The following is a 124,390-nucleotide window of genomic DNA, read 5'->3' on the forward strand; positions in this document are numbered from 1 at the left end:
CCAATTGGGCATCGTTTAAATGCCACGGCCTACCTGAGCATTGTTTCTGACCATGTCCATCCCTTTATGGCCACCATGTACCCATCCTCTGATGGCTACTTCCAGCAGGATAATGCACCATGTCACAAAGCTCGAATCATTTCAAATTGGTTTCTTGAACATGACAATGAGTTCACTGTACTAAAATGGCCCCCACAGTCACCAGATCTCAACCCAATAGAGCATCTTTGGGATGTGGTGGAATGGGAGCTTCGTGCCCTGGATGTGCATCCCACAAATCTCCATCAACTGCAAGATGCTATCCTATCAATATGGGCCAACATTTCTAAAGAATGCTTTCAGCACCTTGTTGAATCAATGCCACGTAGAATTAAGGCAGTTCTGAAGGCGAAAGGGGGTCAAACACAGTATTAGTATGGTGTTCCTAATAATCCTTTAGGTGAGTGTATATACAAGGTGCGGACGTAGGAGAGGCCCACGCTGTGGGTGGGCGTAGACTAAAATTCTCAGTGCCGTGCAGGCGTGTGGAAAGGGTAAACCCAATAGCGATAGCCTTAGACTCCTATACTCATAGAATCCGGGTTACAGTACGTAAGCCCCGTTTTGTGCTGTCTCGTCCCTCCCCTCTCTCCTTCTGTCGCTTTCTGCAAGTGTTTCTGGCGCCAGCGCTGGAGAGGCTGGACCTGTGGTTGCAGGCATCCTGCTACAATCAGCGCCGTCGTTAGCCCTGGGCAGCCCCGGATGTTTTTGGAAAAGCCCCGGATCTCAGAAGGATTTTTAAAAAACAAACAACAAAAGGCCGAAAATTTAACTTTACTGTTTAACTAACGTTACGTGCGTGGAAGCGAGCGAGAGAGAGAGAGAGAGAGATTATTGTTGTTGATTATTGTAGCCTATAGAAATGTTAAGGGCAGGGGGAAAGAAGTTGCTCGAGGCCGGTGCAACAAAGTGCCTCAGTATTACAGACTTTTCTTTTGTGCTGCTGTTACTTCTAGCTGAAGGCTGTATGATGTTTGCAGCAGGGGTGGGTGCATCTAATGTAGGCTTACTCTTAATTTCGCTACATTTTCCATTTATAACTTAACCAGTCTGTAATCTGCATTTAGCTTCATTAACCGAAATGAGCTGTGATCCAGGCTGTGTGCGCGCAGTTACGCAATAAAGCGCTGGTCGGGCGCTTGTCACAGTCACAGAGCTGGGCAGATGCAAACATTTAGAAAATCCAACAAACACCTTCTCAAGGCTTTATTGTTCTACTAATACAACTGAAATCTAGTGAGCGCACACTATTGCACTAGTGGAAAGCAGCCTGTGTCGCTCTTTAACAAGTCAGCAAGTGAAACACTTTCACTTTCCATTAACGGCGCATTAAAAGCATCTTTAGTCTCTGCAGAGCAAATGAAGACTAGCCTACACACTGTAAGATCTATGTCAGATGACCACCGCATTGATTGAGATATATTAAAAGTGTCCTGTTGTTGAACAGAGCATCGCATTGGACATTAGCTTGTTTCTTTTCTTTAATACACATTAGTAACTATTTGTGTCCAACGATGAGTCCATAAACAGAAGGTCGCCGGTGAAACTAATCTTTCACTCAGCAGCTACCAGCTGTTATTTATTTTTGAGATGCAGAGAGAGCGAGAGAGAGAATATGGTGGATAAAATCGTTCTGTTGGGTTTTACGCATGACACACAGCTTCCTCTGTATGTAGGTTTACCTGCTTCAACAATGAGCTGCTCTGGTGTTACTGCCACAATAATTCTTTTTAGATTATTTAGATGCTTCAGGAATAATCAGATTGTATTGGCAGCCTGTGCTACTGCAAAGCATGCAGTTTGGTTGGCTATATCTCCATAATAAAAGGCACAGGTAACAAAAGTTGGCTGGGCAGCAAAAGTGATATTTTAAAGTGATCTTATAAACACCTTCATTAAGATTTAAAAAGGAAAATAATTGTAGAAATAGAATTGTAGAAATAGCTAAATTACAGATAATCAGCTTCTTCACTGCATTTGCAAGAATATTTTAATGGCTACTTGAAAAAATAAACTCATCAAGTTGCCTAGTCTAATACAATAGACAGTCCATTTTTACTCTGATAGCCTATCTTCACCTTTCCTCATGTGGACACATAGGGTCTGTGATCCTGCACAACAAAACATGCAAGAATTAAATCCCCACACTACTATCCATAGTAGTGTGGGGATGACAAGATGTGTGGTATGGATCCCTTCCACACGGTGCGGCACGCAGGTGGACCGCAGATTGATTGCAAAGTTAATGATGATTGATTCTATTTGACCTCTCAAATATCCTTTATTCTGGAAATGTCAGAGATTCCAGTTAGATTCTGAATGTGCAGAACTTTGAACATGAGTAGAAAACCTGCTGAAACACAGGAGCTATTAAAGTCCAGGAGTTTATAACTGAATTAAAATGATTTAATTTATTATTGATGAAGTAAAATGGTGCCACATGCATTTAAAGATGTTACCTCAATCAGTCACGCCTGCGTGTATGTTGATTCAGCAGCGATAATATTAAAAGTTGATCTACAGGAAAAACATATCTGAAAGCAACCCAGAATGCCTGAGAGCTGCTCTGCATTATATTTTGTTTTAGATTTCAAATTGTTTTATTATACCTTTATTAAACAAAAAAAACTCTTTTTCCAAGAGTGTCCTGGCAAAGGCAGGCAGTAGTACAATTGCACATTTAAGATGGAAATAAATAATCAATTACAAGGTCATAAAATATCAAAATGTTTTTAAATACTCACCAACACCTGAATTTTGTGTGTCCCTTTACATAAATAATTTCCACAATAAATTGATGCAGAAAAGGCAGAAATCCAGGAAATTAAGTGTTTAACACTCATAACTTTCTGGGGAAGTACCCCCAGACCCCTCGGTTCATACTGTCGCAGTTTTGTTGTTATATTATTATAATTACACACATGACATTACAATTTTGCAGACATGACACAGTTAATAGTGTTTTTGTGAGTTTTGTTGTGCCGTATAAGTAGAGGATGTTTACTGTTGCTTTACTGCTTTACAGACTTAACTTTGGGGGGGTGGGGGGGTGGATTATTATGTGAAGATATGAAGTTTAATGGGCTTGGCTAAGCCCCCAATGTTTCAAGATCCTAAAAACGCTCCTGGCTACAACTATTACTATTTTTCATGTTATTATCATTACTATTGCAATAGTAATGATAATAATATTATGAAAAATAGTTGCTATCATTATTATTATTCATTTTCATTGATATCTGTACCATCACTATTGTTTTACATCTCAATGATGACATTGCGTTGGGCTTCTCTCTCTCTGCCTCTCTCTCTTCCCCCTCTCTCTCAACCAGACCAGTCGAGGCAGACAGCTTGCTGAGTGTAGGTTCTGCGTGAGGTTTCTAGCTGTTAAAGGGGAGTTTTTCCATGTCACTGTTGCCAAGTGCTTGCTCACAGTGGGAATTGTTGGGTCTGTAAATAATATTACAAATAATACAGTCTAGACCTGCTCTATATAAAAGGTGCAATCAGATAACTTCTGATATAAATTGGTGCTATATAAATAAAATTGAATTGAACTGAATTGAGAAGGTACACGGCTAGGATAATGTACAGTGTGATACGCCATATTAATATGCATGTGAATAGATGAACTTCAACAATTACAATTAAAAAACAACAAAAAAAGACTATATAACCAGTCTCATTTCATTTGCGTATTTTTGAAGACTTTTGAGTGTACAAATATTTGGGGCATTACACACACACACACACACGCACACACTTTATACAATGTATCTTGATCTTGTAGTCATGTTTGGCTGCACATAATGGTTGTTTGGATCTGGAGGTGAGCAGTATAGTGTGACTGTGTTTCTTTTGTGTATGGAAACTGTAATCTTCAACGTATTCAGGAAGTGACCACCTCGCATTCATCAGGAATCCAGCGCAAGTCTACTACCTCAGGGATTTTATTTTATTTATTTATTTATTTTTTTTTACAACACTTCCCCTTCGGCAACGGAAACCAGACAAGCAAAGTTAATGTATGCCTGGTCTCAGTGTCTGTGCCTCATGGAGAGCCACACACCATCTAGATGAGTAGATTAGATAGAAGGAAGATGAAAGAGAGAAAACAAATCAGAGGCCATGGTGGGAGGAGGAGAGCCACAGAGAATAACAGTGTAGTGTGATTTTCTTTCTTCTGCATATGCACACACACACACACACACACACACACACACACGCACACACACACATACACACACATATACAAGTGTAAGGAGGATAGAGGGATATAAAAAAAGAAGTGAAATAGAAAATAGAATCTAATTTGTAGTGTTAGTTAATAAGAGACTGACTGGGAGAGAGGGAGAGACAGAGGGTGAGAGGGAGAGTAGCCAAATGACAGAGGCGTGTTTGTGCTCTGATTAGGCTGAGCCAAATGGAGGCGGCTCATCAATGGAGATAACCAACAAAGACGTCTCTTCACTGGGGACAAATCTATGAACATCTTTTCACGGTCAATAGACGGAGGCCTTCTTTTGTTTTGATGAAGGAAAAACAATCTGCCTCGGTGGATCCATCAATGCAGCACAAAGTCTACCGTTCATCTGCTCTTGAATGAAGCAGGTGACCAAAATGTCAACTGGTTTTGGAATCTAGGGGCATGAAAGTGTACATTTTCATCATTTCCTATGCTTAAGTGAGCCACTACTTGAAGCGATGTGAATGTGTTAATATAAACTAACTAAAAATTTGAATGTCTAATCACTCTCACCCTGGCTGCCAAGATACGATGCACTCAAGCTGAATAAACAATGATGTGGGCTAAGGCAGGCTTCCCGGCATGGGTGTGCCTTGCGCCCTGTTTGGTTTCTCATCTTTATGCTTGGGGATGGTGAATAGATCAGTGCTGATGGGGTCCAGAGCTAGGTTTTCTCTCTGGCAGGGAAATAAGGTGGGGGTACAGGGTTGCCAGGCACGGACAAACTTCAATACTGATCGACTCTTTGATGAGGTCATTGTCTATCTACACCAGTCTTCTCTGTATCTGGTCCTCTCTCTCTGTCTGACTCATACACACATCCACATAAACTCACTCACTCGCTGCCAGAGGCATAAGAGAAAAAAACACAGCCATCCTTGGGAAACAAATTAAAAGGATAATCATCCCTTGGTTGAAAATATTCCTTCCTTGGTGTCGGTCAGACCAGAAAGCAAAGCATATGGTTATTTTTCTGTAAATTAAGAATATAAATGCTTCTCCGCAGATTCCCAGACGTCTAATTACAACATTGAAAGAGAGAAACAACTGATCCATGGTGGAAGAGGTTAGAACCCCAAAGGAAGATGATATGTTACAAGAAGATATGTGAGTGCACAGAATGGTGAGAAAAGTGTGATTCTTTTGAGTGCATGCGCACTTTCATGTATTGCACTTATGTAACGGTTGCGTTGTTATTTTCCCCTTATCTGTTTTTTTTTTCTTGTTTTTTCGACTTCGTCATGCCCTTCGTCTTGTCTTGCCCTCAAACAGGAGTTTCAGGTTTTGGGCAAAATCTGTGCATTGACAGCGGCTTTGCTGTCAGACTCCTCTTGTGGAATATTACACCAATCTTACCTCATTATCCACAATAAAAACAAGAGGATCATGTTACCCCAGCTCAGATTACATCACCTCTCAGCTCAGCACAATCAACCATCATCCCCTTGTTTGAAAATTATAATGCTTGTACACAGATTGAACCACCTAATCACAGAGTTTAACAGTCATTGAAACTGGTAGTTTTGAGAGAGTGAACAGAGCGGAACAAAACAATACAGCAGTGGGCAAACTGAGTCCCAGCCTGGAAATTCCTGATGTATTGTTTATGTTCTGGAAGAGCAGTAGGGAAAAGGAGACAATGGTAATGTTGTAATGACAGTGACAATAGCTGTTCTGTGTTTGTAAAACAATGTGTATGACTGGTCAGCAAGAGCCAAGATTCTTTTGATTTACGTTCTGACCTCCAAACGATCTTGCAAACAAGCAACTCTACTCAGAACGAGAGATGATGACCCCCACCCCTCTCCATGTAAGAATAAACAAGTGACCCACGTTTGGTCTGTAAGAGGTCACTGCACAGCGGAGTTATGGAGATGGACGGAGTAGAGGGCAGACAGACAGTGGGCCTCAGAGAGACAGAGAGGGAGGGAGAAGGAGAGATGGACGTGTGTTTGTTTCTCCATGTGGCCTCTGCAGCCCCAATGGACCCGACCACCACAGGCCAGCAACAGGGCAACTTGGGCTTCATCTGTTTTGACTATATATAGATTGATAGCTTCCTTCAGGCTCCAGATTAGCTCTATGGATAGTAATATGTCCCATGTGGCGACATTTCCAGTCATGTTCAGCCATGTGAAATGGTGGCTTTTTTTTCAGCTTTCATCTGTCTTGTTAAGCTATGAATATATTTCTGATCCATGGATCAATCATATGACAGTTCTGTTTACCATTCTGTGACATTATTCAGAATTATTCATTCCTTGATTGCAAGGGAAGTAAGAAAAGAACCAGATAAGTGGAGCCTGATTTTGACCTGGGATCAGGCTGAAGCACCCTGTCTAGACATCAGCTCCACTTAATGCCAGCATCCCACTGCACCCGGACCTCTCTGTCTGTCTATGGCTTCCTCTGTTTCTTTCACACTGTCCCCTTCTTTTCTCTTTTCCATTTTCACAACTCAGTTCTCACAATTTTCTGACCTCTGCAACTCCCTTTTGATTTTGATCTCTGACTCCCCTGTCTATCTCATCACTCTCTTGAGTCAGGCTTAGGTGTGGTTCTCTGGTGGTGATGACATGGAAAGGAGGATGCGGTAAAATGGCTGAACCAGGGATGACCCAGCAACAGAGAAGGCAGGCAGATTGAAAATAATGCATCCTACTAACATGCCAAAGATAACTATTGAAATTCCCTTTTTTCCTTCTCTCATTTTCATTGTCTAAAAAATGCAAGTGGCGTGTTAGTCGCTACACAGCAAAGGTGCATGAAGACATGCGTGTTTAGTGGCTCAGTAATTGTGACAGGGTTACATTTAAGGCAAGCCCTAACCATGTCACGCTGCTCTCATTATACTGCAATTACGTTCTTGATTGTGAAACAAAGCTACACAACAATGGTTTCATAATACCTCTTGTTTAATGAGACTTTGCTGTAACTCCTGTGTTCATTCAATTAGTAAACAGGTCTTCCATTCAGCCCTGGGCACCCTGATTCTCATTTTCCCAAATGCGGCACACCCCCACCCCTCAGTGTCCCAAAGCCCCAAACCACCCCTGCCCTTAGCCTTCAGTGTCCCACATTGGGTCTTGGCATCCCCCTGAACATTCAGGACACACAGACTCCTCCCCCAACTATCTCGGATCCCCTTCCCCTCCACCCCCCGCACACACACCCATTTGATTGTGATTGACAGCGTCTTTGTTCCATTGTGCGGAGCTGTCGCCTCTGATGAAGACACATACACAGGGCTGAGGCTCTGCACTCATTGTACACTTCACAGAAACTACACTACATACTTGCACTGTACTCTGATGATGAGCTCCATGCAGTCGGACCAGGTGAGTGTAACCAGCCAGAGCATGGCAGAATGAAAGGACAACCTCTGCCAGGCAATCAAGGTCAGACCGCAGGCCTCTCCCAGTGTGGACCAGGAGGTCCCGGCCCAATGGGCTGAGGGGGGCAGCTGGAGAGGGAGGCTCAGGGCTGTGCAATGTGTCTGAGGAGGCCGTCATTAGGGTTCACCCCTCCTCAGGGATGGGAACCAGGTCACATTCTCTCACAGGGCACAAAGCAGGGTGTGTGTGTGAGACCGGTGGGTGTTAGAGGGAGGGGTTTTGATGGGGAGCAGGCCATGACCTCTTTATATCCATCAACACATCACTTGGCCCATAGGCATGCTCATACAACACACACACGCACATACACACACACACAAAACATGATAATGTGTGTGTATATGCACAGAGGCATTGTGTGTATTTACCTGAATACAGTTCCAATAGATCCTGTTGTTACATGGAAACTTTATATAATGCTTACCACTAAGGAATATCTACCATTCTAAATTAGCCTTTCAAAATAATCAGTATGGACTGATGTTGTGTTGCATGTAGTGTTATAAATCCAATGAATGAAACAAATCTACCACATTCCTTTACACTATGGCTCCAACTCCGCTTGCTTCAGATACTGTGAAATCTACAGGTTTGCTGCCATTGAAAAAAAAACTGTGAAATACTGCCCCCTCTTGGTACCCAAGGAATCTTGCACACAGAAAAGCCTTGCACAGCATTTAGTATCAATAAGCATTACCAGTCAAAATGGTCTCATTTTGTTAGTGATAACTTAAAACAAACAAAATATATACCTTTGAGGGTAAATCAGAAATATTTTTATTTCTAAATCAAGATGCTAGATTTAAAATATCTGACCCACCCCATCACAAACCCTTAAAAACCAAAAACATTCAGTTCATCAGAAGATTAAAAATATGATTTAACAGCAGTTATGACCATGAGAACACTATGTTAAGGCAAACACAAAAAAAGCAGATATATTCTTTCTGTCTCTGGCATACATGTTATAACTCTGGTGAGCCTGACTCTATAGTTATCTAGGCTACACGTTACAGCATTATTATTTCTCTAGAATTTTATTGCTTCTCACTGTAACTGAGTTCATTTTTTGTGCTTTATCTGCGCATGGGGCTCGTATCTCAAGTCCTGTCTGTGTGTTCTCTTTAAAATGATATAGACTTCTAACCACTTAAACTATATCTGTTCAGCTCCACCCACCTAGACATGATGAAGGCATGGCCTTTGCTTTAATAATATGTACAATAATCAAATGTGTGTGTTGCTTGTATTTCTGTGTGTTTTTGTGTATGTATGCTTCTGTGTGTGTATTCCTTAATACATGAGGTCATCCTGCATACAACATCTTGTGCAAATGTGCATGTTGTCTGGCAAAGCTTATCATGGTAGTGTCTTTGAACTAAAAGACACCTCCTGGCTCCAGGCTTACTGGCTCTGCTCTACTTGCTTAGTCCAAAACCTCAAGAAAAGGCGGTTGAAACTGGGTGGATCAACAAACTGGGAGGGTAAGGGGCAAGACTGGACACTCTCTTCAGTTAGGGGAAATGGTGCGTCGACGCAAGCAGCTGCATGTCAGGCACTTGAGGATGCTCATGGTGATGTGCATGAGAGGGCCGAAATTGAAGAGCAGGTTGTAGAAGGTGTTGACAGACAGGCCCCCAGTTTCATCTGCATACTTTAAGGCCACAATGGGTGTGTAGAGGCTGTTCGTCAGATTCCTGAAGCGAGGGCTGCTTGACTCAATAACCTTTTTAATACACTGGAGAGATGAGAAGCAAAAAAAACATTTTGACTGATTTCATGTAGGCTGGTTGAGCATTTATAACAGTTAGTGATCAGAGAAACACAACAATGACTCTTGAATCCTGAGAAACACAACAATGACTTTTGAATCCTGAGATAGACTCAGTGTAATGTGAGTGAGAAACCTGCTCCCTTACTTTGGCAATGTCTTCTGGCATCTGGCCCATGGCTTCAAATATATCTATGGATGATGGCAGGTAAACGTCTTTAAAATAACGAACTGTGTCTGCATCTACTCCTGGATACTCCATCTTGGCCACATCCTCCATCATCTTTGTCTCAAACTCAGTGTGCACCGGGCCAGGCTCAATCATGGACAACCTGTGTGGGTAGTCAGATGCAGAAAGGCCCACGAGGGAGCATGTAGGTACAGTACAAATGAAAGACAGATGTGACGGAAGAACAGAGGAAAGAGGGTAATCTACCGGATATTGAACTTCATCAGTTGTACTGCCATACTCTCACAGAAACCTTCCATCGCAAATTTGGAGGCAGTGTAAACATCATTGAACACTACTCCTAAACAAACAAAAGAGGGACAAAAAGACGGCATCACTGCATTGTATTATCTAATTTCAGAGTACTCAGTTAACAGCAGACATGACTCACACATCATTTACACATACACATTTTATGTTATCCTGAAATAAATTCAATTCAATTCAACATAAAGGAATAAGCTATTTGAATCAACCAAGTAACAGATATCACATACAAGTACAAGTGCCAGACAGAATGTGTAAGTCAGTTTAGCTTCCCTGCTTGTGATTGACAATTTATCAGATACTCTTTAAGTTGTTCTGGTAAACCCCACATCTGGCACTTCAAAGACATTAAAACAAACAAAACTTCTTTGCAACTGCTTGCTATTTGGCTCAGGTCAACAGATTGCTGTTGCTGGCAATGTATGGCATAGGCCGACAACTAATAAATATAATAAAGTTAAGTTTTTAAATACAGAAATATTTCCAGTCAAGCATTCTCATTTTAGCAGATTAAATCAAGCTAATAAAAAAAGAGCTACAATATTTTCTTTCAGCATTTAAACAAATGCTTCTGGTATGTATTAATCTGAAGTTTGTTAAGCGACACTGCAAATGTTTTGCATGGTACTATAAACGCTGATTTCTGTCTTCACTAATTTAATAGATGCTAAAGCATGGAACAAACTGAATGATTTACAGCTCAAAATGAGTGAAGACTTCAGACTCTGCACTGGTCTGTCCAAAACATTTGTAGGTCGCCTCCGATGATCAGCGTATGTTTTCTTGTAGCTTGCAGAAATTAATAATCCACTTCTCTTGCTTTTCAAATGACTCTTACCCTACTGTAACTAAAGATGTCAGATTTATATCAAATGTATTTTTATAACTGCAAATGTGATGATATAGTTTACTAAACTGGTTTAAAATATGACTACAGTACTCCTGTCTACAAGTCATTCTTATTACAATCAGTTATATCTTATATCTTTTCCTGTGTTCCTGGATCCAATTTAAGTGGATTTTGTTTTTTATTTTATTTTGGATTGTTGAAATCACACAAATCATACCCTGAAGACCCATGACACTGCTCATGACAACAATGTGTCCTGAACGCCTCTTCTTCATGTCTGGCATCACTTCTTTGATCATGCGAACGACACCAAAGAAGTTGGTCTCAAATACTCTTTTCATTTCCTCGATGCTGATGCTTTCCACAGGTCCCAGCAAGCCCACACCTGCATTGTTGACTGACAGGAAACACACAGACACAGGTATGTTGTATTGCCAACACTGCAATAATCAAACCTTTGAAATGTTTAAGATACTGTTGACTTAATATAAAGTGATATCAGTATAGTTTACACTGTTCACTTGGCCTTTCTCCAAGAATAGATCCTTAATTAATAGACTACAGATGGTATTACTTGATAATGCCACCAGATGTCAGTGTGCAACAACAACAGAGAAGTGTGACGTAACACAAGTCCAGGTTGAAGGGCATCTGGTTATTGAGAAATTAGGTGAAGGGGGATGTAATGCTGGATATTGAGTAAGATGGAGGCAGGTTTATAAATATAACCTTTATCCAGACTAAAGGTTTAAACACAAGAACTGAGAAGAGTAACCTATTCATGAGTTATTACTCTAGAAATATGCAATGCCCTCTCCTGTAACACAAGATGACCATAAAATGACTTAAGTTTTTTTGAGTGATGTATTGCTCAATACCAAGAACCCAATGAATTGTTGGTGATGTGCTAGGTGATTTCTAGGTTTCAAAATACATCTTTGGCTTTGTTTTAGCTTAAAGGGCCCCCTCTGAGAAAAGGAACAAGCAAAAGAAGGTGTCACTGTCAGCGAGAGCTGCAGACATAGTTTCAGCTATGTTTCACACACTCAGAAGATCAGTATGGTGGTCCTTTCTGTTTTGGAGAAGAATCTTCCCACTGGAATTTCAAGACTCTCCCAATCTCCTCCCCCCACCTACAACTGCAAAACCATGGGGCACACTGCTACATGAGAGTGACCACCATTGCAAAACATCTCAGTTAAAAATCAAAAATATTGTCTAAACTTGTAATATTATTATAGTTAAGTTTTTTATTGTCACTCTTTTTCTTCTAGAGGCTTCTATAGCAGGTAGTTTGGGGATTAGTATTCTATGCATTTGGTTATCATTCTTACACACAGATTTGAAATGAAATAAGGCCATAGAGTACATAATTACACACTAAAACATCTGTTCTAAAGAATATAATAAAAGAAACAAAACAAAATACAGTCATATCCCACACAGGGGATAGATCAAAAAACCATGTCATTCAAAGCTGGGGAAGTGGTCAAATTGGAGTTAGTGTCTCCCACTCACTCAGGATATCAATATGGCGGTCCTTAACATTGTTGACGCACTGCTTGACGGACTCGTCACTGCACACATCTAGCGGAAGCAACATCAAGGTATTGCCATATGCCTCTCCTGCTGCCTCCACTAGCTTGTCCTTTTTCTTCAGGTCCCGCATGGTAGCAATGACTGATACGGTGAGACAGAGAAGTGGAAAATATTATTTTACTTGCATGATGTGGCTTCAAACTTTTCAAAGAGTCTCAAAAATACCAGAAAATGGTTCTTACAGACTCTTACAGTGACACAACTTCACACACGATGTACTTTCACTATTCATCATTTGATAGGGAATCATTAAGAAAATCATGAATAATATTTTTTTCTCTCGCAGGACTGCGAAAAGGACTGTGTGTGTGTGTGTTACAGAGGTTTAACACAAACACACACACACACAGTCCTTTTCGCAGTCCTGCGAGAGAAAAAAATATTATTCATGATTTTCTTAATGATTCCCTATCAAATTCACAGTTGTGACAGAGTCAGATGTGCGGATCAGAGTTCCTAGCAATGACCACGCCTGTCAGTTTACAGAACACAGAATTGATTTCCTTTGAACTTTACACACTGGGCAACATTAACCTACATAAAGCACATGAATCTATCACGGCCAGTGACAGCAGCTATCAGCACCGTGTTGACTTGGCTTTCACGGCGTCTTCCATATTATGTGTTTGTGCTAACACTTTGCTGACAGACATTATCTGGCAGAGAAAAGAGAGACAGTGCTGTTGCACAATCAATCGGAGTAAAAAACCTCTTATTCACACATTCATCTGAACCTACCTGTTGTCCTTGACAGATAAAGGCAAACCCTCACCTGATTCTTGTCTGAACAGAGACAGGGTTGGATAAGATTAAAGTGATTGCTATGCTGTAAATGTTTTGCACTGCCATGCAGTGTTACAGATGTAACATTTAACATATCATGATGTATAGTAATGAAACTAGGCCCATTTTCTTTGAGAATTTTGCAGTCACACAACAAATTTGTGTCTTTGCAGGTAGTCAAATACACACTATACATTAATGATGTCCCATGAAGTCTAATTAAACTTAATCTTATGATTTGAAAACTGTGTGTCCATGAAAGAGATGTGCGTATTGGTAGAGAAATGAACAAGAGAACCATTGTTCCTCTGGCTCCAGCAGGAATTACTCTTGGGCTGCTTAAACATTCTTGAATGAACCACATTGCATTGCACACACAGAGGTCGTTTTGGGGTTTCTCTGAGTTTGGTGCATGTTACTGCAACTAATTATTGCTTTATGCACAATGCAATACTTAATCTCTGTTGGATTTCCTAAAGACCCTGGGAAAAGAGCATATCGGCTCGATTTCTCAGAGGTGGCCTTATTGAAAGCAGGTCACATTTGGGGAAACAATCTGCTCACTATTGTTTTGCTAATCCATTTCACTGTAATACATTACATAAGATTCTGGTGGAGAAAACATTAACTAACAACCCCTGCATAGTGGTTCATGAAGTGGCAAACGGACAGCAGTAATGACTTAACTTTGCTAAATTAGTTTAATAAGAGAATGTATAAGATGACTACTGAAATCATGGGCTTCACTGTGAACTCACTCACTCTAGGCCTACAGCCAATTATCTAGCCTAATTCTGCATGAAGTCAGATGTTACAACAAGGGGGGTCTTGAAGGCAAACTCTTCCCAACAGGGGTGGGGGTGGGACGGTGGCCTAATGTAATTCTGTCTGAGGCTCCATGACATGTAAAGGTTTTGGATCTCCAATTCCTACAGTGACATTAATCATGGCTGGGATGCAGGAGAGGAAATGCAGAGACCAACAATGTCAAAGTGGGACACTCTACTCCACTGTGCACCAATGAAGACTTCAAACAAGGCCCTTGCTTTGGAGTGAACCCTCGCTTGTACAGGTCTCAAACTTTGTCCCCCTTTCAGCACTCGCTCCAGTGAGGGGACTATAGGCACATTAGACACGGCACTAAAACGGAGCAGGCGGTCTACAATTCACTGCGATAAAAGGGGGCTTTGTGCAGGAGAAGTCACTTGAAAGAGAACTGACAAGACTCCTTTTATGATTCCGCCTGGCAAGCGGCATCCTCGCAGAGCCCTACCCCTGGAAACTGCGCTTTCATATGATAATAGTTGAACCAAAGGGGCGACTGGATCCCAGTCTTTACAAAAGGATATGGACCCGCTATCATTAGGGTGAGCTATTTCAGTGGACACTACACTAAATCGCTTATTTGCGTTAAGACGGAGTGTTGCGCATGAAACTCAACCGAACTTTGTGCGTAAAGGAAGGTTGGAGCAATAGCAGAGCTCTGCAGGGGAAAGTAAACACGGAATAGGTTTTCAAGCGAACCACACTATTATGGTCTGCTACTATTAGGTCCGATCAAAGAAACAATACAATATAGAAGAAAGCGCATTTACCATGGTAACGCTTCTTTTCATCTTTGGCCAGCGTGACGGCGATTCGCAAGCCGATGCCGGAGGAGCAGCCGGTGATCAACACAACTTTCTGCCCACTGTTCGCCATGATTTGTCCGGGTAGGCGCTGCGTTTTTCAGCGGTCCTCTGCGGTGGTCGCTGCCGAGGGAGCTACCGATCACCGGACTTTAAAGCTCCAAAGCCGATCATGCAGCCACAGCAGCCATGTGAGCGTCTAATTCAGTCACATGTTCAATAAAATCAGTAACCAAAAAAAAAAAAAAAAAAAAAAAAGACGTGGCATTGCAGACACCGCTTGCAGACAAGGTTTTAAACTTGATAGGTGCCGCCTGCCCTAAAAACGAAGTTAATTCCTTAAAAATGTGTGGCCGTGCATGCGCACACGTGCGTGTTGTAGAGGGGGCCGTGCTTATTTGATTTCTGAGCTGACCCCAAAAACAAATAACTGTAATATTCATACTGTATTTACATAATGTTTTGTTCATACCTAATGATATTTCTGGTTCACTACTATATTACAGTTAGTATTTTTAAGACGTGTAGTTTTACCATTAGCCTATATATGTTATGGTAGTACCTAACCTTTTCTTTTTACTATTATTTAATACTTGATAAATACCTTTAATTAGATTAAATTTAATTAAATTTGAATAAGTAAATAATTGCAACACCATATTTTTAATTATCTATCAAGTATTTGGGCTAAACATAGTCCGTTATTATTATTATAATTATTATTATTGTAGCTGTTATTGTTGTTGTTGTTGTTGTTGTTGTCTTTGCTGTTGCCCAGATTATATCTTAACCTAAATCAAGCGCTCAGTGTTGTTTCTCTAGTTGATTTTTTTATAAATCCTATGCTTATATTAATTTGGAAATGTAGTGTTTATGGTAGCTTAGGTAATGCGCTGCATTGGGCTGCCATCTGGTGGCAAGGAAATGTTCAGCACACATAAGAAGCACTCAGGCTCCTTAAATACATGCCACCTCATCAAATAAATAATGCTAATCCAATTATTAACTAAATATAAAAAGATTGGCCTCAGTTGTTATCAGCTATGTTTCGTTTGTCGGTGATGCCATTAGGAAGGGTTTGTTATGGTGATTAGTGGACCCTATTCTTGGCTGATGCTGTAAGGGGTCAAAGTGCCTCTGATAAGTTCTCACAGCAGATTTGCTTCTTTTTCCCTGATAAAAGGTCATAGTGTAAGAGTCTGCCATGTTTTGGCATATTGCTAAATGAAATGCAACCACATGCAAACTGTAAACAGATATGGTAGAGGACTATAAATGTATGGTTTACTCTTCTGCCGATTCTCATAACCCCCAAGCAGGGATGATGGTCCAAAGAGCAATCTGGATAGATTAGTGGGTAAGCGATTTGTTGAAAGTAATCAGTGATTTATGTCCCTATCTTATAACTCACTTAAACTGGTTTTGCATCTCAAATGCCATGTCATTTTATTTAATGTCAGTTCTCTTGCTTTTTGATAAAGCATTTTAATTCTCTAAAATATTGATGTTTTTAATGCATTTATTAAACCAAGGAATAATTACACATATGTTTCTGTTCATTAAGAACTGAATTTAACTGGGATTATTACTCATTTGGACAGAGTTCAGGAAGATAAGGCAGTCCTCCGGTATGACATTTTACAATAATTAGTTAATATAGTAATTAGTCTGATACATAGCTATAAAGTACACATGATGCACAAGTTTGAGTTTATTCTTCATTGATTTTTTTCTCCCCAGCTTTTGAAAGCTGATTATTTATCCAGTGATGCAGCTAAATTCATGATAATTTTTTTAACACAAAACATTTTTGTTTTAATCCTCCCTGGTTAACCTATTTAACCACAATCCCATTTTAACATGTTCTGAAGCATCAGTGTCACTATAAGGACAATACAAAGAGAATATGGAAAGCAGATACACTCACCTGAACACACAGAGACCAGCAGAGGGACCAGTGAGAGAGGACAGGGACAGGTTCCTAATTTTACTGGCCTGTTTGTCTCCTCTTATCGACAGGGCTCCACCACCCAGAGCATTCATATAGCGCCTTTTGTACAAAATTGACATAGAAGGTGCTTAACAATAGTATGAAATACAGAAATACAAAGAAAATCTAAAAATACAGTCAAAATAAAAATATAATAGGTAATTATAATATAGTACTTAAGAAAAGAACAGAGAGACCAGTGTAGCACAGGAGGAAGGGTAGCTTAAAATAAAATAGATAAAGGGAAAGCTAAGATAAAATGGTATGTGCTACTAGGATTTTAAAGATGTTAACAGATTGTGATGCCTTCAGCTTCTTTGGCAGGCTGTTACAGAGAGCGAAGACCATAGACACTAAATGCTGCCTCCCTGAAGTCATGACATAAGATTCTCCCAAAGGGAGACAACATATTTTCACAATGAGTGGAGTCCTGGCACGATCCATTAAGGGTCAGCGAGCAGCTAGCATGCTGATGGAGTAAAGTATAGCTTTACTGCGAAAAAGCAACGTCGAGCATGTGACGCATAACTCAACATCTGAGAGAACATAATGAAAACTCATAGACTTCCAAGCATCACTGCTTGTGATAAACGGTCTATTATGCTGACAAAAGAGAGCAGACTGTCAGCTTACACAGAGTTCAGGCCCAATTTCCTCTTGGTGTCTCACAAAGCTGATGTCTGCTTGTTTAGAACTTCCCCAAGCTATGAACCATTTCTCTCACAGGAAAGCAGACGTTTACAGTGAGATAATAGAAGTATAATTTGCATTGTCAGATAAAACAGCTTTGAGCTGACAGTGTAAAAAACAACATGCTACATTTCAGATTTAAGGCATTTGGCTGACAATCTTAGAGAAACCAACAATTTAGTGTAAAGGCACAATAGACCAAAAGCATGGGATAGCTATATATGAGTGCCTTTGAGTCTGTACACTATTAATGTGAGTGCAAAAATCCACTAATGCATGTAACCTTTTGCATTTTTATGGCAGATCAGCAGGTGGTGGTATGAGCAAATGTCATGGCCAGGGACAGACAGAGAATAAAAAAATTACCATGAACCTTTGACCCAGACGAGCCCACCAACACTGACCCGACAATCGAAAAATAACTATCCACCAGTGGACATGGTGCTTAAAGGTCTGGAGCAAGCCAGTGGAGTAAGGTCAGGGTGTTATTGGCATGCTTTCCCTTATGCCTCCGGAGAAAGTGGACAGGTGTGGATGGAGATGAGGTGGGGTGCTGGGCAGCCAGTGATGTCTACCAGCCTCCAAGCTATTGCTGTGGAATTTCAGAAGATTGAGGCACTAAGACAGAGAAAAAGGAAAGAGACAAAGAAGACGGGATAATACAAGCCCATGCATGCTTTTCCATGCCACGTGCTTTCTCTGCTTTTAATGTCTTGTTGTAAACCCTCCTCCCTTTTTCACGACACACTTCTCTGCTGCTCCTGTGTACCTGCCTTATGTAACCCTCCTTGCAGCAATCGGTTGTTCAACATCCTTCCTCAGAGCTTTCATCTGTTCCCGCTGACACCCCTGACCATACACCAGCTGTGCCCTGGCCCAAAATCATCTGTAACTTCTTTATCAAAGTCCAAGTCATGGAAAATGACACCACCATCCACTCTAAACCTAATTTCATAGCTTATTAGTCAATTTCCTGTGTACTGACTATAGAGATACATGAGCAGGTTCTCCTGGAACTTTCACTGCTTTTCCAGCTGACAATGTCTGTTTTTACTCATCATAGTTAAAGATGGATTGTGTGATTAGGTAGAGATGCTGTTCTAAACTGTAAAATGCACATCCAACTATTTGTCATAACAAACAAGTGTTTATAATTACACTTAAATATTATCATGTTGTCTTTTTTTCACAATTATTTTTACAAATAACTTCTGCAATATCATTCCTCATCTTACAGCAAGTGCATCAGACTGAGTATCCCTAATTGTTTGGCCCTCCTGATGGTGGCATCTCCATTCAGTAGCATTGGACAAGTGACAGACTTTGGCTGATGCTACTAGAAGGATAGGGGATTCTGGCTGTGTGAATGGGCCTAAAGGACTGGAATGTTTGCCACAGGTCAGGAGTGGCGCTTTCTGCTCTTTTGTGTGCGGTCTGCAGAGGAGGTGTGGAATGCAAACTTCATGAGAATAAAAGGGACGAAGGGAAAAGAGTAGCTGGGGGTCCGTGGGCAGGAGGGAGACTTAAAAACAGAGAAAGAATGGGTGCAAAGATTTTGAAAGGAGTGAGCTGGGAACGTGTTTTGGGGGTTCTGAGGCAAATAGAGAACACTGTTAATTGAGAGAAAGTGCTAAAGGAATAGCCCACAAGCTGCACCAATTGAGGAGAGCAAAAACTGTTGCTGCAGCTGTGGACCACACACAATGAACTCTCCACAGAGAGTGCTTGAGAGCAGTGACATACTGAAGATCATAATGTGGCATTTCTGAGCACCACTTAATGACATTCTTAGAAACATTTATAGAGTTTCCGCTCATCATTACACGTTACTCGTACATTCTCAGACACATGCCTATTGAAAAGCATGAGTCAAGCAGTGAAATTTAGCTTGGACAGAAAATTTTCTTTTTGTCATATGTACTAAATTTAAGTGTGAAGGCAATGATTTTTGTGGCACAAACCCTCTTCATGCAAACAAGCTGAAACATCAAGAACATTGCCACTTATAGGTTGTTCAAAGGTATTCTGAGTAGTAAAAAACAGAAAGCAAGGAGGAACAACAGCATGGGGCCAGTTACATCTGATCTTAGACAAATAAAGTATACAGATGGATTCCCAGGGGGGCTGTCCACTTAGCCATTATGGCACCATGTTGCAGAAATAATTTGCTTATTCTAAACGTTCTCATGCATTCCCAATATCTGCACCTATAATAAAATAAAAATTAGTTTGGAAATAAAAATACTTTGATTCATTAGGCTCCTGAGTTTCCTAGCATTTTCTTTTTTTCAAGAAAAGTGGAATTCAAATGCCTTGCACACAGACGGGAAGTCCAAAGAAATGCTGGATTGAATCATATTTGGTGTAAAGAAATACCAGTTTTCAACATAAGTGCCTTGCTATTTAGAGATCAAAACCCAGTCATTGTGTTTTGTTCTGTAAACTAACAGAGAGGAGGAGGGTAGACAGCAGGGTGAGCTGGCGTGTGGTCACCGGTTGAGTTTATTTAGTCTATTTGTACAGTTCGTTTAACAGACATGGTCCTTAGACGTTAATTAGCTTGGTCTCCGGTCATCTCTAAATATTATAATTATCACCAGACTGGCAGTTCTCCTTACTGGCCCAGTGCAAAAGGAAAAATTTACACATGCTTTCTCGTGGTCACATCCCTGGTTTGGCAACCTAATTACAGCAGGGTTTAGCAACTGACTGTGTGGAGTAATGTGTCTGATAATGCAGCTCTGAATCAAATCCCTCCTCAGCTTGGCTTCTGATGGTAATTTAGCTCCTTTCAACAAGGCCATAACATAATTGGCTAAGGTAAGTGCAATGGTGATGAAATACCAAGCAGTCAGTTTTATACTGTCTGATGTGCTCACTGATGTGCTCCCTTGTACTGTAGGCCGGAAAACCCGGAGTACCCATTACAGGGTGGATTTGTGTCACCGGATGTGGCTTTGTGAAAGCTCTTATGTAAGAACAAATGCTGTCTGGTATATGGAGATACTATCATGAGCAGTCAGTGGGTGGCACAATCACATTTCTCTTGAGGTGTTTTCACAGATCAGGGGTTTTACCAGCTTCAGAAAAAGAAAATTCTTGTTTCAAAGTCACTGACAAAACCCACATTTCACATCATGCTGCAGAACCAACCTTCACATTTGACATGCATTGCAGACAGATGTTGGCTATTTCTTAGAATCTCTTTGTGCATAAAAAAATCTGTAGTTGTTATCTGAGGCTCTGAAATGAAGTGACAATGGATTAACTGTCAGGCTCCACCACTCAGACATACAAACCACAGACTTAAATACACAATCATCATTCACACTGATCTTTAAATCCTCATTATATCACAATGACAGAAAGTAATACAATGTTCATCACATAATATACAACTAAATGACACCACAAGCCCATCAGCAATCAGTGTAAGATCTGAAATGATTAGTAAGGTGGTTATTTCATAATGACTGCATAGGAAAAAAAGGTAATTGCCTTTTAAACATACATAAATAAATTTCTGGCAAGCTGAAAGAGTCAGTCTCCTCATCCTTCTGAAACTTCACATGCATATTTTTCCTGACAGTCGGCCTGTTGTCCTGTTCTGGCATGTTCTTCAATGCAAGGAGCAGACTGGAGGCAGACTCAATTGAAAACCCATTTTAGGGTCTCTAATCCTAAGCGCTGATCAGCTCCTCTTGAGGATTAATAAGGTTCCACTACGCCTCACAAGGCTTAAAATGTGGTGATGACAGATTACTTCACGTCACCTTCCACCCTCTAAGTGATCAGATGATAAGAAAAGTCCAAGATATTTTATCAGCACAGAATGACCTGCAGAGGGAGAGAGAGAGATCCTTCCAATCTGTAACACCATATTACAGTCAGGGATAAACTTCAAATTACAAAACTGTAAGAATGATCTATCTTTCTGAGGAATTAGAGAACAAATAAATAAAAACAAGAAGAAACTGAAGCTCAAACAGGGGTAAATTCAAAGTCTGTGATAGATTCATTTTCTGCCAAACTTCATCTACGCTCATCCATAAATACATGTCAAACACATATGGGGTATAATTTAGTATCTTGGTGTTACCACATGATTTGTAGGCATTAGCAGTGTGTAGTGTGGCTCTATTGGTTTATGCTGATTGATTATCAGGATAAAGAGACTGCCAGCATGATCTGACTTCATTCTCCATGCTGAGAACTTTTTTTACATGTATGTGTGTACATCAACTTGAAAAAGGATAATCTGTTTGCCTTACATGAGTCATTAGCAGTCTGATTTATGAAATCCTCTTGGGTAATGAAAATTGACAAGCTACTGGCAAGAGACAAATGGATTGACTTTGATTTTAATTGAATTGAAAATTGAATTTTCCTGCGCATAAGGCCATGTCGTGTGTAATAATATAAATCTATGTGTTGGGTCTCAGGCTCAATCAATGCATGTTTGATGCCAATCCTGTGGAAAACCACAGTATGGATGTAGTTAATGTTATTAGTAAGAACTCACCGTACCTTTGAAGCCAAGGTTTTTCTTTGTTTTATTGTTTGTTGTGTGTTTTAAAGAACAATTATCTGTAAGTAACACAGGTCCCGTAGTTGGACAAAGGTACATAGCTCATGCTGTGGAAATATTTCTCACCCAGAGCTCAGACTACCCACTGGACTCTTAGTAACTATCTGCTAAAAGCTGCTAGGAATGTGGCCCTGACTCGGGCTGGCTAAGCTGGTACTGAGAAGGGAGGAGGTGGGAGGTCAGGGGCTCTGTTGTGTACCAACCAGATCAACCTCAATCTGTCCAGTTATCTGGGTGTTTCTGTCCAACCTCCATCTATCTCTCACCCTCATCGCTTTCTATGTTTTTTCTTATCAATGTCCCACAACTTGCTCAATAAATCTAACTTTTCTCTTTCATTTTCCTAGAAGGTCCTTTTTGAAGAATTTTAAGATTATTTGTAATGTCCATGAAGAAGCATCAGCATATTTTAGATTGACATTCTTAACTGTCTGTAGGTCATTGGTATTTAACGCAGATTAATTTGTTGTTCAGAGTTAAGTTTTCCAATAAATAATAAGGGACAGCATCTTTTGATAAAAGAAAGATTTGTGGCTTTTAAAATGGGTGTGTTTCTCACTCTTTTTGCAGTTTAACACACATTGTATTTTGGTTTATTTTTCTCTGAACATTGTTGGGTGTCATTTATTTTACAAATGCCTGTTGTAGCTTGGACTTTATCTTTGGAAACATTATCTTTGGTAATTTTCCAATTAGACAAGGTCTTCACAAGTTTTATCTTAGAACATGTCTCAACTGAATACCACAATCTTCCTAGAATTAATTAGTCTTCTGGCAGGACTACATTCAGCCTCCACAGGTAACTGACGCTGTACAGGCTTAAGTTTTGGCAGATGAGTGGGACAGATGTCCCCAGCAGTATTAAAAATTAAATTACTTTTCACAACCAATTATTTCTGCTCCTTCCTGTAAGCAGTGTCCCTATAAAAACAGTATTAACTTATTGTTGTGTAATGCAAACTCAGTTCATATTGTTATACCTGTAAAAAGATGTTTCTATTGTCTGGTGGATTTTGGCTACATTATGAGGCGGGATGACCACTCAAATTAAAGTTAGAGGGTTGGCTATAATACATTGTTATAAATAATAGTTTTGAGCCATGTGTGCCTGCCCCTGAGCTAGCAGTCCATGACCTCTAACCTGAAGCGATTCATCCTCCAGCCTCACAGTGGTCAAGCTCCAGCCTGAACAAGCATTACAGAAACTGCAGCAATGCTTGGCTGAGATTAGCCTGATTGTGGAGATAACCTGCCCGGGTCTTCAAAAGCTTTTCTCAACTCTACGAACTGGTCAGGGGTGCTGTAGTGGTGAGGCGTATTTAGTGCTGTGAGAAGTTCAAAGCTTGGATACATCCTTCAGCTTCAGTTAAACCTCTGATCTTCACTGTTTTATAAAAGTTAACAGTGAATCTGTTCTGGCCAATAACAAGAACTACAGATGGAAGCATCACCATCATCATCATCATAATCATCATCATTAATATTAGAAGACATTGTAATCAGTCACTGACACATCTTGTTTAAATTCGGTGTAATCTTATATCCTACATTCAGGTGCCTCTCTGTGGATAATACATTGTTATTGTCCGCAAAAAAATCGGGAAATTGACAGGTTACCAGGTATTAGTGTTGGGTTTTTCGTCACTTCTGTGGGTAATGAGACGTAACAAATTATCCCGAGTAATAAACATGATTTATGATGGGAGTCTTCTGCAGGCGCACCGCTCTTAACAAGCGTCCCAGGACACCGTCCTATGGGAGGGAAGAGGCGGAGGAGGTGGAGAGCAGAGGGAGGGAGTCAGGGTGAGAGGGAGAAATTGAATGAGAGGGACAGAGCGAAACTGAGAGGAGCCACCACAACAAAACTTCTCCAACAATCAAGCAAGTGGAACTACAACCCGGCTTCTCTCCTTCTCTCCCCGCATGGCTGCTGAGTTCCTGCAAATATAACTTCTGCAGTTTAAAGTTCTGGTGGCGGAGGCAGAGGGGGGTCTCCGCTTGTAAAGATGGACAATTTAATAAGGACCAGGTCACGCAGGAGAACACCGCTACTTCTTTTTATCCTACTCCACATAACGACGACACAAACTGGTAAAGTTGAAGATCTTAAAAGTTAAATAGGCCTAGTAAAGACCACGTGCGTTTGATGCTAGAATGAGTAAAAAAAATGACGACAGAAGTGACCGTGCTTTCTGTAGCCTAAATGATGCCTACTGTCCTCTTGATCTATGACTTTTTCAGGAAACTTCAATCGTCCCCCTCGCAAAAAAAGCGTAATCTTTACTTTAAGGGTCAATTTGGATCCTGGTGTGTAAGGCTGATAGCTGTGCTTTGAATCTGTGTGAATGTTTGATGATGCTGCCACCCCACAGAGTCGCTTAGGGCTGGGATTAAAACTGTGAGCTGGCTCAAATGACTTTTAGACGTTGTCGGAACGTGTGCAAGAGATTTGCAATTATGTAGGCCTATAAGCCATTTTTTGTATATGCATATGTTAATTATCCGCGTCAAGGCACAGTGAGCCCATTTTAATTGATTCAGTGTTTCCTGCTCCTGTCTACGTTTTTCCTGAACATATTTCCAAGTTCTGCATTTGAACGTGTCCTTCCGGCTGCGTCAGGTGTGCTGGAAGACGCGCACCTCAGGAGATGTATGATGTCATGTTTGAGTTTGCTTGTGACCAGCGTCGGTTTACTGTGAAAAGGTTTAACGTCGGCTTGAGAAAGAGGAGAATGTCCGAACACTCACCGAACTGAGTAGATTAAAATTCCTGTCATGGATCTGTTTAATGTACCCTCTGCTCACATAGGTCTTAAGTGAAGGGGCTTATCACTAACACTCTTACTGCTTTAGTTATGATTATTCTAATACACATCAATATTTTACACTTTTTATTGCAGGCTACTTCCTCTGGTCATATTTTATATAGTTTTAACTTCTGTAAGTGATCCAATCCTACTATGTGTTGGAGGAGTGGATTGACTGGACAAATTTTTTAATTATCCATCTGCAAGAAGAATGCCTGGTCTTTGTTGTTGAGCTGTGCCTCTCTGTCTGTCTGTCTCAGTGTCCACATTTGCTGCACTTTCAGGCTTGTTCAGCAAGTGCTGCAGCCATTTTAAGACCTCCTGTTTCTCAACATCGCCAGCAACAACCAGCTTGTGTTTACATATTGTATGTCATTTGGCTCACTCACTGTCTGTCACCCATACATGCATTCAGGCCCTGTGGCTCTGGCCTGAGTATCTTCAACTGGCAGCAGACTATTTCCTTGCAGGTGCTGCGGTTTAGGGACTCCCTGACGGAGTGACATGCCTCAACAGCAGGAGTTAATCTTGTGGTCACCAGAAGTGCTTATAGATGTCTCATTTTCATTTGTGGCTCCACATATGCATCCACCTTATGGCTGGCAGGATGTGTTGGAATTCATTGGCTGAAATAAATTGATGGCAGGAGGAAGTGAGCCAGCTGACATACTCCCATTCAAGTGACACAGCGGAGGTGGTGTCCACTGCTCTCTAATAAGGGCCTGTGAGGTGACAGGCTGAGATGATTAAAAAGTGCATGGAACATATGGTGGTGCTGATATGGCAGTCTTAGATATGTGCACGTGTTTGGTAATGTGTTTGTGTCTCTGAGTCTGTGAGTGTTTGTGTGCGTGTGTGAATTACAGTGCAAGAATGTTTTCTCATATGCTTTGTGTGTGTTCGACAGAGATGAGAGAGTACTTTGTAGTGATGTTTGCTGACAGGAAGTGAGACATTCTTGTACATGTCTACAGTTAGTTTCAGTTAGAATCGTTTGTTCTTTTGCCTCAAAACTTTTGTTCAGTTTCCCTCTTCTTTTTTCATTTTCCTTTCAAAGTCTGGGAATAGGGAGTGTTTGTTTTTATTTTACATGCCTTATCTCTTCATTTACATCATATTTTTTGACTTGCATATGCCCCATCTCATCCTTGAATGGTTCTATGACAGAGAAGAAATTGTGCGTACATCCCCCTCACTGTGTCCCGTTTGATCCATCCTCCTTGCCAATCCTGCACCAGACTCCCAAAGGAGGACAGCCAGCCTTGTTCGCCTTTGATCTAGCTACAAATTAGTGGCAAATGAAAACAAATGAAAAAGGCAGCTGAATTTAGCAGGATAGAGAATAAGCAAATAGGAATCTTATGCCTGTTATAGCCCTAGTGTTTTCTTCTGTTATGTGAGTTTGTGTTTCTCTAATGGAAACATTAAACATCAGAAGTGTCAGAGATACTTATGTCCTAGTTGCTGATGCTGCAAGTGTCATATCAAACTGCTTCTCAGACTTTTTGATGGGGCAAACTGTTTTGGAATTCCCCCAAGTCTGTAATATGTGGAAATGATGCTTAAACACTTCATGGAGCCGGACTGCAATCTATAGTATTCAATACACATCTGGCTTCCAGAAACTCAGTAATTCCCTTCCCCTCCGGCTTCTATGGCTCTGTGTTTCTGATCACTGGATGCTTCAACAAGCTTTCTGTGGGACTAGTAGGAGATGCTTTGTGTAGAATTGGAATGAGCAGACATCAGAGGAGCTGACTTCTTTGCAGTGTCCCCTTACGTATCATCTGCCTCTTTATCCCAGTTTATGAGCCTCTGAAAAGTTTTATCATCACATGCTCGTGCACATCTTAGTAGAGGTCACAGTAGTAAGCTTTTCCTACCAAAGCCGTTTGTAGAAAACAATATGCTACCCTCAGTGACATCTTGACCTGGCTCATGTTTCAACTTATCTGAACCTGCCAAGTGTCCGTTAGCATAGACACTTAGCTGCTAAGATAGAGGGGAATGGTCTTAGTCTAGTTCCACAGAGGCCGTGTATGTAGCATGATGATTTTGCCAGCTCTGCTGTTACACTCCAAAATAGCTGCCTCAATGGTACAATGAAAGACTAAAGGACAGCTAGGGGTTGAAACTTGAATGGGCTTGGTCATGTGTATGCTTGCATATTTGTATCTAGGTAATCCTCTGTGCCTGAGGTGTTTATGCTGCATATGCACATGTGCAATACAAATTGTGTGTGTTTTAGCACCCCCCCCCCCCACCTCCCCAAGGGAGATTAGGGATTAGAAGCAGGGTCAGGCTAGGTTAAGGGCCAATGTTAGGCATGCAGTGGATGGAGATTATGGTTAGGGAGTGGATTTACTGTAGTCAAAGAACGTCCTCATAAGTATAGAAGTACAAATGTGTGTTTCCGCATGTGTTTGTGTGGAGTGCCTGTCCAGTTCGGGACCTTGAGGGGCAGATGTTTTCTCTATGGGCTAAACAGCTTTTGGCCTGTTGGCCCATCATGCTGTGAACAAACGCGGGCAGAACAAACTGTGGAGATTGAAGAATGTGGTGCTGATGTGAATTGGAAGGAAATGTGTAACCAGATTCCATTAAAATCTTGCAGCTTCAACACCAAAAGTGTAACTCACAGTGAGCATTAGCACAAACAACAGGAGACAGCCGCTGTACCATATTTAGCAGGGCACTCTGCGTGAGCAAAATTGAATAAATGTTGTCATATTTAAGAGTTATTCACCTATGATCTTAAATTGCTATTATTTTTAATGTTTGAATTGTGTATTCTCCTTTTATAGTACAACATGAGCTAGGAGATATATTAGAGGAAGAGTGGCCTGCATATGTGACTCAAATGTAATCATCAGTGCCAAAGATTTAGGCTTAGTGATATAGACACACTACCTGCATTTGTGAAATTGACAGGGGTGTTTGATATGATACATCATAAATAATACATAATAGGAATGAGAATGCACATGAACAAGAAATGGTTACAATACCTGAAACGTTTGAAACAGAAGATAAATTATTGCACACATTATTGCTTATCTGTCTGTTGCATGTAGATTTCCTGTTGCTGGTCAAGTCAGTTCCAGTCCTCCCTCTTATTGGCTATTCCCGTCTTTCAGTGACTGTGCAGTTCTGCATAAAAACTCTACAGCCACAGAATTTCTGACATGGGCCTCTGTGTTAACATGTCTTTGGTTGTCTTGTATCTCCCCACGATAATATGAATACTGATAATGTGATATTACAAATATTGTGGTATTACAGGCTACATGCTTAAAATGTACCAAAGGCTTGGTCGCTTTCATTATCACTTTCATTGTCTCTTAATAATATCTTATTAATATGGTATAATATGTTAAAAGCCATTCTCAGCAGTCGTCTACACAACCGCTGACTTGACTTGATCATAAACTCTCAGTGATAACTGAAAGCAGACCCAGCCACAAAGCACACTCGATAAATATCTCTGCCTTTCACTTTGCGTACTTCCAGGCCAACAAATGCATCTGTCTCCTTGTTACAATAAATTTACCTTTGTCATAGATATTTCTAACAGGCTCTTCCCTATTTTAATAACCCCTGTTTACAAGTAAAAGGGCAAAGTGTTTGACAGATTACATAATACAGAATACAGAACAATACAGTGATTCAGAGAGAAATTTTGACAAGGGTAGCGGTCCAAAGTGCTGTTTTTTTTCCTTCTGTGGCCGTTATAATTGAGTTACATATAAACAGTGTGTGCAGGTTATTTGGTCATACCATTGTGACTGTGTGTGCAGTCAGTGTATCAAGCTTATTTGGCTGTAATGTGTTTAAGTTTTCATCTGCTCAGAGTGTGTATTAGCTCTCCTCACCTCATAGCATTCTTGTCCACAAACAGCAGTGACCCAGACTAAAGGTCACACCCACTGCTAATTACATTAAGGGTATTCTTCACGGGGCTTGGGTGAAACTGTCAGGATTTATTCAACCACTTCCACTGGATCTGTCACCAATTTTTCATTATGAATCACTATATGTTTTACAGCTTGTCACATTTGTTTTCTGAAGAAATGCTCCAGCAATAGTAGTTTTTATGGAAAGTGTCATTTCAATAAAGAAAGATTTAAAAAGGAAGAAGAGATCCATTTAAAAGGACAATACTATACTGTCTATATATATCTGCTAGAGTTACACATGTTCAGCACATGGTCATGTATTGTCATCTTATTTATTATAGGATAAATGCATGTCTCCAAACAGTAATTCAAAGTTCAAATGTCAGTGTTTTTCCTTCACTCATTTTAGGGTGTGGTCCAAGATGCTATGGGAAATTCTCATTGCCCAGATTCATTTTGGCTTTATTTCTTGTTCAAATACCCCAGTTCCCAGGCGCAATAGTTTTTGACAGTGCAGTATTGTGTGTGTGTGTGTGAGTGGTATTTTCAGGCTGAGCTAGGAGTGTAGGTGGTGTGAGTCATAAAGAATGTCTTCGGAGACATTTGCTTGAGAAACACAGAGAACATATTATGTCCATGTATGAGTGAAGTGGCGCTGAGTTGACCATTGGGCATGGAGACTGTGTCAAGTGTCACACAGCCAGAGAAGATACACAGATGTACACTGTTCAGTGGCATTTCCAGGGGATAAAGCATGTCAGCTGGAAGGCTCAGACTGTGCCCAGCACTGCTGCTGGGCAAACATGGCTGTCTCTGAAATAAAGGCACAAGGATAAGATAAAGAAGGCAAGAGAAACTGTATGTCTATCCACATTCATATGTATATACCCCGTAATTAAATGCTGTGCAGCATGTTATCCACTACTGTTTTCTGTCGGCCCCCTCCCATGTGCTCTGACCTTTTGGTGTATTTGGAAAACACTCTGCTTCTTCAGTCCTTAGAGATTCTACGATGCTATCTGAAACATGTTGAGCAGTATATTTATGTGATGGGGACAGCATGCTGAACATACCATCAGAGTAGCCACCGGGTCACAGGTTCTGTCTATTTTTAGCCATACCAGAGTCTTTACGCACTCTCCTTAAGTTTCTCTAGAAAGAACATCATTTGACAGGTGAGGTAAGGACATAATTACCACAAAGCGTAATGAGATGCAAGCAAAGCCTGCTCAGGCAGTCAGTGCTGCAGGACAGGTAAAGAGACTGCAAGATTTGGCACAACTTAAGATGACATTATTGAATCCAAAGCGGAAAGTAGATAACTTTCTTTTATTGATTTCTGCATGGATCCAGACTTCATATGGCCACCTGCCACTAGCCTGGAGTTTTTCTCTTGACGCCAGAGTCAGGGGTGGTGGTATTGAAATGGTGAAACAGGGGATAGTAAATGGAAACTTTATGTGGGTCATTCTTTTACTCAACTAGCTTTTGATGTTGTTGCAGCAGCTATCAATATGTTTTTTCCCCCATGTCCTCCGAAGCGGCGTGGCAAACTTTTCCCGTAAATGTTTATTTTGCACACATTTGCCTACAATTCACTGTATGTTTTTCTAGCAGACCATTGTGAATGCAGTTTCTTTTTTGAGGAATTTCCGCTTGTCTCAAATTTCTCCCTTCGGCATTGTTGCACATTTTGACTGTTCTCTGTTGTCTTGAGAGTGTCAGAGGTCAACAGTCTCCTGTCAACCCATAGCTGGAACATGCTTAAAATTGGGCAGCAGTTACCTTTAAAACTCCTAGTGGTTGAGGCAGACATCAACGTAATGTGGTTCAAGGAGTGCATTCACTTATCATCTGTGGATGACTTAAAATTAAACAATTTTGCTGAAAAGTAAATTGTGTTAGTTTGTTCTGAGGCCATTTTGTCAGGTGTTGTTCCGGATGAGCTGACAGAAAACCCAAGAATCCTGTGTAATTAGACCCATGTTGCTTCAATTTAGAATATTATTCAGACTGTTCCAAACATCACTGCCTTATGACCTCTCTTCCTCCCTGTGCATGAGAGACATTCATAGAGAACTAGATACATAGACACACACTGAGAGGGAGAGAGAGAGAGAGAGAGAGAGAGAGAGAGAGAGAGAGAGAGAGAGAGAGAGAGAGTTTACTGGATCCTGGCCTTTGACTAAAACACAAACTTTCAACTTTGCTATTCCTAAGGAAATTGATTTGCTTTAAGGACTCAAACAAGGCCACAACAGAGCTACAAAGAGCTCACTTGAGATCAGACAAAGACAGAGACCCTCCTACCAATTAAATTAAATACAAACATTAAGGATTCGGAACTAGACATGATGTAAAGTGCAAAGTAAACTGTTTGACAGAAATGCAGATGCTTACGTATTTAATGAAGATTGAGCCTTTAGCTACAAGAATGAGAGAACTCCGGCTTGCTATATCTTGGTTTTTTGCTTCTGAAGTGGCAGAACGATCACGGCGTTCAAAGATTTGGCTAGCTTTTTTGACAACTTTCTTAAGGTAAATGTCATAAAGGTGAGTTTGTTGCAACCCATTCACTTTACTGGAACACTAAACCAGCATTGTCAGTCTATTTTATTTTATCAGGTAACCAAATTAGGCCAAAAGACAAAAATATTTGAATCAATAAAACACAGTGAACACCGAAAACAACTCTTTCTTTAATAAAAAACACTACTAGACTTTCTTGCACGTATGAGATACTTACAAACAATGTTAGGATAGTGCCCAACAATGTATAATCGAAAACAATGTCACTGTCCTTATTCTTGATGCAAGTGTGGTTGACTGGGCTATGACCTTTTAAAGTCAATAGCTACCTCATTTCTTGACCTTTAGTTCTTGGTTCACTGTTATGACTGCTAGGGCAGATTTGAAAGTGATCCTAAATGACTGTGTGTGGGTGAACATTTATTGCTGCCACTTGTACATAAAACAGCCTGGGGTTTCTGTTGTTAGAGGCCAGCAACTTCTGTAATTATTTAATTTACATGGCTTGTTTATTATAAAGAATTTAAGCCCTGAGGTCTTAAATACCTTTAGATCTGTACCTAATGTTTTCCATTGTTGGAGACTTGCTGTAATTCACTGCCTATTTACAGCCCTGTTGCCATTCTACGATACTGAGAGGACAAGCTCTCAAAGCGGCTTGGAATAAACGGCCTCTGCTATTCAAATAAATAATGCCGTAAAATGTAAGGCGTGTTTTTCTGCAAGCAACGTCTGGGCAACGGTAAACTCTCTCCACATGTTTAATTAACAAGGAGAATAAAAGGCGAGCTCTGTATGAGCGTCACAAGCTACAGGAGGCAATTTGGGTTTAGGATCCTCATTTCAGATGCCTGGAATGCTAAGTGCTGAGTTGCCCCGAACAGGCTCTCTCTAGCAGCTTGGGGGGAGACCGGCTGTGCATAAAACTCTGATCTGATGCCCACGGCAGCACTTTATCAACAGAACATTTAATAACATGACCAGCAGACTACAAATAAAGCACAGGCACATTGTAATGAGAGCCAACACTGGGAGAAACTCCCAGAACCTACAGGGACAATAGTTGCTGTGCACATTGCAGATAAGCATAATTTCTTACTGTATATACATGCACAACAAAACAATGTCAATCTTAAAAACTGATGACATCAGTTTTCCTGTTTGTAAAAATCAACCTGTTTCAATAACTGTCATGAGAATTCTATCGATGATTTTGACAGCTAATGAGATGAGACGTACTTTATGCCCGTGAAGTGTTCAAAATGTGATAAATGTGAAGTGGAAATATTGTTGCTCGCTGGTACAGGGTGTGCAGGTGTCAGCTGTCAGGTGTGCTGCAGTATTATGGGTTAGGCTGTGTACCACCCCTATCCTATAATAACACCCACTGAAGACTGGCCACCTGCCGCCACAACGCAGAGGAGCTTGTCTCTTCCGACTCCTAGGAAGCAGGAAGCCTCCACACTTTAAGACCATCTTCCAGCCAAACTAAACCCTGCTCTTCAGCTCGGTAACAACCAGCACTTAACAGAGCCAGACAACAAAGTGCTGTCCCACTGGCAGGGTTTAAGTGTAAGACTCTCGTGACTAAAAGCATGCTGCCGCCATCTGTCACAAGCTCCTCCCTATCATAAGTAGTTTTTATAGTTTTTCATACAACCCTACAAACAGGAATAAAGAGAAAACTCGGCATTGGCTTGTTTGAATGTAAACAATATGTTGTTTATAGAGAAAGAATCAGCTACAGTCTGTGAGCATTAAATAAAAAAACACCATATTTCTTCTATCTGCTCTATAACTATGTGCAAATGGTTAATTTTTTCTTTCTTACAATTTCCAGCTAAACCCGTGGATGTTCTGCGAGTGCTGGAGCTGTCAGAGAACATGGAGGGGGTTTCCTTGGAGGCTGGTCTATGCACCAGCAGAAGGGGCATGGAGGAGACGGACCTGGCCTACAAAATAGACAAAAAGATCCAGCTCAGTGCTCCCACCAAACGGCTCTTCCCTGGTAGTGGACATTTTTCCTACTAGACCACATACAGCATAGCCTCCAGTCCCTTGCAGCATTGAATTACTTGAAAATTTCCAAAAATGGCAAAAAGCACTCAATTGTGTCACTTTTATGAGGGAATCTTCTCTCATTAAAACCTTAAGAAGTCTGACTTTGAACTCCCTTTACTTCTCCTCATGGGTGCTCAGTGCTTTCATGGGCAATATTTTTCATCATTATTATCTGTACTCAGGTCTCACTGGCAGCGGGTGGTGCCGGCATGTTATAAAAATGTCTGCTCCCTGCTGTGTTCCCTCTCCTCTCCTCTCCTCTCCTCTCCTCTCCTCTCCTCCCTTTTTCCAGATTCCATATTTCCCGAGAATTTCTCCCTGATGGCTACTTTTCAAGCTAAAAAGGGCTCCCAGTTCTTCCTGTTCTCAGTGTATGATGACCAGGGGGTACAGCAGCTGGGGCTCGAAGTGGGCCGTTCGCCAGTCTTCCTGTATGAAGACCAGCATGGGCAGCCGACACCAGAAATGTACCCAATCTTCAGGAAGATCAACCTGGCTGATGGAAAGTGGGTAGTTTGAGGGCATGTAACTTCTCCATTAGAGTAGATATTAATGAAATATCTGCCCTTCTATTGATTTGACAGAACGCTGTATCTGATGTGGAAAAGAAATAAGATGTAGAGCGCTTGCTTCAGTGATTTGACTTGATCAAAGGAGTTAAAGAAATCAATCCTTCACAGTCTCATGCTCAAGGGCACTTGTGTTTTTGCTTGACTTGATAGAGGTGTGAAACAGCTTTTTGCATTGCTGACTCTGCTGGGCAACAGACTTGTCTTCAGACACAAAATACTTTGACTACCACATTTTCGCAAAAGCTCCCTCCAAGGCTCAACCCTGTTAATTCTCACTCTCTCTTTGTTCTTTCAGATGGCACAGAATAGCCTACAGTGTGCAGGAAAAGTCTGTGACTCTCTACTTGGACTGCCAGAGGGTAGAGACCCTGGATCTGCTGCGAGGGGACAATGCTGTAGTCAGCACAGATGGTGTCACTGTGTTTGGGACTCGGCTGCTGGACGAAGATGTGTTTGAGGTAGGACAAAATCAAAGTGTAGGGACCTCTCAAAGCATATGATAATAATAATAAATATGTTTTACATTGGTATCGTACTGTTAAATGTTCCTATTTCAAAAATACAGTATTGTTTGTATTTAGCCAATATTTCCACAGGTCTGGATGGGCGGTTAATAAGAAGACAGAGTCAGTCAGAGTCAGGATTATGTGAACTTTGTGTTGTTACTAAGTATTTTTTTTGGGGGGGGGGGGCTGTGACCTTTGTATCACTTTTTTTCTCATTCACTTTTTTGATAAGCCTCTTTCTCATAGTTCTTCACGTTCAACAAAAGTCAGTGTGTTTTATCCATGCTGCTGCTGACTGGAACATTTCAATAGCTTGTTGAGTAAAGTCACAAGGATTTGGATAGTTTGTTTGCAGATTAGATAACCTCTTCATGCTAAACCAATGGCCAAGCATTGTTCATATCCACTTTGTTTAAGATAAATTATTGTCAAGATCTTAAACATACCAAATATGTTAGGACTAATTTTGCATTAAAATGCAAATGGGGTATGAATAGTTTCCTTTATAACTTATATATATATTTGTTATATATTGCATTTCATGTATACAGTATGATACAATAGACAGTTGTGTCTGTGAAATGGTGGGATCGGGGTTCTCTTGTCAATCAAGAGCTGCAGGAACAAGCAGTGTGGAGGGAAATAGATGCTGGGGAGGAGGAGGGGATATTCTGTTCAGACATGTCCAACCTCATCCTTTCCATTGTACAGCCAAGAAATTACACATTCTCTTCGCTTTTTGGATTTGGATGGTCACTAAAGATCTGTTGGCTATAAATGTGCTCAAGTGAGTCGGAATGACCAGTCATGCATTTGCGCATGTGTAGGACTGGGTATCAGTACTTGATAGCTTTAAGGTATCGACCGAAATTACCCATTACCAAGTAGTAGTAGTAGTTGTAGTACTTCTGCATGCAATCCTTTTGGTAACCAGATCTGGAAAAAAACTGACTATTTGTATGGTTTTGCTTGCAGCCAATCACCGCAAGTGTTCTTCAATTTAATGCGACGTGCGATTTGCCCACTACCGCAGCAACTACAATTCATACAGTCCATGGTAAAATCGAGTGCATTGTATTTGACGGAGTTGGCAGTTCAGTGTGCTGGGATACCACAAAAACGCTCGAAAGTATGGTTATACTACACACTGATACACGATACACTGATACATGTCTGATAAAAAAGAAATGCATAAATGCGGCAAGATTATTACAGGAAAAACTGGGACTATGAGTAACATGATAAAGCTTCTCATCACGTAATCAGCCAGGAAATAATAATAATAATAATAATAATCTTTATTTGTAGAGCACTTTTCAAAAACAAGTTACAAAGTGCTTTAACAAGTGTAAAGACAATAATACCCAAAAAACAATAATACAAAAACAATACAAGATAAAGAAAAGAAAAGACTAAAACGTTTAAGATAAATATAAAATTAGTAAAGAGCAGGCCTTGGCCCAGAGACATGCTAATATTTCTTAAAAAGAACATTTAAGGATTAACTGTAACTAACATGTGTATTCTGGTCATGTCTCATCCTCTTGCAGTTTGTTGTGTCTACACATGTGGGGATTACTGAGTAGCAGGAGTTGTGTATCACAGATAAAGTAATGCTCATCAAAGTCATTCCAAATTGTGTCTGCCTTAAACATTTGGTAATTTGATCCCTTTTGAAGTTGAAGTACACATCTTTAGTTAAGAGCTTTCAAATATATTCGTCCACATATGTTGAGGAAAATGGAGGAGCAAGAAGATTGAAATTAAGCTCTAGGATGGGTTCCAAGTCCTCATTTTCTCTGCAGTAACCTTTATTGTCATAAGTCATTCTTTGTGCTTCCCATGACAATATGCAACCCATGCTCCATTGTCATTCCCAAGAGGCTCCACTCTAAATCTCTTGCCCACAGCATGAAATAGAGATCAGCTCAAGCCCCTTCCCCTGCCATGTCCCCGGGGCTCTGTATCTGTTCAGCAATGGAACAAGAAAGACAAGGAAAGATAGACAGTGGTATAAGGTACAGTCAAGCTCAGAGAAATGATAATTCCCAACCCTCTTTACCCTCAAGAATACTCCACAGTCTGCAAAGGGGAACATACTGTTAAATTTTAAGAAAATATAGAAGGGTTGTTATCACTCCCTATTGGCCTAATAGACAGCATCCTGCACTTTCACCAGTAGAAAAACAAATGTCCTTGGTCCTGACAAGTGAACACTTACTGCCTTTGCGTTTTGCACGTGTAGTCAATAACTACCTTCCTAACCTTGTCCACATATTAACTTTACATTTCCTAAACCCTAACTTGACCTCAGTCACCTCTTTCATGCTGAAGCTACTCTCTGCTCACTTCCTACCCTTCCCTCTCAGACACTGAGAGTTTTTGAATTTGTTTATATCCCACTTCAGTTAAGAAATGTGTCTCCTTGTGGGCTCTATAAATTTCCCTTTTCATAAATAATGGAGACCATTTAATCTTTGGCCTTACTCCAAAAACACTCCCATGCTCTTATTTATCATCCAATGTGATGAGTTATGATGATGATACAGTATTTGTGGTGATGACTAATACCCTTCAGACTATCAGATCCATGCTTTTGTCCAATCCATGCACTTTTGTGGTCATTGTGAATGTGTATGAAAGTTTGCACTTAATTGAATCTAGAATTAAAAACTTAATATCATGTTTTCAATGTGTACATGTACAGTATATATTCACAGCCAAGTATGTATGTCTGGCAGTGCATATTTAAGCATCAGTGTTGTACACCTCGGGTGAGGCTGGTACCAGGGGAGGAAAAATTAAGCAGGCTGACCTTTGGGCTTCTGTTCCCAGGCCCTGATTCTGGGGGAGGAGGCCAGTGTTCCGGCCCAGTTCTCCCAGCGTGGGAGCTCAGCGTGAGAGCATAGGGACTGTGGTCAGCCACTAATGTTTCTATTGCTTCCAGATTGTCTACAAATGACTACAGAAGTTTGGTGTTCAAACTCAACTCTGCTTGCATCTGCAGTAAAGCAAACATCAAACTGTCCACAAGTCTGGTTGTGCTCCTTCTTGGCCTCTGTGTGCCCTGTGTATGTGCCTCCAACACGCTGACTGCTTTGATAAGATCCAGCCCAGCGTTTATTTGTTAGGAAATTCAGATCCTTTCTGTCTCGATTAGTACCGGAAATAAGAAACGTTTTTGGCTCACTGTTATAGGCATGTTGAAACCATGACTTGTCAAGCATATCATTAAAGAGCAGCTTTTTTGAATGCTTAGCAACCCCATCGATTTACCACACAAATCGAAGCAGCACATTAAATCAGTCAAAGTCTGTTTAAGTCATATTTTGTCTTGATGATAATTATATCTGATGGTGGTCAGATGTTTCTGGTTAGTCATGAGCATCTTCTGAACTTTAAGCAAATGAGGGGCATCAAAATGCTGTTTCATTACGGTGAGCTTATTTGTAATAAACTTTTAGTTGCTTCTTCACCCACACGGAGGTTGTGACTCACACAAGAATGCAATATATTTTTTAGAGACTGAGATCTGATTAAGGCACTGCAGCACCTCATATACAGTCTAGTTAGTTGTGATTTGGTGAAGCAGTATGACTCTTAGCTTGCTGGCACCACAAATCTTTTTGCAAACAGTAGGGGAAAGCAAGGAGGTCACTCTCTGAAACACTAATGAACCTTTGCCAGCAGAGCCATGTGTGACCTCATGCAGGATGTTAGAGAGCCATCAGAAATGTGTGGGTCCAGTGGATATGTTTTTCTTTTCAGCACGTCCTCACACGTCCTCTTCAGATGTCCTTTCCATGTCTAAATGGAGAATGGCAGAGCATGCATGATTTTGGGCAACACTTTACTCGCTGTGTATTTCTAGAGGAGAGAGCCCCTGCTAGGCAAGAAAAACAGCAAAACTTCTCTGTGAAAGTGTTGCCTTTGATCTTAAATTGAGATTGGATTAGATTGGATTAACTCCCTGTTGCCTTTCTCTCTCGCTCTTTCTTTCTGTCTCTCACCTTAGAGTGCAATCATTTCCTTTGCTTGACACTGGCTTTTGGCCAAAACAGAAAGAAAAAAAAAGGATAAGCGGATAACAACTCCTTTCATGTTTGATGTATTTGATGCTTTGACAGTCTTTTCCTAGGTTTACAGTTTTGTGTGTGGTGATCAAGACTTTGCCTTGACATGCAGTGCTGATAAGGCATGATTTTAGCTGTATTGGACTATAATTACCACAACATCATGCAGTTAATCTGATTTGATTAATCACAAATGGCAATTTGCAATGGCCTGTCATTAACATAGATTTGTACACTGTTCCATGGGGCTGCCTGCATTTTGTTTATGAATTACTTTATGACTTGAGTCTCAGAAAGAATTCGCACTGCAGCTCACAGTTATTTTCGCTAATTCATCTTTTGGATATATTTATTTTATTCATTATTCAACCTAAAAAAGTCAAAAATTATGACAAATGCAAATCAAAATTTATTTGAGCCAAAATGGTTAATTTAGCTAATATTGTTGCCTAGACTAATACTATTTTTTAATAGTAATATGCAACAGAGAAAAGCATTCTTAAACCATTGTGTTTGGTATTTTACTGTCAAAGTTGCACTTTAATATGTCCATTGACAAGTTAGTTCAGCACTACAAAACATTATGTAATAATATAATGTAGACAGAAGACAAGAGTGATGTTGAGTGTAAGGCCATTTAAGCCAACAGAGGCCTTGGTCCCTCCTGAGGTTAACACAGAAGTCAATAGTCACAATAGTCAGTAGAAATTGTACCAGTAATGACTGATGATTATGCTACTGTATTATACTGTACATCTACGTCCGTTTTGTTGTTCTCATAGTGCTTGTGGCATTGTGGTTACAGCTTCAGTCTTCTGCTGGTCCTTGAATTATCTCTACACTGTTCAGTAGCAGCTGCCTATCCTGTAGACCTGGCTTTACATCATGTCTGTCTTTCTGTCTGCTTTCTGGTTTATTTCAGGGAGATATTCAGCAACTACTGATTCTGGAGGACCCCCAGGCTGCTGCCAACTACTGTATAAACTACATACCAGACTGTGACTCTGGTTTGCCCTACATCAGCCAATCCCTGGAACTGCAGGAGGTCAGTACTGCCACCCACAGGAGACCATTCCTACTGGAAAACCCCACGCAAATCTTCGAACAGTTATTCAACAGTTGAAACAATGAATTATAGCTTTAGCCCTCTCAATTAACTGCAGAGACACGGCTTGCATTTTTACACAACACAGTTCATTCATTCTTATTTTTTCTAGCACGTGTTAAAACATCATTCATGTCCTTCTGGCTGCTAAAGTTGGCTTGCAGAAGCACTTCACAGCTAGCCAGTACAAGGAGTAGAAGCATGTCTATCAATAGACCTATGTGTCTCCAAGACTCGTATGATTTATAAGCAGACAACAGCCCCAGCCTAGAAGCAAATGTAATGAGTGTTTGAAGAAGAGACTTGAGAAATTAAGACAGAATAGGCCATCAGTCAAAGGAGAAGTCTCTTCTTTCAAATGCAGCCAGCAGTGGATTTCTTAAGGTCAGGTGTTCCTTGGCAAGGGACACACACACATACACACACACACACACACACACACACACAGCCAGGAGCTGATAACTCAAACATGATATAATATCTCTTCCCCTCCTCAAGGCGTGCATAAAAAAATGAATCAATCATGGATATGAATTACGGTATATTTCTTTGGCTGTGTGTGAAAGATAGAGATAAGTAGGGAGGAGGCAGCCAGAGGAATAGAGACAGAGAGATGTGAGTGTGTATGTGTGTGTGTGTGTGTGTGTGTGTGTGTGTGTTTGTGTATGTGTCTGGGCTTCAAGGAATCCACAGTTTTAACTGAACACTTAAATGTCTTATATATGTGGCTATTTCTTTAGGTGCATGCCATGTGCATACACTCATGATCGTGCACACCTGTGTGTCTGCACGCAAAAATATGCGCCTGGTCACTGATAATGCTCCAGAGATGGTTCATTAATGGTATGAGGCCATTTCGATCCAGCTGGCTTTTATAGAACTACAGCTGAGCAATGAGCTCTGAATCCAGAACATGTCAACATCTGTCACCCCACTGACCTACTTCCCAACATTCTCCCATACACACTGCCCTTGTTTACAAGTGGATCTAAATCACATCACTGATGTTATTCACAGACTGGGCCTTTAGCTTCTTTTCAGGCAGAGGCCATTGAAATTACTGACATGCAATGAAAATCACTCTGGAGGATGACACAGCCCATATTTGCTGACTTGCCAGAGCACACTAAGAATCATAGACATGGTGACCCCTGACCACACAAGCAAATATGTCTTCTGCTTTGACTAAGAGGAAACAACTTTACATTTATTTGTCCCTACTCACTTCATGTTTGCTTTAGGTTTTTTTACTAGCTCAGTGGGAGTCACAGTAGGACCTGTATGCATTGCTTTACTTTACTGTTGCAGGCTATTTCCTTTGTTGTATTTTCATTCACAACAGTGTTTGTTTTTTCTCCATCCTCCACCTGTGCCGTCATCTTGCGTTCCCTTTTTCATAAAAGAACTCTCAACTTGGGTCTGATGCCATGATGCAAAGTGACCAGCCGGATGAACCAAAGGAGCACTCTAAAAAGGACAGGAAAGGCAAAAAGAACAAAAAGAAGAGGGACAAGGGCTCTAAAGGCAAACGCAAAGGCAAGGGCAAGAAGGGATCCAGAAAGAAAAAACATGAGGAGGGTCTTGAGGATGGCTTCCTCAGAGTGTCCACAGCACTGCCTGAGTATCTATCCCAAGAACCTTTTCAGCCCACAGTGATGCCAGAAACTAAGAGCACCCTAGACACTGTCACCCCCACTGAAGTCTTCGACAAGACCCTCATTGAGATGCCCACACATGAACCTGACTCTACAACTGAGGCCCCCACTGTGGTGTCCAGTGCATTGCCTGAATCAGAGGTTACTGAGGAGGTAGACAAGTTTAACTGTAGATGCTGTCCACCCCAAACCCCTCCTGCCATTTGCAGTGCTAACCAATCACTCCCCTAATACCTCCTAACCATAGAGAACACCGCTTCCCTCTCCAGTTGCTTATCACCAACACCACTAACCAGCACCATCCTAATCATCACCTCCTTGACATCCCTTCCAGAAAACATGTAGAACATGCAGTAGTACATGCATACCATATCTGAAAAACATGGTATTCATGGTACATACAGTATATGTCTTCCTAATGCAAAACCTACAGAATGAGAATTGGTTCATTCAAGATGAATATTGTGCTTGGATGTCGTCTAAATCATTTGAATCATATTGCACATACTGTTATGAATATGTCACAACAACTGTGTATAATTGTTCATTTTTAAAAACAAAAGTTCCACAGCAACAAACAAGGAATGTCTCTGTATGTCTCCTTCGTGTTTGTTATTTGATAATTTTCTATGTAAACTAATTGTTCATAATCACGCTGGTTCTGGAGCTGTTGCAGTCTCTGCCATGCTGCCACATGAATCTGATGTCATCCATCAGCTAATTACACTCCAGCATTGTAATTAACTGCACACCTGTTAACCTGTAACCCGGATAATCAACACTCCCAGAAATCCACTTGTTTTGCTAACATTCATAACGTACTTTACCAAATGTTCTTTTGTTTGGAAGCACTGGGTGCTAATGAGAAATGGTCATTGCCCCCTGCATCTTTGCAATGACTCATTTAAGCCCATGTGTTGGCCTGCAGGAGGGCAAGCCAGTGAAGAAGCCACTAGTGGAGGAGTATGGAGATGACCTTTATGGAGACATCTATGATGATCTCCCAGTTTCCACGGTAACAGTGGGTCCAAATGTTACTGAATATGAGGTAGGTTAAATGCAAACACAAGAAATGTCTTCACCTCAGCATGAAAAAACTGAGAGGTTATTATTGTATTCACTACACCTGTCCCTAATGGAGTTGTTCATTCATTCACAGATTCTTGAATATGAAGATTACAAGAATAACACAGAGTCAGATTATGAAGAGTATGAAACATACGAGGACGGCTATGACTTTGCAGAGCGGGAAAGGGCAGAGACGTGGGACAGAGAGGTAAGTCTCAACGTTAACTCATAAATCAAGTGAGTGGTCACATCTTTAAATGCCTGGGTCAAGTGATTTCTAACAAACCACATGTATTTATCTGTTTCTCCTCCTCAGGCTAGCCTCAGAGGAGAGAAAGGCCAGAAGGGAGAGCCAGCTATTATGGAACCAGTGAGCTGCTAGAGGCATTCAATGAATAGTCTAGTAGCTTTAGTTATGAGCATGGGAATGAGTTGATACTCTCCTAACGTACATTTAATTCTATCTGTGCTTGTTTTGTAGGGTACATTAGTGGATGGACCCCCAGGTCTACCAGGGCCACAGGTAAGCGATTGTGTCAATTGTAATTGTACAGGATGTGGCATAACGTAACGTAAGCAGGAATCCTCCAGATGTGGTGCAAAATGTTGAGAATTTTGGATTCTAGCCATCAGGATGCAACTGTGGTGTTTCCAAGAAATCACCCCTGCACTACAATGCAATGCAAGATGACACTTTGTGAAAGCCTGATGATATTTTGCACATCATGAAGCTTCATCATCATCATGATAAAGAAGTTAAAACAGCCTGATTCAAAACTACATAAAGAAATAAAAAGGGAGTATTGTCAACCATTTGGAGGAGTTAGAATATGATGTAAAAGAAGATAATTTTGTTGAAAACCAAGCCACAGTAGGGCAATGTTCTTTGATGTTTGTGGTGTGAATGCATCCTTCACAGGGGCTCGCTGGCCCAGCTGGACCAACAGGCCCTCCAGGACCCAGAGGAGATCCTGGTGAATTGGTGAGTTTGGATTAGGCCTGGAACTGGGCCCACTGGGTTAGTTTGACCCCAGTTTGACCCTTTCACCTGTGGGACAGAGCTGTGGGTTCAACTGTGATCTCACATTGAAACATGTCCTTGGGATTACAATGTCCTGGTTCAGTCCTGAACTGAACCTCATGGACTTCAGGGACTGATGTTGACTCACACATTTGACCTGATTTTCTTTTGTGTGTTTGTGTGTGTGTGTGTGTGAGAGAGAGAGAGAGAGATTGCTTGAATAAGTTTATTTCTCCATGATTCATCACACTGACAGATGCTCTGTCATTCCACAGTTGATGATGGTTTTTATCGTTTTGCTTTGCAAAGATGTTGATGGCCCCCCCTTGCTTGCATTTAGTAGCTATAACAGGTTCAGCCCACACTACAACCAAACCTATATTTTAATACCCAAAGATGAAATCTGAAGAGATGCTCCAGTGGTGGATATCACTGAATCTAGCACTGATACCAATAAGTATGGAATGGATTAAAAGATGCAATATATCTACAAATAATCTCTTTAGCCATGGCATTAAAAAGACATGAATATGAATCACCATCATGTTTTACTCTAAAAATTCACTGAGACAGAAGACTATAGTCTTATTTATGCATTATGTACTGTGTCCTACCATAGCTTCATTTATAAATATTAATTTATAAATTAAATTAATCTCCATTGCTGCTCTTCTTGTGAAGCCACTTATTTGAGTAGCAAGAAAATAACCCTTCATTCAAAAACTATCATATCAAATTTATTTTAATCACTAGTAGAGGAATATATCTCATCAATTAAACATTACATAACTTTAACTGCAATCTGATTAACACAATGTTGCCACATTCAGAGTCAATGCTACATTAAATGACTTGTTAAAATGGATATTTACAGTGTGTGTGTGACATTCCTTGCAGAAAGGTTTTTTTTAATTTTTTACAGTGATTAGATTGCAGGGCTGTTATCTCTCTTTTCTCTCTCTCTCTTTCACACACACACACACACACACACACACACACACACACACACACACCTCAAACGCACAGTAGCCAATGCTTCCATTTTCTTTTTCAGGGTCCCCCAGGACGACCTGGCCTTTCTGGGGTTGATGGGATTCCAGGTCCTCCAGGAACACTATTGATGCTACCGGTAAGACCTCATGCTTGTTCACGGACATGCAAGCAAACACACACAAAGCACATCTTTTGCCAGTGTGGAGTGGTGGCATGACCACAAGGGGGGGCTGTGTGATTGAACTTCATTTACATTTGGGGAATCCTGTAGTGGGAGCTGATTCCTCTTTTTCATTGCCTCCAGTTCCAGTATGGAGGTGAGTCCCAGAAGGGACCAGTGGTGTCTCCCCAGGAAGCGCAGGCACAGGCTATCCTGCAACAGACCAAGGTATACTTCACAAAAACTTGTATTTCTGTGTCACGATGACATGTTACAACATTGGTGACTGTTGACCTTTGCATTTTATGCTGTATGATGACCAATTCATTGCATATTAAAAGTCAAAAGGTACTTTGTACAGCATACATACAAACCACCCAGTTGTGTTTTTCTTCCAGCTGTCACTGAAGGGACCTCCAGGTCCAATGGGTCTTACAGGGAGACCAGGCCCACTGGTAAGGCACTCCTCTGACCTTGACCATCAAACCTCAAGGGCTCCTGCAACCTTTTACCTTAACTTCACGTTCTGTCTCACCGAGCGCAAGTGCTTCTCTCTCCTTCCCATCTCAACCTCATCATTATGCATGCTCAGTACATTCAAATTGCGGTGATTGTGAAATCACTGCAGGGTTGCAAAAATGAACAGATGTTTAAGATGATTTGGTCTTAGCTCATTTGTATTTTGTTTATTTGCTGCTAAATTGCTCCTCCACATCATTCCATGCTGAAATAAGTTCTTGTGTTTGTTTTGCAGGGTGTTACAGGTCCAAAAGGGTTCAAAGGAGACAGCGGGGACAGCGGCCCTACTGTAAGACCAGACATTATTTTTACCTCATTACCGCCTTCCATCATACCACGCTGTGTTTTTTGTCACACTATTCATTCTTTGTCACAGTTTTTCCATTTGTCTTGCTCTCTTCCTTTCTCGTGTAGGGACCGCAGGGGTTGCCAGGCCCTCCAGGAATTAATGGAAAGCCAGGAAAGAGGGTGAGAGATCTTGAGTAGTGCAGGTTTCCACACTAAAAACCTCTGTATCTGCAGCTTGTGTTAAACGCATGCTGTGCCTTATGTACTACAAAGCAAAACCTATTTTAACTGGACTGTGTATCTCTTAGGGGCATGCAGGAGTGGACGGAGGTCGTGGAGCTCCAGGTGAAACAGGCTCTAAGGTAAGCTCGTTGAGATCTTACTGCATGGGGTTTTGTTTACATCCTTACTGCGTTTATGGACACTAGCTGAGGTTAATAGTTGTGTGACTGCTACATTGTCAGTTGTTAGACCCTATAACCAATGTTTGGTATTTGAAGTTCCAGTTAGTTCAGTTTCTTGTTTCCATGAACATAATACCTAGCGTGTTTAGGCAGCAAGGTCTTGTACGATAACAAAGTATCTCCACTTGCAAGTGTAAGCCTTTAGGTATCCAGCAGCCCACAGCTTTTTGTATGTATTGACAACGAGGCAACTCAATACCTAACAGCTGCAGGAAGAGCTTAGTAAATAAATCAGGCTCCCTTGATGCCAGGTCTGACAGAACAGCAGAGTCTTTATCAGTCAAAGCAGCATTTTTAGCAGACCTAGAGCTAATCTGAAAGCTCCCTCTCCCCAACACATACTCAGAGCAGATGGGAGGCTCTGCCAGGGGAGACTTTCAGTACAATTCTGCTAATGTTTACACATTACCGTATGTGTGTGTGTGTGTGTGTGTGTGTGTGTGTGTGTGTGTGTGTCTCAGGGTTTAATGCATTTGCTTCTCTATTACTTTTCAGGGTGACAGGGGTTTTGACGGCCTGCCAGGTCTCCCAGGAAACAAAGGGCATAGAGTGAGTTAGGTTTGGTAGTTTAACATTGCCACTGTATTCATTTAGTCATGCAGACACTTACATGCCAGCACGACATGCTTGAATAACTTACACATCATATGGCAGATGTTTATTTGCATATTATGATCATGATGATTGTTGTGATTTCTGTGATAACAGTATACACTAAGAAGCATCTGCTTGATGCTGCTCTGCTATAAACAGAACAGTCCTAAATATCTTGAGGCTTGTCGTTAATGCTTTTATCTTGTAGGGGGACAGAGGAAAGCCTGGCCCCCATGGGCCTGTTGGACAGCCGGGAGAAAAGGTGAGTGCACGGTACTTACAAGAATACAGATTTGACTTGCAACAGAAAAGACATCCTGCAGCAGTGCTTTGTTTTTCTTATTTTTACCCTCATCATAGGTTAAAAGGGAAAGATCAATGAATCAGTTCTACAAACCATTTAGATGGTAAAGCACCACAGATCAAAGCAGGCTTTACTGAAATGAAGTCATAAACTCCTGAATTTTTTAATTCCACTATGCTCGCCCGAGTTCATTCAGTAGCAAGGTTTGCAAAAGACATGAAAGCTATGTACTGCATCCCTAACATAGAATTTAAAATATGAAAGATAGAAGCTCTGTCAAGATAGTATCTATCCATGCAGGCGGGTGGGTGAAGTTTGAGAGAGTGGTCTATTAGTCTTTGCTCAAAGATAGTTGAGCCTTATCTGTCAGGCAGTGAATTTCTTTAATAAGCTATTTTCACAGATTATGTCTGTGGGGATATAAATGGATCCACGCCTGAGGTTGACTCAGAGAGGTGCATGAGATGTATGTGTTGAATCTGTTTCCGTCTCTGTTATTTTAGGGAGCTGATGGACCTGTGGGGCCAAGAGGGCAACCAGGAGAACCTGTGAGTAACCACATCTAGACGGATATGATGCTCCCTCATAATGCTACATTAAAATAGTTCATGTTTATTGGTTCTCTAGATTAACAATACTTACTATATCAAGCCTGTACTTTGGGACTGTCAGAAATACACTAACACACCTTATTCTTAGTGCAGAATCACAGAAAAAATATATATTTCCACGACAAACCCTGAGGGGACCTTGTGGGAGATCACTTAATTTTATGTTCTGGCAGAAGTTTCAGCCAAAATGTTACAGAAGAATTTACACAAGAATAAAATCTTCTGTTCATATTGTACATGTAGAAACACTGCACAAAATTTTACAATATACAAAAACTATAAAAAGAAACTAGGAGAGTCAAACCTTATTAATGCAATACTGCTTCAGTGTTCACCCTAGGATTAAGAGTGAAAAGGTCACTGGAAAAAAGTGTGCAGCTTGAACATAAAAATATGCTATATTTAAAATCTATCAGAGAAATACTACCTGAAAAGTAACTTTGGATATTTGAGAGTCCACAAAGATCTTAAGCGCACCACTGTAGAAGCAGACATTTTTTCCTGTGTGCTGAACACTGGTTGATTGGTTATGACTCACACTCCTTCTCTCAGTAGGTAAAGTTGGGACTCAGTGGGGCTCAGTCCCTCTAAATGGATCACCCAGTGCAGGAAGAAAGACAGTGCCATAAGACATATTAGGAAAGCTGTGTTAAACTGTGTTAAACTACAAACATACTGAAAAGGAAAGGAGAGGAGTTGGCTGATTTGATGAGACAGGGAGCAGTGGGAAAAGTGAGACAGCAGGAGACAAACGCCAGACAGAAATTTGGTAGGTGGTGGAATAGATAAGAGAGATGGAGAGAGGAAAAAGAAATAGTCGGAGAGGGAAGAGATAAAATCCTGGCCTGAATGATTATATTTCCATATCAATCACTTCCCAGGAGATCACAGATGTGGCTTTGGAACAGGTGGCTTGGCCAGCCTACAAAGAGAGAGGCTGACAAAAACAGAGCACACAAACACACTCACACAAACACAGGCTAGCACTGCCTCCGTCGCTACCACATACAAAACTAGATGCGCGCACGCGTACACACACAAACACATTCTAAAATATATAACGTGTCCCTTCCTGTCTTTCACTCTTTCTCTCTCCTTAGTTGTGATTTATGATGTATTATTCTGCACTCACTCCATCTCATCATGGATGCAAAGTTAGATGCTGACTATTTGCTGTGTCTTGTCTCCAGGGTCCTCGGGGTCTTGTTGGACCAAGGGGGCCACCTGGCCCACCTGGCCAACCAGTAAGTTAACATTGCCTTGATTACAGAATCACAGCTATTCAGTCTTTTCAACTCTATAAAGGGTCCTCTTGGTCACTGAATCATCAATATGCCACTAAATAAGGAAGCTTTTGAACTGTGTCCCTTTTTTTTTGTTAATAAAAAAATCTTGTATGTGTGCATTTTTATCAGGGTATTGGTGGAATCGATGGAGTACAAGGGTCAAAGGGCAACCTGGTCAGTCCTACTACTTTTTTATTTAATCGCCATAACTGCTGTCATATGCCACTGACTACTATTATGTATGTATAATAGTTTAATGAAAATGAGTATGTGGGAAAAAGTTTTTTAAAGTGATCTCAGCTACGGACACATCAGCCAGAGCGGCTTAGTGTGGCCTTCTTATGAACCTGTTAACCAGTCATGTGATGATGAGCTTATGACAAAGATCATGGATGAAGGCAGTGCGTGTGACTACCAGCATTTATTCTTGTCAGGGCCCACCGGGAGAGATAGGACCCCCAGGTCAACAAGGAAATCCAGGAGTACAGGTACTTTACCAACACAAAAAAACTGTCCTGTCGCTATGAGAGTTCATCCACTCGTTACACCAAGCATCTTGCAAGCATACAGTTGCATACATTTGCTCTCTCTTTCTCACACAGACACTTTATTTCTTTTGATATTTTGCAACATAAAAACTGATGATTGTTACATTTTTAGTAAGGTAAACTTGCTCTTCTATAATTTGAAAAAAATCTCTGGCCTTTTGGGCATATAAAACCTTTTCACAATCCAATTGCATGACACTAAAATGTATTCAGAATAAAAGGCTGTTTTTATTACCTTGTGAAAATGATGTTTTTGGAGATGTACGTTTTTCACCTCACCACAACAAAATTTTACCTAAAAATGTCGTCAGAGACGTTACAGTCATATAAAGGAGATTTACTCATATTTTCGATTTTCCAGCATTCCAACAATCCCTCCAAACCCCTAGCTCACACAAGGACACCCACATATACCGTTCATGACTTTACATACAATACAAATATACCATATGTACACATGCACAGACTCGAGCAAAACCTCAACTCTCAGCCTTTTCCAGGTCTTGTGACACTTAACCTGATTAATGCTTTGTTCTGGTCTAGGGCTTGCCTGGTCCTCAGGGTCCCATTGGGTTGCCAGGAGAGAAGGTAGGTAACATGTCTCTCACTTCATTTCAGAATTAAAGCTGTGACCTCGTGACCCCTGTCATCACATACCCAGGGGAGGCGAGTTGAGCTGCAGAGTACGACTCAACCACTTCTGGCTCCTATTCAGACAAGACAGGGCTAGACAGGAAATCAATACACAAGAAACACACAGACATAACAGACACTAGGGATGGTCTTGGCCGGTGCACATCATGAGGCTAGACTGATAAAAGAAATAAAAAGTGAACTTAGTCATGAGCACAAAATGTTTGCTAGAGGAGCAGCAAAGTGGGAAATGTGATCTTTTGGGATGTTATGTTGCTATATCATCTCTGAAGCTCAGCTCTAGTATTCATACCTCGCTCTGTCCTATACAGGGTCCCCTGGGGAAGCAAGGCATGCAGGGACTACCAGGCATTGATGGCCCTCCTGTAAGTACACACAAACACATAAATGAATACATTAACATAAAAGCACATAAATATGCACATTTTCATGTATACATTTGAATATCAAGCATCTATGTACATATAAAAAGAGAGTGTACTGCTGCTTCTTCATCAGTAAACTCTGTGCTATAGTGTGAATGCAACTCAACAACATCAGCTGATTTACTAGAAGAGTCTGCATTTCATTCAAGCAATGCATTTTGGTGCAGGTTGTTCATCAGTTTTTTTTTTCATAAAATAGTTTTTTTACATAATGGGTAAAAACATACATACACTATATCAGGCAAAAACCTACAAATACCATATCCAAAGCAGTGTGACTAAATTGAAAATAATGAATAAATCTTTTCTCATCTCCAAGAATTCATTTTGGATTGGAGGCAGACACATTTGAATGAGTTCCACTTAATGCTCCATGTATTGTTCTGCAAAGCTTTGTGACCCACAATGATATTTTTGTGGCACTTCTCTCCCAGTGCCGCTGGCGTTTCCTACTATTCATTGGTTGGTTTCATTCAGAAATTTCCATCAAGTAGTGATACAATAATGATGTATTTGCAGAAGCTCTAAGTCAATCTGATTCCTGTTTTCATGTTTCAGGGACACCCAGGAAGGGAGGGCCCCGTGGGAGAGAAAGGCATCCAAGTGGGTAACTGCATATCTGAGGCTTGTCTACTGTAGTGTCATAGCAAGATATTGAAAGCCAATATCATGCTGTTTCCTGCAATCTATTGTAACTGAGCACTCACTTATGTTGGGTTATAATAACGCTCACTCTCATCATTATAATCAATGTTCCTAAAATGTCATCATCATCTTTAGAGTCAGCAGCATGCACTCATGAGCATCATCCATGTTTTCTGTCTGAAAATGTTTATTGACAATAAAGGGCTGGACACAGAGACTGAGTGCAATGCTTCAGATCTGGTCAGAGAAATGCATTAGTGCTGGCCGCTGCTTGCCAAGACTGAAGAATATTGTCGTTTCTTTTTTTTTTCATGTAGGGTTTACCAGGTGCTCAAGGGCCTGTTGGGTACCCGGGGACCCGTGGAGTCAAGGTGAGACACAAAATCTTCACGATCTCAGGTGTAATGTCCACTGGGATATTTATTCCCTCGCACGTTTTCATTCTGCGTGTATGTCTACCGGTGATGGACAAGCTGTTTGAGTCTATGACTGACGGGTGACAGGTGGAGGGAAAGCACCTCGGTTCTCAAGGGGACTGCTAACAACAGAGTGAAGAACATTTGACGGATGGGAGAAATGTCAGAGTCAGATAGGGCAGAGCTATGTGGAGCAGTCGATTTTGACTGAGTGTGCTTTTGAAATTCAGGAATAAAAGTCAAGTTGTCTTGAAATGGAATTCTGCTTGGTGTTTGTTGTTACACGTCTCGTACTTTATCTAGTAGTTTGGCACAACATCCCTTAGGGGAAACAATCATGAGTATGGAATGAATGTAAAGTCAATAACTGCTCAATAATAGAGCAATGTCAGGTCAAGAGAAAATCAATGCACAATTATAAATCATTTCAGTGTTTTAAGATGGGGTAATTCTGGAATTAGAAGCAACCAGTGATTTTTCTATGTGATGTCCTAGTCATTTCTTGAGAGTAGGCAGTGATGCAAGAGTCTTGCGTAATGAAGTGTTTTCCCCACTATTTTACAGGGAGCAGATGGAGTTAGGGGTCTAAAGGGGAGCAAAGGAGAGAAGGTGAGTAAAGCAGATAGCGAGTCTTCATTCTGTTACTTGTTGTCAAATTGTGACACTTAACAAATCACAATGTAATGATACCATTTATCATAAAGAAAGGTCTTTTTTATTTTAAATCACCTCTTCTCAATGCATCATAGGGAGAAGATGGCTTCCCTGGGTTCAAAGGTGACATGGGCATCAAGGGAGACAGGGTGAGAGCACACACAAATCACAAGCCTCAGTATAATTTTCTCTCAATTGTTCTCTAGTTTACTCTCTAGTGGAGATAAACTTCCCTTCTACTCTTATTCTTGACTTAAGGGTGATAACGGATCTCCTGGTGCTCGTGGAGAGGATGGACCAGAGGGACTAAAGGGCCAAGCGGGACTAATGGGTGATATAGGAGCTTCCGGGACTGCTGGCGAGAAGGTACATTTTTAAAAGATTGCATTTACATTACAAGGCAAGGTTAGGACACAAAAGAGGAGGATATAGAGATCGAATAGGCTGCAAATTATATGAAAACTCTTATCTAACCCTGCATTATGCTGCTACAGCCATTATAATGTTACGCAGAACAGTTACATTTCTTCAGCTCAGTTTTCAGCTGTGAAAAAACTTTCTTAAACTCTGAAATAAAAAGAGTGTCTGAAAATCACCGAAATACTGAACATATGGATGTTAATGCGCTCACATTTATTACATCTGGTTACAGCCCATTCCTAAGGCAAACTGAGCTGGTGCACAGCATTTAATCTTTCTGTCATCACTATATGCATTAATTCAGAGATATCCTGCTGTATTGGTACATGCACAGTAAGCAGAATGTCATACAAATCTTAATTAAATGATTTTAATGCACTTTTTGTTTGAATATTTCTCTGGTTTATTTCTTCCTCTCCTCTCATTTTGCATTCTCCCTGCAGGGTAATCTTGGCGTGCCTGGATTGCCAGGATACCCAGGAAGACAAGGTTCTAAGGTGATTTAGCATCGATGAGCTATTGTGATCCGTGAATGTGTGCCCTGGTTCCTTTATCAGAGCTTTAACCCGCAAGATGTGTGTCTTTGGCTGGACTGTTTCCCATCTGATTAAAAATAAAGGATGATAAATAGCTTATTAAAAAAGGCTATTTTATTAATAGTCAATTCATTACATGTTGATGAATGGTGTATTTAAGGCTGTGTTGGGCTCATGGATTAGATTTGCTTTAATTTGATACAGTAGTTAATTATACGTTAATGAGACATTGGGGGTGACGTGTGATAAATGGAGGGTTGAGGTTGATTAACCTCTACGTGTCTCTCCAGGGATCACTTGGCTTCCCTGGTATGGCCGGGGTCCCAGGAGAGAAAGGACGAAGGGTGAGGACTATGGTGGCAATTTAATCCACAACACATTCTGACTGCTTCAGAATATGTAAACTTTTCTGTGTAAGAGCTAAGCTAAAATAACTGAGAGACAAATAATTGTTAACCTTCAAAATGCAGGGTCCAGCTGGTCAGCCAGGGCCTGGGGGCCAAAGAGGTCCTAATGTGAGTACATCTATAGGTGCAATGCCTATGTACCATTTTCTTTCTCAATGTATAAACTTGAATGTGCTCTAATCCGATACTATATGTTTACCACAGCTTGTGTAAAGCGCACTGTTATATCACAGCAGTGTTTTCACATCACCAGACGTTTATCTCCCACCTCCAGATGAGTTATGCATGTGCTAATCAGACTGTTGTTTGTTTTCCAATAGGGAGCAAGGGGAGGAAGAGGAGCAAAGGGGCCCACAGGAAAGCCCGGAGAAAAGGTGAGCTTAGAATGACACACACACAAACGCACACACAATGCCATAAAGAAAGACATATGCACATACAGTTACAATCACATAAACACACACCTGCCCATCTCATAAAGTATGGATGAATGTGTCGACCGAGTTGGAACTGGTTGTTGCTGTACTCTTCTAGATGACAGGCCATCTGGTGCAGTGAGAAGCTACTGTCTGGCAGGGGATGCCTCAGTTTACACTCTCACCCTCAAAGACCATCTTGGGAAAGCTAAAGATTTATTGGCAGGCAGAAAACTAAAAATGTTTGAGTGGCTTTTGTACAGGAGCTGTGTTTTTATTTGTCATCTGATTTGTTTTATTTGTCACCTGGTAGGGTTCTGCTGGACAAGATGGTCCTTCAGGATCCTCTGGAGAACAGGTAATCTTCTGACTCATGGATAATACTGTACATACACGGCCTAAATAGGACCATAGATGTAAAGCCTGAAAAAAAATTGTGGTATCACATCTACAGTTTCATAAACCAGCGAAGGACAAGAACCAGGGCTTGAGACAGAGACAATCTGTATTATTATTTTCTAGGGTCCCCAAGGACCACAGGGAAGACACGGTGAACCAGGACCTAAAGGACCTAATGTGAGTGGACTAAGATGTATTTATTGTGTAGTGTTTGCTCTGTGATTTAATGTTACTAATTTTAACCTCATCCCACATGTTATGCTCACCTTCATCATGTCATGTCCATTTCATTACAATGAAAATGATCCCCTTTCAGGGTCCAGCTGGAAAAGATGGATTACCAGGTCATCCAGGCCAGAGAGGGGAACCAGTGAGTCACCTTTAATGTCAATAAAGCGACATATTTGGTAAACAGCATAGTAAACATGATCTAAATGTCAACACAGCAAACAAGAGAAAAGCTATGGCTTCATCGTTGAATTACTGAAGTCAGAGTGCAAGTTAAGAGGCCTAAACTAAATCCACAGATAACGGGATCAGCATCCTGCTGACTCTGTTTCAACTCACTTGTCTTATTCTTCAGGGTTTTCAAGGCAAGAATGGACCCCCTGGCCCCCCAGGTGTTGTTGGACCACAGGTAAGAGGCTCAGCTAATGGCACGTTAGTTGATTCTTAAGCAAATAGCTGTTTATTTCAGATAGCATGTTTTAAATAACTGTTTTGTGATGTGCGTTGTGTAATTTGGTTGTTTCCAGGGCAAATCTGGTGAGACGGGTCCAACTGGAGACAGAGGCCATCCAGGTTCACCGGGACCACCGGGTGAGCATGGTTTACCGGGAGCTGCCGGAAAGGAGGGCGCCAAGGTGAGTGGCTTTCATCATAATGTCAGGATCATAATCACTTACCAGCATCACCTTATTATTGTTAGATTAAATTAAGCCAGCACTGCCTGAATATCTCCTGGGTCTCATCATATCCTCTAATTTGCTAATAAATAACAGAGGAAACCTTGCAGTGTTGAGCGTATTATGGATAATAAAAGATAAATGTTCCTTCTTGGTGTTACTTGCTTTCTTGGTGTGATTTATGACTGCATAAGGGCCTGCTGTCTGCTGGCTACTTGCCTTATATCGAATCACATATGTGTGTATGTGTGGTTTCCAGGGAGATCCAGGTCCACCAGGAGCCCCAGGGAAAAGTGGCCCTGCAGGGCTCCAAGGCTTTAGAGGGAGCAGAGGGACCACTGGTGCAATGGTAAAGCAAAATTCTCTTGAAATGTGCAGCTTGCAATTAGATCACAGTTGAACTTAAAATCGTAATAGCGTGCCAGTTACTTATTAATTATTTTGTAAGGGATGTGGTTGTCACTCGATTGTGAAGGCTGTTTATGCCTGTGTGTCTGCAGGGTCCTGCAGGTCTGAAGGGAGGAGAGGGCCTACCTGGTGTTGCAGGACCTATGGTAAGTCTGATTTTGTAAAGTCAGTTTCCATCCCATCCCATGCTCTCCGTTCAGCTTCTATGGTAAATAGAATACTAGGACATATGAAGCAGGGGGCTGTTTCCATGGTGACCAGTGATCATTGTCACCACATTAAATCAGAGTGACTGCGGTGCATGTGACATACTCACCTCACCTCTCTATCTCCTCTTATTTTCCAGGGTGCCACTGGAGAGAGGGGCCCTGCTGGGCCGGCTGGCGCTATTGGCCAACCAGGACGGCCCGGTGGTGTGGGACCTGCTGGGCCGATGGGCGAGAAAGGCGAGCCAGTAAGATTTGATAATTTTGTTTCTTAGGCAAAACGTACTGTACCATCACCTCCCACCATTGGGTAATAAACGACATGTGCTCTCGCATTGGAATGTGTCATTATGAGACAGTGAGCAGGAAAGAGGTAAAGAAGACAGCAAGAGAAAGGGAGGGAGGGAGGGAGGAAATATGAATGTGATCAAGCTTGCTTTCTGGGGTGTGAGTTTCCTTCCCAGGATGATACATTAATCAATGTGTCATGCTGCTATATGAGGATAATAAGTATTGTAGCATTTGCTAGACGTGTGCTGTTTTCCCATCTGTTCCCTAGGGAGAGAAGGGGCCTGTGGGGCCGGCTGGGCATGACGGGCAACTGGGACCTTTAGGGCTGCCAGGGGCTGCGGGACCTCCTGGGCCTCCAGGAGAGGACGGAGACAAGGTACTTTCATTGGACAGCCAGCATGGATTGCTGTAAAGTTCTTCCTGATTTTTAAAAAAGTAATTGTTTGTGTATGCGTGTGTTCACGTGCGTTGATTTGTCTACATAGGGAGAGACAGGAGGACCGGGCCAGAAGGGCAGCAAAGGAGACAAAGGAGAAGCAGTGAGTATTAATTTTATGTGAATAACATCACATCATCACCATGCATCACCAGGAGGTAGAGGACTTACTTGCTTATAATTGTTTTGTGGGTCATTTTAATAACTTTAAAAATTTGCCAGTGCATAGTCTAGTGGGCAGATGGCTTTAATAAGGGCTGCCCTGCAGTAATTATGTATTGAACTGTCCTACTTTTCCAGGGACCCCCAGGACCTGTTGGAAGTCAAGGACCAGTGGGCCAGCCAGGACTGCCAGTATGTTACGGAAACTCGGAATGCAGCATATAACAACACATCATTGTGTAATAAGTTGGGCAACGCTGTGCAGTGTTAAGACTGCTGTATATTTCAGGGTGCAGATGGTGAGCCAGGTCCTCGTGGGCAGCAGGGCATGAACGGGGCAAAAGGAGATGAAGGATCCAGAGGCTTCAAGGGGGCAACTGGTCCTTCTGGACTACAGGTAAAAATGACTCAATTCGCAAAACTGACCGTATCTCCATTGGCTCATCTCTGATATCAAATTTATACTTTAGTTTATATCTGTATTTTTTATTTCATGCCTGAGACTGCGTTGATCACCATGTCTGCATTTGTAGGGGATGCCTGGACCATCAGGGGAGAAAGGAGATAGCGGGCATGTTGGCTCAATGGTGAGTACTGCTCAGCGATTGCAGCACATACAACACTCATCTCAACTGCTGTGGCCCAGTGTCAGCCTCAAGTCAGGTGTTCTCAACACCACTTTTCTGACACTTTGTTTCGTGATTATTAGTCTTGTCTGATACTGGATATCAACTTCTTCACAATAAAAACTTCTGAATAGGTTTCTCCACTTTGTCCACTTTTCTTCATTTTCTCTACAGTATCAAAAGCAGTTTAAGCGATATTTTTTGAAGCTCAAACATACACATTCGTATGTAGAAAAACTATGAAATATTTAATAGGAATCTTTAGGGTATAGTACAGAGCTTCTGCAAATACTGTAGATTTATATTTCTGTTTGTGGTTTGGAAGACAAGAAGCACCCACCCCAATATTATAATTAACCCCATTAGAAATATGCCATAACACATTTAAATCAAGAAATGTAGCTACTCTGCTCCCAGACTACAGCTAACAAGCTAAGAGCTGTATTTCAATTGTTATAGACTCTTGATTACTGACAATTAGCCTGTAGGTTTCCAATGAACGAACGACGCCTTGGCTTGATGCTCTAAGAGAGAGAGGTCAAAAAACTGTGTGGCTCCACTCCTGACTGTCCTCTAAGATTACTTCCCAAACTTTCTCGTAAGAGTATCCCCAAGCAATTAAAGATGCATGCAGTTAATAGGAAATGACAGTCACAGTCGTCTATTCCCCAAATATTACCAATGTAATATAAATTAGATTTTAATACACTCTGAATAATCCACACACATTTGAAGTGCAAGAAATGAAACAATTAACGGATTGCATTACTTTAAATACATAAACCTGTAAATATTCCTTCTAATTCCTTCTACATCAGTGAACCATGTAAATTACTGTTTTACATATAAACTCAAATTATTGCATACTACTTAGACAAATATTTCTTGAATGGGAAACCTCCCAGTATCAGCATGTCTACTCTTTTTGGTCCAAAAACATTCGGTGACCTTTCTTTGCCCAACTATTAGTGGTCGTTCCAACTAAGAGCCAATAACACTTCCCCATCCGCATCATGCCGCTCTTTAGAAAATGCGTTATCTTTTCCAATCAGGATCCAAGATTTGCCTTTTACTACCATCAAACATCAACATCAAACATGCGGAATCACATATTGGTCCCATCATTTCTAATCCATAATCCATCTGGTGATGTAAAGGAAAACATCTTTCTATTAATTTTAAATATCACAAGCTATCACCCATTTGGCACAGTAATACACTTCTGTCTGGAGCTACATCTTTTATCTTCCCACAGTGGTCTAAACAAGGTATTTATGTGTTAGGTGATGTATTAACCATCCAGGGTTACGCTCTTTCCAAGATCTGAAGAACTATTACTCTCTTCCAGGCTCCTCATGGTTTCCTATCATAAGTTACACACTGCACTAAAAACGTATGGAGTACCTTGAGATGCACCCCTACTACAACACCCCTTGGTTTCAGTAATTACTACTTAGTCTAATCTAGTAGCATCAGTCTATAATAAACTTTCGTCTTTTGACATTAAACCACTCCCAGTAACAAGAAGTCGGGAAAAAGATTTTCAGTTTCTTAAATTTGATTTGATAGGTTTGGAACACCATTTTTTCTTCATGTAAAAACCTTGCTTGTTATATAATTTACTACAAACTTGTGCATAGATTCTGTTTCTCACCAGAACGCAGATTTAAATTAAAATTGACCAATAGTGACCTATGTAGAAAATGTTCTGACTCAGTCAGAGGAGATTCTTTACATCTGTTCTGGTACTGTCCTACCACCAAAATTTCTGGAATATATCAATAAAACTGTTGGAATTATTATTGCTAAGGTCCTCCCCTGCTGTCCTGCTCTTTATCTTTTTGGGTAGGTGGCCAGTGTTGGGAGTAAGGTGTTACAAAAGTATTGTAATTACAGTAATGTATTGCTTTTTGCTGTAACACAGTAATATAACATATTACTAATACATTTTCAGTAATATTATACCCATTATAATCTCAGTAATGTACTTTACAAAGCATTTTGACCCAACATTAAGTGGTGTTTTGTTTTTTTAATAATTCACCAACACCGAGTAAAAAAAAATCTTTAAAATTTTGGAAATAGCACTACTAACCTGAATGCAGCCTTTTTTACATTTGAGCACAACTTTCATCAATGAAACTGATATTGCGCCACAGTGGTTATGTTTGACGGTATGGCTCTGTTCTGGGATGGGAAGCCATAAGGCAGGGAGAACACACGTCTCTGCCCTTCAATATGCGTACGTGGATAAGGCATAAGGCAGGGAGACCTCCCTGCCCATCCATGTGCTTGCATGGAAAGCCCAAGGCATAGAGCAACAGCAAAGACCCACCAGGGTACAAAACAGAGCAGGCATAAATAACAGAATGACATGATAGATCAGACGCGGCCTGAAAGGAGGAGCTGGCGGATAACAAGCTGTTTGCATAAGAAGCAGCAAGGGCAGGCAGGCTATATCAGCTTAAAAAGGTACCTTGCAGTGTTTCCTCTAGGATTTTTTCCAGCAGCAGGGGCAGGATGAACAGGAGTGGATGGAGTGGTAGCAGCGGAGGTGAAGCAAAATTTTTATCTGAATATAAAATCCCAACACAACATGTCTCAGCAACATTGCTCTTATGTCCATGAGCATGTGATGCACCTTAGAATATCTTAAAACTGTAGTGTTTTCCCAGTTTAATGTGAGCTTTAGATTAATGTTTTGGTGTTGGTAATATAAACAAATAGGTAATATGAGAAACTTCTTCCCTTCTGAGGTACATTTTATTTGCACATTACAATCCAAAAAGAAAGTCCCCTCATTAGCTTAAAAGGACTAGTTTGCATAACTAATTAGCTTTACTAACCTCAGCTCCTCCATCCTTTCTTTTCCAAAACCACTTTTTCAGACTGAAAACTGAAAAATAATTTAATCAGTCTGTACAGGACAGAGCTGCAGGCCTGTTTGTACCTGATGTTCTCAACATTGGACAAGTAGGTAGTAATAAAATACAGCTTGCAGTTACTTTCTATAAATTGAGCAACTATGTAGCTGCTGTAGAAGCTTTCCTGCTCAGCTGCGCAGTCTGAAGGGGAGGGGAGATGTTAGCTAACTTAGAGCTAACCTGCTTCACTTTTCCAACAGGTGGGAAACAACAGACCTTTCTTGGTCTAAGCTAACACACTGTAACAGACACCGTACATTTACTGCCAGAATATTTTCCTCTGCTCACGTTCACTTTCTGCCGAGCATTGAGTGCTGCCGTGCTCGCACCGTGCGCGAGTCAAAACATTCGTAGCGCATAGTTTAATGATCGTGGGAAACACTGCCTTGTATGGAATGTTCCAATAAATTCTGAGAGGAATCAGCTGAGCTGTCCATACTGTGTGTGCACTAAAAGAAATACAGTGTTTTTACACAGCACTGGCTCTGTACATTGAGAAAAAAACAAAGTGGCCCACACCCCGCCATACAACACTATTCCGGCCATTCCTGCCATGATTTGTTCGTAAGGTAATGTTAAATGACTTGCCCTGCTATAGCAGCGGTAGAGTTGTATCGCTGTAGGAGCTGCTGTGCTGGCTCGGGGGCCGCCTCGTCCTCTCTGCATGTTAGCTTCACAGCAGCAACTGTAACTGACAGTATGCTAACCCACAACTTAGCTAACGTTAATTACAATACTTGCTGTGTCATTAATCGCTCTATATTGTGGTATTTGTCATGGTGTTGGATTTCATATAATGGCTTGCTCCACCTTTAAAGTTATAACAAAAGCAATAAACATCCCACATTAGTTGTCCTTTGCAAAAAAACACATACTCTCCTAATTCTGTTCCTCATATCTCTACTGTTGGTCTGTTGGTGTTGGCTAGATCTTTTTGTTATCTCATAGAATGCTATCCATAATTACGATGGTGAAAAGTAAGAAAGCCCTTTAAACAATCTCAATGCAACATTTCAATATATGAAGGATCTTCAAGGCTGGGTGTGAATGAAGAAATAGACCATGACTTTGTGTGCAAGAAAGACAAGCCCAGAAGATGAAGAGGTGGCCCTCTATGTAAAAGGAAGAAAAAGATTTTAAAAAAGAAAAAGAGAGAGCGAGTGACAGAAAGGAGGCAGTGGAGCAATGGAGTGGAAGGAAGAGGCGGGGCACTGATTGTGAGCAGGAAGAAGGTGTGACAGCTGCTAATCAGATTAGCCTCAGCCTTGGCTGTCTAATGAGCATCCTCCTTTGTGACAGTCATCTCACAACGCTGTCAACCATGAACACACGCTGAACAAGATTCTCAATAGCCCCTCTTCTCCACAGCCAGATTAGGGAGGGAATGTATCAGAATGAAACCAAAACAAAAGAGATAGAGAGAAAGAGAGGAGAGGAGAGATGCTGAAGACTCAGTGGGGAAGTTTCATTCATGTGTGAGCGTTGCGGATCACAGAATTCTCCCCTCTAATGCTCATGTATCTCTCCGCCAGAAGGATATGTGTTTCCTCTAGTCCCACACAGTCTCTCTCTGGGCAGATTGTCTGTCTTTCTGTCTGAGTGTCTTTACAACACAAGGCTCCCTCCAAGACTTCAGAGCGATTCAGAGCACAGCTAAACATCAACTCAACTGAAACTGAAGCCGAGCACAGTTAGGATTAATTGCTTGGCGCTCTCTTGAGCTGCACAGAAGAGTCAAATCACATGCAGTCACTGTGGCTGAGAGAATATGGTCTTGCACATCACAGGCTAGAGGTTTCTTATTAATAAGAGAGAATAAGAGAGGAGTGGGGGTGCGGGGTGGGGGCTGTGCCTCTCAGAGCCTGTGTCATATTGAGGGTAATGACCTGTCTGGACATCTTCATCATGTCACTACGATAATGATCATAGATACTGGGGCCATTGCATAAGCAATCCACCAAGGGCTGACTTCTAACTCTCATTTAATTTAGGAGGCACTAGCCAACCCCTAGCTCACATTCAGTTTGTATTTCTGTGTGTTTTAATGATGCAGTATTTCCTTCTTTTCTGCAGTGAAATCCTAATCGAAACATTTAATTTTTTCTCCATAGGGGCCTCCGGGACAGCATGGCCCAAGAGGCCCACAGGGGCCCACTGGTGGAGAGGTACAGTGCAGCATGTCTTTTTTATTTCTGTCTTTTTTATCACATGTAAGTATGTACGCATGATTGTAGAAATATATTACAAAGCACTCTATGCACATACAGGTGTTCTACGTATGTAAAAGGAGAACATGCCTGTGGGGCACAATTCAGCTTTATTGCAGTTTATATCAACAAGCTGTCCATATCCATCTTCATAACACAATTATAAATATTCCTTTATATCTTGCGCAAAACATTATTTCCTGCTAAAACATTTCAAAATAACATTTAAAGCCTGCAAAAATCAATGTTAGATTAATTCAAACAAGAAATGCACCAGTATGGTCCATCATATTTGGTATTGCTAATCAGCATAATCACCATTACCAAATATTGTAGTGGATCATTTTCATAATTTTTGCCTTCAGCCTGGTTTCTTTGCATTTGTAAGATAATTCATTGAGGTTTGAAAACATTTGTTCTTGATTTGTTTGTTTCATAAAATTGTATCATTGAGGCTAAATCATTAATGTTGTTTAATTTAATTTTTGCATTTTAAAAGTTTGACTTTCACAAATGCAATTTTGAAATTGTGCGGAGATTGGAGTTCTGATATTTTCAAGTGATGGTAGCTGCGTGCCTTTGTGGGTCATAAAGAAAATATGATGGTGTGCCAGCTTTGGCATCAATAAGACCATCCATTCTACATTTCAAACTGAACAGTAGCTTATCCCCACACACCACAGATACGTATTGGAACACTTCCTGCCACAGACCCTCCACTGCTTTTGAAACTTGAATTATTAAATAGTATTAGGATATGATCTCTGGGAGAGAGTTATATTTACTGCTCTATGAATCATTAAGAAGTATTAGACTATCATCCCAGAGAGGCAGTTATATTTACCTAGTAATGGCCGTCTCTCTACAGCCTCTCACAACAGTCAATTATTCAGCAGTGAGCTGCAGAAATCTGAGTGAGCCACGCAAGTGCTTCATCACAGGAAGCATGGAAATACAGTGCTGCAGTAATGGTGGGATTCATAAATGGATTAATACAGGAATAGTGGAAAAAAAGCAAAAAGTGGGGTGGGTTGGCATGTGAGGAAAGCAGTTGACAGCAGGAGCTCAGTAGTAGAGTGTGGCTGCACTCAGCTCTCATGTTAGTGCACTCTACCAAAGATGCTTTTGCTGGGTTCGTCTCAAGACACAAAGCACAATGCACTGATACATACGTGCACACTGACACGCATGCACATACACATGCATAAACAAACTGATTGAGATGGGAAACAGCATCCACCCTACTGTGTGACTCAGAATCTATCCACATAGAAAGCCTGACACTCTTTCCTTATGTTGTGACAATTCTGTTCCACTTTCTGCATTCTGTGAGCAGAAGTGCTGACAAACCCCTAAACAAATACTGCACCAAGAACTTGATTTTCTAAAATCAAATGAATATTGCAAACCTGCCCTTGTTTTATGATATTGTGGTTCAAGCTGTTCTCTCTCCTCCTGCCACAGGGCCAACCTGGAATACTTGGTGGAGTTGGTCAGCCTGGACTTGTTGGAGAGAAGGTCGGCGCTTCCCTTTAGCAATTACACAGCATGTGCCCGTGTACATACAGTGGAATGGTGGTGGTTTATGTGTGTGGGATTGTACGCAAGTGTGTGTTGTGTGTTTTTATATCTCCAAATCTTTCCTCTCTATCAGGGCGAGGATGGAGAAGCTGGAGACCCTGGGTCAGTTGGAGAGCCTGGCATTAGTGTGAGTCGCGTTGCCTCCATCTCTCTTTCCAATTATGCTCAGCGTTTTCCTTTCTTCAATATCTCTCTTCACCCTTTCATTAATTGTCATTTCATATGCTGGTGTCCCAGGGTGCTAAAGGCGATCTGGGGGAAAAGGGTGACTCTGGCCCTCCTGGTACAGCTGGGCCTCCCGGACCCAGAGGTACACCAGGGGAGGATGGACCCAAAGGCAACCTTGTGAGTCTTTGTCTCTTTGGATCATTTAATTTTTCTTGCTCTGGTTGTCACATCAGTCTGTTAATGTCATGCCAAGAATATGTTGTTTTTAACTCACTGTTTTTGCCCATAGGGCCCTATTGGATTCCCCGGAGATTCAGGACCCCCTGGAGAACCTGGTGTCAATGTGAGTATTGTCATTATTGTTTTATCATTCATTTGTCATTAACTTACTGTTTGGTCATTTCTTCTACATTACATTTTTACATCCAGGGAGTAGATGGTGGACCGGGACCTAAAGGAGACAATGGAGAACCTGGCAAACCAGTAAGTAGTGTTTTTCCCTTTACTGCATATGTTAACAACACTAGTAGCTCTTGAATGAACCCTCACAAACTTAACTGACGTCACTTGAAAAAGTGATTGAGTGCAAGAGGCTGCAAAGGCTCAAAATGCTGTAAACAGGAACGGGACAGCACTTTTCCACTTTATCACATTTCCTTGACGACGCTGAAACACATTGCACACTTTTTATTTTATGTGTTTGGATGATTTTTAAGTCCTGCAAGCTCTTGCCCTACAGAGTGGAGGAGAGGTCAATAAATGTCAATATATATTTGTCAATAATCAATACACTTGTTGGTCAAAACATCACCATTAAGCAAAAACTAAAATAAATAGTTTGTAATAAGGTGATTGCATTCATCTGACTTCATGTGATCTATGTACCATCTTAAGTTAAGAAAACTTTCAACAATTTTAACATCATCATTTCTTCTTCTTCTCTTATAACGCAGATTTGCCATGATTTTTCTCTCGCCTGGTAACCCCCGTGTTTCACGTCATACCGCTATAAACTGTGGGCAGTTCCCTCAGCCAAAGTCTGCAGAAATGCGGACTTACAAAAAGGCTCTAAAAAGGGCTCAAAATATCCGCGCACTTGGCGATTTGACAGTGGGACAGCCCTAAGCCCTGACGGACTTCCGAGGAACGCGCCTCAAAGTCTGTGAGGGTCAGATTGGGCCCATGACATATTGAGGTTTTGCGTCTTCATTATGGGGGCTTTCTTCTGAGTGTTTTTATGACTGGGTGGGAATGTGTTCCTGTTTTAACTTTGGTCCTTTTCCTGTTCTCTGTAGGGACCTCTAGGAGCCTCTGGAGAGCCAGGTCCTACAGGACCTCCTGGACGGAGGGTGAGCGTAGCATATTGTATGTTATTGTTTGAATTTAATAGCTATTGACATAAGCTCAACAACATTGTTTTTCTCAACCCCAGGGTCATATAGGTGCTGCAGGAAAAGAAGGGAAGCAAGGCATGAAGGGAGCCAAGGTAAGAATAATGATTGACACTGAGCTCTGCAGTTGTGTATGGTACCTTCCAACAAATCCTTTCTGATCTCTTTTCTCCTAATGTCTTAATGACTCTGTCTGTCCCTCTGCTCTGTAGGGTTCGATAGGAACGCAGGGTCCAGTGGGGAAGACAGGCCCAGTGGGACCCCAAGGGCAGCCAGGCAGATCTGGCCCAGAAGGTCTTCGAGGCATCCCAGGTCCCGCGGTCAGTACACAATGTAAAACATAATGTCAGACTGACAATAATCAGAATGTTTGTGTCTAATCAATTCTTCAGCACTCTATAAGACAATTACTAATTCATATGTTTATTTTCTAGGGTGAGCAAGGGTTAAATGGAGCACCAGGACAAACTGGACCACCTGGACCGATAGTAAGATCCTTATATTTGGCTGTTAATCAGAGCATACAAAATGAGAAGGGGGACTGGGACATTTCTGATGACTAACAAGTATTCAAACCCAACACAAGCAAACCATATTTCATATACCCAGTCTACAGCATTAGCCAACTAATACATCTGACATTATTAACAGGGGCCACCAGGACTACCAGGGTTGAAAGGAGACCCTGGGACGAAGGGAGATAAAGTGAGTGTTTAGCCATTGAAAGAGAAAACATTTAGGGCCAGACTAAACCCTGGGAAGCAATGGTGATGAACCATGTCTCTGTCTGCAGGGTCATGGTGGGTTGATCGGTCTAATTGGGCCCCCAGGAGAACCTGGTGAGAAGGGAGACAGAGGCCTGCCAGGGAACCAGGGTACACCAGGACCTAAAGGAGATGGGGTAAATATGGCTGCAACGTGATGGATTTGATACCTTTCTACACAAAGGAAGTACATTTCAGTAACAAGATATGCTTGTCCTAATATCTAGGGTGTGGCTGGCCCACCTGGTCCCACTGGCCCATTAGGACCACCTGGACTATCAGTAAGTGGCATAGTTGTTACAAAATATATATATTTTTCTATCATTGTATGAACGATTATGTTCTCCGCTACCACACATGGTTAGTCCTTTGAAGTTTTAGGCTTAAAACTTTTGCTCAGTCAGAAAATACAGCTACTGAATTACTTTTTCAGTAAACAATATATATATATATATACAGTATGTCTCAGCTTATTTGTATACTGTTGTCCATCCCATGGCATAAGATAGCTTTTGATGATGACTTCTAAATACACCTCTAAGCAAGTTTGAAGACAACTAGAAGCAGTAATCATTAACAGACACAGGCTTACTGCTTGTTGCATTGAGAATGTTTTTGGACAGTTTTTATGTAAGGTAGGCTGTAATAAACCTTTTAAGCTGAATGGCTCCATCACTGACTGATGCCAAAACAATAAGATGTGCATGAAAAACATACATTATTGCTACTTTGCATAAAGAATTAAAAAATAATTTGCCTTTTTACAGTGGAGCTTTAAAAACCTGTTTATACCTTTTGTGGGCTATGTATGTCTGGACACCAATTAATGTATGTGGAAGCTGCATATCAAAATTGTTAATAATATAACCAGACAGTAGATTTAAATTATAATTGTTGAACCGTCCATAAGAAGTTTATATTTGTGGTCAGTTGTATCTTGTTAATGCAGATGTAAATGTCATTTGTATCAGGAATGCATCTTTTAAGCCATCCTTTAGCAAAGGTTTATTTGGTTTCATATGGACGCCTCACCCAAATATAGGCAGTGTCAGTTCAGTGATTTTAGCAAATAAAAGCCCGGGCTATTATTCAAAGTTTTACGGTAATTAGATAGTTTTCTAAGCTGTAGTGGCTTTTATCCTTTTACTGCTAACTTACTCCTTGACTCCACTCTTAGGGTGCAGCTGGAGAGAAAGGATCGAAGGGAGAAACGGTGAGTCCAGGAATCTGTCTTATTTATTGCCATTTCTGTACTCACACCTTAGCTTGGTTAGCAGCTGCTGGGAACATATGCTGGGGAAGAGAGAAAAAGTGTGTTTGTGGGCTTAAATGTACCATGCTTCATTATCATAATGCTCTACTGTGTTTACCGCATGTCTTTGGAACTAAAAGCCTGCTGTACAGCCACGCTTGTCTTGTGTGTGATTTTTCCATTGGGCTGTTTTAATAGGATTTGGTTCTGGTGTGTGTGATGTTATGAAAACCACTATAGTGTGTCTTGAGAGCCAAGGCTTTGACCACAGAGTGCTGATGCACACAGTTGGATAATCCTATAAAGCAGCAGCAATATCTGCCTGGATAAAGCTGGGATTTAGCCATGTAGTGTGAGAGAGGCTCCAGGTGAGACATGATTGACACAGAGTTTTGTTCTCTCCTATACTCCAGGGTCTTGTTGGTCCCAGAGGAGATACAGGCCCGGCTGGACCCCCAGGACTCCCAGTGAGTACTGCCAATGATCCACATCATGGCCTTCTCAGTGTCAGGTTTAATCTCTTCCTTTCCCCTTCACCTCTTGCTCACCTCTCTATTCTACCTCCAGGGACCACCTGCAACAATGGTTGAGCCCCTGCCTATCAGGGAGGGCAGGCGGAAGAGACGAAGGCACTCCAGTAGGGCAGGAGGAGCAGCCCCATCCAGGGAGGAGGATATGGATATGGGGGAGTTCCTGCAGGGAGATCAGCCTCTGGAGGACGCCGAGGGAATGGAAGAAGTCTTTGCCACCCTGTCTTCCATGAAAACAGAAGTGGACTTGATGAGGAGGCCCCTGGGAACCTTTGAGAGCCCTGCCCGGACCTGCAAAGAGCTTATGATGGTTCAGCCTCACTACAAAGACGGTTAGCAAAGACATTGCTTCATAATTTATGCTCATTTCACCTTAAATGTTTTATCCAAGACAAACTATTCCTGGAAAATCTGAACGCATTTTAAATATGCACACATCCGCCAGCATTTTATTTTAGTTTACCTTTATTTCACCAGAAAGTCCCACTGAAATATTTCTTTTACAAGAGAGACCTGGCCATGGTAGCAGCGACACAAAACATATTAAAAAGCAAAAATATACAACATGATATACAAAAATCCACAATAAAACAGAAGAACAGCTATTCACACACAGTGGCCTCTCAAGAAAAACAACCACATGCTTCCATCAGCACATTCTTTATGATGGCCTTGTTACCCTTCATTATTCAAGTATCTGGTGCTAGATTGATGTCCTTTCTTTGTGCACTTTGTAGGAGACTACTGGATTGATCCTAACCAGGGCTGTCACAGAGATTCCATCAGGGTTTACTGTAACTTCACAGCTGATGGAGAGACATGTCTCTACCCTGAAAAGAGGATTGAGATGGTAAGTCTCCAATCTCTTGCTGTCAGGCTTTACAAAGCTGACCTTGTCATATTACAGCAGAGACATAAATCTAGCCTTTGAGCCTAAAATTTTACTCAACGTCCTCCCTTCTCCCTCTGTGTGTCTAGGTGAAATTAGCAGCGTGGAACAAAGAGAAGCCAGGAAGCTGGTACAGCCAATACAGAAAAGGCAAGCAGGTAAAATAAAAATAAATCAAACCTTACCTCACCTCACCTCCTACCATTAATCTGAGCTGGCTCCAAATGCCAGGCAGTCTTTTTCAGCTAAATTACTCATCCTAATTGAAAGTGTTTGAATGATATCCATGCAAATGACTGAGGTGCGAGCCTTTGTACAAGTGTATTCACATATATGTGCAGGCATGCATGTGTGTTTCCATTTATGTGCACATGGCTTCATGTGAATGTTTATTTGTTTATTTGTAAATCTGTGCATTGTATAATTTGTTATCTATTTATCAGAGCATGTGCAATGAGATAGCTTATTTTCCAGACTGCTGCTCAGCCAGCAGCTGATTTCAGCAGTCATGATGACTCACACAAAGCCATTGGAAGCTCTGTCTCATTGACTAGCATTCAGGGCAGCATGTTTAGAGTAATGGTCTTTCGTGTGTACCTGATCAGAGGTCTCTCCTCTCAGATAATCACCGAGCTGCCCGACAAATTGCAATTCACTGACTTTCTCACAGAGTCCTTGAATCTACATAGTTTTTTTTACTTCCTACTTTACTTTCCCTGTCTGTCCTGATTCTGAAGAGAAATTGCTGTAACATTTTTTCACCCTTTCTTGGTAAACCCCCTCACCAGAACAAGATTTATAATTTCCGTGATGGAATTACAACTAGAATTTATTTTTGTCTGACACAGTTAATATTTTGCGTATATTTTTTCATTCAATGAGATTTCAATGTAATTTAAGGGTGATGCTGTTTTAATGTGATGCTATAGTACATATTATATTTCACTGCCTATGTAGTACACTAATGCCTATGTGTCTGTGTCATCCAGTTCTCCTACAATGACAGGGATGGAAACCCTGTACATGTAGTTCAGCTGACCTTCCTGAAACTACTGAGTGCCACGGCTAAGCAGGGCTTCACCTACACCTGCCAGAACTCGGCAGGCTGGTTTGACAGCACCTCCCGCTCCTACCAGCGTGCCCTCCGCTTCCGGGGCAGCAATGACGAGGAGTTGACACAAGCCAAAAGCCCTTTCATTAATGCAGTGCATGATGGATGCCAGGTCAGTGCGGGGACATGCTAGGGAATGAAACTAGATAGACAAATAAGAATTAGCTAAGATAAACTCACGTGTTTATCAATTGTGTTGTGTGGTCAGCTGGTACTGTACTTTATTTAATAAGTGGGTAGCCATCAAATCACCGACTTGAATAGGGATTTTGGCCACAGAGTGGGGAGAGCTAGTTATTCGGGTTAATCCAAGCAAATTCTAATAATGGCTTTAATTTCTCTCTTTCAGTTCCGCAAAGGTCAGGAAAGGACTGTTCTAGAGATCGACTCCCCCTCAGCAGAGCTGCTCCCTATTATAGATGTGGCTCCAGCAGACTTTGGCAACAGCAACCAGAAGTTTGGATTCCAAGTTGGACGAGTATGCTTCAATGGTTAAAATCTTGCCAACAACAAACAAACAAACAAAAAAGACCTGCACAGCAAGTTTTCAGTAAAAGAAACTGGACCTTTACCGCTGCCCCAAGCAATATTTATTATATTATGTGCCTGTATGTGGTGGGTTTGTGGTATATTATTTAAGACTCTTCAACAGACAATGAAATAGGTTGTATGGGTTTGCAACAATAAGAAGAATGGCGAGAAAGAGGACCACAACAGTGGGAACAAAGCACATTTACTAAAGGGAAATATTCCAGCTAAATATATTTAATTTTAAGTGTTTTTGTTTCTGTGTCGAGTGTCCTGTAATTTGTCCTCTGAAATTGTGAGGATTGCACCACTTGATGATAACCACTCATAAACAAGACAGATCTGTCCGGTCACGGAAAGGAACAGTCTGTCATTCTTCGGTATGGGTCAGTTAAGTGTGACTTGTCAGACCATGGATGAACTAGTTGCTACCTAATGTTTTACACAGACTGCGACTCAATAAATTAGAGACGTTGTCATACTCATTTGCATGCTCACATTTCACTTTAATGACAATTGCATAGCAGTTGTGAACTAGCCTAGCATATTAATTCCACACTAGCACAGTAATTACTTTCCTGTGTGCACGAATGATAAATTGTCCTTTTTACCCTTCAACTGCAGTTTGCTCAGTGAATTACTTTAATTAGTATTCACTAGGCGTAGCTAGTTATTGAACCCGACACTTACTTGAACGGATAAGGTTGTTTCCTTTATTGGACCGCTTCCCTCCATGGGTTGATAATAAGCTTTTTGAGCCCTTCATGTTCCCAAGGACTACAGTACTGTATATGTCAGACTAACATCCTTTCTACTGTGTTATATATTTGCAGTGACACACCTCAGCAACTAGGTTGGGGATATTTCAGGGCAAGAATTAAGAGCATGCTGATTAAAATGTTCTCTAGTCTTAAGTGCAGTCCTTTATACTAAGAGATGTCTCACGCATCTCTTGAAAGCATTTTATTTTTTTTGCTGACATTACCCGTTTTCACTTTTATGCCCTACACAGTTTTTTTTTTCTTCTCTGTTTCGTTCATATGTTGACGTTTCAACAGAATATGTTGCTGTTAATTTGACAAGATTTGCTCTTCAGTGGTGCTAAAGATGATTCTGTTATTTTTGTGTCACTGTGTTTGTGTGTCTCTGTGGGCAGGATTATAGGACTAACGAGAGGGGGGTTATTGCTCTTTCAGCAGCATGAAACACTCTCAAAGGCTGGGGACTAATCTACTGTGTTTTTTTGCACATCTTGCTGATTGTACCAATTTCAGAGGGCCAGTGAAAAGAGGTTAGGGACAGTTCAGAGTAATGTGGTTGATTGCGTAAAAGGGAAAATCCACTCTTAAACCAAATTTACATTATGCTGTTCCACTGATTTTAGATAAATAAATCCTGTATCTACGGATACAGACAACTCTCTAGACTGGAGTTACTGATGCAATCAGGTTAAGTTTTAAGAAGTTAATCCATTGTAGATTTTTTTCTTTCAAATTTCCTTTTGAAATTGCTGAGCTGTGAATTAGAAATTGTCCTCACATCCCAGTTAATTTACCATGGGTGCTATTATAGTGCCAGGTTATTCCATTATTCACTGTCTGTGGAGAAGCTCCAGGATTTGTTTTTTGATGTCATTATTAGTACAGTCTGTCTCTGTATGTCAACTTAAACAGACTTCAAATTAACAAATTGAGCTGTGAAATATTACAGAAATTGTATGTAAGTTAACGTTTTTTTAATTTTGATTGCCCTTTTGCAAATTACATTTGTTAATGCTCTGCCTACCTCCTCCAACTCAAACAGTAGACTGTGTATCTAGCATGTGTAATTTTGCAATTCAGTCCCGCTGTTCTATTTGTTTCATAGCATTTAAACATTCCAGTAATCAACTCCTCTCCTCCTGTCCTATCCTTCGCTGCCCCTTATGTGTATAGTGTTTGTTGTACTAATTTTATATACTGTACAGTTATTCTGAGGACCTTATGAGCAGTAATCTGTTGCCTGAATGAAAAACAAATGTATTTGTCAAAAACTGATGTGCGAATATAAACAAACAAGAAATGATTCTGTTTCCTTGTAGATATCCATTAGAGCATGTGGCTGTCTGGAATGTCCAGTCGGAGTGTAATAGACAAACAAGGCTCTTCATTACCAACTACTTCTGCAACATTCCCTCAACAAGCTTGCAATCAGCATCCCCACATAGCCGATGTAATCAGCTCTGATTTGCTCCCCAGTTCATTTATTTCAATTAGCCATGTTTCAGTCCTCAAGAGGGAAGGTAAGGAGGAGACAGAGGCACTGAAAGATGGATGGTGAGAACAAAAGAAGAGGTCAGTGCTGAAATGGCTGAGGATAAGAATTGCAGTTGTGGAGACTAGGTATGTTGGGTGGAGGTAGCAAGAGCTGTGCTGATGGATATTTATGTCAGACAGACATGAACGAGACAAAAATAAATGATAAAAGTCCCAATGACTACTTTTTTTTTCACCAGTGTCTGACATTGCATGTACAACAGTTTCATTGTACCCCTTCCACAGTCGGTCTGACTACTTATCTGTTGCTACCACTCCATCCATGCATATATAACACACACATATACCCACATCTACACAAACACACACACTCTAAAGTTTATTCTCTTGCACACATTAAAGTACAAGGCGCTCATCCCCTTTGAGACCCATTGTTCAAGGTTAGCGTCAATGGAAGAATAAAGGTTACCATGTTATTTTTTTTCTTCTTTTCTGCTCTCTTCCACTCAATTGAATTTAAACCACACTAAGCTCTTGACCAGGAAAGGTCATCTGTTGCCACTACCTCAGAATAATGATCAAGAAGAAGAGCAGTGACTATCAATATGGTATTTCAACGGCTCCCTTGCTCACATTCCACCCTCTAGTGCCCACATATTCCTGTGACATTGTGTCTCCAAAGTCGTGTTTTTCTTCTGCTGACAGATAATATCCCTACAGTGCAATACAACTATTATCTTTGTTGAGAGCTGGAAGTCTTTATGATAGACTAATATACAAGACTAAACCCTCCAGAATTGAGTTGTCAAACATGACAATAATTTGGAAACCATGGATACACTGTCTCTCCACCACACAGAGATAAATCAGCTTGAGCAAAGCATTGAGAAGAGCCTTTCATCCAGCTGATCCTGGAGCTCAGCTTTGTGAAAGCTCGTGGAAATCTCATGGAAATGCACTCCCAAATGAGGAACTTTCTATTTTCAGAAATACAAACGTACAACATACATGATGATAGGTGTTCATGAATTCCTATGCCTGTTTCTCTAATTCTTTCTTTCTGCGATCCCTAAGTTGTTTGATGTTACCAATACTACAAAAACTACAATATATAACGCTGCATGGTAGTACAGAAGTGGTAGTACACTTACAAAAGCAGATTTTTGTATCCATATTTAATTGATGAATAATTGCTGTATTACTAACTGAACATGAATTCTGGAAGATACCTGTAGTGTTTTCTCTTTTAATGCGATCTGAACATGATTGTTCTAATACCTTTTAAACACCTTTCCTGCTGTACCTAGAGGGTGACACACCAAACCTGATGCGGTCTGATCTGTAAACACTATCTGTGTTATGTATCTGTTATCTACAACCACCTTGTAATCTTTACCGTATAGATGTGAAAATGTTAGGTGGTGTACATGTGTCTCATGAGCTACACTCTTGGACAACTCTGCATTGCTGTTCACTGATATTCCATCAAGGATTTGAGCAGATCTGTGGGTCTATATTTGGCATTGATGAGCTACTTTTAGGCCCAGGAGTCCATTAGAATAAACCACGGGCAGGAGGATCCTTAGTTGCTTCATATCGGAGGCAAGGTTGTGTCTCTCTCTATCTCATGCTATTCTCGCATCTCTGTCTCATTACCCGGAGTTGAGAATGTTAGAGATGTGTCTTTGTTGTTTGTTGGACCGGCAAGCCTCCCTCCTATAGTCTCTCTCTCTAGTTTTCCTTGCCCTGAGCTCCTCTCCTGTGACACTGACTCTAACTAAGCTGAATGTGTCACAAAGTCACAGTGAGAAATGAACAAATTAAACAGACATTCAAATTAAAGAGAGAGTCAGTGGGAATATCTACATTTCTGGATGAACAGGGGTATTCCCTTGGTCTCAGCACATGCACCCAAATCCGCGTGTTGTGTCACAGTAGATAACAGCAGACATTATTTTCCATGCCACTGATGTGTGCATGACTGTGCAAACTGCTTTCTGATTAGCATCTTGTGCTGTACGAGTGGTGGGGAGTAACTTACATCGTCTCTATCTTGTGCTGAACATGGTCGTTGATGTGTAGGCCTGTGTACGTCTCTGTGCGGGTATGTGAAATCATGAGCATTTGTGGCTGAGCTGGGATACTCTTATTAGTGTGCATGCGAGCACCTCTGCTGCCAGGTCCCGTCCACAGCTTCTTTATCTCAGGAATGGTGGGGGGAATCATTTCTGCAGATGCCTTTTCTATCAAAAGCGCTTATCGACAAAGCTAACATTAGCAAACCAGTTTAAAAAAATTACTTGAAGGCGAGGGAGGGTAATAGAAATCCCTGGGTGAGTGGACAAAGAGCATAGCGATGTTCGGAAGCCCAAGGCCCTGTGTGTCAGAGAGTGTCAGATGATTATCTGGCAGACAGAAAGTCAAGATTCAAACGAACAGCTTGAGAACACCCCCGCTGCCTGAACACACACACATCCTGCTCCTAATTTTCCATCTGCTGCAGCTCTCAGCATCCATGCTGCAACCACTACTACTGCCATGCCATCCTCACTTAACTTAGTTCTCAGTAAAAAGAGGACTGAGTTGTCTGCAAGCTCCCCCAGACAAGCAAAGTAATCAGTGGTGTCTTATTTACCACAGAGAGGAATAGGAGGATGAGGAGAATGAGAGAGCAGGAAGAGGGAGAAAGAGAGTGATAGTTATTCACTAGACAAGCCTGTGTTGTATGAATCACTCAGGCCAATTTAAACATGCACAGCTGTTCATAAATCCAAGGCAGAGCGTGTTAATGAACAAACCTAGCCCTGATCAGGAAAACAGGAAGAATAGCCACAGGGGATCTGTATTAGGCTTTGTGTTGGTGTGTGAGAGTTTCTGATTTGTTAGCGAGTGAGTGTAAGCGAGAGAGAGTGAGAGTGGTAACTGCATGACCCCATCGCTCAATAGAGATGATTTTTTCCCATAAATCAGACAAGGCAGCAAGGGAAAGAGTGCGAGAGAAACAGAGACTGAGTGATTCAGCTGTGGGAGTACACTGGCTTAGACCTCAGTTGAAAAGCCAGGGAAACTAATCGTTTCCATTCACCTCGATAAGTCTGGCTGCTCGTCTGTGGTCCTGATTGCAAAGAAATCGTCCCTCCACCTCTTTTCCTTCACTCTCCCTCCCCTTTTCTTCTCTCTCCCTCTCTGAATGATCAATGCACCCTGTCCTGTATCAGTTCCTGTATGGCACTGACACGGTTGTTATTCTATCACAGAGAATCAGACAGGGCAGCATTTCATGGGCACCTGGACACTTTTCATAAATCTTGCAAGGTGGAGGTGAACAGCAGGGGAAGCAGAGCTCGTTGTGTGACAGACCAGGAAATAATTGGTAGTCAAAAGCCTCATTTAGTCTAAAGAGAGATACAGACAAAATACATTATTTGAGGTGTGAAGCTGCAGAAACTCATAAAGTGGTTAGAGACGGTAATATGGTTTCTGTCACTTGTATGAAATCGTCAATGTCATGTAATCTCTGTACATATACCAGCAAAATGGATAAGGTGTAGTAATCAATAAACTTGCTTAGGGGATAAAGTGCATCCCTTTCTCTCCACTTGTCGCTGCAACTGGCAACGTTTGAATTATGCTTTCATATGTTTCCCAAAAATGAGGACAATTGGGCCTGACTCTGCTGCTCTTCAATAATTCAGAACCAACCTGAGACAGGAAGCAATATTCTGAACCTGCAATCGGGAATTATTCCTGCAGTCACTCGTTTTTCTATGTCTGTCTTTCTCAATAACTCTGATTTGCTCTTTTAGACTACTTTTTCTCGTTTCTCATTCTCACTCTCTTTTTTTCATGCTGCATACTGAATGATCAAAAACTGCAAGAGACCCTCTCTTTGTCTCACAATCACATACACATGCAGATCACACTCACAGTACGGTCACCCAAAAGTGCATTAGTGGCTTTGACTTGGTTTCCAGGCACAGAAGTAATCAGAGAGCGTTGGGAAAGCTGTATTACTAATGATCATCATTCCACAATAGCTTAGGTTCAAGAAGGATGGCAGCATCTGCCAAGGGTTTCTCTAAAATTCAACATCTCAAATAAATACAGAAAGTTACTGAATAGTGTATTCCACCATGTAATGATAGCAGATTGTGTTTTTGTTACTAATAAGCCGTGACCTGTTTCTCTGGGATACAGTAGACACACATAAAAGCAGAGAACCCAGGCCAATGTTAACATTAAGTCACTATCACTTCATGCTGGTGTTTCATTTTCTTTGAATATCCCTCATACAGTGCAGCACAAACACAGGTCTTTAGTTAAACCCCCAAATCTCAGTCTATTTCCTCTAGGACACATCAAACAACCATTTCTAGTCCCATATGTATGCCTGTTTCAGCATCAGATGAAAGTGCAGCGATGTTCTCATTGAATGCTTTCCTGTCTGAATAAACTAGAACCTAGTCTGCTGAAACCACAGTGCTTCAATTTGAATTCTATTGAAGATGCAGGCTCCAATGACGCTCTGTGCACTGTATGTTTTTTTTTGGACATCTTTACACACATGTATGAGCATTACGGTCATGTTGTAGAATTAATGCGTGCTTATGTTAGATAGACTGTGCGTTGATGTGTGTACCTGTGCTGCTGCAGTGCTAATGAGAGACTAGGGGTTTCAGGGTTTCAGGTGCCGGTGCTTTGAGAGAGGAGGTGAGTGACAGGGCTCATGAATAGTGATGGCCGACAGCTGCTCATTAACCAAGAGACTGTCTGTCAGCCAGCAGACTGGAACATCAGCGCTTCCCCTATGCGTACACACACCCTTGCACATAAACACACACAAGCATGAAAATACATACACATGTGCACAAGACCATGCAGATGTGCCCACAACCAGCGCATATGCACATACACAGAGTTCATATCTCCTTCATCTGGGTCCCCTGCGCTTTCTGTGGAGCGGAGGCCAATCCTGCCTTTCCCCCTGACAGCATGAGTGGAGTACGCCTATTACCTATGTGCTCACACCAGTCCCAGTGGGGCAAGCTTCTCACTGAATATGGAAACACCTGCCAACTGTAAATTCTGAATGAGGCCCAGAGTGCAAAAGGTACAAAAGATTAAGGCTAAGACAGTGACCAGGGAAGCAATGATATTCACTTTTTAAGTGGTTTTAAACTGCTGAAGAGACGTCTGCCACCTTTATTGTGTGCCTCACTTTCATTTTGACAACCTTCAAAGAAAAATGGAATTCTAACACAAGGTGACCTAGATACTGTACATATGAGTGTGTTTCATTACTTTTATAATTGTGTCACGTTGCTCTTCAAAAGAAATAAACTGAATATAAAACGTGTATGGCAAAGTCTGCAAGCCAGTGGTGGTTGCATTGCATTACAAAAATATCTGAAGAAGAACACTGTGAAACTGAGTTCTTTGAAATTAGACCTGGAATATAGCAGGTCTGGCCACAGCATGGACAGTACTGGAGGCCTAACCAAGAGGACAATGTAAACATGATGTGATACAGTGAAATGTAAAACTAACAATGGCAGCAGTTGAGACAGTATTTGCTGTATTTTGGTGATTTAAAAAAAAAATTGTTATATTTCAGAAGGTTGTCAACAGAAATAAAATACTAGCAAACAAAAAATAAGACTTTTTTTTATCAGAGGGGAATATATTGTCATTCTTTTCCCTACCGGATTTAGGTAGCTCAGGTGGGAGTTAAAATAAAAGAGAGAAAGGGAGAACCCAGCCGTTGTTGTTGTGTCTCTGTTGGCTGCACAGGACCAGAATGTGAAGGGTGTCACTGCCATTTCAGTTACAATCTATCAGTGGATTTGACAGAATCTTGATTGTTGAATGACAAACAGCAAGTAGCAGAACAACAGCTACATTAGAGACTGTCTTGAATCCAAGTCCCTTCTCCTTTTTTCACAATCAAAGATGGCAAAGCATTGTGAGACCGCTCCATTACTAGCAACACATAATACAGAAACACTCCACCTCCCACACAAACCCAAGTGATGACACCAAAGTTATTCATCAAATGTAACATATTAAAGCTTTCTCTTATTATTATCCCTCTCTGCAGCTGTAAGGGGTCTACAGTGACAAAGGCAGAGCTTTTGGTTGTGTACAAGTCTGTTGTTTACTTAAAGCAACATTATGTAGTCATTTTATCTTAAAATAACAGCTTCAAAATCATTTTGAGGGTACACTGCCTTGTAATGGGGAGAACTGTGTCTCTGTCATTGCCACTCAGGGCCCGGGGCGCCTGCTATTGGTCTGTGTAAAACTAGAATCCCGGGCAGGAAACCTATAACAACAATGGCGTAATGCTTTATGCCATAATGTCACACAGGAACACAACTCTTTAGCAAGCAAGCAATAAGTATAGAATGTGCAATGAAAGTTCTTTAGAAGAAGCTTGGTATTGTCAGTATGAATAGAGGGACAGAGGCGAAGAAGAGGCGAAGAAGACGTTGTCAGAGGAAGCAAGGAAGAGAAAACAAGAGTGATTGATACCAGTACCAAAACCGGCTCCCTTAAAGTGATAACTATACCAATAGAGTACTTCATTCGTACCTTGCATAAAATGCCACCTGTTGAAGCCATGGTAGTTGATTGGTATTATTATTTTTATTGTTGTTATGGGCAAGCAAGGTGCTCTATTTCAAATACTAATAACACATTTGTGATATATTTAATGACAGTAAACAATAGGGAATAATTTTGTTAATTTTTAATCAATAAATCTTGAAGAAGGGTGGCACGGTGGTGTGGTGGTTAGCACTGTCGCCTCACAGCAAGAAGGTCGTGGGTTCAAACCCCGGGTTGCCCCGGCCCTTCTGTGTGGAGTTTGCATGTTCTCCCCGTGTCTGCGTGGGTTCTCTCCGGGTGCTCAGGCTTCCTCCCACCGTCCAAAAACATGCAGGCTAGGTTGATTGGTTACCCTAAATTGTCCTTAGGTGAGAGTGCGTGCGTGAGTGGTTGTTCGTCTATGTGTGGCCCTGCGATGGACTGGCGACCTGTCCAGGGTGTACCCCGCCTTGCGCCCGATGTTAGCTGGGATTGGCTCCAGCCCCCCCGTGACCCTGTACGCAGGATAAGCGGTTGACGATGGATGGATGGAAATCTTGAAGAACTGAATTGAACGATCTCCGCGAGTCTCTTTTTCCATTAATGGTGAGTCGCAAAACTCCAAATAGACAACAATAAGAAATAGAAAATGAGAAACAAGTCGGCTTAAATTACACTAAAGACTGTAAAGAAGCAAACAGAGGAAAAGAGAGGCTGCACATCCAGCCGATCAGACAACATCTGATATCAGCCGCAGCCGGAGGCTCTGTGAGGAAAATCAGCTGATTGCTACTCCGTAACAAAAGCATTGAACTGATATGATGGAACACAGTGATCGATTGGTGACAAGTGATATGAGCTGCAGCCGATGCTGAGGGGCTGTTAAAATCAGGCAAATTTTTAAATCGCACATAAGGAATAAAAGAGGCACGACGTTCTCTTTCATTCAATGTGTTGCTTATGTGTTTGGCTGCAAGCAAAACTATACAAATAGTAATTGTTTCCCCGATCGGGTTACAAAAAGGATCGAATGCAGTACTGGTTTGACTAGACACATTTCGATACTACTCAATGCTGGGCTATTTCGGTCAATACCTTAGAGGTATGGAGTAGCGATACCCATCCATAGTGACCAAGCATGAGAGCGGGTGGCAAGCTAGCCAACAAAGCTGAACAGCAACTGACGCAAGAGCACTTACAGTAACATTACCGATGTCCGAGTGTGTTATCTAGTAAGTTTGCTAACATCAGCTCAAGATTTATAGCTAGCAGTGCGTGACTGAGCAACATCTGGTAGAGAGCGGTGCTGGTATCGTGCTGGGGCCAGGCAAACGTGCAAAATAACCGGGTCTCAGCAACATGTATGGATTTAACGTTAGCTAATGGCTTTTGTGAAGAGACGGAAGAGGAACTTAACAGAGGAAGCCAAGAATAGAAAAAGAGAGTGACTAAGTAAGAAGCTGCCAGACAGACACTGAGCTGGCATTCTTTCTTTTGGACCAGTGAAGTAATATCGATTAGCTGGTGAAGTGAAGTAATATCTTATCGCAGGGCCACACATAGACAGACAACCACTCACACCTAAGGACAATTTTGGAGGCCCAATTAACCTAGCCTGCATGTCTTTGGACAGTGGGAGGAAGCCGGAGCACCCGGAGAGAGCCCACGCGGACAACGTGCAAACTCCACACAGAAAGGCGGGGTTTGATCCCACGACCTTCTTGCTGTGAGGCGTCAGTGCTAACCACTGCACTGCCCACATTTTGTATTCATGTTGCCCTTTTACATTTTATTTATTTTACATTTTTTAATTTTATACAGAAACATATAAAATAAACACCTCAATTAAACATGTCTCTGCGACAGTTACAAGAAATGTAATCATGAAAAATGCATGTCTGTCCTTATTTACTGCAGCAATTATATTCTGAAACGGTAGGGGTGCCAAATCACACTAAATCTTACATAAAGGTGCTTTTAACTCCATTGCACAACTTACAGGACTTATGTTTGAAGCTTGACTTGAGCTGATGCTTGATGCCTGAAAATACAAAAACGGTGTAAAATGTGTTGATTTCACTGGGCTGTTTCCATTTTTTTCCAACTTCACTTTATTGGCATTGTCAACCATGACAGTTGCAGCTCAATAAGCATAAAAGGCTACCAAATGTCAAAAGACTCCCTGTAAGGACTGCAAGTGCACACAACACAACACACCTCACTTTTAAAACCAAGACAATTTAGTCAGAGATTGTAAATAACATGTGATAAACATGTGAAAAAAATCAGTTAGCAAATAAAAGAGGCTCAGGTTTTTTTTCAAGGCTCAAATGGCACTGGTTATTGGCATTACATCTCACAGTGGCTGGAGAGATAACTTCAATAGGATGCCCATGATGCACTCTTTCATTTGGATGTCTATGTGTCACAGTGACTGGCAACAGGACACGCGCTGACTCAAATGCTGACAAAGGACTTGGCAGGAAGGCTTAACAGGCAGTTTACTTAGAACAGTGATCAAAAAATAGGCTTTTTAAAGTCAGCAGGCAGTCTTTTAAAACAAAAAAACAGCAGAGCTGAGACAGGGAATTATAGGTAAGCAGCAGGTCATAGACATGTTGACAAGCAGGTTAAAGGCTCAGGTACAAAGATAACATATTATCTGGGAAAATAAACTTGTGAACACAAAGAATTACTCCTATTTGCATGCTTACAGGAATTTGACAAATACAGTTAACATGAAGATTTAGTTAGTATATAAATAGTGTATATTCCACAATAGTTTTTACTTATTTTACTGCTAAATTTTCAAATGGGTATTAGTGATAAATGGAGTTACTATTATTAAGAATTTTATAGAATGTTGTTAAGTTTACTGACAAAACTATTTGCCGACAAATTAGTAGAAATACAATACAAATCAATCTCCACCTCTAAAAGTGGGGGATGTAGCTGAAATATTCATATGCACATTAGCATACGATATCATCTGATGGCTTTTTTAGACTTTTTGAACAGCCAGTAACTACCTTCCTTTGGAAGAGAAATGGTGTTACATGAAGATTGCTCACTCTAATTCCACTTTAATGAAAAACATCTATTTGGCGGAGAGCATCCATTTGAAAATCACTCTCTCAACGTGCTTAAAGCCAACTCCCATTTCTTGTGAGATCCAATGCAATGTAACAATGAGACAGTACTCTTTAGATAACAATGCATGCAGCAGCACCTCTGGTTAAAAGCCTCTGATGGAATGCTCCTTTTGTTTGTTATCGATTGAGAGAGAAAGGCATCTACCGTGTAATTGTTGCCTCATTTGATCTCAAATAAACCATGCTGTCCTACACAAGGGAGAGAGCAGGGCAAGCGTAAGCTGGAAACACCTTCATTAGACTAAACACACATGCATACTTACTTCCTTGGCCTGACTCTTGCATGCACACACAGACAAACGCTCAATTTGCATTCACCTTTTAAAACACATTGCCCTCCCTCTGCTGGTCTGTCTTTTTCTCCAATCTCACTCTGTGTCTTGTCTTCAATCATACTCAACAAACAACTATACACCCAGGGTGCACACGCATGCACGCACGCACACACGTGCACGCACACACACACAAATCCACTCTCTCTGCCTATCTTGGAATGAGCCTGGGATTGATTCTAGTCACACTAGAGTGGGGCGAAATGAGCAGTCAGTCTGAATAGGCAAAGGCGTCAAATAATACAGATATGAACGTCAGAGGAATAATTGAAGAAAGTGTTTTATATGTAAAAGACAGAGGAGGATGGAGTGGAATTGAATCTCAGAGAAAATGAGGAACGCGTTGTGTCCCAGGGGACCGACTAACAATGCCTCAGCCTTGTTTGAAGAAAATAGAGGATAATTAGAGTGGTCAGTGGCTTCCACAGGGCCCAACACCGCTCAGCCTCACTCTTCCTTTATCTGTCCTTCATTCAATCTCCCTCCATTTGTCAGTCTATGTTCATAAACCCATATATCCTTATTCTCTCTCTCTCTCTCTCTCTCTCTCTCTCACTTTGTTCTTTCTTTCATCCCATCCATTGCTTCTCTGGGTGTACTCGGCATGCTTAGTTTTTTTTATCAGTCTCTCTCACTCCCTCTTCCCCCGCCTCCCTCCATCCCTCTATCCCTCCCCCATCAGGCGCAGAGCCATATCAGTGGAGTTGATCACATATTCCAGGCACATATGGACAGCACCAACGGGCAGAAATCATGAGTATTTTGAAGTGCCCATGCAGGGTTCTTTAGACTGCTTTTAGTGAGCAGGAAAAGCTCTGTGGAACCAGTGCATGAAATCCCTCCCTACTACCTCCAGTTTCATGCCAAGTCTCTTTCTCTTACTTTTCTTTACAAAGTGTCAACCTTTGCTTCTAAAGGCTTTCCAGCTCTCCCTCTGTGTGCCTTTCATCCTGAGCGAACTCAGTGTGTGTTAATACTAATGCATCTTCCAAACCAACCATGTCGTAGCACTGGGCACTCACAGCCTGAGAGGTGACTGATTTTCAAAGGCTCTGCCGTCCCAATACTCCACAGCAAAGGTGTGAGCATCTCTGTGGTCTGATCCTCTCGCCTTATCCTTTGTTTTTTCACATGACATGGCTAGCTTGTCGGCATGACAACAACCTGTCTCTATGGCAACAGACTAGCCAGCAGCTAGATTCCTGGATGTCCGGACATGTAGTGTTGTCTCAAGAGCTCCCTTGGTTCCTTGGTGGCAGGACAGCAGATAACAATCAATAGGTCTATTTCCTTCTGAGGCAGAAGGGGTTAAAACCTGCTCTTCCCCCTTTCGCAGACACAATCCACCATCAGCACCAGAATATTTTACATTAGAGTACAGATAGGGATTATAACAGCCTGAAATTAGCTTGTTGAGTAAAAGTTTGAAAATAAAATAAGAACTAAAGCTTCCCAGTAACTGCCAACCTTTCATTGCTCTGCTTTCCAAATCCAATCAGCTGTCAGTTTCATCATAAACAAAGATTACCTCTGACTAATATCCAGCTAGTCAGTATTGTATAGGGATGAAAATCATTACAAAATCAATTGACGTTCTCCGTAATCACAGAGGAGATTCCTGAAGCTTCCCATAAGCATTTGTCTCTCTGTGTGTGGCCTCAAACCAACAAGCAGCACAAATAAATCTCCATGCTCTACTCTGTCCTTGCCCCCTCTCTCTCCCTCTGCCGCTTTCCAGATGACTTGTCTCCCTCACTCGCTCCAAGTCCCTGGATATTGATTGGGACCCTACTGGAGGGAGCAAGGTTACGATAAATAATGAGTCAGCAGCCATGAACAGCTCTCTCACTCACCCTAACATGAAGGGAAGGATAATCATCTGACAGAGGTGAGAAAGTGACCATGTATTTCACATGCCACTTTCGTACAAATTACCTCTCCTATCACCTCAGCCACAAGAATCCCCAGTCTCAACTCCCAAACATGCCTCCAAGCACACACTGTTTCAGTGATATTTTGATGATTTCAGATGAAAAGGCACACATAGAATTTGCCATTCTAGACATATTTTCATTGAATGGCTTCTAGTTCTTAAATCTAAACCATCGGTAAAACATGTCATCATCAAAACTGAAAAAAAATGAAGTACAGTTGCAAACATTGCAGGTACTTAACGGAAGCCTGGTGCATGGTGGCCCCTCGACTGTGCAGCGGAAAACAGCATCATTTAAGCAGGTGCCTGCCTGTTTTCACTCTGCTCAGGATAATTATCTAAATAGCGCACAGGGCATCAAGTTCTTCTCCATGGACTGTAACACACCACCTCACACTCTATCAATCAAGCCAGATTTCATTGAAAAAACAATAAGGAACAAAAGTGATTGATTGTCACACACCACCATGAACAGCAAAACGCTGCTATCTGCACATAAATACACAGCACACAGGCATGCGTAAAGTCATCTGTAAACACAAGCACACACAGTGGGGTAAATAACTGCTGGTATCTCTTGCAGCGTCGGGAGCAGTGACGCGAGGCTTCCCCTCAGATTTTGAAAGCCCTATCTGTATCAGGAACAGCAAACCGAAAAAGCAATTTGCTTTGTCACACAGAGACATGCTTGACTACACTGAATAATTGCATTGCAGCTCTGGAAAGAGCTGTTTTCCTTTTATCTAATGAAGGCCTTCAGGAGAGGGAGCACTGGTTTGTGTGTTTTGTGTGTGTGTGTGCATATAGGTGTGTCTCAGGACTTCTATATGTGTGTGTCAACATATAAGTATGCAACTGAAAGATAAGCGGTTGAGGCAGAAAGAAGATTTTCATTGCTCTATCTGATCGAATCCTACCTGTGTCCCTTTGCTGCTTGCCTTCCTTCCACTGCAATATATTGATTCATCAAATCTGCATGTTACCTCTCGGCTGTGTCCAGTTTCAGGTTTAAGGCAGTCCCCTGATTCAATAATGCAAAAGCTGACTGGAGAATAAAAGCCCCTGTGCCTGGCCTCAGACACTAACTCCTGAGAAGTGCTGAGTCTACACTCTGCTGCCTGCTTGCCGGCCTGCCTCTGTGGGGCTTGGCAGAGCAGTGTGGATGCTGGAGGACCAACTTAAGACTCAAACCCCTACATAACTAACAGCACATAGGACTGGAGGAGGCCCTAGTGAGGATTTGAAGAGTGAGGATAAAGATGAACAATTTAAAAGGGAAGGTTTGTCTCTTCTTCCCCTTCCTTCTTTATTGCTGGTCACAGCGGTAACCAGAGGCAAATGAGAAGGCAGTGCTTGATTATCAGGGGCAGAGGAAAAGGGCATGGAGATAAGAAAAGTGGGAAGGGAAACAAAGAGAAAACAAACATGAGGGAAGAAAGAAAGCACCTTCTCTTATGACTGCTTATTTGCTCAGTAAAAAGGTTTGTGAATTGCCATAATGACACTAAAGCATTTGTTCTACAGTGGAACTGTAATTAAGTCATCAGCCACAGTTTGGAGTCTTTAACTTCATAATGAGGCTGAATGTGTGCAGTTCGTGCTCTGTGGATAAGCTGCTGTAATCACTTCTATCTGCTTAATTATGTAAAACCATTCTTTTATCCTACTAGTGTCTCACTCTATCTCTTCCTCTCTGTGTCTGTCATCGTCTCGTTTTATGAATATAACTGGTACCATTAAAGCATAGGGACATAGTAGGAATGAGCGCATGTGTTGGGAGATATCAACCTGAGACAGCAATGCTGGGAATTGTCTGTTGGCTGCTGGGAGATACAGTACAGCGAGAAATGAGTGTTAACAAAGGGCACTATATAAGGGAAGAGGTGTGTTAGCTGCAGCTACTTTAAGAATAAGCACAAAGCTCTCACCACCCTGAGGAGCTTTTTATTACCTTTCTCCTTGCCCTCTTTAGCATTGGTCAGAGGGACATTACAGGTCAGATGGAGGTGAGGCATTCTCCTTTCCAGGGCCATGCAGAGACCTTTGGAAGGCCAGGTGCTCAAAGAAAAAAAGGGCACATGGAACAATGATTAAAATAGGGCTGTTCTCAAATCATATCAATGCACAAATATATTGGTATGTATTCCTTGTTGATATGGGTATACAGATGCTTCTGTATTGATACATCAGCAAATACTGTGACAGTGTTTTGAAAAAGAAACACAGGTAATACCACAGCTCTAGCTGTAAAACAATGTGGGCTAACTTACAGGGAACAGTTGCTGCTGAGGGGTTGCTGGGGATGTTGCTGCCCCTGCTGTTGTTGTTGCTGCTAATACAACTGGAGGTGATCTGTGACTAGAGATATTAAAAAAAAAAACATAGGATTTTTATTAGCTAAACAATTATGTGACTATGAAAAGATGTAAAGACTGTTGAGTGTTTGGGACTGGCTCACAGAGACTGACCTGCTGTAATGCTGCAGCTGCTGCCAAGGCCGACTGCTACAATAAAATAAGAGGGAAACGCTCACAGAGACTGCTGCACACCAAGAGCTGCAGGTAGAGGAAATAAGATGCAAGATTCAAAAAAGTGTGGGAAATAATCTGAGAAGGAAACATTAACAGGGGAAAGGATGAGGGTGGCAGACAAAGTGAGTAAGAGTGAAACAGACAGATCAGTAAGCCTGTTTTACTAATGTTGTTATAAATAGTTCAAGGCACAAGGCTTTTATTAAGTTACTGTAATAATCCTAGTTCAAGTGAAAAGTTTTTAGTCAAATTACATAAAAAGACCACACCTCTCGACGCCTATGAAACTTTTACCCCTCAAACAGCACGAAGTGAACAGAGCACCTTTGTTTATCTGTGTGTAGAAATAACGTTAGCAGTCAGCATAGTGTTAGCCGGCAGCTAACGTTACTTCTACAGGTGACACACAGCAATATACACAACTACTGTGCATGCTCCCTTTGCGTCTTTCTTGTAAAATACATCCAACAACAAGCACATTGCGGTAAACCCCACTTACCGGATTAATCGAAGGTGTCCTTTAGGCAGAGCTGCTGAATCACTAAGGGTGTTTGAACGGGAGGGCTCGTCTCGGGTGAATTCATCAGGTGAAAGGTCATCATGTGAGTCACTTTATTTACTGCAAAATTATTATTCATTCATTTTACTAATAGTTTGATTGGGCAGGCTTTCACAAAAGTGCCTTTACCTTTTTAATATACAATCTATGGCCTTTACAAATTTATAAATAAAAAAATTAAGGACATTTTGCATTCATAAAAGGGCACTTTGGGCGTCAAAGGGCAAAAAGGCAGGTGTTCAAGCACCCAGCGCACCCACCTCTGCACGTGTCTGCTCCTTTCTTCTCCATCTCTCTTTCAAGTTCAAGTTAGATTTCAGGATCACAATTTCATTTCACATTTCCTGAATTACACTAGGACTATTGTTATCATTAGTGGTCCAAGATGCGTGCTGGGTGCTGCAGGTTGTTTCAGGTGGAAGTGAACTCCATCTATCTCCATGTCCCTAATAGAGATTACCTGGTTGTACTTTTTTTAGATAGACCTACATTAAAGCCTTCCTTCTATAGTACTTAGTATAGTACTACTAGAACTTTACACCATAGAAGACAGGCTGCAATGGGGGCGCTAATGCATGAAAAAACATGAAGCTGCCTCTGTTTCAATGGAGCAGAAAAAACAGTAGAGAGTAATGTCAACAACAAATAGCTGCTGGTTTCCATTGCCGCAGGCGACATGGACTATGGTTCCCTCATGTTTCTTCCCTCGCACATTATGCCTCATCTTTTCATCCAATTAAACACAAATACAGGCTACAACTCAGGGAGTGTCTTAGTACTGCTCATTCTTGGAGACACAGGCAGAGGAGGGAAACAGAGGGAGTTCATGAGGGGAGGAAGAAGTACAGAAAGGGATGGTTCAAGATAAAGCAATGGGCAGATGTGATTGTGTGTGTGCTGGGTGGCGTCACTTAAAAGGTGGACTTCTTGGCAGACAATCTCTATGGATCTGCCTGTCTGTGTCTCCCCTCATTTCTTCACGTTTCTGTAAGTCTGAGGAGGGCAGCGCTTCACCCTTGTTTTGTTTTGATTCAGTGACACGAGCAGACTGCCGTGCTGTTCCTCTAGATTATGATTGATGGTGTTTGCTGAATTACGGCATGGCGTAGACATAAAGAATGGCACGGCCTTTTTTTAGAAACCCCGACTGAACCTGAGTTGTCCTTGCCCTGGTTGCCTTGGTTACGTGCAGGTAGTAAAGTGAGACAACCTAAGAGAGGGTGTGAAAAGCAATGTTTTATTCCATCTTCAGGTTTTCACACATTTCCATCTGGGCACTTGGGCAAGCATTGCTATGGCAACTGAGCACCCTTAACCTTTTGACCCAATGGCTGGTTGAGCTTCAAATACCAGTAAGCCTAACTTGTTCTGTATAATTCCAGATGTCCAAATGAATACACATATGCTTTTCATCATCTGTGTGAAAAAAGAGAGGATATTTAGTGAGCTGTGTTTGTCTTATCACTCTGACAGGAAAAGCTTTTTAAAATTTTATTGTAAGAATAAACAATCAATCTTGCCATGAAAGGACATTGGCCATGCTCAGCATGAAATCAAGAATTCTCTATTTTTAAACTTAATGTCTAGATGTAGGCCTACAATTTCTACTAGTGAAGTGGACAAGACGCACGTCCACCCGCGATCCCTCATCACGGCAGCAGCTAAGTCGCAAGTCGGCGTATTAATGAAGCAGCCAATCAAACAACTGAAAACAACATCTACACTCTGTGTGTTCACTGTTGCTTTACCTGCTCCGTGCGTAAAATATCCACCGCGACTTGTAATGTAAGTTAATAGTCTACCTTCTTTTTTTTTACCGAATGAAGTCTGTGCGAGAACACAGCACATAAGACGCCCGCGCACCCGATGACATCGTCCATCCCGATGTTTCATTGTAGATATCGTCCAATGGAAATTTTGTAGACATCGTCCAACCCTACTGTTTATATAAGCGTGTGTTGAGTAGACATACATTAGGAAGCATGATAGTGAAATGTGAGATGCATGCTGTTGTAATGTTTTCGCAAGGCTTTTGTTAGATATCTGTATTATGTTTGCAGGAATGCCAGGGTTAACACTTCTCCATCTGCGTGTTTATTGACAAGTTGATGTCATGACATTGTTTGTGTTTGATAGCTTGCTTGCATGTGTATTAGTCAGTATTAAGAAATTTAAGCCACAAAATGAAAGCTCCATCAAGTTGACATTGTCCTGTGTGCCCACTGGACTACCTAATGTAGATTCAACATTCTGGATACTTTCAGGAAGCATACGGTCTTTAAGGATATTGCATAATATCTCTGTTGCACCGGCAGCAGCAGTAACATTACGAAGATCAATGACAACCACAAGCTCTGTTATAGGACAGACTCCAATATTTGTTAGATGGATTGAGCAACTTGTGTTCTCCAACTTCACAAAATCCAATTAGACTTTCTGTGTATGTCTGTGTGAGGATCTACAACCAAGTCACTCACTGGGCCCATCCACATGTCTAGCATTCACTATAACCATGAACACTAAGCTCTTCTTTATCTAACGCTGCTCTACCACAGTTCATTCTCACAGTGTTTGAAATTCTTCTTAGCAGGGCCAGCTCAAGCTATTTTGGTGCCCTACGTGAGATTAGGGTTTGGAACTGTATCTTTGATCATTGATTGGCCACTTTCCTTAGTTATGACTTTATGCCCAAACTGGTTAGGTTACGCCCCAAGTAATCGTGGTACAACCAACTTTAGTAGCTGATTTAGTGACAAACTAACTAGTAGTTACTAAGCCTCTAGTGCGCTGTAGAACACATCGCTGGTGCAACCCAGTGCAGAAATCTGTTTTTATGAATGTGGCATTAGAAGTGATATTCTTAAGATAAATTTCAGCAATGCCTTATGTTCTAGGAAGTTGCAGTTATCCAGTTAGATTGCAATTCAGATTCATATCCTTCAGTCTGTATCTGAGTCTAACAGCTGTTGTAGCCAGAGACTTTTAAAAAAGTAAAAAGTAAGTCAGTTAAAATGTACTCTAAAGTAAAGTATATTTTACTGTTACATTTTGGAAATGATTGGTGATATATGATGCCACTGTTAAACTGAAGAACGCCTTTAGGCTATGATTGCATTAGGCTAAATGTCAATCCAAAAACACCAGTGAAACAACATCACAGCCATCATCCAAACCAACAATAAATTCTATTTGCAGTGAGAGATTTTGCAGCATCTGCATCCCACTGGTTATCAATTATACAACAGCCTTCCTCTTTATAACCTCACTAAAATTAAGCAAAAAAGAGAAATCTCAAATTGTCAAAGCAAAAAGAGCTATGGACACCGCAGTGGGTGCAACAAGTGATATTAGGCTACAGAAATGAAATAACTGCCACGTTAACAGCATAATAAAGGCAGAGATGTATCAACGATATTAATGCTACAGCAGCTGTGGCCACAAACACACATATTAAAGCAAAGAGAGCCGCAAAGTTTCTACACACCGCACACACACAAAGCTATGTTGCTAGGCAATGCAATGGTTGTTTACGTCCCACTGAAGTTGTTGTACGCACCTGTCTGAATGCCATTCTCTGAGTCTTGTACACCACAAGGTCATTCACAATCTGCTCTACGTCTTTGCTTGGCCATTGTCAGTGTATATTATAACCAGTCCTCTCAGCTTCTCTGTCCCCCTAAAACCAGTCTACTAGCCTCTCTGACCCACTGCACTCTTCAAAGTTTTCAATCATTTTGGGATGAATGAGGCTTTGCAGGCACAACTGTGAGAGAAATTGTGAAAAACAGCCTTATTCACCTCACTGAATGTAGTTCATAAGCTCACCGTTGGAGCACCCACCATGAGCGTTTTAGCATTTAGCCACACAGAGCATGCACCTGTTGGTCATGCAACATCTTGGGTGCGTTTGATTTGGGTCACTTAGCACGCTCACCGGGCGGTGCATTAAATCAGTGATTGATAAGAGTGACCTTTTTTAACTATGCGTGTGAGCTGAGTGCAGAGTGTGTCTTGAGACGTGAGGCTGTCTGGAACTCTGACCTCTTGTAGCCAAGACACAGCCAACAGCTTCTTCTCTGCTGCAACCTCTGATTGAATGCCTTTCGTTGTTCCTTTAAGAGCAACCAGTGTCCACCAGAAGATGGCGGTCTAGGCAGCCGCCCATATGGCCTATGTCTTTAGCCGGCCCTGCTTCTTGGTTTCCGATTACTTGAAGAGAATCAGTTGTAAAAGTACATAATGATAGGCTATGCTTGGCAATTTTTGACAAGCACAGTGCCCGTAGGCAGTCACAGACAGTCGCGCATACACACAGAAAATAAGAGATGCTGGTGGTTGTTAAATTTAGTCCTCAGGCTACTTCCAAATAGAAGATATGTTTTCAAATATTTTAGCAACACACTCACACAGAGAAACACAGAAAGAAATCCCAGAGTAAGTCATGAAGCATGAAATACAATGAAACAACAATAAGTCAATAACAAACACTGGGGGTAACCATGAGAAGATGAGGAGTGAAAGAGAGAGACAGAGAAGATGACTTCATAGAGGCAGAAAAAGATTCACGCCGGAAAAGATTAAACATAGGTGATTTTAGTGCCACATCTGCCTAACACAGTGCAGTCACATGTGAGGTGATGGGAAGAGTTGGAGATAATGTCTGCCTGAGAGGACGCACAGTAGCCCTGAAGGTCTATTTTCTCCTTTTCCTTGGCCTTCTTGGAATGACTCTGGGATAAAAAAGAGAAAAAGGCTGCATCTTTGACAAATGGGTTATGCTTTGTTTGCATTTACCTCAGAGACAATTCCCCCAGCTCCCTCAACGCCCCAGGTCTCTAAACCGTAACAGGGGATGGAGATGGAGGAGAGTAACCAGGAGAAGGGAGGAGTCTGTTAGCACAGTGTATTTATTTCCTTAGCCTGACCATTAAACACACTGGCACTCTGACCCCATGCAATGCCTCAACATCACTTTTACTCAACCTTGGCAGCCTTGGGCTTCTCTGTTTTTCTCAGCCTCACAGTCCACTGTATGTGTCTGGGCAGACGCAAGATCCAGGATCGTAAAATACAATAACTCTGGTGAAAACAACAGCACAGGAAGGCAGGAATAATTCCTGCATTCTTTGCTCCTTTTTTGTGTTCTCGTACAACACCCCTTCTTTGTTCCCGCTCAGCTACTCATTGCCTTTTTTCCTGCTGGGAAAATGGAGGTATGTGCAACATGCCACTGAAGGCAGCAGCAGGGGTGGAGAAAGTCAACCCTCTGCTGAACTGTACAACGGAAGGGGCTGGAAGGCACAAGCCATCACACTGTCTTAGATCTAAAATCCTTTCTGAATGTGCATGAACTAATCCCATTTTAAGAGTAACATTTTATTTAATCATACCATCAAAATAACTTGATGATTTTATTCAGGCAGTTCCAATCATGATAAACATTGTTTGTCTTTATTCTATAAAGACTTTATAATAGGGCATTTCAAAGTAAATGAAAATTTGTTTATGTACCAGCTTGGAGCTGTGCAAGTATAAGGTTCTGACTTTAGACATAGCCCAAGTAAAAATTGATTGGATTTTTTTGAAAATAGTGTGTCCTCTCCTTTGTTATACACAACCACAAATCAGCATTTTTTAAAACAACTCTAAGAACAGCATATTAAGTGCCAGCTGTTATACAAAGGATCTGCACAGGACATTTTTGTTCAAAATATGGCACATTCTGCTGGCTATGTATAATGTCACACACACATAAAGATATATGGAGTGTGTGCATACCCATTCACAACCACACCTGGTCTGGAAAATAATTAGAATGCCTAACCATGATTTAATTCTCTCTGTTAGCTAATGACATTCATTATCTTCATTGTAATTGGGGCAAGAATAATCTTTATCATTTCCCTAAACCCCAGAGAATCCCCCTATTTTGGCATCTTCTAATTGGATATGTGTCAGCACTGCATTGATGGTATTAATGTAGATTTGACAGTCACTATCTCAATCTTTCACAATGCACACAGTTATCCAGTTATTATTCACAGTCAGGCTTATGAGCAGGAAGACATTAACATTGGTAAATGTCAGCTCTTTCTTGAGGTATCCGTCACCCTATAGTGGAAACATTTTGTGCAGCAAATAACAGTGTCATTACAAGCAATGCTACCATCCATTCATCCACCCATCCAAGTTGTATGTCTTTCAGTCACTGGAGCAGGAATATTTTGAGTGCAAGCAGGCTCTCAAATTCAAATTAGCTTTATTGGCATGAAAGTGTAGCAACAATATTGCCAAAGCTATATATAAAGTACGTAAGGACAATTAATTTCATACATTTCATTAGATAAGGAAATAAAACAGCAAAAGTTGTGTTTGTGTGTGTTAATAAAAAATAAAATAATAAAAAATATATAAAAATTCCGTAAAAATAAATATAAAAAAAAGTAAGTAAGTAAAACAATATGCGTGTGTGTGTTAGTATGTTAAAAAATAAAAATATATTAAATTAAAATGAACAAATAAAACAGTAAGCTGTATGTGTATTAAAAAAAATTAAACATTAAATGAAAGTAAATGTAAGTAACGTGTGTTATAATAATATATTAAAACATTTAAATAAAATAATTAAATAAAACCTCTCTCTCTCAAACACACACACACACACACACGTCTCTCTCTCTCTCTCTCCCTCTCACTCACTCACTCACTCACTCACTCACTAACTCTCTCACACACGCGCGCGCGCGCGCGCACGGCCAAGCTTGCCTGCGTCAAAGAGTGGTACTTCTTTGACTGGGATCCTTGTACATAGACGTGCTGCTCCTAGCGTTGGCACCTTGCAAGCACATCAGTCACCTTCCAACCTCTGCGACTCTCCTCCGCTCTTCTCGCTCAGTCGCAGATATTTTGCAGGACGGAGGGGACCACCAACTGTCCGCTTCAGCCGATTACAGCATCTGAGGAGGGTTTTTTTTACACTGGGATATTTTGCTTTCGCTAGCCACGAAAAAAGTCTATGCTCCACAAAAGACACGCGACTGGTCGCTTTACCGAGCCAGTGAGGGCTGCCGCGCGTCCTGGTGATGAGGTTGGTGGCGCACAGCCGACACAGCATTAAAGGAATCCCTCTGTATCTGAAGAAACCGCCCCAGTAAGGAACAAGAACGGGGGAAGCGCTGTAGGAACTGGTGTCGGTTGGGGCGCTATCATTTCGACTAGGATGCATCTCTTCAGTGCCATGTTCCTACTTGTGATGTTAGCTGTCATGCCCTGTGAGGTAAGGACTCAAACGCTTGCACGCTATGAATAAGCATTGTTTAAAAGTTCCTAAAGCAGAGCTGGCCGCCGAGCTGTATCACAGTTGAAAATGAGGGAAATGCACGTATGCATGTTGCAGCATTAACTAGGAGAATTGCTGTTGGTCAGAAGGCATCTCCTTTCAGCATGTAACCTAGCGTGATGAAAAGCAAGGCAAGCATAAGTAGAAAGTTCAGGGAAGATATGACAATGAGCAGAGCTGTAGTTGACGGTAAATTATTACGGGAATTAATCTTACACATTTTAAGACTGGCATACATCTTTATAATTAATAGTATTAATTGTAAGGAATGGAATAAATGCTGTTTGCATGGTGCAAATATAATTGTCTTAAAAGGAAAAGTATCAATATAAAGTAACATTTTCCCACGACACCGTAATTAATTTCTGGGGGTTCTGATACCTTTGATGCACTGGATGTCGTTGTTTATAGACTTTTCTATCTACCTCAACATCACTCACAGAGAGGTCCAGGGGCTCCCCAAGAAACACTGCAACTGATTGCGCTGATTAAGCTGAAAGGACCGAGCAATGAACAGCAACACTGTCAGTTTGTTTACAGGGTCTGTGTGTGATTTGTGGCTGTGAATACAAGCCCTGCATAATTAGTAGTATTTCAGACCAGCGCCAACAAATGGTTGTAGATTCTGGAGATGTGAGACGTGGTGCATGACACTCGAGAAAAGCCGGGTCCTTTTGGTAAAAATGACGAGCTTTGATGTGATCGTTGTAAATTGAAGTGAAGGACGGTAAATTATTTGACCCAGAAAAAGCTTTCAGTCATGGCTGGGGTATTTGGACTTGAAGGGGTTCATCTGATCAGCAAACATGCAGTGTTGAGCAGCTTATTAAGTACATCGTCTGCTGATAAAGTAGCTAGAATTTGCCTGCCCTTGATTGTTATTTGAGTGTATAAAACAGCCAATCATCTGGACGTTGGACAGCACCGTTTCGCACCTTTTGGTTCCATGCGGCAATATGCTCAGGACCAAGGACAGTGCCTTCTGTTCAAAACAGCAGCCTGAGTCAATTTAGCACCACAGACAGCGCCTCCTCGTACGTTGGCTGTGAGCACCAAGGCCACCAAACAAACTGCAGGTCCTTACCTACACTAAAAGTAAAATGTTTAGGGTACTAAACAAATGCAACAGCCATATGTTTATGTAAAATATATTAAAGTGATATTAGACATGAAAGATAATGTAAATGGGATATAAGGTCTGCACTGTAGCAGTTTTTCTTTTGGGATGATTCCTGTGGATGAAGGGCCCCAGTTGGGTACAGAAACAATGCAGTTTGTTACAGCTAATATACGTTTTGGGGTTGGTAGACTTTTCACACCAACTGCCTGACTACTTTTAACTGTCTAATATTCCGGCATCTGTCTATCACTATATTTAATATAATTCAAATAAGATGCAGCCCATTGTTGCATATTTATCAGACTGAGGAATCGTTGGTGTTTTATATGGCATGTCTACAGAGAAGGCGGACACTGCAGCTGACCTTTAACAGAAGTAGAAGCTACAGTATGTTTTAGTCTTCAAGAGGTACACTAGTGAAAAGGCTGTACTGTACACCTGTGTGTGCAGTTCATATTATAACTTGTACAGCACAGATGACATTAGGGGAAAACCATTTGATTTCCTCCTGAGTGGTATGTAAAGATGTGGAGGAGTTTCCAGGGTTCTAATATAACAGTAACACTGAACACATCCCTAGCTGCATGACTACCGCATAATGAGACCATGTAGACGTGTTGATGTTCCTCTTCAACCTTCTTTGAATTAAATTAGTTAAATTATGTTTCCTGATGCTTCATGACAAATTCAACCACAATAGAGAAGTAGCTTACTTTTTAAAAGTAATTCTAACTCTTCAAGTAAAATTGTGAATTACACAACTTCTGTATTCCACAAACATCAACACAGCAGTATTGATGTTCTTTACTAAAAGAACAGGAATAAATGTCACTGTTTAACACTTGCAAATGTGACACTGAAAATGTAACTGATGACATACTATCATATCACAGTGCCTTCTTAAGTGGGTTCACACTGTAATTGGCCTTGGGGGACAATTTGTTATAAGTGTTTACATTAAATATTTAAAAGGATGAAAGAAAATATGACGCCACCCATCTCCCTAAGATCGCATGGCAAACATAAAGAATTGATGACTTCTTGCATATCTACTGCAATGAGGGTAACACTCCCTACCAGCAGAGTTGAGATATCCACATATTTTCAGTTACAGTCTCAGCACAGCCCTGTCTGAAATATTTGGAGGGCTGTAATGAGACAGATGCACTTGTTTGTTCACTGTTTGTTAAGTACCCGTAAAGCCCAGGGGTGCTTAATGTTACTGATACAGATGGGCACCTGCTTGACCTTGGCACAGATGTCTTGCTATGGTGTGTACCATTAAGCCATGCATGACAGGACACACTGACACAAGCGTGTTTATTGTGTCCTGTGTTTGTGTGTGTGGGTGTGCATTTTTAAGTAATGCATATACACCCATATACTGTAGAGTATACTGTACCAGTGTTATACTGAGTTGGCTTACACTTTAACAGGGTAGTGGGAGAGATGTATTGCAGAAGATTTAAGCCTGAATGCATAAACAAATTCTTTTCAAAACACGGTAAATTATTATTTTTAAATTACTTTTTCAAAGTGTATTCAAGATATCTCAAATATAAAGGATGATTTCAAATTAACCCTAGGCAACTAACTTCCTCTAAACGTACCAGACATTCAGAGGAATTTGTGATAACGATCATTCTGCAAGGAGTAAACCTTGTTTAATGAATATCATTCTGGAAAAGAGTTTCCTAATATACAAAATATTGTGGCAAGAAACTGCGAGTAATGACTGTCATCAGTCAAGAGTGAGAAATTGTAGTAAGATTAGATAAGATAGACTTTATTGATCACACACTTGTTAGAGCAGCTCCAGATACAACACAACACATAAGAAAGTACACATTAAATAAAAATAGAATAGAAAATTACAAGTAGAAATTGAAAAATAATTATAAGAGTTTTATGTACACTGTATACACCTTTTATATACAGATGTGAATGATATGGAACATTGCACAGGTCACAGCACTAGGTAGTGGCACGGTGTAGAAAAAAATATAATTGCACAGGACAAAACATATACAGCAGTGTAGTTTAGAGGTAATATAGGCTAAAAATAGTGCTATGCACATACAGTACAGGTATTAATAATGTGTGTATAAGAATTAATGTGTGTATAATTGCACAGTACAGGTATTAAATAGTGCAATGTGTTGGCTGATGTTACAGAGATAAACAGTGCTGCATTATGTCATTGCTGTGTTAAAGAGTCTGACAGCCATTGGAATGAAGGACCTGCGCTTGCGCTCCTTCTAGCACTGTCTGTTGCTGAAGGAGCTGCTCAGGGACCGCACAGTCTCATGCAGGGGGTGAGAGGCGTCGTCCGTGATTGACGTCAGCTTGGCTAACATCCTGCTCTCACTCACCTCCTCTATGGTGTATGTTGGCATAATGTGGATTATAACACATTTTCTCAAACTCAACATCTTTTTAGTCTGGTTAATATTAATACATAGCATAGTATTGATTGCTCAGAATGTAAATTTTGGATCAACAGCAGAAATTCTATGTGATTTACCTTAGAAATTGAAGATGTTCTATTTACTGCATTTAAACTAGGACTTTAATGTGGTGAAATGTGTTCAGGTGATCTATGAGATTATCAGATATTTGCTGTTAAATGCAGACAAGTAAAGACCACAAGAAAATTCTGTGAAACATCCCACTTCACATTTGGTTGGTGACAGTTGCCCTGAATAAATATAACTTCTTTGTGGGAAACAAAGACTTTGAATAATATCAGTCACATTCTCAAATGAGTACGCATTTAGAAGAATGTTTGCAGATCACGAAAATGTGTGTTCCACTATTATCCCTGTCCAACCATCAAACTGATTTTAGTTTTCTGTAGCTTCTTTATTTCTGCTTAAGTTATTGAGTATAAAGATTGTTTCATGTACTTGAAAGAATCACATTGAGGTTTGGAGGCAAAAAAAAAATGTTTGTTGCCGTTCCACTGGAGCAAGAGAGTGCAAGGGGAATACAGTTGTTGGTTTAAGATGTCTGGCCTCGAAGACTCCCAGCACTAGCGTGGTTGAGAGTGATGGAGAGTGAAATGAACACTTGGTTTTGGTGTTTTTCTGTTCAAACACCAAGTGCAGTGGGGGAGAAAACCTAATTGCTTGTCATTCTCAGAGAGGGAGACTGAACCTTGTGTAAGCAATTGACTAGATTTTTAAGTAATTTACTCGATCCTTTCTCTCACCAAGGATCAACATAACAATCAGTTTGAACATACTACTACGTTGTATCTTGTTATGTTGTGTTTCCTCTAGATTGGTGCAATGATTGCACCAGAAACTCACCCAGCCGTGGTAGATTTACAGCTAAAAAGGTGCCGTAAAGGAACAAGAACTTGTAAGTCATATTGTTGTTTATAATATCATTTGGCACAAGCATTTAGTTAATTCATATTGAGCTAATTATATAGTACTTTAGTGCTGTAATAGAAGTGTTGCTGAAAAGAAAGAGAAGCTATGATAATGCTACAACGAGAAGACATTCTTAGCTATGTAAAGGTATTATTAAAAAAACTGACAGGTCTGATTCCACATACAAACAGGTAAAGTAATGTAAAGCAGTTAGGTGATCTAATGCTAATGCTATATACAGTGACTCTACATGTGAGGACAATAAGAGTCAGGCAGGACAAACACCTGGGCTGGCTAATGTCCAGTCCAGACAGCTTTAAACTGTCCTCCAACCTGGCAGTGATGCTTTGGCCAAAAATCTCCTTTCCTGGTGCAAGTCCAATGAGAGCAAAGCAGCATGATCACAGTAAAAGCCCTCCCTCAAACATGAGTATAATCAAGCCACTTGTAGTAAATTTCTAGCCTTGTCTTCATGCCAAAAGCTTATTACACAGCAATTTTACCAAAACATTAAAGCTTGTCAAACCCTGTAAAAAAAAAAAAAATAAGACTTAAATAAATGTTCTCCCATTATTATCAGGGGTCCCACATGTTAAAAGCATTTACAAATACTGTGGACTGAGACTGTGCAGCTCAATAACAGTCAAAGAGGAGCAGAGATGTGAGTCTACATTTCCCAGGAGGAAGGACACTGGGTAGCAGGCTGGACAGAGTGTGCTCTGCCAAGCAGCAGCCTAACCTCCACCTAGAGAATTAAACAAATGAAAAGCTGCAGGAGCATGGGTGTAAATCTGCCAGTGAGAGACAAAGACACACACTCAACTGTTAAAATCATCTTACTATGCTACGACAGGTCCAGTGCTTGTCTGAATTACTAAAGCCCATGGAAGGTCAAACGGAAACACATACATACAACTTGTATGAGGGAATTACATAGTTTTTATAGATACAATCAAGTACATTATAGCCATAATATGAGCCACATCTCCCTAACGCATGTCAATAAAATGTAAGCTTAGTGTCATTTTCATACATTTCTTGCTCTGTTAAAAAAGATAACCCACATAACCTAATTTGCGAGTCCACCTTCATGCATTAATATACAAAGATAATTAGGTTGCATCGTGTTTGATTCAGTGCTGCTTGAAGAGATTGAATAGTCTGTGCTTGTGCCATGACTGATTAGAGCTTAAATCAGTGCACAATAATGATTCCACATTGTGTGAGTCAGAATCTTACCACTGTAAAGAGATTTGTTTTATAAAAGAGATACGAAAGGGGCTAGAGCACAGAGAGCTATTGAGCCTTTGTGCTGTCCGCTGTTCACTCTCTCATCTTAATGTTTGATGTCCTTTCATTTATCCTGCTACTTCATCATCAGAGGCGTGTGTGCGTGTGTGTATGTGTACAAATAATCCGTACACACAGTGACATTGTGGGGACAAAATTTGTTATTTGTTTTTTTTTAGGTAAGACTTGATTTTAACGTAGTTTAAATTTAGGATAAGTGTGAAAATCAAATGTACAATTTCCTCAGATGTACAGTGTGTGTCTGCGTGGTAGATAAAGGATGAAGTGGTTAGCATGTGTGTGTTTTTTTTTTAATGGACGGAGAGGTTCTGCGTTTTGATGATGATGTACCTGTTTCTGGGTCAGTTTTCTGAATGTGGTCTGTCCATGACTCATATAGGGGGTGATATTAGCGTGTGATGAGGGCAGTGAGCTTCTTTGCGGTGCAGCCCAAGGTGACTGATTTTACTACTGGATTCCTTGGATGAGGCATGAAGGCAGGCAGCGGCCTGCGTGGTAATTGGTTAACAGATGGAACACCGGGTAGAGAAGCGTGTCAGGTCAGAGGTATAGAGGGTGTGTCAGCATGGCCTTACCATTCCAGCTGTAATGTGTACATTAGTAAACATTAGCAACATGACCTTCCTGACAGACAAGTCCATATACTATATTTAAAAACAAAAAATAAAGACTGCAGGATATTATATATTGCTGGTATTCTTTGCAACAGTTTTTCATAGCAGCCCTTTTTAGCATTTTAGACAATGTCACAATGCCCCTCACTCCTCACTGACTGAAGCTTCTACAGAGAAAACCAGATTCCTTGCATGATGTTCGTTTTCTCCTTTTTTAAGCTTTGAAATCATGCAGTAGGTGGGCCTATTAAAATGCCATCCACATGGGACAACATTTGTTGTTGAAACCCTGGGAATTTGAGAAATTTGAAGATGTTTCTCAATGTCTCTTAATCTTGGTATTTAGTCCATGTTTTAAATAACCAATTACACATTCACAGCCACAGACTGACCACTACACATGCTCCAGGGTTGTGTGGGCTCTAAATGACCTCTGTTGCTGTTTTCTGTCTTGTTGAAAACCCAGCGGCCTGCTGTCCTAAAATGACCATTTACAACCCCATGGACTTAGCTGGCTGACTCTAGGGCAGCTCATAATCGTCATTAGAAAAGTCTTTAAGGTATTTGGAGACTGAGCACTAAATTCAGTTTTTAGAGCATTCTCATTTACAAACAGGGTTAACCTGGCAGCTAACCAGCAGCCAGCTGTACACTCAGGGACTGATTACTTTTTATGCATGCAGGAGGGGTTACAATATATTTACATGTGTCCTCTGAGCCTATATTGCCCCTTTTTGACCTTAATTCTTTCTTCCAGACAATTTCACAATGACTGACGGTTGCACAAATAATTTCTCAAAATATTCCGTGTGCTCAAATAATGTCTAGGATGTTATTTGGATGCTTGCTGTCAACAGTGTATGGAAGGATCAGCTCGACTGGTGGGATGAATATCATCCCCATATCGCCTTCTCTCCCCCACTTTCTCTCTTTCCTCCTGTGTGAGTGTGCTGGAGGGTGCAGGACTCCCAGAGGTTTATGTCTGTGACTCTAAGCAAGAGTGACATTTCTCTGACAACACCCAGAACAGGCACACACATGCACGCGCACATGCAGTCTACCCTTTCACACACACATTGTCTTTGTCTTCCTGTCTCTCTCCCATTTGCTCTCTAGTTCACAAACATGTCAGCAATGAGATCCACAACAGACGAAGAGCAGAACAATACATTAATTCGATACCAACAAACATGGCTGAGGCTGTCAAGCCTGTCATAGATTATAGTACGAGTGACAGACGACAATTAGAGCACAAACATGCTCGATCATGTCGTCCATGCTGGACACACTGACTGTCACCAGTAATAAGGGTAACACGTTACCCTAGTAACTGCCACCATGGGTCTCAAGCAATGATAATTTTTTTTGCGTCCATCTGCTCTTTTTTGCATTGCAATAGGCACCTCCTGACCAGTTTTCTGTACGACCTTGCTTTACCCTGCTCGATGAATCTTTTATGAGCCTGGCAATGTGGGTTTCTGTGTAGAAGATTGGAATATAAATATGGCTGTTGCGCCTAGAGCTCCTCTTCCCGTTCTGATACAAAAGCTTTCATAAGACTGAACAGATTGGGCAAGCTGCTACTTGAACGGTGCTCTTCACATCTTTTCGCTTTTATCGGAAGACACACGTCCCGTATCAGAGAGTGTTATGCATGCTCAAACACCAGACTTAGAGTCTGCCTCCACCTGCTCAATCACATGGCTGAACAACATACCACACCCCCAGGAAACCTTGTGTTCTTTAAAAAGGTTTGGTTTTTATGTCAAATTCTTAGTCAGAGGTTTTGTACGGCACACTTTTCTCTCCGAAAACCCTAGTTGATTACACACTGCTCACATTCGTGTTATGGAGTTATGAGCTGTAGCAGCAACTGACATTGAATGAGAAGTGAAAAAAATGTGACAGAGTAAATCTTGTTTAAACTCCTCAGACTCTTTCTCTCTTGCTTCCTCTCTCTCTTTTATGTCCTTTTCTATCCTTTGTCTCCCTCTCCTCCTATTTCAAAAGAACCTTGCTACCTTTATTACAGAGAATCCTCTCCTCTCTGCCATGTGTGAGTGTGACAGCATTGCCTCCCATGTTGAAAGCTAACTCAATTGCAGGTCTTTCATTTTGGCGAATGAAGGATGAGAGCTATGTGGTGCAGCAGAAGCGGTGGCAAAAGGAACCATTTAATCGATGTGTTTTCCGCGTGGCACTGTCACAGCCACTCAGTAGGGCCATTGATGAGGGAGGCTCTCTCTGACTGCGCCAAGGCTTAAAGGATCCAGTCAGGGAGGCGTGGGAGCCCAGTAGCCACCAAACACTGCTGCATATCAAGCAGGCTGGCAGAGCTGCTCTCTGCAGCCCCACGGTGAGCAGGGTAGAGAGGTCCTTTGATAGAGACACTACATGTAGGAGAGGGGAGATAACAAGATGCTCCAGTGGAAGGAACACCAGCTTACATTACATTATGCTGCCTGATTCTAAACCCTTGGGATTTCTCCAAGTCTGCAAAACACACAGAGACACAGCAGTGTGTAATACTGGATGGGAACACCACATCTTGAAGTAGGAGTCACAACTAGAGACTGTCATACATTCATATTCTGTTAATTGGGAACTCAGTATGTCTCATATTAAAGAAAAAGTCAAATGGAATGATATCTGTAGCATTGATGTCGTTTACTGAAAGAAATGTGATCTAGCTTTGATGGATTACACTAAATTGGAGGAAAATGATGTAACACACTGACTTTTGCATTAATTTTTCATAGATCAGAGGGCTTGGATTTAGATAAGCATAAAATGAACTTTTCTTAAAGTGAGTCCTGTGCATTCAGCAGTACCATGAAGCCATTACCCATTATGTCCTTTTGATTATTTACTGAGTATACAAACAAAACAAGCTTTTGAAACAATTGTTCTGAACTGAGTTCTCATTCTACAACATTTTTCACAATCTCTTTTCAATAATCCGCAACCTCAGATACACAGACCCTGCACAAAGAACAAAATGTATTTCTTCTATAGACTAAATAAAGCATCCTTTTGACCCTCTGGTCGCTTAGCAATGGGCATGCATATGTGCATTAAGTACAGCCAAGTGTTGTACTGTATTAAAAAGGCTTTATGTGCATTACAAATAAATACCAGCATATAATGTACATATATGACTCTGTCCCCCCCACCCCCCCCACACACACACACACACACTGTAGACAGATGCTGTGAACTGAAGATGCTTTATGAAAAGCGCTATGAGATAACTGTTGTTATGATTTGGCGCTATATAGATCAAACTGAATTGAATTGAATTGAATGCTATAGGGATCAGGGTTGGTGGGCAGTGTCAGAGTACAAAGTGAGAGGATGTGGACGGGGTTTGAATTAGTGCCCAGTGGAGTAGCTAAGCAGGGCAGCATGGCTGGGAAGTGAGTGAGAGAGCAAAAGAAAAAGAGGAAAGACAGAGTGAAGTTGATAGAAATGAAAATTGAAGATTGCGGGCAGGGATAGAGGAAGAAATAGACGGAGAGAGTGCCTTCCATATGTGCCTGCAGGGTTATTATCTCTCCCATCCTAACCAAAAGGAGAATAATAATTACAGGCCTATCGCTCCGTCGCCATGATTTTATTCCCCTCACTGGCACTGACACTCCTTACAGATTGTCTTTAATTAGCTCCACATCACTTAATCAATACAGCCGTGACCATGACAAAACAATGGCATGTGCATCCCGTCGCTCTGGCGAGAGAGACACAGGAAGCAGCCGGAAGAAAAGAAGAAGTGTTGACAGACAAGATGAGAGAAGAAAATGATGGAGAGTGGCATTTCTGTGGGTGGGGAAAAAAAGAAACGCCATGCTCTGATAAAAAAAAAAAAAAAAAACTTCTCTTATGATGATTAGAGTCTGTACTTCCTTATCTACTATTGAGTTTGTGTGCAAGCAGATGAATAGCAAGATATATACGTCGACATTTCGCTCTATCACAGGGTAAGAAAAGCAAGCAGGTTGAAGTCTCGGATCAGCTGTATATGAGGCAGCAGTGATAGTCCTATCATGTCAGACTATGCTATGGGATCTAATGCAGTAATCCTCGTTATATTTTTGAGCAGCAGAGCTGAGTGCTTCAGTCACACTAATGGTGATGTGATGAATAGGTATTCAGGAGAGTTCTCCTCTTTAAGCCTTAGTGCCTCAGGCTACCGGCCCTCTCAGGCCCAGCTCTCTTCTCTTACTACTCTCTGTGAAAGTAACAACATGCATTGAGCTGGTGCAGGGATCTTCAGAGAAGAGTACTTCGCACTTGTCAGGCACATTTTTCTACTTGGTATATTCGGGATCGATATCTGCTGTTGTCATGCTTAAAACTGTGTTGATCTTATCCAAGCAGCCCTGAACAAGACCATTAAATGTGAACAGTGAGACTCGCTGAAACGGATCAGTACTCGTGCATAAAATTAGATACTTTAGAGTGCATTTACACTGTTAAACAAGTATGTGGGTATAATCTGTTTATTCAGGAAAATGCCACCAAATGGAGAACATCAACGAGGAAATTAGAAAATCATCAGATTATAATGGACTGCAAGGCACAAAAGTATTGAGTCCTCCTTATACACAAGCTTTTAAAATCAGCACAAACACACAGTTGTTGTGCAGAAGTGGGCCTTTGCACAGGTGTTATTAAAATTTTAATTAGTGATTTAATCTGTGGGTGTCAGAAATGTCCCCAGAATTTGTTACCCCTCTCAAAATAATTTCTGTCATTCTAATACCCCATGCTTAGAGGTTGGATCTTATTTTTAATGCATTCTTGCCTATTTTACCCAAGGCAATCAGGCAATAGTGAACAATGATATGTCTCAGGAGAAATGAGCAGCGGAGATGCAGACAGTGGTGTCCTAAAAAGCAAATGAAAATGTTTACGTTAACGATTAGCAAAGGAAGCGCCTCCTTAAGGGAAAAATCATCTCCCATTCCCTCCTTGTGCTGCATGGAATATTAATGCAAGGGATGGCCTTTCTGATATTATATCTCCCAGGCTGCACTCACAAATATCATCATTAAGCACCATAGATCTGTGTCGTGCTCAGAGTGAAGAGCACACTGCTCAATATCCAGCATCAACTAGAATGCTGCAGACAAAGATGCAGACATGCTGTTTATAGAAATCCACACAGCAACTGTTTGTCTGCGTATAACCCACACAAACTCACATATTCCCGAGCACACACATGCCACAATGTAGCCTAATTCACATTTTGGGTGGAGAGCTGAATTGAGATAGTAATGCAGGACATGTCACTACATTCACAATACAGTTTATTGCCTTGTACCTGCTGAACATTGCATCTGTTGCTGAGAGATCCAGCTTGATGAGCCAATGCAACCCCCTGTGGTGAAGCACCGGGCTCTATGGCCACTCTTTACCATTAGGGCCTACCTCTCCTCCTTCCTCCCACCATCACCATCCCACTCATCATACCTCTCATCTCACACTTGGCTAACTCCACAGAATATTACCCCTTTATAATATTCAACACACAGCCCTCTCATTTCTGGTCTGAATACTCATTTTTCTCCAATTTGTTGATATTTCCTTGTCTGTTTGTTTGTTTAATCACTGAACGGATCAGTGGATCCCCATTTTGACAATGCGGCAGAGACTTTGCAAATTATGTGGCAGGAATTGTCAGCAGGGTGTTAGGCGAAGGTTCAAGGAACACAGGCTAACACAAGACTGTTTATTTATACTAATAAGTCTTTCTACTCTGTCCACCAGCAATGCAAAACTCCACAAAAGCACACAGTGACAGGCTAATTTGTTTATCTACAAGTTTCTCCAAACCATTTTTTTTTTTGCCCATAACTCCATGTGGCTGTAAATGTAATATTCAGTTAGGGGCTGTTTGGGAGTTCTCTCCACTGCACACTGTGTTGTACTAATAATGTGGCCCTAATTAAATGTTACAGCTTCTCTGAGCATTAATGACCTGAAGACAGAGGATACAAATGGAGGCTTCAGTGTGAGCTCTGACAAAGAAGCTGGACACTGCAGGCTGGTTATGTCCCTTCATGTCTGATATACAGACATAGCTGATGGGTTGTGTTCATTGTTTGCTCCTGACCATGTTGAGCGCAGAGCATTTAGACTTTCCCCCCCACCCCACAATTGGCTGTTACAAACTCTCAGTCAACCAGATTGTAATTGGCAGGATCGGACCACTCCTCTCTGGTCCTGTTAGTTTCGCTGTTGCAGACGTGGCAGAAAACAGACAAGATGTAAATTCATCACCTCAGGGAGTTTCAAATGCATCACCCATCCTTTTCTCTCTTTTTGGGTTCTCTCTCTGTGCCTCTCCAAAACATCACAGTCTCCTTTTTTCTCCATCTCTTGTGTTATTCCTGAGCTTATTTTCCTCTTGTGTAACCTACCGCAGAGATTAGCTAATCAGAGTGATACCTTCACTCTGTGACTAGGTGATATTTGTAAACAATGACTCAGACGGAGACCAAATGAGAAAATACTCTGTCCACTGGTTGTCTCTTTAGTCATCTTACAAGGCACTAGGAGCATGGCATCTAAGATCAGCTCTCAGCCCTTCTGCAGATAAAGATGAATATATTATATTGAAACAAAGCACTCATAAGAGCTAATAAGACATTACAGTGACACTCAATTCCAGAAGTGCCAAAACACCTTTAAAATTACTACTTATTCTATATAGAGACATAATTCAGATTTGTCAATATTTGAACAGCAAAATAGATGTGTTTTATCAGTTGTGCCATGTAAAACTGAGCTGGTATTTGAAGTAAAATGAGGTTGCCAGCACTCAGCGGAAGACAAGTTACCATCTGGATGAAAAAACCTGGTTATTCTGGGTGATAGTGACAAGGCCAACGCCACAAGTTCAGTGAAGGGCAGTTTGAGGAAGCAAGTGGCCATGGGGGGTAGTCTCAATTAGCAGGCTTTCTTTGAGCCTCAGCTACCTTTCTGTTGAGCTGAAGACAGATTTGCTGTCAGTAATTACACCACTTACAGGAATAGCTTTCCTTACGCAACAGAGAGAATGTTTGATTAGCTGGGTGGGAGAAAAGGTCAGGATGTGGCAGCAGCTTTCTGCTGCTGGATCCAGAAAAGGGTGGTTTTTGTGGGACATTGGTAATCAGGTCATGGAGCCAGGAAATGATCATAGTAATTGTGTGTGTGTGAATGAGTATCTGTATGCATGTGCGTATGTGTGAGTGCCTCTGTGTGTGTGGGCAATTCAACTGGGCACATTTACCACAGGAAGTGCTGCACTGAGTCGAATTCAGCTGGAACTGTTGGCATGGGTAGGTGCAGAACAGTGGATAGAGCCATGCTGTGCTGCAGAATGCATGGCAGCTGATTGCTGCATGTAGTTCTTGTCTATCGCTTTGATCAAGCTTTTTCTTTAGCAAGCCTCAAGCAAAATGTGGCGCTCTGCTTGTCTCTGATTGAGCTATCTGGTATTCAACCATATACCATTCATTCATACCAAATACCCTACAAATAATAATGTATAAGCCCCCATGGACTGGTGAGGTTGTAATCAAAGGAGTAATCAGGAGCAATCAATCCTTCTATGAATAGAATATGAATGCATGTTCCATCAATATAGTCATGATGCTTCTAAGAACAAGTACACTGAACTAGGGTTTATCCAATGCCATGTTTGCTTCCTCAAAGAAAACATGGCAATGTAAATTTTTTTTTTTCAATTTAGCCTCTTCTACTGCATCTGTCCCTCTGGTGGATCATTAAAAAGGCACTTTAAGTGGCTGCTAGATTTCAGGGAAACACACAGTTATTGTAAAGACACCTATAATCTTCCATCTTGTGGTGGAATTATAAAGAAATGTTGCCTTGCGTATGAATATTTCACTCAATCTTTGGATGATAATGCTCCAAATTGAATACACGCAGATAAAGAATAACCATACTCATAACTGTAAACTTACTGTCTACACTGTGAAAACAATTTCACTTTACAGGTGCTTATGTGAATGAATGAAGGGATGATTGAGTTAACTTTATTTATATAGCACCTTTCATGCACATAATACAGTTCAAAGTGCTTCACAATTTAGCAGCAAAAACACTGAAAGCAAAAGTTTCAAACAATACACATACATGAGGAGGAAGGGAGAGAGTTGCTATTACAAAATAGCATTAACACAGTTTCTTTAGATATATTAAAAACAGACAGCTGCTAGTTATAGGCTATATTAAAAAGATATGTTTTGAGTTGTCGTTTAAAACTGTCCGCTGAGTCAGCAAGTCTAATATTTAAAGGCAGAGTGTTCCATATTTTTGGGGCGTAGAGGATCATAAACGATAGGGAGTGCCTTAAAAACAATCCTAAAAGATACAGTGAGCCGGTGTAGGTTGCATAAAAATGGAGTTTTATGATCTCACATTTAATTTTATTTTTTATATCCTGGTAGCAGCATTCTTGTGCTGTAGTTTTGCAATGGCAGCTTTTGATAGGTCAGTATATAAAGCATTACAGTCATAGTCAAAACGACTAGAAACAAAATCATGAACAAGCTTTTCAGCATCTTGCCAGCTCAGTAGAGGTCTCACTTTTGCTATATTGCGCAAATGACAAAAAGTAGCTTTGGTCAAAATACTTGAAAATAAATTATAGAGCACTTTTGAGAGACTAATTGAGAGAATATCAACAGTTAGGAGGTATGAGTTTTTATCTCAGACCTGCAGCCTTGTGACACATTATGAATGCATCTCCTTGTTTTTAGTGTGAGTTGATTAGATGGGCTCTACAGGCTATTATGTAAAGACAATGGATAGACTCACCACAGGGTATTGTAGATGTGTTACAATCGATACAGCCAGGCTGACACACTTATTGATATTCTCTCTTGCACGTTCCCGCTGGAAGGACTGATTCTCACCTGATCACAGCCATTATTGTATTTAAGCATCACTGGGCTGGGCCTAGGGCGGTGACAATGTTTTGTTCCTTACTTTTGTTTCATACAATAGTGACTGAAATAATGTATATTACATACATGTCACAGCTCAACTGGGTCTCTCACACAACACTGTGGCAACCACCATTAGAGAGGGTATTGTAGACATTTCACAGCTCAGTGGAGAAAATGTATGGCTCATGCAAGTGGACACAAATATGGAGAAGTACTGATGCACACAAACAAATCTATACATGCATATGTAAAGACACACACACAGATGGAAACATTTTAACATAGGCTCTACATGCATGCGCATAAGAACACACATTGGTCATAGTCAAACACACACCATCTAAAGTTATTTTATTGTCTTTCGGAGACTTTAGTGCCTAATCTTGTAAAACAGTGCTGGTGAAAGCTACACATGCAAGGTTATCGACTCCTATGTAAGGTTCATGAAAGCTACATTTATCATCTCACGATTCGTATACTGTTAAATACCACAGTGGGACAGAGGTCCTACTTCATTTGTGGCGAATGCTTGAATTATTGAACAAATCCAACTCAATAGGATGTGTTCTCTGCACTTTATGCATGCAGGGGTCGATGCATGTGTACTCTATAGTCCTCCTGTGGTCTCAGTCGCTACTGTAAAATATAAAAGCCCAGATGAGTTTCCTTAATCAAAGGCCCACAGGAGCCGTTAATAGATTAAACACTCCATGTTGAAAGCACACCACTGTCTGCCTGCCTGAACCCTGGGGTACAGCCTATTTATGCCACTTAAATAGTTGCTATGGTAATTAGGTCACGCTTTGTTTAGCCTGATTTTGATCTTGATATATTTAGAAGGCAGTGGGCCTCCATGTCCATCATCTAATTAATGAATTATGACTCAGAAAAATAGTATTCTTAGACCCAGATGACTCCAGCATCTTTCAGAGCTCAGGCGGGGGCTTGGTTTGTGCGCGGCCTCGCTGCCTCAGTCATAACAGTTCTGCATCATTATGAAGGAGGTCTGTGTAATTAGTTGAAGTGTAATTTTGTCCCTTATTTCAGCTGTGAATATGTAGCTGGCTGTGTGTTTGTGTTCAGTGAGAATGTGGCCTATACTTGGCACTTTCTGCTCCCCAGTATTGTTATCTCACCCAGAGCTTGTCCCATGACCTCAGGGCTTTGTAGCGCTCTACTGCCATCCATGGGTGCGCAAAAATGCTGCTATTTCTGCAGTTGGTGGGCATTTTTTGAACTGATTAAAAATGTCCTTTATAGAGCAAGCCCACAGGCTAGAAGCAGAGTGGATTTTTTTAGATGTTTATGATAAAGCACAAGACCATGTTGGCATCTCTATGTGGAGGCACAAAATGTGTGTATGTAAATGTTCCACAGAAGTGCAAATCTGAGTCCAAGCATGCAACAACAAGATCACCAGTGAAAGTATATGAGCTCGGGACAGAAATAGCAGAAGCTAAGACACATGCAGGGTAAAGGAAACACACAATTTGATGCCATTTTTTCTCATTGCCAGAGGGGCCAAAAGAGACAACAGAGAGACGGAGAGAGCGAGAGGAGTTAAAGGCTAAATAAAATTCACGTAGAAGGAGAACAAAAGAGAGCGACAGAGAATTGGAGATAATGACATAGCAGAGTAGCAGCGAAAATGAGGCTGGCCAATTATTAGAGTGGAAATTATGAAGAATGGCTGTGAAAATTAATCAAAAAGGATTAAATTGATACAGGTTAAATGGCTGCCTAACTCTCTAGCTAATATTTAATGAAAGCTTGTTCTGCCAACAGACTCTGTGATTAGACAGATGATTGGCAGAGCCTGGAATTCTGTGAGGTATGGCAGATTGTCCTCATCACACTCATTATTCCCGTCCGTTATTTAGTCCATCACTTTACAAAAGATGGCATCTGACCTGCGCTCTGTGAGGGGAATTGTAAGTTTGAAAGAGTTCAGGTGCACTCGACTCTACACAGCTAAAGCAAATACGTACGTTAATAACAAAGATCTCTGATTAAAAATGCCTTGACATAGAAGAAAAGGCTGAAGAGGTGAATCCCTATGAGGGAGGATGTGCAAGTTTCTGATTGCAGCCTCTGTAGCTTCACTTGTAGGTACGCCATGCATGCAACATTTTGTTATGGATACAATTTTTTTAAAAACACCTCAGTTCTCTATGAAAAAAGAAGCACTGTCAAACTAGAGAGAGAACAGAGTTGGATACATCGCTAAAATCAGAATGCAAGCTGAGGATCAGACATAATTAGGAGGGCTGGGCAGCATAATACTTGTTTTAATGTGATTATAATAATAAATAAATAATAATAAACAATAAATCATCTGTAGAAATAAGGACTTATCTATCTGTTTTCTTTATATCTAATCTAGTCAGTGTCTTTCTATGCATGACCACAGTCCCTATAGTAACTAGCTGAGACTGCTTTATGTCTGCTGACTATTGCTTTCTGTTGTGGTACAGAGAATGCATTATGTAAAATAGGGTCCTCACAAGTGTAGAGTAATGTGTTTGTTTACTGTCTTTGCATTTTCTGTGTTACCTCAGTATTGCATAAGGCATTATTCAGGAAATATTCTTAAGTCTGAACAAATTTTATCCACTGGAGGACAATTTAAGAAATAAATGTGCTGTTGCCGTGGTTTTATTATTCTAATCACAGTGAATCATCCAGCTAACATCCAGTCTTGCACAGTGGCTAGTTGTAGATGGGGTGGCTGTAATCTTTTTCACTCAGTCCTCTTACTTCGGTGCCAGGTTTTCTTTGAGGAAGCTGTGTTCGGGAGCCTAGTTAAATACAGAGATACAAAGGCAAGGACATCTACTGTCTATCCATGTTTAAATCTTTGCTGCCACCATGTGAATATGACGATTACTGCATTGACTTTGGGCGGTGCATTATTAAAAGAAATATTTTGTATGGCACATTACAAACCATAGCATTATCAGAGACCAAATATTTAGCTAAATAACAAATCGCATTTCAAATATAATTAGATGATATGCATGATATATTCACTTGGCACCAGCCTATTTCCAGGACATGTGCATAACCCTACTAGAAAAGCAGCAGCAGTGTGTTTGTGTGTGTATACTACTTTGCATTAAACCTTTGTTGCCTCACTAAAACCTGTTAGACTTTTGCTGCCACATGCCCCCTTACATCTTCTTGGCAGATTCCCATAAAGTGACAACAACTTGTCACCAGGTTCAATATTGCACACTATGACAGGCATCTGCTTTCTCTTTGACTGTGCGTGTCAACAGTTCATTGGGTGCAATTCCAGTGGTTACCACACGGGGACAGTCTTGCTGCAAAAATAGGGGAGCCAGCACAGGCGAGACTGATGTGGGAGCCAGCAGGTGAGCTGAGGAGGGCTGACATTTTTTGGATGGGGCTCAGAAAGCTGTCTCTTCTCATATCGCTTCACAGTACACCCCACACAGAGGAGCCCATATCACTCACCCAATGTGACTGGGTGGGGAGGGGAGCCCATCCAAGGCTGACAGAATGAATAAGTCAGCAGACCAGGAAGCAAGCAAGAAATAGAGATGACCTGGCTATTTTGTCTGAGTGGGCCGTTCTGTCATCATTATGCATGGCTATTTAGGGCATGACATGTAACTGCCCATTGCCCGGTGTCTTGCCGTAAGTTGTTGCGAGGAGAAGCTTCAAGGAGAAATTTAAGCCAACTTCAACTTACATACGGCTTCATTATTCATTCCATCTGGCTCATTGGTGTAGAGGTGAGTGGCAAATTCAAACAGAGACAAAATACATACCCCACATCCATCTGTCCTGAAATAAGCTCAAATCAGGCTTGAAGTATAGTCCCAGAGGTGGAATAACACTTAAATAGTCAGCGAAGCGATTGGTATGATATCTGACGCTGGCTTACCTGCTGTGATTGTGTTGAAGCCATTTGGATTATAGCAATACAAGGGTGGTAAAATAAAATATATCAGATGACAAATAACATTTAATCCCCCTTATTCAAGGAAAGCATGCTATGGTAAGGGCAAATCCAAGCTTTATTTTACAGTTTTACATACAATAGTATTTTGATGAGATCTTCAATCTAGTACAAACCATGATTCCATCATTTATGTAAATACAGTCTTCATCCAAAATAGCACTGATGAACTTTATTTAGAACATCAGCAGAATTTTTGTGCAGTAAGTATCAAGAAGACATTGTAACTGAATATGGTGATGTGGTTATGCCTCAGGCAGAGTGGAGTTGGGAAGATACTGTAAATGTGCAGGCTACAGCCCCATTTAGGATATGTCATGAAGCAGAATAAGCTGTCAGAACTAGCTGTTGGCATGAGCACCTGGTACTCTTCCACGTTAATACCTTGCTGAACCACCTACCCATGTCTGCCCTCATGATCCCCTGGCCAGCCTTAAATTTATATCCTGTCCCCCCATCCACAGACAGTGTGATGAGTCTGTAGGACAGACCACTGTGCCTAGGATGCCCTGGGCACACACATGTCACATAAGATAGAGCACAGATCGGCCCTCTGAAATCAGCCTTTCTCTGATCTCCACGCCTGAGAAATGAGTGCGCGCACACAAGACGTGAGTCATAAAAGAACAGCCAAATGTCAGAGAAAGAGAAAGGAAAGCAAAAGAATAGATACATGCATGCAAAACAGGGCTGGCAGGAACAGAGCAGAGGCTGATGGGGAGGGGGTGACACGAAGAGGCAGCCAATGCGCAGCTCTGCATCTTGAGGAAGAGAGGGGAAGAGAGAGGGAGAGAGAGAGAGAGGAAGGGAGAGACAAGGGGAGAGTGAGGAAGTGAGAGAGAGGGAGGGGGTGAGGCTGAGGCAGTCACTCTGAGAGAGAAGATTCCAGCGCGATGCTGTTGGATGTGAGCTGCTCTCCTCTAACCGGTCCCTGGCTGTCCCTTTGACTGAGCCAGTGGTGTGTGAGTCTGGTAACTGTGTTTTACCAGCTCTGGAGGCTCTGCTGCTGCTTGGGCTGAGGCAAAAGCTGATTGGCTGGTTTCCTGCCTAAGCTGTCTGGAGCAGAGAAGCGTTGACTAGAGCTGAGGTCCAGGGCAGGGTAGGGTAGGGCTGGCTGTAGGGCCGTTTGCGCCGGGGCCCCACAGGAAGCAAACATGAGCGTTCCCATGCTAAAGATCGGGGCGGTGCTCAGCACCATGGCCATGGTGACCAACTGGATGTCTCAGACTCTTCCGTCTCTGGTGGGACTCAACGGGACCACCATCTCCAGAGGGGGCACCTCAGAGAGGATTGTCAGTGTGCGTATGACTTCCTTTGCTTTTTTGCAAATGTGTGCACTGTATTTTTTCGTGCATGCTCTCATTGTGAATTCAAGAAAGAAAGAGAGAATGACAGATGAAAGAGAGTGACAAAGCAAAAGACAGAGGAGGATACTGAAAAATGGGAAAATACAATCATTTGAGTTAGCGTGTGTTTATATGTTTAACTACAGAAAGAGCTGCTGGCTTTCAGAGAGCAGTGTACAGATGTGAGTGGGATTGCGAGTGTCTGTCTCAAGGGTTATGTTGTACTAATAAGAGAGAGATGAGGTATACACAGAGTTGTGTTGTTAACCAAACGTGAATGATGCACATGTTGGTGGCGTGAGTCGCATTAAGTATAATGAAGCTGAATTGTGGGCTTGTGACTGTGAGTGATGGTGAGAGGCGGAGGATGCAGTGTGGACGGCTGTGGTAAATCATATGTTTTTGCCGGGGTGACGGGAGGTAGAGAGCTGTTCTGAGTGATGTTCAGGCTGATTCCATCTGTCAGTCACCTCCAGGGTGGGAAGGATGGTGCTCAGATTCAAAGGTGATGGGGAAGACGGGGAGTTTGACATAACATTACAGTTTGGAGTATGGCTTATTTCGTCCTCCCTCAGTTTGTCTGCAAATCCTCTCAGTCCTCCTCTCCTTGAATAAAACAATCTCGCTTCACGTAGGAGGATCCTACATATAGAAAGGGCATTGGAGGTGTTTTGTAACTAAATAAAGCACTTTTGTTTAATTTTTTTTGTTAAGGTATTGCATTTAAAATTTGTTTACAAAGAAGCCTTTCCTCTGTTAAATGCACACATGCGCACAAATCTAAAAGTTTTATGTGTCTGTCTTTCTCAGTGTGCTAACAGGAGTTATGACAAAGAATGATAAATATCAAGCAGAGGAATGAATGAGACATTTTCTGGTTCGTCAGCTGTTAATGATTGCCTTTGCCTCTATCCTGAGTGTGTTTTTATGGCACCTTACCCAAGCAAATGCCTTGCTCTGTTGAAATGATTTAATGGAAAGGAACGTCCCAAGAGCTCTGTGACCATCTGGATTTGTGTGTGTGCATGTCCACGTGTGTTTAAAACATGCACTCTGAGGACATATGTTTAGGCATTCTTGTCTCAGGGGTGAAGGTCCATCTGTTTGAATTAGAGTTTTATAATTTATAACGGTTCGTTAAAACAGCAATCCACCACTTTATGTCTCCTTAATGATGCAATGAGCTGTCGAGTCAAAATGTTTTCTTTGGAGAAAAAGGCATCTTAGCACAGTGTTACCTTTGAGAAATTGTCACTTAGCACACTTAGCTAAAAGCGTATTTCCCAAAACATTTTTCCTTCTTTCCTATAATGTGTACATATATATCGGCAGGTAATTTAGACATTTTGACAAACATCAAAATCATTATCTAATCTCTGTGACAATGTCAGACTAAAAGGCACGTTTGAATTATTTACAGCACTAAACTCTATAATCCTATTGAACACCCACCTTTTCCTCGGGGTGCATGGTCTGGATAAGCCATCCATTTATTTCTATACCCGCTTATCCTGCTCAGGGTCAAGGGGAATAAAAAATCTTGCAAGGTTTCTTTTCAGTAAAATCATTCTAATCAAGACTCAAGACTGGGAGCCTTATCATTTGCATTTCAAAAGACCGGATACAACTGAATATCAAGCATAGTTATGAGGAGATATTTTCTTTCAGGCAACCCTCATTCATAACCAATGGAAGAAAAAATGCTACTATTGAAGTCCATTTAATCAAAGTTTCTTTAAAACTGATGAGCCAGTTTGATTGTGCCAAAAATTATTACAGTGTAACAGTCTGTTGTGATGGGAAATTTCTTCGCTTTGAGACAGGAATAATCTCTCCTCATAAACAATGGCAGCAAATAAAACTTTAATGTAAAACCTTGCCTCAAAGTCCCATCACTATTGATGCGACATTTGCCTGTGATGATCTTAGAAGCGGTTATGACTCACATAATGTTTAGAGCTCTAATCAAAGACAATCTAGCTACGGTCTTGTGACACTGCAGTGCTAGTGTGCCAGTGGCCATTGCATGGCTGCTCCCCGCCCTGGTACCCATGCACGCTGCGTCCCATATTCTCCCAGCTCAGAGCTATCTCAAAGTCTGCTTCACTTGCTTTGTGTGCCTGTCTTCTAAGCAGCTGATCCAAGAACACACAGCTGACTGAGTTTATATGGGCCTTTCTGTGACAGCATTGAGCACAACACTGCCTGGATGCTTGTACACATCTGGATAGTGCAAAACCATGTTCCTTAATGAGCGGAAGAGTTCCTGGAACTCTAACACTTACATGGAACTGGTGCTGCTACACAGTATGGTCAAGGCCAAACAAGCTGTAGACCTGCCAGGCAGTAAGCACTTTTAATCGTATAATTCTTTATTAAACTATAAACAATATTTACATTAACACTTGTCACAAACAATGTTTACAAAGTACCGTGTGTAAAAATACAATAGTGAGGAAAATAAATTGTATGATGAATGTAAATTTGGCGTTCATTTTTCCAGGTAGTTATTTTAATTTAGTCAGCTAGATATAAAGGCATGGATAGATTGACACATTCAGCAGCATTAGCAGTTTCATGGCTTAGGCTTAAGGGCGGTTAAGTGCAGAGGCTTTTCCCATGTAGCCTTTAGTCTGTGGTGACTGTTAAAAGCTCTTTGATGACCTTTGCAGCTGTGAAGTTACATGGTTTCAAAAGTTCTCACTACACTTTATATAAATGCTTCAACATTCAGTTCAGTTCAGTGAATCAGTTTAGTAATGTTGAAATTGATTCTAAAATGGTAAGTATTGTAAGTATGTCAGCACAGGTGAAAAATGCAAAGTTTATTTGGAGAGTTAGACTATGTATGTATGTATGTATGTATGTATAAAGTTAGATTTTTGAAATAATTGTTGACAATTTCAGTTAAATGAATTTCACAGTTTCACACAGGTAAGTTTAAGTCTAGGTATAACAAGCGTGTAAGTAATTATCTCAGTGTGGCAGGGTTATATGTAGCGTCACGCATCAGCTTAATTGCAAGAAGGTAGAAGAAGGGAGATATATTTATCATTTTACAACACAAGGTTGTATTCGATGAAGTAGTAGAAGATGTAGTTCCCTTATATGCTACTCACAAAAAGCAAACGACATATACAGAAATGATAAACGCTAGATGGGTGGATAAATAACAAGTCATAGAAATGAAACATGGTGCAGTGCTGAGGATGAATTTAGGAGTCTTACAGCTCCTCTAAAGTCTGGTGGTACAACAGCAGATGCTTCTGTATCTCTTGCCAGACGGCAGCAGGGTGAACAGGCTGTGGTTGGGGTGGGTACTGTCTTTTAGTATCCTCTGGGCTCTGCGCAGGCCCCTCACCTCACCATATGATCTTTTAATCTGATTTTCAAAGCTGAAATCAAAGTCAAAAGTGACACCTTAAATCTTGGATACAGGTTTAATAGCAGAAGACATTAAAGTCAAAGTATATTAAGAAAGAAAGTATATTAAGATAAATAATATCTGCTTTACAGTAATAATATCACATAAATCATTGCCCACTGTGTGATTCTCTCAGCCTGGATAGCAATAATTAAGTCAAGGATTGCTGACACATTGTAGTTTATTATTTCAATTAAAAAAATGTCTACGTATGTGTGCATATCTGAGTGTGAGAAGGGCATAAATAAATCATAAACTTTTATATCACGTACTTGCAGTAATAGCAATAGCGTGTGTGTGTGTGTGTGTGTGTGTGTGTGTGTGTGTGTGTGTGGTGACTCTCCCTTTGATATCTAAAATAAGAAAGCTGTGAGGCAGAAGAGTGAAGAAAATATTCTCAACTCCAGAAGGGAGCATGGAACAACAAATGGCAGCATGGAAAGAGCCAGGACTCAGAATCTGATTAGGGTCACCCCGCCTCTGTCTGTCAGGGTGTGGGACTTTAAACTTTATCACATCCACTGTGCAATCCAATAAAGCAGATTGTAAAGATCGATTCTTGGCTATGGATTAAAGTTAAACACTGCTGCAGATTTTTATTTGAGCACTTTTCTTTTATGTTTATTATGCTGCCTTCAACCAACATTTATTTGAGTTCAGACCCTGAAAGTTGTCCTCTACTGCTTTGTCAATGTGAAGCGGTGTGCAGAGCCAGAATCTCAGTGAAAGCCAATCTTGTAATATAATTTTAAATTGTTTTTGATACATTAACAAATTATGTGATAGCCTGTGTACAAAGCAGTATTGATCCCAGAATCTATTGGGCTAGTAATCAGGCTTTTGACAAGGTTCATTTGCCATTATGAGAGTGTAATTTCCAACTAGCTGAACTTAAGACTGAATCATTGCTTTGCCCTTCAAAATCAATTTGATGATCTCACAATTCACACAATTCTGTAATCCATATTTTCCTCCAACGAAGCACTGACTGTGTTCTAACACTTTATACAATGTTTCTCACACTACCTTGCCACTCTTGTCTCCCTCCTCTATTTAGCACCAGCCATGATAGAGCTATCTTGTACCCGTCTAACAGCAGAGTGGATGCCAAAGGCTTTTCACCAGGGCACCTGGCATGGCGCTAGCAGCCTGCTCTAAAAAAGTATTAAGTTTTAGCTGCTCGCTTGTAAGTGCTGTGCATCGGTGAGTGTAATTTTCTCTCGCTTCTCCAAGAGTTCTCCAACTGAGCCCCCCACTTCAAAAAAACAACAACATTTGACGCATCTGCCCACCCCCACTGTCATTCAAGTGTGATCTGGATTGGAACGAGTGAGCCGCAGATGGAAAGTGAGCAGGACACCACACAGGAGGGGTGGCAGCCATGGGAGTGATGGAGTGGGAGAGAGTAAGAGGCAGCAGGGAGGAAAAAAGAGGCAGCAGAGAGAGGGCCATGATGAGTTTATGAGTCATATTATTGACTGGCAACCATGCTGTGCTGATTGTGGTAATCGGTTTTCCTTGGAAGCAGGAGAGACCAGGGAGTTCACAAGGAGTCTTCATTGAGTTTTATTTTAAAGGCCAGCAGCTGGCCTGTGCATTGAGGATTGGCTGAATTCCGGTGTACTTGCATGTTCATTTGTGTGCGGTAATTTACAGCAATACCTGGCCGTAGTATAGATAGAACATAGTAAACATAGTATAGATAGAACTAAGCTCTGTGTAGCAGGGACATGTGTTTACTTTGCAAGGGACAAGACTTGAAAGAAGGTAATGACTGGTATAAAACATCATTCTGCAGCGGGTAGGTGTAGGGGGGTAGTGGGGGATTGGAGCTGTAGAACTTGGATAGAAAAGTTGGCATTGTGGAATGGAAACGCAGAAAAGAGAGAGATTACATCGGTAGTACCTCTTACTTTGTTCGTTCTCACCTTGATGCCTCCTACATTCTCAAAATGCTTCTTTCTTTCTCTCCATATAACTTTATCTCAATTCTCATTTTCTGACGCTGTCGGTCCTCTGTGGTTTCAGAGTTTCTCAGATGTGGCAAGCTCAGTTCACAGTGTAGTGGTCAGCCCTCTCCCATATCTCAGGACTCCCATATCTCAGGCCTGCTCCTGCCTGTTTGCCCCTTCTGCCTGCTGCTTATGAAAGTTATAATAGACTTCCCGTCATGCTCATAAAGTAGGGAGCTGTAGATTTATGATCTCATTTAGCTCTGGCTTTACAGCAGCCAGCTCCAGGGTTGTTCTAATGAAATGCCAAAGGAAGTCCATCCTGCAACTCTCAGACAGTGATACCACCAGCTCGAATGTTTCGAATTGGATAATCCCTCTGAACTTTGTTAATCATTAAAAACACAATGGTTTTGAAATTCTTTGCGCTGCCCTCAGATAATGGCACAAGTTGGTTAGTTAGATTTCATAATGGCTGCCCCTAAACTTCACATACACACACTCATCTGAAACTGATCTCTTTTGTCTGCAGGATACAGAAGACAGAGGAGATGCGTTAGAATAGCATTTGGTTACTACATTTTAGCTTAGTAATGACCCCACCTTCTCATCTGTCTCGTCTTCTTCTCTCTCAGCAGCGATTTCACTGAAGTTGTCATTCAGCGTTGTAACTGGGCAGCATTTGAACTAAGCTAAGGAAATTAGAGCCATCTCTCTCTTCCTTGTCAGCCTTTCTCAAACTACAACTCTTCCTTTTCTGCCTATCAGTGTATCAGTAACTCCCACTTTAATCAACTTTCTATTGGAAAGATGGGAGGTTGTGGTTGGAAGATGTTCCAGCAGTGGATGTTGGGACTTCATAGGCCCAGGCTGTCACATGTGATGTCATGGGAACAGAGGGAAACCTGAGGTGCTGCAAAACGGAATCAGAAATCTTAAACATTAATATTCACTTTAGTGAGCAAGCCGAATTGATTTTCATCTCTCTTGCCCTCTGTGGTTTCCTGTTGTTTTCATTGCTGGTGTCTTCTGCCTTAATGGGTTTTTGCATGGCAACCATGACTGTGACTTGAGCTTCAAATCTGGCACTTACATATTCTATTTCATCCCTCACATCTAATGGATGAATTTCTAGGACAGTGAACTGTACGCCTCCTCTCTCCTGAAACTATCGTCTGTGTCTGGGGGGGAGAGGATTATCCCAACAGACCTGAAATGTTCCCAGCTAGCCACCACAGATAGTCTGATGATGATAGCACAGGTTATGTTATCATTACTACTAAAATGTAAATGCTTTGAGGCCTGACCTGCAAACATTATTTGTTCATTTCACTCTGCATACCCTGAGTATAATTTTGTATAACATTAGATGTTGAGGAAGTTTTTCCAACACTAATGAGATATCTGATAGGCTGCATGGTGTGAGCACAATGTTAAATGAACTAATGTCAATGACCCACTCTTAGCTGCAGAGAGGAGACTTAATCATATTTATATAACTAAGACAATGTTCCATAACATATTCAAGTTTGCTACCAGCACCCTGAGAGAGATCAGTTGCTTATGATCGCTGATATATAGATTTCCTTGCAATGGCTCAGGCAGAAAGCATATAGGGACAAAGCACATTTGCATTTAAGAATTACCTCTTCCCATCTGCTCTCTAAACTGCCACTGTGATGAGAGTGGGGAAGTTAGTGCAGAATGGATAGGTGGGTGGTAATGAAATTGGAACTGATTCAAATAAGCTCTTAATTTCAGCCCAGCATTTATGAAACATTAATGAAGAGGGGCGAGGATCTGTTGCTGTGAAATCTCCCTGGCTTGAAAAAGCAGCATGAGTTTAAACATGTTGGATGATGAAGAACGTATTATGATAATATAGCTGACGTGCCTCCAGTGTTACTTTGTTGAATTTCGAATGTATCGCTTATTACTGCCCACTATGTAACATATCGTCAAAAAGTCAGTGTGTGAAACCAACTGTGGCTCCCTTTCAGGCTGATTGCAGTATGAAATATTGATGTGCGCTTCTGCATCCATGAGCAAGAATTTTTCTTAACCAAAAGTGAATATCTGGTACGTAGGCAGAAAACCCCCCACATGTAGGGATATGAGGTAATTTTGCTGAAGGTAGGAGGCGACACATATCCTCAGAGTGAGAAACTTAAGTGGATTCTACATCAACCTGTTAACACCGCAGGATGTCAACTGTAATGAGAAGCCGGTGTGCCATGCTGTGGCCTCATGATCCACTGTCTTATACACAACCACAATATCGTAGCAGCCATTGCACTTGCTCTCCAGCAGTCCTGCAGTAATCAGGCATTACAGCTGTATGCATTTCCAAAGAAACCCTCCTGGGGGTAGAGCAGTAGGGTAGCTGCAGTTTTAAATGCATGTCAGAATAAATACATTATTAAAATCGATTTAATTCACGTACATACTTCAATTCAATTTCAATTTCAATTTTATTTATATAGCGCCAAATCACAACAACAGTTATCTCACAGCGCTTTTCATAAAAGAGCAGGTCTAGACCGTACTCTGTGATGATATTTACAGAAGCCCAACAGTTCCCACCAAGAGCAAGCACTAGGCGACAGAGGCAAGGAAAAACTTCCTTTTAAGAGGCAGAAACCTCGAGCAAACCATGGCTCAGGGTGGGCGGCCATCTGCCTCGACCTGTTGGGGATAGAGAGAGAGAGAGAGAGAGAGAGAGAGAGAGAGAGAGAGAGATTATAATAACAATAATAACAATAAGACTAGCAACAATAGTCGTTGCAGCAGAGGGTGTCGAGCAGGAACACGGGGGCAGCAGGAGACCCGCAGCCACAGATCCAGACTCCACAGCTCCAGAGCCAGAAAACCTGCAGGAAGTGATAGGAGGAGAGAGGAGAGGGACGAGAAAGCACAAGACTACCAGAAAGGGGAGAAGTTGTGTTAGTAACATGCAATAATGGGATAAGGTTGCATACAGAGGGAGAGAAAGTAGAGGAGAGAGGAGCTCAGTGCATCATGGGAAATCCCCCAGCAGTCTAGGCCTATAGCAGCATAACTAAGGGATGGTTCAGGACTCACCTGAGCCTGCCCTAACTATAAGCTTTATCAAAGAGGAAAGTCTTAAGC

General features: G+C 41.2%; 3 protein-coding genes and 1 long non-coding RNA gene across 10 annotated transcripts in view; 2 read left to right on the forward strand and 2 right to left on the reverse strand.

The window, feature by feature from the left end:
* Positions 1-8,482: 8,482 nt before the first annotated feature.
* On the reverse strand, positions 8,483-15,047 carry rdh8a (retinol dehydrogenase 8a). Its single transcript, XM_046036705.1, has 6 exons — positions 14,775-15,047; positions 12,316-12,477; positions 11,015-11,194; positions 9,888-9,981; positions 9,600-9,783; positions 8,483-9,418 (listed from the first exon to the last, which is right to left on the reverse strand). The coding sequence occupies exons 1-6, from the start codon at positions 14,878-14,880 to the stop codon at positions 9,191-9,193; spliced, it is 954 nt and encodes a 317-aa protein (XP_045892661.1). The 5' UTR covers positions 14,881-15,047; the 3' UTR covers positions 8,483-9,190.
* An 8,915-nt stretch (positions 15,048-23,962) lies between these two features.
* On the forward strand, positions 23,963-72,958 carry col5a3a (collagen, type V, alpha 3a). 2 transcript variants are annotated; one of them, XM_046037355.1, is made up of 67 exons: positions 23,963-24,166; positions 33,148-33,315; positions 33,661-33,874; positions 34,236-34,398; positions 39,442-39,564; positions 41,028-41,432; positions 42,208-42,327; positions 42,439-42,555; positions 42,664-42,717; positions 42,829-42,870; positions 43,267-43,329; positions 44,423-44,497; positions 44,666-44,749; positions 44,920-44,976; positions 45,276-45,329; positions 45,455-45,508; positions 45,637-45,690; positions 46,288-46,341; positions 46,595-46,648; positions 47,194-47,238; positions 48,492-48,545; positions 48,717-48,761; positions 49,022-49,075; positions 49,679-49,723; positions 50,101-50,154; positions 50,773-50,817; positions 51,177-51,230; positions 51,840-51,884; positions 52,025-52,078; positions 52,188-52,295; positions 52,793-52,846; positions 53,176-53,229; positions 53,356-53,400; positions 53,613-53,666; positions 54,022-54,066; positions 54,231-54,284; positions 54,424-54,477; positions 54,691-54,744; positions 54,863-54,970; positions 55,272-55,361; positions 55,513-55,566; positions 55,767-55,874; positions 56,186-56,293; positions 56,403-56,456; positions 56,654-56,707; positions 56,805-56,912; positions 57,049-57,102; positions 62,177-62,230; positions 63,737-63,790; positions 63,927-63,980; positions 64,091-64,198; positions 64,311-64,364; positions 64,451-64,504; positions 65,317-65,370; positions 65,454-65,507; positions 65,625-65,732; positions 65,847-65,900; positions 66,064-66,117; positions 66,206-66,313; positions 66,404-66,457; positions 67,354-67,389; positions 67,842-67,895; positions 67,996-68,290; positions 68,696-68,808; positions 68,937-69,005; positions 69,837-70,070; positions 70,308-72,958. In XM_046037355.1, exons 1-67 carry the CDS (start codon positions 24,082-24,084, stop codon positions 70,452-70,454), a joined length of 5,607 nt encoding a protein of 1,868 aa, XP_045893311.1. In that variant the 5' UTR covers positions 23,963-24,081; the 3' UTR covers positions 70,455-72,958. The 2 variants fall into 2 exon arrangements, with proteins under 2 accessions (XP_045893311.1, XP_045893318.1); XM_046037362.1 differs by lacking the exon at positions 41,028-41,432.
* Positions 48,994-59,671, reverse strand: LOC123961739. Of its 5 annotated transcripts, XR_006822769.1 has the most exons (8): positions 59,618-59,671; positions 55,737-55,842; positions 55,547-55,623; positions 54,374-54,486; positions 54,015-54,131; positions 53,757-53,916; positions 50,082-50,152; positions 48,994-49,842 (listed from the first exon to the last, which is right to left on the reverse strand). It is a non-coding gene; the product is annotated as an uncharacterized LOC123961739 (long non-coding RNA). The 5 variants fall into 5 exon arrangements; XR_006822771.1 differs by lacking the exon at positions 55,547-55,623; XR_006822768.1 differs by lacking the exons at positions 55,547-55,623; positions 55,737-55,842; positions 59,618-59,671 and adding an exon at positions 54,675-54,952.
* A 21,752-nt stretch (positions 72,959-94,710) lies between the features above and the next one.
* The window catches only part of olfm2a (olfactomedin 2a), a 43,634-nt gene continuing 13,954 nt past the window's right edge, over positions 94,711-124,390 (forward strand). Inside the window, exon 1 of one of the 2 annotated variants that reach the window (XM_046034868.1) lies at positions 94,711-95,109. In XM_046034868.1, the coding sequence (XP_045890824.1) occupies positions 95,053-95,109 (57 nt within the window). In that variant the 5' untranslated portion in view covers positions 94,711-95,052. Of the gene's footprint in view, positions 95,110-115,693; positions 115,838-124,390 lie in introns of those variants that run through there. The other variant, XM_046034862.1, reaches the window with a different exon arrangement.

Source organism: Micropterus dolomieu, linkage group LG02 (genome assembly GCF_021292245.1).
Source record: "Micropterus dolomieu isolate WLL.071019.BEF.003 ecotype Adirondacks linkage group LG02, ASM2129224v1, whole genome shotgun sequence".
In the NCBI taxonomy this organism is placed as follows: domain Eukaryota; kingdom Metazoa; phylum Chordata; class Actinopteri; order Centrarchiformes; family Centrarchidae; genus Micropterus; species Micropterus dolomieu.

What these genes read in the sequence shown, in the direction of transcription:
- rdh8a (XM_046036705.1), bottom strand. Translation starts at nt 14,880, where the DNA reads ATGGCGAACAGTGGGCAGAAAGTTGTGTTGATCACCGGCTGCTCCTCC. An exon ending in CCGCCATATTGATATCCTGA is followed by an intron (nt 11,195 to 12,315) that starts GTGAGTGGGAGA and finishes GTTTCCTGTCAG; the next exon opens with TCAACAATGCAGGTGTGGGC. An exon ending in CAGTGTCATGGGTCTTCAGG is followed by an intron (nt 9,982 to 11,014) that starts GTATGATTTGTG and finishes TTGTTTGTTTAG; the next exon opens with GAGTAGTGTTCAATGATGTT.
- col5a3a (XM_046037355.1), top strand. Translation starts at nt 24,082, where the DNA reads ATGGACAATTTAATAAGGACCAGGTCACGCAGGAGAACACCGCTACTT. An exon ending in CAGGGAGACCAGGCCCACTG is followed by an intron (nt 44,977 to 45,275) that starts GTAAGGCACTCC and finishes TTTGTTTTGCAG; the next exon opens with GGTGTTACAGGTCCAAAAGG. An exon ending in GGGGCCAAAGAGGTCCTAAT is followed by an intron (nt 53,401 to 53,612) that starts GTGAGTACATCT and finishes GTTTTCCAATAG; the next exon opens with GGAGCAAGGGGAGGAAGAGG.